The 103,072-nt window shown below is 39.0% G+C and overlaps 1 protein-coding gene and 1 long non-coding RNA gene across 3 annotated transcripts; one reads left to right on the top strand and one right to left on the bottom strand.

Annotated features, from left to right (window-relative positions):
* Positions 1-12,983: 12,983 nt before the first annotated feature.
* LOC146544697 (uncharacterized) lies at positions 12,984-14,508 on the bottom strand. The gene is made up of 2 exons (XR_014882452.1): positions 14,425-14,508; positions 12,984-14,112 (listed from the first exon to the last, which is right to left on the bottom strand). It is a non-coding gene; the product is annotated as an uncharacterized LOC146544697 (long non-coding RNA).
* ROCK1 (Rho associated coiled-coil containing protein kinase 1) lies at positions 14,476-94,579 on the top strand. 2 transcript variants are annotated; one of them, XM_085220855.1, is made up of 35 exons: positions 14,476-15,175; positions 15,287-15,403; positions 43,765-43,846; positions 47,528-47,628; positions 48,454-48,591; positions 49,808-49,983; positions 53,121-53,205; positions 54,887-55,031; positions 55,320-55,458; positions 56,668-56,759; positions 56,979-57,138; positions 59,727-59,793; positions 63,703-63,791; positions 65,310-65,358; positions 65,906-66,041; positions 66,687-66,778; positions 66,912-67,158; positions 68,832-68,938; positions 70,036-70,186; positions 71,099-71,259; positions 71,502-71,686; positions 72,352-72,421; positions 73,854-73,948; positions 75,415-75,580; positions 77,033-77,126; positions 78,279-78,367; positions 78,970-79,158; positions 79,631-79,796; positions 84,674-84,744; positions 87,011-87,099; positions 88,553-88,631; positions 88,753-89,014; positions 89,577-89,784; positions 91,286-91,363; positions 93,116-94,579. In XM_085220855.1, the coding sequence occupies exons 2-35, from the start codon at positions 15,311-15,313 to the stop codon at positions 93,117-93,119; spliced, it is 4,155 nt and encodes a 1,384-aa protein (XP_085076981.1). In that variant the 5' UTR covers positions 14,476-15,175; positions 15,287-15,310; the 3' UTR covers positions 93,120-94,579. The 2 variants fall into 2 exon arrangements, with proteins under 2 accessions (XP_085076981.1, XP_085076982.1); XM_085220856.1 differs by lacking the exon at positions 91,286-91,363 and having other exon boundaries at positions 14,476-15,403.
* The last annotated feature ends 8,493 nt before the right edge of the window (positions 94,580-103,072 follow it).

Below are 103,072 nucleotides of genomic sequence, written 5' to 3'. Positions count from 1 at the left end.
TATGGGGACTAAAGTGTCCCCCTTTTACCAGCAGCAAGTTATGGAAGGGCCATGAAGTGCTCATCACCCTCACATGCAGAGCCTTGGAGCCCACACTGTTTCTAGCTGCCTGAATGTAACCATGGTGAAAACTCAGCTTTAAAGCAGTCCAGTAGTTCTTCTGTCTTACCAATAATATTTAGTACTATTTGATCTTAGTTTTTTTTTTCCCCAGAATTCTGTCAAGGAATACCGTAACAAATATAGCAACGTCTTCAGGAAAGAAAGAAATCCATGCATCTAATGCTGGATTACTTCTGTAACTATGAAGAATGATACAGTGATGAATAGCTACTGAATTTTATTTCAGATAGAATATTGATAGAAAAAAGAAATATCACAGGAAAAGGGCTTACATGCTCACTAGTGCCTATGGGAAATGCTGATCACCTACATGCTTCGGTAATCCAGTATATATGGGATATTTGTTGGATAATGTGAGTATTCCCTATGCAGTCTTTTAACCTTTTCCACCCAAAAGCAGAAGCTAAGCCCATTTGTATCATTCCCACATCATCACCTACAACAAAGCAGATGTTTCAGCACATGTTTAGAAGGATTCTTCTCAGTCCAGTGGAAAGAAGAAATATCAGAGAGAAAGGCAGAATCGTTCACCCTCCAGGAAATAATTATTTGGCTGCTGTGAGGCTATTTCTCCTCCCATGAGAGCAGATGCATGCAGTCTGCAATTAGTCAGAGTTTTCTTAATATCTGGAATAAAATACTAGCAATCAAAGTGAGAATTGTTTTGGAGGGATATGTGTGCTCGGTGTTGAGGTGATGAATAGCTGCCTAACCAATGTCAGATTAGGATGTGCATAGAAACATCTTGCTCACCAGAAGTGTGGACTGCTGAAGGATGTGTTTGCTTCAGAAGACCGTAAATGAAGTTGGTTCTTGTGTCTCAAGATGTGAGCTGATGACTGGCAGCTTGCAGAACTGGCAGTGTGCCTCCTTCATCTCTTACCATCCTTTCCTGTGTACTCTAGGACAGCTCAAAAACAGCAACAGAAAGCACCAGCAACACTGCTTATGTACACAGAGATTATCGTTCTGAATGTTGACAGGTGACTGTCATGTACTGCAAGTACTGCAGGCTTCCCCAAATCCATCCATTTTCTTGTTCCTCCCTTGGGAATTGGACAGGTTTCAAATGAATGAATGCACAAAATGTGCTCTGCTGCTGTTGGTTCCAAAACAAACACACAAAAAATGCTCAGAACTTACTGCTGGTGCAAAGGCTATGCTTTAGCTTCCATGCAAAGACAGCAAAATACAGCTCTGAGCTGTTGTACACAAGGTCAGCTTTGTTGTGATATGCACAACTGTTTGCTCCTCTAGAGGCTGAGTTCATTTCAAGCCCCAAAGGTAACCCTGGAGCTCTGTGCTGGCTCAGCATAATGAAGCTATGAAGCTGAACTGCCTTATCCATACAGCATCCCTACCAATGCTAGCAAGTAGGGGGGATCTTCATTTAAAATCTGGGTTTCTCTCAGCACTGCTCGTTATTGCACATTCAGTAAGACAAGTAGTCTTTGCAACTGTCATAACTTCCACCCCACATCTACACCTACGAGGAGATGTTTGTTAAACACCAAATTCCAGTCCCTGGGACAATTAATGTGCTGGCAAGCCTCCTGCAGCGATATCTGGTGGCCAGTCATCAGTACGTCCAATTGCACATACTTGCAATTTGATCCTGACCAATGCAATTTCCTTTCCTTCTTTAGGAATTCTTTTACTGCCTTTATGCCCAAGGGATAGATAGAGAAGATAGCTGTATACAAACTGCTTCTAACTGTGAGGCTAATACCTCAGGGATGATTCTACTTCTGTTTATGGCCATACTCTGCTCTACAAAGTCCAATGTAACAAACAGTGAAATTCAGCATTACAGAAAAAAACAACAGCAACAAAAATACAGGAACACAGGGAAATGTATTTTCATGTGTCCAAAAGGGCCCTTTTTGTAATTGATTAAGGTCACAGGCCTGTATGAGAGACTGTGGATTATCAATGGCAAAATGACATGCAAAGAGCTGTCATTTAGTAGGACGTGCCCTCTTTTACATTAGAGTGAATCACTGTTTTCCTTTAAAGACAATTTTGCACTGTTTAACCATATAGAAAAGTAGATTTGAATTAGCTGGCTGTGGAAACGACTGTAACCGTATATGTGATGCCAAGGGATGAGACAGCCCACATTTGGGTTGCTCTGCCCCAGGTCACCGAGCATTGCAGAGCTCAGACTGTGCAGGGCAGAGGGATTTTGGCAAAAAACAGAAACCTCTGAGGAAGCATTAGAGCTTTACTTTCAATAAAAGCATTGTTTTCAATTGTGATTCATACTTGTATGGTATCTGTAGAATGTCTTTTAGATACTTGAGTAGCTTAAGATCTTTTGGGAAGTTTAACATGTTTCATTTTTTTCAGCGGCTTTTGGATGGCAAAGCCATTCATCTCAGAGACAATTATTTTTCCTGTGCTCTGTGAATTTCTGCGTGAGACTCATTGAAATGTTAACTGCCGGAAATGTCCGTGGCCTTTCTCTGGTTGGTTTCTCCAGCAAAGGTCAGGGCAGGCTGCCAGGACAGCTCTCCAACTGCACTGCTTTACAGACATGCGTTCTCATTGACATCGCGACAGCAGTGGGCGACGGAGCGTTGGGAGAAAGCAGGCTGCAAAAGTGGGATCACATTTCTGGAGCAGGTTTAATAGAGAAGAGGGCTAAGAGGAAAGTTTTGTAGGGTAGAGGAAATGAAACCTGATTTCTCCTCACCAGACTTCCAGTTCCAGGATGTAAATCAAATGACTCCTGCTTATCATACCTCCACCCCTAAACTGAAGGAATAAATGCCTGAAACCCCAGCTTGTGTAACCAAATAAATGGCAATCTTATGGGATTCCTTATCTGCTGCAGGGACTGCCCTCTTTCAGCTTCCTTCTCCTTAAGAAAAAAGCTAGAGCATCCGATTCCTGTACCCCACTTGGTAGCACAGCACCAGTTAACTCACAGAGCCAGTTCTTGACACACCAGAAAGGAGCAAATTTAACATTCTCTTTTCAGTCCCTGGCCTGGCACACGTGTGTTCTCACAGTCTCGTCCATGACACCACCAAACTGCAGACTTTCCCACAGGATGCATGCCTCATGCTGTACAACAGGATAATCACACCCAGTGGCAGAAATAAATTAGCATAGCAATCTTAATCTGGTATTTCCTAATTTTCTTAATTTCCTTATCCTTCAATGTTCAGCCATGCTAATCTAAGCAATATTCTTTTACTGTAATTTTTGGACTTTGCCATTTAAATATATGTTTGTGTATCTCTCCATCTGTCGGTATCTGTTAATATATTGATAAACACAAAAGAAAAAGATAAAAGTCGTTTGTTTTTAATTCTTTCGGAACCCTTTGATCTCTCCTTGCTTGTTTTAGCAGCTGCCCGACTGTTTTTTCTCATATGTAAACTTCAAAGTCACTCAGAGGTCAAAGCTCGGATGAAGACAGACCGAGGAGAACAACAGCGGTGAGAACTCGCAATGCAGAGAAGCCAGGGATGTCAGTGGCATCACATCGCCTCCTTGGAGGTGCTGGGGAAATGACCTACATCTTGAACGTGGCATGCCACCATCTGAGCATCTGATGTGGCTGTCAGGGCTTCTGTGCTCACTGGGAAATTGTCTTGCAGAGAAACGAAGGGCACAGCCACGCTCTGCTGGACTTGACAAACTCTGGCTGGTCTTGGTTCAGGAAATCTGGAAATAGCTAAATAGATCACCATGAAAATACTGGACAAAACAGCTTTTTCGTGGTTTGTGCTGAATGCAGAGGACTTTGGGGTTGGGTACAAATTCGGATAGCAGTTACAATAGCATTTAAATTATTTCCCGCAGATGTATTAGCTTGCATTTGTTGCTTCTTCCACAGTAAATTCCCACAGGCACTGTGGGAAGAGAGCATCCTTCTGTAGTGCTGGGCCTCCCCACGAGGGCCAAGAAGGGTTTCAGGCTTAGGAAGTACTTGAGACGCTCCTGAACAAAGAGCACATCTAATGTGAGCCTTATTGTCCCTTGTTAACGTAACCAGAAGCCACATTGTTCTCTGCTGCTTCTCACTCAACAACCTTTTTCTACTGGTTCCAAGCCATTTACCATCATTCTTTTCCTTAATGAGCTTCACATCAGTTTTCATTTTAGCTGAGAGAATTAATTTTCGGGCCAGTTTCAATGAGTTTTGCAAGAATTAAAGTGGAACTCACTTTTTCATTAGTGACTCTTCACCACTAACATAGCTCTGCTTACTCCTAATTTCCATGTCCCTACGCGTTAATACAAAAGCAGAGAAGAAAAAAAACAAAAACAAAAACAAAAACACTGCAAGAGAGAAGAAAGAAAAAGTGTTACTGTGAGAAGAGAAAGTGTGAAGTGGCTCTGCGAAGGGCCACCTGGGTGCAAAGAGAAGCGACAGGGATGCAGGGAAAAGCAGCTGGAAAACAAGAGTGTGGAGAAAAAGGAGGCTAGGAGGAAGGGAAAGGGGAGCAGGGGTGGGAGTGGGGAGATTATGGATGGTCCCAAGGGAGGGGATGGGGTAATGGGCAGGAAGGAAAGCCAAATAAGGAGCACGGAGTCATGTAGTTTATGTAGTGAGAAAGAGATGGCCTTAGCAGCAGTGCTTTGCAGTGCTGGTGGACTGCATGATGTGCACTCAGCTTGGAGTAGCTGTCGTGGTTCTTCAGGAGACAGCCTAGGAAAGAAGATTAGGGCTTCATTTGAATCAGTTCCTAACTCATGGTTTCTCCATACAAAGGATGCTATAAAGGATGAGTATTGTGTTGCATTGAATGACAACTGGAGTGTGTTGGGGTTTTTGTGTGCATTGTCACTGATTCTAATGCCTTTTGTGTTGTGCCTGATGAAAACAAAGGTCAAGTACCAGCACATTCTGTTTTCTATGAGAGATTTAATTAAATCCGAAGGACAGAGGCAGAGTACTGGAAACCGCTACCATTGGGAAAGATGCTTCATTTTGTATTAGTGTTTTTCAAATCAGTTTGTCCGTAGCTGCTTTGTAATTCTGTTTTATTTTATTTTGGTGCAATGACAGGAGAATAAACATTTAAATATCCATCTGAGTCTTGCAGATGCTACTTTCTGCAAAAAAAGCATTTGTTCTGTACAGCTTGGAAACAGCTGCTCAGAAACAGAGAATAAGCGCACTGAGAAGGATGGGACAATTTTGGAATGCAGTTTTGGTCCTAGCACTTTAGTGAATATAAATTGTAGGGCTTGAAATGGACTGGGCTGTATAAGATTTGATTATACTTTAGTGACAATAAAATCAAACCTGAGAGTTTCAGTAATTAATAACACACTTCTAATGACAGTGTCCTCGTGAATAACCTCAGTAAACTGCCCAGCTAACTGCATTGTGAAAGGCTCAGAAATCACCAAATGGAAAATACTTTTCCCTTTTTGCTATCACACTGCCTGCTTTTGCACAAACTGCCAACCTGTGCACATGCTGGATTCCTTGGTCCATGTTTCAAGATAGGTTGGATGGGTAGCCTAGAGGTTTAGATTAGCTGTCAGGGGAAATTTTTAACTGAGAGGCCAGCAAGGCACTAGAACAGGTTGCTCAGAGAGGTTTTGGGTGCCTCATCCCTGGAGGCGCTCAAGGCCAGGTTGGATGGGGCCCTGGGCAGCTGAGCTGCTGGGTTGCAGCCCTGCCCATAGCACGGGGTGGGACTGGTGGGCTTTAAGGTCCTTCCAACCCAAACCATTCTGTGGTTCTATGATATCAAAATACAATTTCGATACAGTATTAGGATACTAAGCTTTAGAAGGTTTCAGTTTTGCCATACTACCCTTTTTGTTGTTGTTTTCATGAAATAAAATAAAATATTGAAACTGAACACAGTTAATTCCTAATGGATACAAAACATGAGATCCCACACCATAACTCCACTTCAGCACACACTGATCCCTTGGCTTAGCAGATGATAAAGCAGAAATTTGCATTCAGCTGGTGATAAGGCAGCATGGAGCTACCTCTGGAGCATGGGGAGTCATTGTGCAAATTTGGCAGCACAGGCATACAGACTCGTGAAGATAGACAGGATGAAGTCATATGTCTACAGGCGCAAGAAACCATCCAGTTTACCCACAGTTTTGAAATGCTGTATGAGTAATGCAGCTATGTCTCCCAGTGTAGGATTTTGTCTTGTAGACTGCAACGAGATTTTCCAAGAAATGTGGAAAGGCTAAAGGCTTGGACATACACAGCAGGTCACGCTCCAACATTACATGTTCTGATGGGGAATGGCCCTTCAGAGCACAACCTGAAATCCTCTCCAAGTACAAGCAGGGATATATTCAAGGAAGACACCCTGTGTGACACCACTACATTTCACATAGTAATGTATCTCTCACATGGCAGAGCCCCTAGCTCCTGGCTGATTTGCTCATCCAATGCTCTGTTTTTAATGAATGGGTTCTTGCATGGTACTGACATTGTGGGCTGCCATGCTCTCTGCGCAGCTCTGCACCACTATGCAGACATCCAAGTCTGAAGACATGACTCATTTTGGGGAGTCTGCACACAGTGTTTTGCAACAGCCTGGTCAGGACGTGACAAAGCCAGCAGTAGAGCGTGTGCTCAGAACAACGCAGTGGCCTCAGGCACTTACAGACAACCAACCTGGCAAAGAGCAGATTGTCTCCTCTAGCACATGCAGCTCTGAGCAACCTGATGTAGCTGTAGATGTCCCTGCTCATTGCAGGGAGTTCGACTAGATAGCCTTTAATGGTCCCTTCCAACTCAAATGATTCATCATTCTATCATCTTCCCTGTTTCCTCCTTGTGTTGTGTTACCACCATGGCGCGTGGCATGACGTGGCCATTGACATGGCTCTCCACTGCACCTCTTACATTTCAGTAAGACCAAGCAAGTCGTCAACTTGCACGACTCAAGTCCTACACACAGTGGGCATTTCCAGTTGACAAGATGCAGGACATGTACACCTTCCATGAGAGATGCTATTTGCAAAACTGATTTAGAGACAGACGCAATTTCTGCTGGACAAGCGATAAGCTTATAACATTTCAGTGCTTTTCAGGAATGACTCAAGGAGGAAATGGGAACAGCTAACCAAAGATAAACATATGGTCATCAAATAGATGCCACAAGGCATTCTTGCCATTCTTACCCACAACACAGATAACATCAGTGACCACTGACGGCTACAACTGAATGAATTTTCATAATTAGTTGGATTTAGATTTTTAATTGCTGCACTCAAAGTATCAAAGTTACAAGGAGCCAAGCTATTGTGGAGCCTGGTTTTTTTTTTAAGTGAAAAATTCTTCTGTGTATTTGGTTTTCAGTTCCTGGCACTCCTTTGCAGTGGCCATCATTTTATCCTCCTGTAAGGACAGTGACGTTGTCTTATCTGTACCGTACAGTGCCTGCAGGAACTCAGCCCATGCCATCACAGATGTGATTGTGCAATGCAGCTGGATGGAACAGCTGCACAAAGCTGCAGCAAAGGGCTTTGGGGCTTAACAAGCAACGAGGTGTTCTCAGACACCGATTTCTCCGCTACTGGTAACCCAGATAGCTAGCTAGAAACTAGCCTGCATGAGCCTGCAGGTGCAGTGCAGTAATTCTCTCCTCAGCAAATGTGTTTGTAGGTAAAAGGACAGACTCCTAGTCTTGCCACATATTTTTTTTTAGGTCTGAGGTAGGAGAATGCAACTGCTGCTACTTCAGTATTGCACCATCACATCTGCAAAGTGCAGCACTGACATGGTCAGAATTACTGTAGACGTTTTACAGCATAGATAGCATAATGAGTACGAAGTCATGGCATGGCCACAGCAGTGGAGCACTGGGAAATACTTAAAATTAGATAAACACAAAGCATTTTCACTAAAACAAACCCGGACTCCATAATGGTTTGGATGTAGTATTTGTGGTTTCAGTAATTTGTTGAAAAACACTTACTTCAGTTCTGAACTACTCCATGGTTTCACAGAATCACAGAATCACAGAAACACTAAGGTTGGAAAAGACCTACAAGATCATCCAGTCCAACCATTCACCTATCACCGATAGTTCTCACTAAACCATGGCCATCAACACAACGTCCAAACGCTCCTTGAATGTTTCATGAAGGTTGGCCACACGAAGAGGAATAAGGATTACAGATGTGTAATAACAGAACTGACAAAACACCACTTTTGCCTAGGCATTTCATGGCAATCTCTTTGGTCCATAAGACTCAAAGGAAAGCTCTGCTCATCACCCAACCTTTCAGTGGTTTAGTAAAGGTGCTACAGCACTGTGGGGGAGTGATCTGGCAAGCATTTTTGTGGCCACAGACCACGAGTGAGTCAGTCAGCTTGTAATTTTTTTAATGGAGTGCTCTACAGGACAGCCTAATCTATCCTATCATCCTATTCTATGAGTGATATTCTATGAGTGTTATTACAAAACTGCTCTGAAGGGAGGACATGAATTTTCAGGAGGTTGCAGCACAAGGTTTGGACAGAAGATTTTAAGGTAATTCCGCCCTTAAAAAAGCTTCTCTCTGACACAGTCACTTCAGAAATAAGAGATTGCAGACAAAACGTAGGGCACACAAAATGAAGCTCATACAAATATTTTGGATCATTTCTGATCTTCCCCAGGCCAGCAGACAGGCAGTAGGTGACCTGTGGAAGAAGCAGACTGAGCAGGCTTGTTTTTCACTCTACCCGAGAAACTGCTGCTAGGGAGGGATGACTTTGAGCATACACCACTTCTGAGATGGACCTGAAGAGGATGCGAGCTCCTAGCCTTGGGTCCATCACTTTGTCAGGTTTTGCTCTCATCAGATGAAGAAGCTATGAGCCTTTGTCTTTGTTCTGAATCAGTTTAAGGCAGTGCCTCTGACCTGAAGTTATCAGTGTAGCAACGGGATAAACTGATATAAAATTACCGCCTTTCAAGTATTCAAAGCTGAATTACCCAACATGGTGTTTTGCAACAAGAAGTAGGAAGTTTACTGTCTTTTATCTTTGAAGAGGGGAGAGAGAGAAGAAAAAGCAAGATTAACCCTTTGATTTTAGACTTGAGGAAGCATTTTCGTACTTTGCAACACTTCGTGTTCTGCCTATGATCACACCTACAGAGCTCCCATTTATAGCTTTGGACAATTATGGCCAAATGAAAACAGGATTGCGATAAAGACCAAATGAAAATTCTCTCAGTATTTTAAGACTGCATTCCCTTGAATCTTACAGATGTGCTCTAAGAGTAATAGAGCTCCAGAAACATGACAACAGAGTGCTAGTGCTGATGTAAATAATAGTAAGTCAACTATCCATAGTGGCACAAAATGAACCGAAGAACTTGAAAACGTCCTGAGTGTGAGCAAAATGAGTAAGTCAGCTTCTGTGATTTAGTTATTAAAAACCACCAGAAACTGCTGATTCATTTATAATTCATGTGATTTCAGTGAGTTCATGTTATTCGTTGGTGACAAAGCTTTTAAAAACTATTTTTTAGTACCTCACTTGAGTACTTTCAGTTTAAAGCCCAGAAGCAAGAAAAAAAACATATGCAATCACATGAAGCTTCTTGATATTAGAAGTTGCCTGTAACTTGTCTTGCAAACCTTTATACTGTGATGAGTATCAACTGCCATTCTGCCTACAGGAGGGTCGCACAAAGCCAGCTCCAGTTATTCCAGCAAAGTTATGAAATGTGCAATTTAGAAGTTAATTATCTACCAAAGTATGAAACAGTTAAATATTTTCCAGGCCCAAGATAAAAACGTAGCTTTTTATGGATTTGACATAGTCTTCAGCAAAAGAGCAAAGCATTTACAGGCAGTGCAGATATTTAGGACAATATACATAAGGTAAACAGGGAGAATCAAAGCTAGTTTACTTTTAAACTCAGCCCAGTTTACTTTTCAACTTTTGTCTTCAGAAGAACAACTATTTGAGTGAGGACTGGCAAACTCCAACCACAGGAAATGATATGTATATGTGGGTCAAGTAGGAGCAAGGTGGGGTGGGAGAAAATTGTTCTGGGAGAGAGCCTGAGAAGAGGAACTGAGGAAATGGGAAGAACAATTTTTAATGTTGTAGATGATTCATGGCTAACAAATTAACAGCAGGTCAGACTCATGATAGCTTAATGTACAAAGAGGTCTGTAATGACAGTAATTGCTTTACTTATAGTGGAATAAAAAAGAAACAATTCTCTGTTGTTTATATCCTGATAGGTGATGCCATCAGGAGATTTTTAGCTCCTGCTTTAATATACTCCTAACTTCCTGAAATCTTTGTTTTCTTTCAGGCTAAAGTTTTCCATGGCTTGTGTTCAGGGTTTTCTCTCCCCCCCCTCCCCCTTTTTTTTTCCTTTCTTTTTTTTTTTTTTGACTGAGAGTTGAATTTGTTTGAGTTTTTGAAGATTTCAAGCCAAAAGTACTTTTAAGCTTCAGGACAGTGAAAATAAAAAGCCTTTTCCCAAGGTAGAGAAGAATTTCTGGCATCTTAACATTTTCTGTACCCTTCAAGTGGCTTCAGTGGGAAATCAGGATTTGCCATAGAATCAGTCCTTCTGAGGTATGAAGCTTTCAGCATTCCAGTGAAATTTTGTTTTGATTTGATTTAAAATTGCTCTGTGAGCTTTTGCCATACATTGGTCACAGGCTTTTTCTACTTCTTCAAAGCATAAGAAGAAAGGGAGCCCATGCCATAACTGCAGTCATGGTCTACATTGGCCTGAGCCATCTGGTGACCAGATATTTACCCAGTGGATTGCTATCTATGGATTCACAGCTCTCCTCCTTTTCAGATAGAGCAAAAGTTGCTTTGGGAGGGCTTGCGCTGAGCTGTTTATGCAACTCTGCCGTTGTCTGCTAGCAGCAGACACATCTGTGTTTGCACTGGAGCAGACCATCCCATTCGTTTGGTTCCTGGCTTGCAACAGTTTCTTCTCAAACCTCTCCCTCCCCAAATCCTGACCAAACCTGTCCACTGCAACACTTCTCAAAGGTGACCTTTTTTTTTTTTGCCTATTTCTTGCTCATTCAAGAGAATAAAGATCCAAGAGATCTGTTTCTCATTCATCACTCACCATACACAAGCTGCACAGTCATGTAACTGGAGCCCTCCATGTCTATTAATGCCAGTGACACATACACATTTATACACGTCTATTTTGCAATGTTTGACCATCTATAGACATTTGAAAGACACTACTTCCACTGAGTATATCGATGCCAAATTCCCCTTTTTACTGATCATATCCCAATGTCTTCATTTGCTAATCATTTTTTTTTCTCTAGGCAATTTCTATTTTCTTCTGTTTTTATTCTGTTTTCGTCCTTACATTTTCCCTCATCCTGCAAGAACCAAAATCCCTTACTTTTCTTGTACTAGGCAGTGTGAATGATATCTGTAATCTTTCTTTGTTTTCTCTCTCCCACAATTTTGTAACATGTTCACTACTTAAACCTACAGTCTGTAATTCCTTCAGGAGTTTTGCCAGCATGCAGCCTGCAAGGGAAGCCTCTCGAGGCCATTTGGAGCTACCCGTAGCTACCAGCATCCACCTTCAACATGGTCTTTTTCACATTTTGCAGGTACACTAACCTGCAAGCCCAGTGTTGGTGTGACTCCTTCATTACCTAAAGTCAATTCAGTTATGCTGATGTACCACTGGTTCTTGCCTGAAATGCTGAGAGCTCCTGCAAAAGGCCTTTCTGGTGCACAGATGAGCTTTAGCTATGGCAAAACATTTTGCCTAAGGAGGGTGTTTGTTGACCACAGCTTTCATCTCAGAGCTTTAAGAAATACTGGCCTGTGCTGCTAAGTGCCCTGAAGGCTTGAATTGTGGTGAACCCGACTCAGTACCATATGGCAAACAAGGAAAAAGGGTGGTGGACCAAAGTCTGGCTTCATGTAACACGATTTAACTGTTCTAGGTTTCATGTTGACTAAGTAGGAAGTTGAATGTGAAGGCAGATCCCACATTACTGACTTGGCTGAATATGGTGAACAAGATTTAGACTCATTTTTACCTTGTGTAACTCCTGTAAGTCAAGAGTTCATCAGAAATTAATGAGTCTTCTATGAGCATTCTTAAAGGTACACACTTGGTGACTTAAGAAATTGAGACAGCCTTTGGTTTTACAACAAGGCACTAGGTTTAGTCTTTCTTAGCTTCTTCATGTGAGGATGGGGAGAACAGTGCCTGCCCAGAGAGGGCCCAGCTAATACTTGGCTACTGAAACCTGTTGTGATTTACACAGTCTTATCACATCCTCCAGTATTAGAGAATTCATGCTTTTCAAGAGAGAGAGAAAAAAAAGATTTTTCAAGCTTGCAGACTTCATCAGCTCAGTGTTACTGTGTCATAAGCGTGTTGAGTAATTTCAGCAAAAGATAGCTACATTCAGAAATACAGGATACAGCAAATGCAGGAAGAAGAAATTGCCCAGTATTATTTGGTGTGTTATCAGAAAGCAAGAACAAACTAGGATGTGTTCACTGCATTATAGCTGCTAATCTAGGATGGAACTTCATATGGTTTCTAAGGGGGCACTGCTAGAAATACATAAGTTCCTTATCGTACAGATACACTGAATGCAGCTTGTGAAAATACGTTTGAAGAGCCAAGCATGTGAATGAGTGTTCACTGGATTAGAATCTATTACATTACATGGGATGTCCCATCCCTGGAGGCATTCAAGGCCAGGCTGGATGTGACTCTGGGCAGCCTGGTCTGCTGGTTGGCGACCCTGCACATAGCAGGGGGGTTGAAATTAGATGATCGTTGTGGTCCTTTTCAACCCAGGCCATTCTATGATTCTGTGATGATTCTATGATTACACTCATGAGTTACAATGTGAGCATTTTATCACAGCAGACATGTTTAACCCATAACTGTTTTTAAAATTAGCATTTATTTTCTCTCTTGCTCCCCTTGATGTTTTCAAAGCAGGGCTCACAGTTTTCTAGACAGCTCGTTGAAGCTCTTCCCACGCAAATTCTGTGGCATTTTGAGACAGACATACATTTTTAGTCTACCACACTTATGAGAAAAGTTCTGATCTGATGGAGGTGTTCAAAATATACTCTGTTTGCATGCAGCTGAGTGCACACATGGCAGCTTCCCTCATGAGGAACACTGGAGGAGGTACTGGGCTATACTGCTATTGTGGCAAAATCATTCACAGTGTGTGAGCTCAGGCCTTCCCAGTGCCCAACTCTCCTATCTGAGAAGGTGTCAAGGCAAGGAGATGGTGCTCCTCTCTGAGTGTTGGTTTGGAGCTGGGTCACTGAAAAAAGCAAAGCAAGATGCGTTGGGCAAGTGACTACTTGCCTTAACTACTGTGTTCATTTTCAGGCCCCTCACTACAAGAAAGACATCAAGGGCACTGGAGCATGTTCAGAGAAGGGCAGTGAAACTGTGAGAGGTCAGGAGCACAAGTATTATGGGGAGTGGCTGAGGGATCATTCAGTCTGGAGGAGGCTCAAGGGAGACCTTATCGCTCCCTACAACTCTCCGAATGGAGGTTGTGGTGAGGTGGGGGTCAGCATCTTCTCCCACACAGGTTGTGATAGGATGAGAAGGAATGGCCTCAAATTGTGCCAGGGAGGGTTCAGGTTGGATAATAGGAGAAATGTCTTCTCAGAAAGAGCGGTGAGGCAGTGGCACAGGCTGCCCAGGGAGGTGTTGCAGTTACTGTCCCTGGAGGTGTACAAGATGTGGCACTGAAATGATTTTGTGGGTGCTATTGGTGGTAGGTGGATAGTCGAACAAGATGATCTTAGAGGTCTTTTCCAATCTTAACGATTCTAACTGCTGACATGCAGTGAAGAGTTGAGCCTGCACCCTGCTGGGTGCCTAAATGCACCATGGCAAGTTCTGCATCATTACAGGGTATTTTTACCCTGTTTAATATCAAGGCTGCAAGGAGCACTTCTTTCTTTAAGCAGGCAGTGAATATCCATGGTGGAACAGCTGATACGCCCAAGTGCTTGTCTATGGATCCCTTGTTTCTTAGCCACAGCTGTGGAAACAACACGTAGTGCTAGCGATTGAAGCACCCTCGCTACCCCAGCCCCCTGCGCAACGTTCCCGTGGCCAGCAGCACTGCGCAGGACCACCTGCACGACGGGTCGCTGACGGAGCCCCGCCCGTAACCGCCCGCCCCTAACCGCCGCTCCACACGCACCCTCCCTGCCCTCCCCGCCCTCCGCGCACCGCCGCCCCAAGCCCCGCCCATCTCCTTCCCGGGCCCCGCGGGCACGGCGCGCGCGCGCCCCCACCGACCGTTGGGGCGGCGGAGAAGGAACACCGCCCCCGCCTCGCGCGCGCATACCTTCCGCCTCCTTCCTCCCGCGCGTGCGTGCTTGCGCGTCCGTGGCGGGCGCCCCCCCCCCTCCTCCCCGTTCAAACAGGAAAGGCGGACATGTTGGTGCCGTTCGCGGCTTCCCTCGCAGCCGGACCTCGCGCTCTGCTCTCCCCTTGAGCCACCTCCTTCCTCCCTGCCTCTAGCGCCGTTCGGTTCCGGGGCGGCCCGGGCTGCGGCAGGTTGAGGAGCGGCGGCGAGCGGCGAAGAAGAGGAAGGAAGATGCCGTTATCGCCTCTCCGCCGCTGAAGCGCTCCCGCGGGGCGCTGCTGCACGGCCCGGGAGAGGGGCGGCGTGCCCCGCGCTACCTGCGCCCATGGACGGAGCGAGCCCGAGGCACTGAGCCGCGGCGCCGGGAGGGCTGTCCTGCCTTGCGGGTCGTTTTGCTTCGCGCTGCGCCTCTCTGATCCCCCTTTCCTCGTCTCGTCGTCGCTTCTACGGGCTGCCCGGACCCGGCCGCTGCTGCTGGGCGAGAAGGAGGAACCGCTACGCTGCTGCCAGCGCGGCTGCCCGGCCGCAGGAATGAGGCCGCTGCGGCGCGGGGGCCCGCGCGGAGGCGGGAGGGCGCGGAGAGCCGCGGCGGGGCTGTGAGCGGCGGGAGCGCCCGCGGCACTCTGCTCCCTCGGCGCGGCGCGGGGACTCGCCCGGAGACTGCCGTGATTGAAGGGACTGCGCAGGAAGCGCTCCGCAGCCCCGCGGAGTAGGCTCTGCGGTTTCTCTTGTGCGTGCTGGTTCCTGTTTTCGTTGTTTTGGTTTTTTTTTCGTTTTTAAATTTTTTTATATGTTTTCCTTTTTCGTTTTTTTTTTTTTTTAACGTTTGATCTGGAATAAGGGAAGCTTTTTAATCGTCGGAAACATGTCGACGGGAGAAAGTTTTGAGTCTCGGTTTGAAAAAATCGACGGGACTTTAAAGGATCCCAAATCCGAAGTGAACGTGGACTGTTTGCTGGTAAGTGAGGGGTGGCGAGGGCCCTGGGACCTTCTCCCCTATTTCCCTTTCAGGTGGCATCGCATCTTGCTTGCCTGATTCATGGCCCTGTGCCCGTCCCGTGTGCAGGCAGACAGCTTTGGTGTGATCCACTGATCCTGTGCGAGGTCCTCTTCCTGTGAGGTGCTGGCACAGCTGCCCATGTGAGCTGTGGTGCCCCATCCCTGGAGGCGCTCAAGGCCAGGTTGGATGGGGCCCTGGGCAGCTGAGCTGCTGGGGGGGCAGCCCTGCCCATGGCACGGGGTGTGCTTTGAGGTCCCTTCCAAAAAAGTTATTCTGTGTTTCTATGGTTCTCTTAGGTGCTGCAGTACTTTACTACAACATGACTTTTCCCTCTTGACATTTTGCTGTGAAAAGTACTGTGAATAACACAGCTGAAGGATTAAGGTGCCCTTGCAGGTACTCAAAGCAGAGGGGCTAAGTGCATGCTGAACTATTTGCTGTGCTAGGTCTGAGGTACACAGCTGCCTGCTAGTTGTTTCTCTGTTTCCCACACCTGATGACTCTGGTGCTTTTAGTGTTGTAACCGCATCATGAGCGAGCAAATGTAACACATCCTGACATAAACTCAATGCTGTTTGACAGTTGCTTGCACGAAAGTGGATGATGCTTCAGTTTTGGCTATAAGAAGTATCAAAACATGCTCCAAATCCAACCAGTTTGGGATGTGGATGGATTCTTGGATATGCCTAAAGATATCCTCAAGTAGCGTGGGTTTCCCTTTCGTACCAAGCTAGTGAATTTCTCTGTAGGAAGTGATAAAAGTTCGGAAGTGTGTAGGTGGGTCCCCCATCTCCCCCTTCTCCTGTCTCAAAGAGAACGAGTCAATGGGGTTTGTTCCTAGCGTGAACTCTGACATTTGAGGGAGAGGACTGGGGGAGGGGATAGTTCTTAGTAGCTGTTCTTCATCCATGTAGCTCGCTTGAGCATAAAGTAGTGGAGAGATGAAAATCTCATGAAAGACTGTGCACAGGTTCATGGCAGCATGCTCACTGTTCAGCTGATTGGTGATGCTGAGGTGCTGACAGGTCAGACCTGCCTCCCTGGACCAAAGCAGGACCTTGTGGATGCTGTTGCCACAAAGGAAAACAGCACTGCATCTTCCAGGCAGCTTACTGCTTTGGTTCTAGTTTACATATCTTTAATCTCTGAACCACAGCTGATGAGAACAGAGATGATGCTTAGGATATTGCTTACTCCATTGTGATGACCTAAGCCAGTACTGTCAAATCCTATGTTTTTACACCCAGCATCTACTGATAGAAGTCAAGGGTACACAACAATGTCTGGAGTTGGACAGTAACTGTGACTCAGTCTGCTAGTGTGTGTTGGTCCTGCTATGGAGGCTTTCCCACAGTAGCACTAAAGAGGCTGCAGATAGCAAGCATGCAGGTGATATAGTTTTTAACTGTATTCCTTGATCTCAGCAGTTCAAGGATTTACTTCCTTTTTAGTTACATTAGTCACTATTTGGAGCTGAGCTGTAGTCAGGTTGGGAATGAACTTGTTGGGATGTTTCCTGTCATGCTTCTGTTAAGTTTTGGAACTTATGTTTGCCTCTCTGGTCTTAAGAATGACCTTTAAAGTTTTTTTTAATCATTTTTTCTGAAGTTTTTGGCATATGTTTGAGTATTCTTTTAAAAGCAGCTTCATATGTTATAATCATCAGTATTATTGCTATTTTTAGCCCTCATTACAGATAATGTTGTCTTACAATAATGCCAATTTAAAAAAGTGCTTCTGAAGAAATCATCTGGTAGATTAACTTTGTGTTTGGTTACTGTATTGCTCTTTTTTTAAATCTTTCCTCAGCTCTAAGGCTTTTTTCCACAGAATTGAAGTGTGTAACCCTTTCTTAAATAGCCAGAGTGCTTTACACTTCTTAGTGTGATTCACACTGCAAGCATTGTTCTTAGCTCTAGGCTTATATTTAAATTCATAATCTATATGGTTATTTTTTAGAGGAGAAAAGCTTAGGTGTATTTGGTCTGCACCTGAGGTACTTTTGTGAGATAAGCCCATTTCCTTAGGTTAGACAAACTTGTACCAGCTCTCTAGACCTGGTATATAAATAAAAATATTGCTTTTTATGATCAGACTTGATACAAAAAAAAGTTTTATCCATTTTTATGGTACCTGTTATATCTTAAAAACCTTTATTTCTTTTGAGAAAAGACATAAATTGGTGTCATGTAGTGTTTTCACATTTTCTCATCAATGGACTTAGCTAACTCTTAATCATCTATTGCATCTATATGCTTTAAATTCAGCTTCGAGTATTTGAGATGTGTGGGCTTAAAAATGCTGGAGGTTCTTTAGTTTGAAGAAACTTATGTTGCCCTTCTTAGTCCCTGATCAGCCTGTAATTCTTGTACAGATATGGAGTAACCTGAACAGCAGTTTTGTGATCTTTTTTTTGTGAGTCTGTGTGAATGTCCCAAGGTAGTTTCTGTGTGCTGGAAGTATCCTAAATTTATACGTGTACTAGTGAGAGAACAATAATGTGGCTGGAGGAAGAGGTGAGGGAAGGCCTGGTACAAAGGAAGGTGTGCTATGGGTTCAGGAAGGTGTGGGAGAAGAGTTGTGACAACAGAGCTGGCAGAAAAGGCAGACTAGGGACTATGCAACTTCAATGTACATGACAGAGGAAGGAAAAGCTGAGGAATAGGAAGGAGAAGAGAAAATGGGGGGGAAAATAAGCAATTGTAATAAAAGCAGAGTTTAAAAAAAAAAAAGCAAAACTGGCTCCAAGTTGCAACTGTTCATAACTAAATTTGCATCTTCGCTGTTCCCATGTACTTGATTTAGTACTGGGCTGGGTAAGCACAGGCAGGGTCTTTTTCAGTGAACTATGAGGAGGCTGGAACCTGCATTCTTTGTCAAGTATGTTCTACAGCATCATGTAGGGCTTTTCTCAAAATCAGGCCCTAGGATTTTTAGTCTTGAAAAGATCTAGTAAGATTGCGAAGTAGTCACACAAGGGTGTGAGATAACCAGGTACTGGGAGCACCACAGCTGTGATTAAGGGCATTGTAAGTAACTATTCTTTATCTTGAGCTCATTATTCCATTAATGTTATTAAGCAGTAAAATGTAATATTCACTGAGCATGATTTCCAACAACTTTGGAATAAAACCAGGTTTCTTTCATCTCTGTGTTCCCAATCAAATCCTTGGAGTTCACGTGCTTCCAGTTTTTGGAGAGCAGGGAGGGAGAGCTGTAATTTGTGTATGGATGGAGGGCTTGTTGACCTGAAGCTGCCCGTGCTTGTGATTGATTTGAAAAGTAAGTGTTCATGAAAATGCTCTTTGGGGCTGTCTTTGCTCTGATGATAACTCTCAAAGAGTCTTTCTACATCCTGTGTGAATGCTTGAGTATTGAATATTCAGTCACCTACTTGAGTAGTTGATTAAGACTTTAGATGATCTCAGTCTTAAAAACATCGAGCCTATCAGCTGTTCAGCAGGTTGGATTCAGATTAACTGATAACGGTGAAAACTGTATGAGAGAGTTGGTTTATTTACTCTTAAGAGCTTTCCATTTTTGTTATACCAAAAATACAGAAGTGTGGACATTTTCCTATGTCTAACAAACACTTGGCCAGGTGAAGTCATATTCATCTGCCCTATGTAGGGATTTGGAGTTTTAAATCTCTGTTGTCACTAGACTTTCCTTTTCTCTATTGCTTAAAGATTGTTTGAAAGCCCTTCTGGAGATGTTGTACAGAGGTCTGTTAGAAAAAAATATGAAAAAAAGAATGCAAGTCAACGTACCTTTACTTCAGGAGGTCTTAGCTTTTAAAAAGAACTCGTGAAAATTACTTCTGAAACCGTGATGTTAGAATTTGAGTGGTAAACTGCTGAGAAGCTTTCTCTGTTGCTAACAAAGCTCCTGCACAGAAGAAGCAGGATTTGGATATTTTCAGATCATCAACTCCAGAATGCTGTAAGTAGTCTGCAGGTAGATCAGGGTAAGGTGAAATGTCAGCACTGACAAAAACTCCTAGGGTGTGTCTCTACAGCTGTTTTGATCTGGTGGATTTATTGTTCAGTAGGATCTAAAATGAGACTTCTGGCTGACATTAGAATTCTGGGTCTACAAGATGTCCAAGCTTTCTGTCTAAAGCTAACTATAATTGTGGGTTGATACTGCCTTCTTACCTCTGTGAGTTATGACATACAGGTTGATGTGAAATCAATGATTAATATATTGTAGCTTTGTTAAGGTAGAGTGCAACTGTAAAGTTGGCTTTGGAAAAACAGTAACTCGGTGGATTTGCATTTCAGGTTGCACTTTCTAATAACAGTCTTCTTACTGTTATGCAAACCTCCAGAGAGTAACAGTAAAAACAGCAGGACTGTCAAAATGTTAGCATTTTGTTCACAGTGTATGGTACGTTTTATACAAGGATCATTAACTTAGCCAGTTTCTCTGCTTGTAAAACTATAATATAAAGACTGTAGACATGTAGTTTTTTTCCTATTAAAAATTTTAATCAAGAATGATAATGGGAGGATGACGTTAAGATGTGTTTCAGCAAGAGGAATAGGAAAGAAAAAACACCCCTAAACTTCTAATAGACTGTAAATGCTCTTCTGGAGCAATAACATCTGTAAATAAAATTCTTTCCCTGGCAGCTGTGGAGTATTTTCATTTCTTGGAGGTGGTGGGGAAGAGGATGGGAGCACATGGAATTTGTTCATTGGACAAACTGAAAATCAACCAGCAGGTCTGGAAGTCTTTGACTTCTTTGAGAAAGATGATAGGCTTGAGAGCCACTCGCTTAGAATGTAATAAATATTTAGCTCTACAACCAGGTGATATTGGTAGCCTCATAGTGGCTGTTACCACATTCCCTAGGATGTACTTCAACACTATCTGAAAAAAAAAAAAGTGGTTGTTTTTAGGTCTCTCACTGAGGAATACCGAGATGCTTTATCTCAATGCAGGATGCTTCTCCTGAATTTGAGAGGTTCCAAAACATGTATTTTAAAAACTGTTTCTTCTGAACTTGATGCTATTTATCAAAACTCCTTTGTCATCAAGAAATTGCAATTGTCGGTGGAGATAGTAGAAAGCTGAACTTCCTTTTTTTTGAGAATAAAATTAGAGAATGGTTGAAAACTATTCTGCCTTTACCTTAATTTGTTCAGTCATTCAAGCAGAAATAAAGCCAGAAGGCTGATGAGACAATATTGGTACAACTGTAAGCGCTATCCAGACAACACCCAGTTATAGCTGGTATAAAACAAGTACAAATAATACTATCTTCCTTAGTAGTCTGCTGAAACATACACCCTGATAAACAGGGGTTGAACAAGAGCTGAAACGAGATCTTTGTGAAAAGGAGAAGTAGTGTGGAGATCTTGGTGTGCTGCTGTGCTGAGACAGTTTGTTCTCCTATAGTGTGTCTTTAGTCAGGTTTTTTTTGTGTGTGTGTGTATGAGGTTTTTGGTGTGGATGGATATCCAAACAGCCTCAACTGTGCTGTGGCATCATGTTGAGGTCTGTCTTTAGTTGAGAGTGTCTAGAGATGATCTGGACTAGGAGCATTGCTCAGACCAGTTTGCCTCCCATGTTGCTGAGGGGGAAACTGCAGGATCAGTACCCCGTTCTCGTTAAAGCACAGGTCAAAGTCTATCCTAATACTCAAAATCTTGTAGCTCATTGTTTTTAGCTTACTGAAAGATTGCCACTCCCTGTAAATATTTATACAATACAGTGTCATGGGGACAGTACTTAAAATCTCTTTGTTACAGGGTCTAACTTAAATGCAGCTGTTGATTTCTGTGTTTCAACTTTCCCTCTTACATTTCTTAGACTGGAGAAATGGGAAGCTCTGTGTAAAAGAAGCAAACATGAAGTTTTGTTTTTTCATCTATGTGAGCTGAGATAACATAAATAAAGATATGATGCCTGGAAACATCTGTAGGAGACAATGGGGAAGTTAAGTCTTTCTAGATTGTGTCTGATCTGCAGGACTTATAAGTGATCTGGAAGCACAAGTGGAATGGGTGGTGTTTCCCCCCCCCCCCTCCCAAATTAATGAATTGTAACATTAACAAAAAAGTAGTTAAGTCCTTGAAGTCTAGTACTTGGACAAATTTTGAGTGATGATGTCTTTCTCTTTTTCCTCCTAAAAGCTGTGTACTGTTCAGATAGTGCTACATGGTATTCAGATGAATTGAATGACGAGGTAAAAGTATATTCAGAGGAAAACAAATACTTCCTGATAATGTCTATTGATGTTAGATATCCATGCATACACTGGATTAATAACAAAGGGCTGTTTTCCTGTGTAGTCACTGACTGCTGTGAAAATACTGTTTCTCCAGAGGTTGGGTTTCTTCTTTAGCAAATAAATAATGGCAAAAGAAAAGCCTAGTGACACAAATCTAAGTCTCTCACATCTTCTTTGTACTATCCAAAGAAGTAAAGGTTAGAAGCTTCTCTTTTCAGCTGGAGATTTCAAATAGGCGCTATTTCCCTGTTTAAGTGTTAGAGAAAGCTGTGTGTTGGGAGATGGCTAAACAGGACTTGTATGATAGCCACAGTAGCTGTTTCAAATGGGATGGTGTGAGGGAAGGAAGGATCATCAGGACATTTGTTTCATGGTGGTGAGGGATAGATGCTAGGCTTAAGTTTTAAAGAAAAGGAAGATCTCAAGGTGATTTTCTATGTTCCTGTTTTTAGAAACTTTTAAAGAAACTTAAAAATGAACTAGCCTGTTTTCATTTTCCCAGTTGATTAGTTTGGAATGTGATTTCCAAGTCAGTCTCTTCAGTATTTTAGTACTGTGTACACAGTGGGAGTATTATTTCACTGAGGACCAGTTACATGACTTCACAGAAGGCTTGGGATGGGAGGTGGTGTCTGGTGCCACCCCCAGTGCCTGCCACCTGCCCACAACAACCACCAGGTGGTTTTTGACTCTGCAGGGATGGGGATACTGACATCTCTGGGCAACCTGCAGTTTGCTGTTTCTCAGCAATATCATTACTCATAGATGCTGTGTGATGGAGAATAAAATTCACTGAGACAAAGTTGTCTCTTATTGGTTTTGATGTGTAGTTCTCTGAGTGCTTTAGCCTTGTTAACGTGGTCAGTAAGCCCCTGCAGCCCGAATCTTTGCCTTTCAGAAGTTATCTGCACAAAGAAACTTCCTCCGTGTAATCAGTTGAAGATTTGGAGGTTTTGTGCATAAGGGCAACTAAGTTACCTGATGGGGAAGTTGCTGTTAAACTGGCTGCAGCTGGGTGGGATAGGGGAGAGAATTGGAGACAAGAGCTAGTGGCTGGAGATAAAAACTGTTTACTAAGACAGAAGATAAAATGGAAACAGAAAAGCACCGATACCTGTATATATAGCTGCAATGCAATTACTTGCCACCTGCTGCCTGATGCTGCACAGCCCACTGGGTAAGCAGCAGCTGGCCCGGTCACCCGCCCACACCTTTAGAGTTCTGCATGGTGTTGCAGGTATGGAATGACGCTGCCCTTATTCTGGCACCTGTGCTGGCTCTGCTCCACCCCTGCTGTTATGCTGTGAAGGTGGTGGCTCTACCCTATGGAGTGGCCCAGCCCTGGGTGTGCCTCCATCACACAGCAACAACCAGACACTGGTGTGCTGTTTGGGCTGAAACCAGGACAGCTGGTAAGCTTGTTGAATTTAATTTCTGATGGCAGATGAGATAGATGTAGAATTTTCCTGTTGGAGAGGAAGAAGAAAATTGATGACTTGCTCTGATAGATGGTGTCCAACCTTTTGGCTAGCCTGAGTTGCACTGAGTAAAGAGGAATTGTCTTGGGCTGCATATATGAAGGTTGCTCCAAAACTAATGCCTCCTAATTATTTGCATGAAAACAGCAACCAGTACAAAGAGCACAATAGCACTGCTTGATAGAACACATTTTCTGCTACAAAACATTCTTTTTCAATACAGTCATCACCATTAGCTCTGAGTTTACACCAGAGATGAGCAAGAACCTGCATGCCACACTTGTAACAGTCTGCACCAATGTTGGTGAATCACGGTTACTGCTGCTGAAATGCACCGCCCACTGCCTCACTGTGCTCACATACATTGGTTGGTCTCTACAGACATTCAGCAAGTGTCAATGGGTGCTGTTTTTATCTGCGTGGAGGAATTCAGTGACACATCTTTGCTACATATGTGCTTCCATGTCACATGCCATTCTGTCAGACCACCCCTCTGCTGCCATCTGTCACACGGCAACAACATGCAACAGGATACGGGTGGGAAAGTACCTTTACTGCCATACCACAACCATCATAAAATGTGATAAAATATTACTTTTGGAGCAGCCCTCATTAAATATACATTATAGTTAATGTATAGAAAGTAATAGAACATTTTTAATTTTTAATGTTTTTTATGAAAATGCATAAAAACAGCAGTAAAGCCATAAAAGTAGCAGGATGTGCATCCTTGTTTTTGTGAAACTAACACATCACTCTGGTTTGATGGCAGTGGCTGCCATTCACAGTGAACTCTCAAGGTGCTTGTCAGAGATTTTTGATAAATTTTTGATCTTCCTATACTTCATCTTTAAAAACAGCTGTTAACAAATATTGCAAAAAAGCAGTGACATGAATGAGGCGTGGCTGTAAAATGAGGAGTATATCTCTCAGGTAAGAGAGGGCTCATAGAAATCTGGTAGAGAGACATGGTCACATGTTTAGTTGTGATGCTACACATCAATTTGAAATTTCATAAGTAATATATTTATGTTGACTACATATGGGGTCATAAATAAAAAAATTGATTTTTTTTTTGGCAGTCTTAAAACCTATTCTCAAATTCCTTAATTAAAATGGAAAGCAGGGTGGCATTTTCTTTGCTGTTCACAGGACTGTTTAGCCAGTGTATCAAAGCCCATAACCTTACTGGCCATGACTTGAGCTGGCATTGTGCTGCAACCCATGCCCTGGTTTAATTCACAACACGCTGAGGTTTGGTTGATGCTGAGGGCCGGGTTGCTTGGTGGGAAGAGCTGCCACCATGATGGCGTGGGGTTGGAGGTGGCTGCACTGCCTGTTGGGCTGGGCCACACCGCATGTCGGCTGCAAGTTGGATATGGCTGCTGATAACAAACTTAGAATTTAGCAATGCATCTCTGATTGTTCACGATTCTGGTACTATGGAGTTCTGTGCTTCCAGTGTCTCAGCACGTAAATCACACTCTTTCTGGGAAGCAGTGAGGGTGGTTAGGAAGGACTTCAGTACTGGTAGGGCAGGAGCTTGCCTCTGGGGGGTAGGCAATGAGAGAGGCTGACCAGTGAGGTTGTGGATGCCCCATCCCTGGAGGTGTTCAAGGCTGGATTGGATGGGGCACTGGTTAGCCTGGTCTAGTGTTAGATATGGAGGTTGGCGGCCCTGCATGTGGCGGGGGGGTTGGAGCTTGATGATCCTTGAGGTCCCTTCTAACCCAAGCCATTTTATGATGTTGTAACTGTTGTGGGCTGTCAGTGCAACAAGTGCTATATTCTGCAGTGTAGGTGACAGACCAGTGTGCTTATTCTACTCTTAATATTTAGAACACATTTGACTCTTATCTTATGAGGAGGCAGAAGCCTCTCCAGCCAGGGGATGTTAGAGTAAGAGTAGATGGGGGAGATTCTTCAGGTAGGAGAGGGCTGGAAAGTAGCACAGGGAGTTTGTGCTGGTTACACTTGCCCCGTGCCTTTATCACAGATACCAGGGTGCACAGAACACGTGAGGCTGGATGTGGAGATGTTGAAAATAAAGTAATACTAGCGCCTTGCTTATTTATGTTAGATGCTGCTATTGGTGCTAGAAGTGGAAATGTATGAAAGTTCTTCACAAGCCTGACTATAGCCTAGCCTATGATCCCTGACTATACTGATGTTTTGTTATACCAATTTTTAGAAAATCATGTCAGCTGAGTTGTAGATGCACAAGTGATCCTTTCAGGGTTGAGCTGAGGGAATTTATCCTCACTTTGCAAAGAGAAAAGGTTTTTCTGCTTCTTCCATCTACCTGGCTGTTACCTTGTTGCTCTCTAATACATCATCTGTGAGCTGTTGTCTTCTTCCTTTCGCTCTGCTTACTAATAGCTCCGCTACTAAGTTCATTTTAGTAGTTGGTTACAATAGTAACCAACAGTTGTCAGCAATCTAATGACGTGGTTTGCGCTGACCTGGGGACCACTCACATTCTGAATAACAGAAGTTCTAGTGTAAAGAGTGTAACTTAGTACTGTATACTCTATATCCTCTTTTCACAGAATCATTAAGGTTGGAAAAGACCTCTAAGATCATCTAGTCCAACAGTGAACTCATCTCCACTGTGCCCAGTAACCACGTCCTCCAGTGCCACACCCACACGTTTCTTAACACCTCCAGGGACGGTGACTCCATCACCTCCCTGGGCAGTCTGTGCCCCTGCCTTTTCGCTCTTTCTGAGAAGGAATTTCTCAGAAAATTTTTTCTGAGGAAAAAAATGCACCTTCCCTGGAGCAGCTTAAGGCCATTCCCTTTTGTTACCTTTTAGGTGATTGTAAAGAGCAACAAAGTATCCTCTGAGCCTCTTTTCCAGAATAGTCTGTCCTCAACTTGTAGAGTTGACAACTTGTAGACATACAGTCCTGAAAATGGTGACAGACGAATTAGAAACTTATTCAGGCCTGAAATTTTTGCTTTGCTAGTATTGGCAACAATCATAACAACTTTTGAAAACTCGGACTATCATTGCTAACGCTAGTAGATTGCAGTAGAAATGGTGAAATGCCCATTAAGGGCTGTGGAGTGAAAGCTTAGCTGTTGATACAAGGTATGTGTGTTGTGTTTTGTTTTATTGCACTCTTGCCCATGAAGTACACTGAATTTGGAACTGGAGATATCATTAAGAAGGTTTTCTCTGAAGACAGCGGATTAGTTTGCTTCCTGGAAGAGTTTTTTGTCTTTGACTGAAAGGCTCTTGTCTATTTTCAGCCTTGTTCATACTCCACAGACTGTTCATACAAATTCTGAACATAGCATCACCAAACAGTTCAGGGTCATGCTTTTTGCTTGTAAAACCAAAATGTCTTAAATGTCTTCAGGTTTTCAAAACAAAGCTTTTTATCTTACTTAATGCAATGAGATGTAATCAAAGATTACAGACTGAGATGTAAGAATAAATAAAAAAGTGTGGAGTGTTACAGTGCTGGAATTGTACTGCTGCAGTCCTGGGACTGTGACTGCTATTTACTCCTGTGTAAATTTCTGCCTTCTGATGCAGTGCAGTTGAACTGTTACTGTTAGGGAAGACTCTGGATGGCTGTGTTGTTCTTGACTTCACCTTCCTGTTTGGGCATGGCAACCTCTTCCTTAATCACAAGGAGGGGTGTCAGACCTACTAAGTTCACCTTCATATAAATAAAAGTTCTTGCTGAGTTTGTGGGAAATAAGAGAACCAGGAATTCCAGGGAAAAAGAGATTTTAATTTTTTTAATATACTCTTCTTCATTCCAGTTTGAAAACTGTAACAGGAATAAATGAAAAGATTAATTAGAACTTTGTATTTGGAAGTTGGGAAGTATTTTTTTTCCCCTTAAATTTCTGATCACAGTTCCCCCGGGAAGGAAAACTTGATTTTTCAATTTAAAATTTGACCAGAATAGGCAGGTGAAGGTTTTTCTTTCAGATCAGGCTGCCTTGCGAGAGACTGGCTACTTGTACCAAAAGAGTATCTTGTCTTGCTGCGGTTAAATCACACAAGAAAACTTGCCTGCCAGTTGTGTTGCACTGCTTACATTTTGAAAGAAAGCAACATATCTGAGAGAGGTGTATGTTAGAAACAAGCTGTTAAAATGGTAAGCCTACTTCTGCAAGGAGAGTTAAGTCATTGCATATAATTTAAAAATTCATCTTATTAAGTGATGAGTTAGAAAGAGTGGGGGTGGGAAAGTGAAATGTGACTGGCAGTTTCTGAAGAATTCCTTTCAGAAGTCCTCTGTTGTCTTCATTATATATTTAACTGTTTTCTCAGAGGAGTTGAAATCAGCATAACCTTTTTCATAACCATGTTAATGACACTCTTCTTTTATAAGTAACTTGCAACTTTGTCTAACTGAATTGTGAGCTTTAGCTCAATCTCCTGTAGTTCTTACTCTCCTTGGAATTGCATCATGATAAATAAATGGCTTTCAGGTTTAACGAAGTACAGTTTTTCCATCCTGGAGCTATAGAAACCAGCTATTTTATTAGCTAGCCCTTCTTTCTTCCTCTAGAAAAAGACTGATAATATGTATAAGCCAAAAGAGCTTCTGATTACGTTGGGCAAGATGCCTGTGTGCTCTACTCTACGGAACACTGCTTCTAGAATTCCAGGATTTCTTAATGCAGAAGGGAGGTGAGTTATCAAGATACAGTATTCTTCAACTAGAAATCATATTTTGATAAGGAGAGGGGAAAATACTTGGATAGGTGACAAAATCATTTAGGCAGAATTGACATTAGTGACAATTCTTAGGCTTTCAGGTTAACATAACTCTTCTACTCTCGCAGTGGGTGTATCTGCCAACCATACATTTCCTCATTCTTACTGGTTTTGAAAAAATAGCTGTCTGTTCATTTGACTTTGAGATTGTGCAAAGTCGGTCATTTCACTTCACTACTTTGAGTAACAATCAAATGTCAAGCCTAATAAGACAGAAGTTGAAATCAAAGCTGGAGTGCCATATGATCCTTTTTTTTTCTCCTCCTCCTACTTAGTAAATGAAGTATCAACCAATGGAGAGAATCATTGCTATATCTGACTTTGCTTTTGCCTTTGTGCTTTCACCTTGTGTTCTGCAGCTGGGAGTAATCGGTTTTAACTAACAGAGGTGATGGTAAGGGGTAAGAACAAAAAAAATATCCTTTGTTTAGAAGGAAGCCTTGTCCGTAAGATACCAATATGAATACAAGGTTAGGACATGAGGCAGAGAAATTAGGAAGATAATTAGAGATAACTTTGGGACTGGAGTCATTTGATTGGCCTCTGGTGACTTAAGTGAGGGTTTTCCGATTTTTTAGGCTTTTACTGAGACACTGTTTTCGTTTCTATGTCCTGCTTCTAAAATAAGGAAGTACTAATTTTTCCCAGCTGTAGGTTTGATGGTGCTGGGGCAAGTACTGGCTGTACTCATAGAAGAAGCAGGGAAATTACACTGGTAGTACCGTGGTATACTTGAAAAATAGACATCAGGTTTCAAGCACCCATATCAAAGACAAAATAAAATCTGGAGACTTTTTAAATCCAAAGCAAGGTGTGAATCTGTTTATAATATACTAATGAAGATGCAGTATTACCCTTCACCATTTCAGTAGTTAACTAACCTGAAGCCATTACTTTTGGATGAAGTATTTTGGGTTAGAGCTGTTCTCTTCAGTTAGCCCAGGTAAATTGGGAAAGCTAATGTATTTGAATGTGATTGTCACCGCCAGCCATTGCTTTAATAGAGAAAACTAGTATTTTTGTGTGCTATTTTATGCTATACACGAGCTTAAAATTGCTTTGCACTGTTATTATAGAAATAAATGTTTATGATGCCTTAAGGTTTTTGGTAGCATGGAAACTGTCCTGTTCATAACCTGGCTGACATTGGTCTCAAACTTTGTGTAGATTATGGTAGGGATTCATTGTATTTTCTGGGAAGGGAAATTGAAGACACTAAACACGAGCTTCAAGAGATGTGATGCTTTTTACAGAAAAGTTCAGTAACACCTGTCTGAGTTGGATGGTGTATATGAAACTGTTAAAATGAAGTTGTATGCATTTTCATCTGCAATTAAACTGATAAACCATAGCATCCACTGCTCAGTAGAATGATGGGAGGCCATTCCTGTTTGGTATGGTTTCCAGAGGGGTAGGGATCAGTGAAATGTTTTATTCACCTGAATAGTTGTTGAGAGTTGTAATAAAGGTGGTAATTAAGTTCATTCTTTTTCCAAAAGCATACTTAGCATCATATTTTGAGTGCTTAGTGTTTTTCTGCTTTAATGAGGTCACTGCTTGACTTCTTTACTTCTTAAAGTCTATCTCACAGGTTTTCTGTGAGAAAGCTCACAGAAAAGCTTTTTTAGTGAAAGCTTCATTAATCACTGAAGATGTTTAAATGCAAGTTGACTAAAAAGAAAAACGTTTGGTATGTTCTTGATTAGCTTTTCTATATTTATATTAACAGAAGGTCATGCATTTTCTTTTAAAATAATAATAATAAAAAATCCTGCAAATTCAATTGAATATTCAGAAGGCTTAGCAGGAATCTTAGTTCCCAGTGCTGTGAAATTGGAATTTCCTACTTGAGATGTTGTTAGGAACATTCCCATCATAGTTCCTTGTATATACTGTGACGCCATTCACAAAATAGCAAACTTGATGCAAATAATTCCTTCTGCCAATGTGTAGTTGATTTAATTTTGAAGAGGCATCAAACGCACTGTGATCTCAAGCTTCAGAGAAAACATGCATGCAGTGTTTCACTGTTTGCTCTTCCCTTTCTCTTGATGCTTTGTGATCAAAGCTAGAAAAAAAGTCCCTGAATATCAGGGTGACAGTCTGTTTTCAACAGTACTAGTTGGTCTGTATGGTTACTGTGTGCACAATTGTTTGAGGGGACAGCAGAGTGCAGGGTCATATGCTAGTCAGCACAATTTTCATATCATTCATTTTACAATATCAGATTGGGTCAATGGGGAAAAACCCCAAAACAATCAAAGCAAACCCTAGACAACTCCCTATCTTCCCCACCCCCGCTCCCTGCCCCAACCAACCAAACTGAACAAGAAAAAAAAAACACCAAAACTGAAGGAAACAGTTAATAAATCTGGTGGCATAAGCAGATGGAGGAAAATAAATCATAGAATGCTTACACTTCAAATCTAGTTTCTAAATGAACAAAAAGATGAACTGCTGCAACTATGACTATGAAAAACATTTAGGAAATACCTAACTGGCAGCTTTAAATTGAAATTCTCTGAATTCACAAATAAAATGCAGTGGAAAGGTCCTGTAGAATTGACTGTTTTCTTTGTTGCATTCAATATGTTTCAATGAAGATGAAGGTTGTCTGGGAGGACATTCCTAAGACTTCATCCAGCGAGTTCAGATTTTGCGGTTGGGTTAAGAACTCTCCCAAGATGGAGAAATTAGCAAACTGGTCACTTCTCATAAGGCCTGTGCTCCAGACCCCTCACCAGCTTTGTTGCCCTTCTTTGAGCCCGCTCCTCCGCCAGTTCCCTCAGCACTCTCGGGTGAATCCCATCCGGCCCCATGGACTTGTGACAGTCCGGCTGGAGCAGTAGGTCTCTGACTGCGTCCTCCCGAGTCGCAGGGGGTTCTGTCTGCACTCCAGTTGAGACTACCAGGTCAGAGAGCAGAGTACCCTGAGGATAACTGGTGTGACCTGTAAAGACAGACGAAAGAAGGCATTCAGAACCTCTGCCTTTACCTTATCCTCAGTGGTCACATTCCCAGCCTCATCCAATAAAGAATGAAGATTCTCCTGAGTCCTCCTCTTACCACTGATGTATTTGTAAAAGGGTTTCTTGTTCCTTTTAATCCCCGCAGCCAGGTTGAGTTCAAGCTGGGCTTTTACCTTTCTGATTTTCTCTCTACACATCTTAACAACTTCTCTGTACTCCTTCTGAGTTGCCCGTCCCTTCTTCCACAGGAGGAACGTTTATATGTACATTTTATGTGTAGTTTATATATACATATTTATTTGTCAGGGAGCAGTATTATGATTAGCAACAAAATAGGCTCATTGGAAAGTGCATATCAAATTCCGGCTAGTACTGGAATGACTGCTATCAGTGTTGTTGGCATCTTGGGCATTTTGGCTATTAAAAATCACATCTGTCTAACGCATTCACATTATTGGATGATGTCCTGAACCAGAGTGAGTCAGACTATGGGATCTTCACAAGACTGTTCTCAGTTGTGAGGGTTAACCTTTATGTAAAGAAACAGCGTGTGAGAATTTGAAACTGTTCCACTCAGCTCTTTTTCTAATCTCTTCCTCTTGTCTTCTAGACAACATTGAACTTTTCTTTTGGTTTTCAGAAGTTACCTAATTCATAGATGGGTTTGGTTTGACTCCTGATGTTAATTTTCTGGCGTTCTTCTTATTTTCTTAACAGCAATATGTTCAAATGAGTTACAGTCTGGGGTACTGTAAGTGATAAGGTCATTTTTGAACCTGCATTTTTGTTGAAGATTCATTTAAAAACAGTTTCTTATACTGGACTGTTATCTTCTAGGATATGGCCAGATTAGGAGGTTTTTCAGCAAAGCATGATAAACTTTGGCAATTGAGGTTTGTCCTGTTACAGTTTTGTAGGTTGAGAGAGAGATGAAGTCATAAGGAAAAAGATCAGTTCACATCCTTGTGTACATTATGTCCAAATTGGAAGGAGCAAGGGAGAAAGCTCTAAACATTTGAATGCAGTGTGAATGAAAATTATACATCAGTTTTTCGGGGTATTTTTAAGTGCTGTTTGGGATGTCTGATGTATACAGAACATAAATGTGCACATTTCTAGACCTTTCCTAAAGCTTGAGTGATTATTCTTGTTTTTTTTTTTTTCTTTTTAACTCTTCTAAACTGAATTGCTTAGCTGCATTTCAGAATCTAGTTAACTCTGAATGACAGTTATTTCCATGCCAGTGCATTTTGTTTAAATACCACAGAAGATTTAACGGTTTTCTTAATTTCCACTTAAGTCTATGGATTCTGAGGTTAGCTAATTATATTCAATTATAAAGTGGCCATGACTGACAGCAAGCATCTGCTTCTAAAATGACTGTGTACATGTACCTGTTTTCATATAGCTGTTCAGAAGTTGGCTTTGCAGTCCAGCAGGGACTTCTGCCAAGAGAAGTGGAGGAGGCCTGAGGGAAAGTTAATTCTGAGTTCAAGGGGATAGTGCTCAGTAAATGATGTTCTGGTATAATCACTTGCTGGTATTTATTTTCAAGTATTTAGGGAATTGGGAGCCTATTTTGCTTGGTGTCCTATGAAAGCAGATTTTACATGAATTGGAAGGAGCAGATGTTACTGAACTGGCTGGATGTGGCTTTTGCACCACTGGTTGTGGCCAGTAGATAATGCAGTGCCCCCTTTCATGTGGATAGTCAAGTGAGTAGTATGTTTTTCATTGCCTTTCTTGAACTGCTGGAGAAGAGCTTTCGTAAGACAGTGACTAGGAAAGAAATCATCTAGCAGTTTGACACATCTCACACACAGCCTTTCAGTTAGCTTTTGTTTTGTTTGTTTGCTTGTTTAGAAAACATGCTTTCATCAGTTTTGCTCTCTGCTTAAAGAGAAACTAAATGACAGCTACTCCAAACAGTCTGTGAGATGGAGGAGCAGAAGAAGTAACGTTAGAGTGCCCTGATTTGTTTCTTGACAGGCATATTTAGTGTGACTAAAGGATGGTTTGTCCTCATCTCCTGTTGAGATTAACATAATCAGCCCAAGCTCAGCCTTGCTCCCTTGTAAGGACAGGCAGGAGAGACTTTGACAAGATTCCATGGTAGTGGCAGTGGTCCAGACATCCCTGGCTCTCTCTCCTCTTGGACTAAGATTTGTTTTCTAAACCTAAAAGAAAATCATGGCTTTGGAGGATATATATCAGTCTATTGCATCCTCTTGGCAGGGCGAATGCTTTTCCCAAGTTCTGAAGTGTTCTGTATATGTGGGGAGAGTAGTACTAAAGAGGAGTTGATGATGTACACTGGTCTATGATATCAGTGTGTCTGGAGCAACATGTTAGAAGAGCTGTTTTTCATCTGTTTCTTAGAATTTTAGTATTTTATTTCCCTCCAATAGCAATTCTTAAACTCAGTGTAAATACCCAACATAGTAACAGCTGGATACCAGTATTTTACAATCTTTTGCTGTCTGTCTCTTGGTTGAGCAACCATGCTGAAATGTCTCTCTGGCTTGAGCAACTGTACTGAAAATTTCAGGGCACATTTTCTTTCTTGGTATATGAAGCTAATGGCTTTAGTTTTCCCAAGCATAAATCTCAAGGTTTGAAAGGAATGTAGAAAACTTATTTACAAATCCCTAAACAAGCTTGCAAGCCTAATATATCAGGACCCTTTCTAGATTAGAAATAAGCGTTGGGTACAACCAGTGAATTCCTGATACAGCATCTGTTCCTCTAGTTTTCAAAAAGTGAAATTGAAAATCTCAGGAGAAGTGACATGTATTCTTGCTGTGCTATGTGTAATAAAACCCCTACTAATTATCACGTGAGAAACTCCAATCTGCAAAAGCCGCCCTGAGCTATGGTAGACAGCTTTAGTTCAGGTCTGTAATTACAGTACTTGAATGTGCAACCATGTTTTCATATAGGTTTTAAATTCTTATTGGTTACACCCCTTTTTAATGTGCAGTCCAAAGCACTTGGTTTTATTCATGACTGATGTGTTGTCAGAGTGAAAAGTGTTCTGGAGGAGATTGGTCTCAGATATTGGTGAAGTCCTACTTAGACCTTGCTAGATTTCTGGCTTTACTGGTGAATGCAAATGCCTTTACCCATGAAAGCAGTCGCTGTTTGTGACTTAAAAATACACATAAGCATCCAACGTATTTCAAAGATGCATTACTAGTGGCATTGCTTATGTTACCATTTGTTTGTTCAGGGGGATTTTGATAAAGTGGGTGTCTTTGTCACTTCTTTCTTAGCTTCTTAATGGCAGTGGGTAAGATCATACTTGTAGGTTCTAAATTTTTAACACACTGGATGTCAGAAGCTAGAAGCAATTTGTTCTCAGAAGTGCTTTGTTCAATATTAGGGATGCAAATCTCCTAAAAATGTGAAAAGCTTGCTGCTTTGCTGCTGTCAGTAACAAAATCCTGTCCATTCTGAAGAATCTCAGTGCTTGGCAGTAGAATTATCTTGCCTCTATCTAAAATAAATCTCATTGAACTTTTATTACCTGAAAACGAAACAAGCCAACTTTAAGATCATTCTTGTAGCTATATTCATCATGGAAAAAAAAAATGAGTATAGAACAGCATTAGTTTTATGTACATGTAAATCTTTCACTTTTACTGCGGCTGGAGTTTTTCTACTATTGATAGGTGGAAAAAAAAGCCCGTGGGCTTTGCGAGTATTTGCATTATAAAGCTGTGTAGTGATGCACAAATTCTTAAGTAGCCTCAGTCCTTGTTGAGTTGCATATTTCAAATATCTGTTTGACGTGTGATTGCTTGTGATGGAATGCCTACTGCAGAAATGGAGATAGAGCTCTGACGGGGGTCGTACAGCCACAGAAGCTTCCCAAAGCTGATGCTCTCAGGACGATGTGCTCAACTTTCCTCCTTTTTGCAGTCCGTGGGTTGTGTGACAGCAAAGGACACCATATAGTTCTACAGATCACGCTTTCAGTTTCCAGAAAGTATTTTTGGCATAATTCTCTCATTACCTTCATTTTCAGACTTCTGTCATGGCTACTTCTCACCTCTTAATAGGAAAACTGTTTTGACTTATTGTAGAGTTTTAGGATAGAATTTTTGTAGTATGTTGAGCTAAAAGATCTAAGGTTGTTTTGCATATTAAATACCTCTTACACATGTTACCTTTCTTCTTATGGACATGTTGGTACCCTGCTAGCTCTCATCCTGTCCAGCTGGCTGAAGTTAGCTTCGGAAGGCTGACTTCATGGATACCTGCCTGGAAAAAGCTTGAAGAGGCAAACTGTGGTTTCCCAAGCATCAGTTGCAGAGGAGGATCTTTCCTTTGCTATAAATGTCACTGTTTCATAGCAGTGTTGTACAGTTGCTTTCCCTTGACTGAAGTTGTTTGTTACCTTTGGACTTCTGAACTGATACTGGCACAGTTTATTCTTCCATATCTTTGGTTTATCAGTTGTGTTTGCTGTTTTATTGAAGGACAGTTGTGTACCAGTGTTTCTATCTGCAGTGTTTTTATCCATCCTACTTTTGCTTTCTAATGAGTGTTTCTTAGGCTGTTGACTCTGTTATTCTGAATCGGTAACTGAGTGTGTGTGTTCAGATGGACTGTACAAGCAGAAGCAGTTGATCTGTGTGCTGCCTGTGGCTGAGTGTCCTCTGAAGATAACTAAGAATACTGTAGACATGTCACCTTTGCTGATGTAATTTGCAGGTGAGATTTAGTTCCCCCCCCCCCCAGGTTACTTTACATTTGAGATGTGGGAACAGGGCTTGTGGTATATTTTCAGCAAACAGGCTAACTTGCGTAACTCAAAAGGATGTGAGGTCACTTCCCTCCCAAGGTATTTCTGTGGCTGCTGTGGTTGCAGGGAGCTCCAGATCTGTGAGGCACTTCCATTGCTTAGTGCTGGAGCTGCTGCACAGTGTTGGATCCGTGGTGGTGTGAATGCCAGTCAGACCTTTAACTATAATATGCTTTAAGTGTATTTATGTTCAGCACATTCAATGTAATTTTATTGGAAGGGGCAGTTTTAAAAAGTTGTACTTACATATTATTTAATCCTAGTGTGAATTCAAATATAGCTTGCTTAAATCATATAAAACCTAGTGTATGTTTTTATTTTCTGCACATTGAGATGTCAGGAAACCAACATATCCTTCCAGATAGTTATGCAGGTCTTTTCTTCTGCATGTAAGATATCTTTTGGATGGCAGCACATATCATGCACTGTACTGAAGCTTTGTAGGTTGTAAAAGAGCGTACCACAGCATAGCAACTCATGCAAGTGAACTTCTTTAAGGGAAATCAGCTACAGCTATCAAGAGACCTCTCTTGTTACAAAATGAAATAATATAATTTGACTTAATAGCAATTAGTTTTTACTGCTTTCATTCATCTCTTCCATCTGCTTCCAAACCCACGTTGCACCTATTGCTGCATAAATCTGACTGAAATATGTTCCTGGTGATATTTTGGTGTGTATATATATATATATTCTTCATCTTCTCTGAAAACACTGTTCTCTCATTTTATAGCTGTTCTTAAAGATATCAGATTAAATGGACTTAATGAAGATGATATATTGAAGTAGTAAAGTACCAGTGTATTAAATTTAAGCTTGGATTTAATAAATATTAACCACACTGTAATTTCCTACTATAGTGAAATTAGTGTTGTTATGATGTTAGAGGTTTTTGTTGGCAGGGGCAACAAAACCTCTGAAATGTGTAGAACCCAAAATATGTCTGAAATGCAAAGACCCCAAAGTACTGCATGCTTTTGAAAGAGCAGTACAGTTTCTGTCTGCCTGTCTGTCGTCCTCTGCTCAAGATTTTCTTCTGTATGAATACGGGTGCTAAAAAGACTGTTACCAATTAAGTACTTATATTTGCATTTAACTGTGCAGAGTTGTGTCACAGGTGAAACTTGAAACTATTTATGGAAAAAAATCTTCACAATGCTGTAATGAAGGCAATGGCTATTACTGCTTTCAATGCCCTCGACTTGAGGTTTCAGGATCTTATTACTGAGATTTTAAATCTTTATTGAATTAAACTCCTTACTGATTGGGAAAAAATTTCTTTGTAAAAGACTTAAATTTATGAAAGCTCTGTGAATGTTGCAAGATACAAAGAAGTAATGAGCTCTGTAGTGTTGTAGATGCCAGCAACAAGAAGGTGCCATGAATCAAGTGCCTTGTACTCAAGCTCATGTCAGTTTGTATACTTTGCCTAGTCTAACAGTGTAATGAAAATTCTTAAGTGAAGTGTCTTAACTCTGTGTACATTCACTTGTCTACTTTAAAGATGAAGCACTAAATTGCAGTTCCGTGTTTTCTGGGCAGCAATGTAAACGAATACGATTAATTTAAAACTGTATAATCTTAATTAGAGATGGATAAATGTAGTCCTATTGGCCTGAAAGTTGGCTTTCGAAGAATACTGCCTGAAACTAGTAGATTATAAAAGTTTGTATGAAAAATACATTAAAAAAAAAAAGTGGGGAGGAAATAATGCTGGGCATGAGAAGAAGGGAAAGCTTTGTGTCTTTCCTTACCAACAGAGTTGGCAGTAGGATGTTTCACAAAACAGTAAGGGAGCTCGAAGATGGCTCCAAGGCTTTCTCAAGGGCTGAAGAAACATCAAGTATGCAGAGCTAAGCCTTGTAACGGGGTCTGCCTGCTAATTGTGGGGTGTTAAGGATGTTTGGACAAGATAACTCACTCCTAATACTTTCTTCATGCAAAGCAAAAGCGTAGCTGTAGCCTTGGAAAAAAAAAATGGAAATTTCTGTGTTACAGATGGAATGGAGTCATTAAGGTTGGAATGAACTCTGCAGCTTGTCTAGTCCAGCGTCCCATCACAAGCAGAGTCAGCTGGAACAGGCTGCCCGAGATCATGCTCAGTTAGATTCTCAGGATCTCTGCGGGGATGTTGGGCAACCTGTTCCAGTGTTTGACCGCACTTACAGGTGTGTTTAATCACTAATTTTTCTTCAGATGAAATCTTGTGTTTTAATTTCAGTTGCCTCCTGCCCTGTCAGTGGATACCACTGTTGGTCTTTCTTTTTTTCATCCCCTTCTGTTTCATACACGTGGATAAGGTCTTCATGAGCCTTCATTTCTCTGGCTCTCTCTCTCAGCCTCTCATGACAGTCCATTAGTCACCTATATGGCCTTTTTCTGGATTTGCTCTTTCTGGAGGGCCCCAGGACTTGGTTCAGCAGTGCGGGGATGACTTCATCAGAGCTGAGTGGTGGGCAAGGATCACCTCTCCTGTCCTGGTGGAGATGCTGTAGGTATCACAGCTTAGGGGTGCTAGTGGCTGCCTTTGTAGCTGGTCAGTGCTCAGCACGTATCGGTGGCAGGAGCATTTCCTCCCCAGATGTGGGACTTGGCATCTGCCTGTGCTGAAGTTCACAAGACTGCCAATTTATCCAGCCTTTCCAGGTCCCTTTAACAATACAAAGATCTGATGATGCAATTCAGAGAAACATGTTTTTTCTTTCCCTGTGGAGTCGAGTTACTATTTTTAGTGCAAGTTTGCAGGTAGGATATAAAAACTCACTTCTCACACTACTGTCCCTATTGACATTTCAGCACAGATCATGTATGTACATTTTGTAACGTAGGACTGATGAAAAATTATGATGGACCCCGAGGATAAAGTTCAGTCAGATTTGTTGATTTAAAGTATGGGAGGAAGCTCTAGTACTATAGAAATAAACAGGAAAATAGTTACAATGCGGGGAACTCAAATATGGATGGTGAGGGTTGTTTGCTCTGAAGACTTACTGTGCTCTCTCCAAAAAAGGAAAAGTAGCAAAGACTCTAAAATTGGATAACTGCCAGTCAGTCCAAGGAATGCAACTTTTGTATGCTGATAACACTCACTAGGTTTCTTAGTTGTCTGAATGATAGATAAATCGACAGTTGTCTCAGAAGCTGTGCTTCATCTGGGTTTATTCTTTTTTTTTTTTTTAATCACACACTTCCATTAGGTACATAGTAATGAAATATATATGAAGTTAAATAATAATAAAAATTAGAAATAATCCTGTGGCTGTATCCTGATAATGTAGGTCATGTATGTTTGGCTTTGTATCACTTAAACATGGTGATAATGTGTTTTGCCATATTGGAGTTGCTTGATAGAGTTTGAGTTATTTTAACACTAAATTTCACTGTAAAAATTGCATTAAAGTTTATTTCTTATGTCTGAATAAAAACAGTATTACATATATTGTAATGAGTTCTGAGGTTAAGGAGTGTATTTACAAAGTGAGACAGCTCCCTGCAGTCATGGTGGGAATGATAGCTTGATTTGTGAACGCTTTGGGCTGAGGTCAAAACTTTGTGAGTACAGCAGTACCAGCTGACGTGGAACTGCTTAAGTCATACTGCATTCCTTAACATTGTTAAGGAATCTTAATGAAAAGACATTCATAATACATATTAATGTATTGAAATTCAATTATGAATTATGAAATTCAAAGCTACTAAAATATGTAATTAATATGTATGCTAATGATACATGTTATTGTTTTCTATATGTATAGAAGAACAGAAGGGAAAGTAAAGAAATCTGTCTGCATGCCTCTTAATGAAAATGCATGCAGGATTTCTGATACTGGAGTCCTTCCTTAGAGCGTTCTAGAAAAGATTCTTGTACAAATTGACAAAAAAAATAATAAAATTACTGAGACTGGTTAATATTTATCCACTTTTTTTTTTTTTTTTTTTTCTTGATGGTGACTCATTCAAACATGGAACATTTTTGTGTGTAACCTTTCTGTTTTTCTGCATTGCTATTTAAAACTGTTTTGACAGCAGTAAGGAAGATGTTGAACGTATAACATTTTTTCTTCTTTCCTTGAAGAAAAAAAACAATCCCCCCCTCTTGGGGGGAATGCAAGAGCACCCAGCCCCAGCAACAGAACAGATGAGCCCCTGTGTATAAGGATGGGGAGCACCTTAAATCCTGTTTGTGGAAGGAAGTCATATTTTGCAAACCTACCATGGTCCTTGAGGGAATTAGTGAGTATGAGGCAAACAAAAAGCATTTGATAAAGCTCTTCATTTCAGCTTTTTATCAAAAATAAGTTGCTCTCGGATGGGGTTGTTTGTGGATGAGTGAATAAAGTAAGAGTTGGCGATCGACTCACTCAACAGAGAGATCAGTAACGGTATATAACAGGCTTGTGGTATTTCTCAGAAATAAGTGATCTAAGGTGGTGAATAATGAGGGGATTTATGCCAAAAGGGTAGTGAAAATTTAAAGCAGAACAAAGAAAAAATCATTATTTGTTGGTGCCTGGATGGTTAAAAGCAGTAGATGAAATTCAGCATGGGAGGATAAACTCTGATCTTTGTTGAGTGTTGAACTAGATTTGGCTTATAGTAGCTGGTTGCGTATAAGAATCAGTGCAGTGCACAGTGACAGTCCGAAGTACTCAAATGATTCAGTTATTAACTTAGTGAAGAGCAGAAACAGGAGATACTGTGCTGTAGTTTATGCTTTTGGAGTGAACACAACTATATATATATATATATATAGTACTATTTGTGGTTTTCCCTCTAGTTCAAAAAGTACATAGGAGGATGAGAAACAAAACATGGGGTGGTGGTGGGACTTGAAATACGTTTCATACAAGGATAATTGGAAAATAAAAGGCTGAAGGGGAAATGATGGAACTGTGTAAAATTGTGATGGAGGAGCTGGGTAGTCATCATTACTTTTGTGGTTGAGGCACGGTGACAAAATACATAAAATGAAGTATGTTTTCATGTACCCTTTAGGGTGTGGAATTATTTATGTGATGCTGTAACTGCAAAACACTTAAACAGGTAGAGCAAATGAAGAAAAAATTACTGAAGAAAATTGTAGTGTGCTATTAAATACAGCAATGCAATTTCTGACATATACCAAAAAGGCATCGCCATATTCTGTACTTATTCATGTCCTCTATCTTAGTCATCCTTGTCCTCCTCTTTGGAGACAGTATTTGAGTCCAGAGCGGCCTTCCATTTCACTCCCTTACAGCTCAGGTTTAGTTGAAAACACCTCCAAGCTGTAAATGTTGGTAAGATGTCCTGGCTGTGCTGTGTTTAAAGATATGTATCAAAACCAGGTTTTTCCCATTGATATGGTTTCAATATCATGAAAACATCTTGTTTATTTTAATAAACAGCGTCTGATTACTGTAATTAAAGAGGAGGAGATATGGCTCCCATGGGTCTTGAAGGAAAGATATTCCTTTCTGTCTGTATCAGGCAGGGGTCAGGTGGCACATTGAGCAAGATGGAAACAGGAGAGCCAAGTTCTCTTTGCAGTTATCAACAGTAATGGTTGTGTCTCCTTTCACTTGACCTTGTTTCTCCAGTTATCGCAGTAACTCTGTCCTTTGTTCCTGTCTCTGTGTGCCTCTTCTGCTGGGCTTTGCCTTCTCCCTGCCTACTTCTCCCTGTTCCTTCTCCAGCAGTAGCACTTGAAATAGTTGTTTCTTCTCTGGGTGTTGTAGCAAAGGGGGGGTTACTGTTAAAGAGACTGTGGTAAGAAGCTGCTTGTGTGCAACACCTTTAGGTGTCCCTTGTGTGATTTTGAAGTGTGATCTGAAGTGAACGTGAGATCATCAAGTAGTTTGAATTTGTCTTGCAAAGTTTATTTTTTTTGTAAAGTGTTTTACTTGAGAGAGTTCACTCAAAGATGTAAAAGGGAATATTTCTGTGGTTCACTCTGATTTAAACAATTCTGAAAGTTTGCTGTGGCTTTTTAAATGTGAATTTCCCCCTCTCATCTTGACTTCAGAACTTTATTAAAAAGCACACACACTGACAGACCAATGAAGCTGTGACACTTTGAATACTTAGTGATTTTTTTTTTCTGGGTAAAATTATATGTTAATTTAGAATGAAAAAAACTCGTGATGCAAATTAAGATTGATGTTAAAAATGTGTAAATGTTTCCATTAGTCTTAGCTTCTTGTGGTGACTTTTTAAAGTTTTCATGCCCCAGAAGGAAAAAAATGAAGTGCATGAACACTTACATGGTTTCTCTTCTGAAGCTACCAAAAAGGTGAAATTCTCTGGTGGTTTTTCTGGGTGTTTACTGTGTATCTTTGGAAAAGGCATCTTTTAGAAGGATACAAAATATTTCTGACCAAGTTGCATTTGATCTAGCACTATTTCCCAATCTGGTTGGAGTCCGAGCTGTTACCAGTCTCCTACTCTCTTGTTTATATTTCTGATCCATTAGTATGTCTTTGTGGTTGTTGTTTGCTTTCCTTTCTTCTCATCAGTATAAGTTCAAAATGATGGGCCTCTAATATACTCAAGATGCATACTTTAAGGGCTGTGAAAATATTCTGATAATTAATTTGACTATCGTTTTCATTGTAGTGCTTCTTAGAGTTCCAGCTAAGCCATTCTATGGAGAGCTAACTTAACCTAGCAGTGTTTCAATTAAATTAACAAAATGAATAGCATCCAGCCTTTAATGTAGCTCTGATTAGCCTTGTATTTTTACTTCCTTACCCATGGTTTTGAATACTATTATGATTTTACTGCTTGTTTTCATTACATCTGAGATATTTCTTTCTCACTGAATTTAATTGCAAGCCTATAAATAGTTTAGATACTGGTAGTGTTTGGTTTGCATAGCTTATAAACTCTTATTGACTGATGGGAATAAACAGGTTGGAATTTGATGTGAGGGATCAAAGGCAATTTTTTAATATACATCAAAGACATTCTTCTAATAAATATTCCTGTAAAGTAAGCTTTCAGAAAGCTTGCACTGCAATATTTCTTCAAGCAGAGTTATCTGAGGGATGTAGCAGTTAGGACTGATGGATCAGCTTTCAGTCGTCTATCGCATAATTGCATAAAAGTAAACAACAACCAAACCCAGGTCTGATCAGATCCAATCTGATTAGTTCAAAGATGTCTGATCTACAAGCTTACTCCAGCAGGTCAGTAGTAGGTGGTGTGGGCACGTAGGTGGCAGTAGGACGTGTAAGTAGCAGTACTTTCCTGGCATGCTTTGCTTGCACCCAGTGGTTTGTATTCCACAGCTTTCCTATCCATCTGCGTTCTTGTTACCTGGCTGACGGGTGTTACTTGTGTAATTCACAAGGTCCTCCTAGAGTACTAGATTGTTTTTCATTAGATGCTGTATCTGTGGTTTTCAGCAAATACATTTTTGTTTAGTTTTTCTCTGAGGAGATGTAAACCACCAAAGTGTAAAAATAGGACCATAAACTTTAAGACAAAGTTTATGTCACTTAACAAGACCTTTAAAATGTAGGATTTTTTTCTTTCTTTCTTTTTTTTTTGTTCAAAGGAATGTATTTGGTGAAAAATCAGTGAAATTGCATTTGTTCACAAAATTAAATTTGTACCTTGTAAATATATTATCTTCATTGCTGTGATTAAAAAAGATGGGGGGTTGTTGGGGTGGTGGGGGGCCTGACTCTTGGAATTAACCTTTTTTCCCATTGCCATTCAATGATTAGGTGCTTGCTGCATGGTATGTTGTGACTTCTTAATGTTGATGAATTTCATTAGAACTGTTATTTAAGGTTTTCATGTTTAGAAAAAAATAGTACTAATGTAAAAGTGGAGCTAATGAAGATAACTAATTTGTACAAGTGTATATTTGTTTTGAGAGGGACAAAGATTAAGTTTCAAAATGTCCAATGGAAGAGGAGTAACAGCTATTTTGCTTGTCCTTTAGAGATGTGCAGTAGCTAATTGAATCATTAAGTAAATGTGAATAATTTTGTTTGTATGGAAAATCGATAAGAACAGCCATTTTAATTTCATCTCTCTGACTAGCAGAATTGTATTTTCCCAAACATTTAATTTTGCTTTTATTGTTTTTCTGCAGGATGGATTAGATGCTTTGGTGTATGAATTGGATTTTCCTGCCTTGCGAAAAAACAAAAACATTGATAACTTCTTAAACAGGTGTAAGTATTTAATGTTGTGGTTACTAACTAACTGGGATTAGAAATATCAACTGAAATAAAATAATTTGTTGTTGCATTTTGAAAGGTCCTTAGAGATTTTGGGTGCAAGGTGTTTTAAGAGTCACATTTGTTTATTTACCAGTCAGTACTGATGCAGTTACTAGTAGAAATCTAATCCCCAGCAAATGAATGTTCAAGTTTGCTAATATAAGTGATGTTGTATTCACAGAAACTTTAAAGAGAAAGGCCTGTTTCTTTGTTCTTGGCAACCTTTTGGATTCCTGTAGCTTGCTGCGTAATATCATGTACAAATGTACTTAAAGCAATTAGCAGTAAAATGACGTAATGTGTCAAGAAATCATACTGAAGTGTTTACTGACAGACAGTAGCATTTGTTTTATATTACAAAAGGTCTCTTCTCTATCCAATACTGTATAGCTGCTGTATTTACATATTCATCAGTTTAGAATTATTATTTTTTTTATATATACACAATTGTTAGGTCATCATCGTAGCTTCCTTAATTTTTAAAGGAATTAGCAGGTACAAAATAATCCTTTTTATTATCTAGATAGAAAAAAGAATATGGGAAGAAAATGTGATAAACGTTTTGTTGTTGTCTTTTTTTTTTTTTTCTTATTTTACAACTGGAAGATAGCAGTGCCCTATTTCACTTTCTTGTTAATTCTGTTCCCTGTTGGGTTTTTTTGGAAAGATTTCAAAATTCGCATACTTTCAGGTTAATTTTACTCTTATCATAGAATCACAAGGTTGGAAAGCACCTATAAAATCATCTAGTCCAACCACCCTCCTATTGCCATTACTACACACTATGCTACTAAACCATATCTCGCAGCTCCTCGTCCAGACGCCTCTTGAGCACTGCCAGGGACGGCAACTCCACCACCTCCCTGGACAGGCCATTCCAGTGCCTGACCACTCTCTGAGAGAAAAAGTTCTTCCTTATGTCTAACTTAAACCTCCTCTGGCACAACTTGCAGCCATTTCCTCAGGTCCTGTTTGTTGTCTGTTGGAGAAGAGGCCAAACCCCTCTTCACTACAACGTCCCTTCAGTAAGTTGTAGAGTGCAATGAGGTCTCCTCTAAACCTCCTCTTCTCCAGACTAAACAATCCCAGCTCCCTCAGCTGCTTCTCTACTTGTGCTGTAGACCCTTCACTCCTTAGGAAATCATATTATTTATCATATTGCTCTCTGTTTTTCCACAACAAGACAATATCCTTCTCAGTAACTATATTCTTAATGAATAATGTTGATTCTACTGATAGAACTATTGCCTGCTTTTCATATCTAAAAGCAAAATAAAGCAAAAAAACCCACATCATTTAAGAACAAAGTCTTTTACAGTCTACCAAACAGATAAATTCTGGAAATGACTGCAGAGGTCTTTGCTGATTCTAGTCTTACTGCTGCCTGTGGTTAGAATGGGCAAACCTTAGAATTAAATTAAGTTTTATTAGATTTTTAGAAGCTTAAACGTTGTAATTGAATGTTGTAATAAACAACTTTTGTGACAAATGCAAAGTAATTTCATTAAAATAACCTGATTTTTGTCTTTGCTTCATTGAAATTGGTTTAAGTCACAATTATGAACTGGTGGATTTCATTTTATTTCTTATCTGTGCCAGTGTAAGCCCATTTGATGTGGCTGGTGGCTCAGCATGCAAGTCAGGCACTCCAGCAACCAGCTTACATTCTAATGTTAAACTTCTCACAGTTCAAGCTATGTTTGAGTTTGTACACATTGTTATGCACACATATTGTATACTCAGTTATTTGCAGAGAAGGTGTGGTGAAACTGCTGGAGAAAGGAGAAGTTGGAGTAGGCAAAGGAAATTCTTATTTCAAAACACAATTTGAATGCAGTTTTTAAGAATAGTGAAGTTGTCAGAAAGTTTCAGAAGATCTTCTCTTTTGCATTTGGGGATGAGTGAAGGAAAGGAAAATGTTTGTTCACACTCTGAGAATGAGTATCTTGTAGGTTTAAATTATTCTGTGTAAAATGTAACCTGAAGGAATTTAAGGGTAGAGAACAGACCAAATTATTTCAGCTTCAGACTGCGTTTAGAGATGTAATTTTGCTGTCATTGCTGGAATATGAAAACAAGCTGTGTGTCTGTGAGCAGTGACCTTAAAGGGAATGGTGAAATCTAGTTTGCCTCAAAATTCTGAGTTAAATAAATAAACAAACTCCTTTATGTAACTTAAGACATGCAGGAACATTTTATTGATTAATAGAAAAACAGTATCTTTTTGCAGTATTAGCTATCCAAACAGTTTACACCATTATTGTACAACTTCATTGTGGTCATTTACATTACAAATAAAATCAGAGCTTGCTTTATTTTCTAGAGAACGTGCTGTTAAGAGATGATTAGACAGTAAGTTAACAGTCATTGGAAAATCATTGTCATGGACTGGATAATCTTGAAGGTCTTTTCCAGCCTCAGTGATTCTTTGATTTTCTAAGAATTGCTGCACTTCAGTTCTCTGCAGTCCTACCCATCTGCTGCCATAGGTCAGTTTTTGCAATTTGCAAATAAGGCAATGCATTTTATTTTAAATTACAGAATATTTTGATCCTGAAATATTTTGTCCGAATTTACAGTTTGAACATAGTTTGTTGAAATCAGCAAGGGGCACATTGCATTGTAAGGGATGGCTCCACACTAGTGGTTTGACAGTATTTATTCAAATAAAATTGCATTTGTTCCTGTAGAATAATAAAATCTTAATGAATTTTATTTGCACATACGCCACTTTTGCTTCAGATAATGGTAGTGTATGCTGCAATCAAATAGTAGTTTTCTATTGTCTGCCAGGTCTTTTTTTTTTTTACATGAACTATAGAATTGACATTTCTCTTTTCACTTGTATTTCTTTCCAAGCTTTGCTGTTACGCCTAGAATATTATTTTTGAAAGTAAAATACTGTTGTATAACTTGTTTTATTAGAAGTATTTTAGTATCTGTTCCTTCTTTTTTGAAATACTGAAACTTGAAGCTTTTCCATGTAATCTCATGCCAGTGTTGACCCACATGGATTAAAATAGACCGTTATAATCTTTGACCAAATTTGGAATTAGAATATCTGCCTACTGGGAGTTGGTAAATGATCGTAGTTTATAGAATGACAGGTTTATATAAATAATTACCATGATTCCCACTGCGTGTTTTAAATTAAAATCTACTTTTTACAGTAAAAGGAATAATGAAAGTGCAGAATACTGAAAGGTTTTTAAAAATAGTTTCTTTAAGAGTATCTTATGTATACTTAATAACATTTTCTCAGATGTATTGCATAGTTATCCAGAAATAGTCTTTTAAAACGGATCTACTTACAAGCAAGATCATGCTGGGTATGAGATTTTTGCATAGCTACTTTTTTTTTTTGTAATATAGTTATTTAGAAAAAAAATGCCAAGTGAGGAATGTCCAGTAACTTGATTGTACAATCATTCTTGTATTATGTTTATGTCAGGTTTGGTTACTGCAGTAATGAGAGTGAGGTCATGCATTCTGCAGGGAAGTTTCCAATAGGGAAGTAGGTTAAAATCCAAATCCCCTCCTTAATATCTTTCAATAATGCTGAAAAATTAAAATAAGAGGTGAATGAGTTTAATCAATTTGATGTATATGAAATGTGAATTTTCTTTCACGTAGATAAAGACACAGTAAATAAAATGAGGGATCTGCGGATGAAAGCTGAAGATTATGAAGTGGTGAAGGTCATTGGCAGAGGGGCATTTGGGGAAGTTCAGTTGGTAAGTTCTGTCTGTACATTTGAAAGTCTTCTGTAGCATTTGCTGATGCATCTATTTCTGAATACAGAGTTCAGAAGAGGAAATCACATATTACATATATATGTTATATATTACTTATATGTTATATATGCATTATATTATACATTATATATTATATATGGAAATCTATTTCTTTTTATCCCATGGAAATGTTTTTGAGAATTTCTGTACTCTCAATCTGCACCTGTTTTGCACTGTAAGTCATACTTCTATTAAAAGGTGGAATATATATTACTCATAATCCACAAAAGCAAACTTTGCTGGTGTATTTATGGATGCTCAAACAGTTCTTTAGGACTCAAAGAATTTCTGCCAGTTCAGGGCTTATAACTGGAGTTTTGTGGAAGTTCCTCACAGATGAGAGGAGATGTGTGCTGCTGATGTTACATCAGCAACTAGACTTGTTTGTGCTGCTTTATTAAACTGAGAATTAGTGGTAGAAACTAGTCATAAGCAGCAATTTTATAATGATCTCTACAAATGCTAATTGTCTTACTAGTTTTTAAAAGGTGCCTCCACACGTCCTTTTATAGATATTCACCTACAAGTCATAAAATGATTGTTATGCCTATGGATGCTGTTGGATAGTTCTAGCAAGTATTTAAAGAGCAGTGTCAGAAAGTGCTATCTAATTATTTTGTAGGTGTGTAATATATAATTCTCTGTAAAAGCATGATGGGTCGTATGAAATCTATTAAATAGAGTGAAGCAGGAAATGTATTCAGTTATATTCTTCCTGTATTAATGCGGGAAACTAATGTATTTTGTATGTAACTCTTGTCATAGGTAAGGCATAAATCATCAAGAAGAGTGTATGCTATGAAACTTCTGAGCAAATTCGAGATGATAAAAAGATCAGATTCTGCGTTCTTCTGGGAAGAAAGGGATATTATGGCTTTTGCTAATAGTCCCTGGGTTGTTCAGGTATAGTGAGATTCCTTTAAAAATATTATTGGTGTAGAACAGTTCTGTTATAGAGCTGCATGACTTGTATTTTCACGGTTTAGCTTTTTAAATTCCCTTCTTTGTTACACTGATCTCTTGGAGAAATACATAACTTACAACAGGAATGCTGTTTGCAACAAACAGCATGTATTGTACTTGGTTGAGAACTGCTTTGCTTTAACAATTGCAAGATAAGCTATTCTGCTTATTCTTAGAACTCTTTGCCAGATAGAAGTTAAAACTGGTGAGCCTGCTAGATAGTTTTCTTTGAAGCAGCCCATGTAACAGAAATATGTGTAAGATGTAGCTACTGTATATTCCATTTTTTGTATGTATTTGCCTGCTCTAGTTATGTTTTCCTCATTTCAGTGTTATTACAATGTTTTGAGAAGCATTGCTGCCTTTGAAATTAATATGGAGGATGCCTGAAGCTATCATCATACGTTTGTGTGTGCATGTTAACACATTCATTTAAACTGTTCTTACCCTTAAGCGTGTAAATTCTTTTGTTAAGTTAGAATTAAACAAAATCATTCAAGAGTAACCTAAAAATCATACAAGTCTTACCACAGTCAAAGAGGTAACTACATCACTGTCTGTCTAGGAGCGATTGTCCAACAGAGTATTTTATGATTTTCTGAAAGGTTTAAGGAATCATGCTTAAATTTACTTTCACTAATTGTGTTGAACAGAGCATTGACTACTGTAAGGGAAGTACTACTTTTTTAGTTGTTTTAAATTTGGGTTCACTTTCTAAACAATGGATACACTGACAATAGAATAATAAATATTTAGTGATAACACAAATAGAATCAGGAAGATGTTTGCGGTACAGTAGTTTCATGTTTACATATTTGTCAGTTGTCATTCCAGGGAGCAAGGAAACATTACGTTCTATTATGCAATGAACTCTCTTTGAAATTATCTCAATATTTATTGCACCAAATTGTGATCTGGAAGTAGAACTCTACTACTTATGTAGTAATATAAAAGAATGGAAAATCTGGCAGAAATTGACTTGAGATTAAGATCTTTTCAGAAGGTCTACTGGATGGTGAAAAGCTACTGCAGTAGTTCTAGCAATTCCATTACTCTGTGAGTCAAGTGGCACAGGAATTCCAGGGTTTTCCAGCAAGCAAAAGATGAAAGATATCTGAAACATTCAGTGACTTGTTCTTTTATTTTCTTTTTACAGTTATTTTACGCATTCCAAGATGATCGTTATCTTTACATGGTCATGGAATACATGCCTGGTGGAGACCTTGTAAATTTAATGAGTAACTATGATGTTCCTGAGAAATGGGCAAGATTTTATACTGCTGAAGTTGTTCTTGCATTAGATGCGATTCACTCAATGGGCTTTATACACAGGTGAAAAAATTGTTTATATAGTGTTTTAATTCTGTCAGAATTTAATTGTTTATGATAGTTTTAAAATTGCTAACGTTCCTTCTTTACTGTTGTTTCAATGTTATTCCATATGACGACTTCAAAAATTCTTGCTATCAGAAATTACACATCTGAGGTGATACAATCAAAATAGTTTTTCAGTTCCTCTGTTCAGAGAATAATAAAATTGTCCCACTTTACCAAGAGATGCAGACCTAATGTGACATGAATAAGTTAACTCTAAATTAATTCATTTCACTTGATCTAGTGGTTAGATTAGCATTTAACCCATCTAGTGGTTGGCGACCCTGCACATAGCAGGGGAATTGAAACTAGATGATCATTGTGGTCCTTTTCAACACAGGCTATTCTGTGATTCTATGATTCTATGATTAGCTTGATGAGAGAAAGTTGTTTGGAGAATTTGATAGTGGTAGTATATACTACTAGTAATTATTGACTCTCAGCTCTGCATTTAGGCACTGGAATGGGCTGCCCAGGGAGGTGGTGGAGTCACTGACCCTGGAAGTGTTCAAGGAACGTTTGGATTTTGTGGTGAGGGACATGGTTTAGTGAGAACTATTGGTGATAGGTGGATGGTTGGACTGGATGATCTTGTAGGTCTTTTCCAACCTTGGTGATTCTGTGATTCTGTGATTTAGAGCCTCACCTGGCAACAGTGACCCATTCAAAAAGAAACTGAACAAGTTTAGAAAAATCTCCCAACCACCTATTTTCTTATAAGAGGCCAAATGAAAAGCAGACAGAGAGAAAAAGGACTTAGCTGAATTTCGTGTTATCTTTTTAACCTCAGGTGTCGTCATTCATCAGATAAATTGAGATGTTCTCTGTTGATGTTTGAACTTTTGTCTATCTTTTAACTATGTTAACTAGAAGTAGAAGAATAAATTTATCAACAGAAAATGTGGGAACAGTTTGAGAAGAGCATGGTATATATTCTCAATTTGTAATTTGGTCAGATCAGCTTTAACACTTAAGTTTTTGTACAAAAAAAAAACAAAGCGTGAAGCTATTAATCCATTGCTTGAACAGGATCTAGGTGATACATCATTAATGATGTTACTTACTACATTTAATGAATGAATTGTCTGGCAGAACCATTTGTGCATGTGTATTGCTTTCTTTAGAAAACTGACAATTGCAGTTGATTTGCAGTGCTGCTGGCTTTTCCTGAAATTTTAAAATATTTTGGGGCTGACAGTTTTTTTTCTTTTTTAATTTGAGGAGTGAATGGAAACTGATGAAAATGAGGGCTGATGTAGCAACAAAGGACGTGGGAAGGGCTGAGGCTGCTATCTTTACCTCAACCTTCACTTGTAAGGTCTTCTCTCAGGCTTCCTAGGTCCCTAGTGGCATAATCTGGGAGACTGAAGCATTTCTGTGACAGAGAAAGATCAAGCTGCGTCCCATTTAGGCAAATTGGGCACATACAAATCTAAGGTCAATAGGATGCACCAAAGATTATGAAGGAGGTGGTCAGTATCATGATACTGCTGTCTGGAGTTTCTCACTGGAGAGGAGTGGAGAGGAGGATCAGAGGACGACAGGTTGATCAGCCTATTGACAGTTTCTGGGAGTAGTATGGAGTATATTATCAGGAAACAGCTTCTAAGCACATGGACAAAAAGGTGACTGGGAACAGCCTGCATGGATTTACCAAGGGTAAAACTTGCCTTCTAACCTAAAGGCTTTTGATGTAGCTGGGATGGAGAGGTAGTGGAATAGGTATACTAAAATATGGCCTCAAAGGGTTATGCTGAGTTGAATGAAGTCCAGCAGGTTGCTAGGGATTCCTTAGAAAGTTGATGAGGTCAGCACTGTTTCTATTTGCAACATAAGTAATATTCTCATGAGAGAGAATGCACCAGTCTTCAGCGGCCCAGTGAGACTTCATATAGAAGGTAAAGCCAGACTTGAAATTGCACAGTGAAGGGGTTAGAGGCAGCGATGGCAGAAGTTGCAGGAAGGGTAACAGAGTGCTGGCACAGGTTCCAGAGCCTGTGGAATCTCCTCCTTGGAGATCTTCAAAAGCCGCCTGGACACCCTGCTCTGGGTGTCCCTGTTGGAACCAGGGTGTGGCCAGAGGGCCCTGCCAACCTCAGTCAGTCTGTGAATATTTAGTTATTCGTTAGGAGATATTTTGAGTGTGGCCAAATGATGGAAGAGAGTTCATGAGAGTTTGTGAAATCCCCATCCTTGAAAAAATACGAAACTCGACTGGATTCAACCCTGGGGAACCTGAATGTGACTTTGAAGTTTAATCTCATTTCCTCAGTTGTGCTTTAATCAGGCAGTTGGCCTAAGCATGTTACAAAAACTCCCAACTAAAATTATTCTGTGTATACTGATACATTTCCACTGTGTGCCCTGAGGTGAGGTAGTGCTAGAGCTTCATTTCACAGTAGTGGCCTGAGTTTTGTTTTGAAGTCCCAGGAATGTACTTTCTTCTGACACTCATTTTATATTTTTGATTGCAGCTTCTTACTATTATTCTGCTCCAGTATATTTAATACCATTAACTTTGAACTTCACCAGTTAGCTTATGGAAACTGCCTTTCTTTAAGAGAATTACCATGTGGAAAAGTGCATACAACAGTGCTCCTTTTAAGCCATAGAGAAGTAGTTGTTCACTCTTATATATTTCAAAAAGTGACATGCATTTGTTCCCTGAAAATAGAAGTGATGCAGGAGGGAAAAAAGCTGTGTTCTCAAGGTCTGATTGAGATGATTATCTGGGAATTTGATGCATTTCTTTTTATGCAGCTGAACTGGATCTTAAGGGAGATGGGCTTTAAACCACTGAGTGTTTTGGTATTTTTTTTTTTAATTATTTTTTAATTTTATTTTGGAACAAGAGTAACATCCAGATTTGTTAAATTCACTGACTTGAGACTGTGTTCCTACATTTATTATCACTTTTTAAAACATTTAGTTCCACAATCTGCATGTAGGGCATGATACTTTAAGAGGGAGAAAATAGAGGAAACAGTATGCTTTCATGTTGTTTTTCGTTGCTATGTTACGTCTAAAAATGAATGAATTCTACTGTTTTCATCAGTTAAATCGACCAATTAATACAAATATTTTTCTCTTTTCAGAGATGTGAAGCCTGATAATATGCTGCTAGATAAAGCTGGTCATTTAAAACTAGCAGATTTTGGTACTTGTATGAAAATGAACAAGGTAGGCTTAAGTTTTTAACTTTGCTTTTCTGTTTGTAAAAGGAAAGTGTATCTGAAAGTGAAAATAAAATAAACTGAAAACTTTTTAGGTGAGAGATATCCAAGATTCCCCTCTATTCCTGTTACTATTTTTTGTGCATCCTATTAAATTACAGTATAAAATGTGAAAATGGTTCTGGAAATAGGGACTGCATCAACTTCTATACCCTTTCAGACAGACCATTAATTGTCTGTAGATCCCTCTGGTCTATTTCTTCAAGTTTTTGTTATCAAAGTAGTGTGAAAGAATGAGATTATTCCAAGATAGCTTGTCAGTGATGAAAGAATCAAAGCTGATGTCTAAGTTGTTGAATCCTTACTATGCTTCCTAGCGTATTCTGACCTTGTGAAAAGGTGGATCTGAAGGAAACAAGTTGAAGAATATAATGAAATTATTTATTTTTCAAAATAAAAAGTATTTCAAGTACTGTGGAACATTGTTGTTCCCTACACAGAGTTGATTAATTTGTCAACCTGCACCTGTGTACCTGGAAAGTGATCTGAAAGAGATGATACTTTACAAATAGAGTCTGTGTAATATACACATCATATTTTCAGTTTATTCTAGGAGGTTTGAATAAATAATTCATTTAGCTGCTTTGCTATAAGTAAAGGGCACCAATAAAAAACAAATGCAGGCTATGTGCACAAATTGAAAAAGCTGGCTTAAGTTACAACCAGTCCACTTCAGTGGAGTAGCAGACACATAATTTGTCTTAATTTTGTCTTAATACAGATTTTTGGGGACTGATTTTGCTCTTTGGGAACTTTTGAAATACAGAAGAGTATCCAAGTGCTTAAGCTTTAAGTGCCAAAAAGAAGTAAAAGCATAGGACTTCATATATTAGTCTGAAAGAAGTAAACTTGTGTCAGTCATGCTTTGCGTTCTGTTCTGTACTAAACAAAGCTAGCTGTGTGTTTAAGAGCGCGAGTAAAGTAGCTCTGTGGAAGAGAAACTGCTCCATGTAGACAGGAGCTTGATGCAGGTGCATTCCGGATTTATTGTGCAAGCAGCATTTGCTTTGTTATATTTCTCATTTATCTATTTTTGTACAAGTTTTTCTACTGATCCATTTCTAGAAACAGTATAGACTTATTCTGAAAGTTTCTGAATACTGGAAAGGGTGGTGTGATTTCTGCTTCAGTGTTCTTGTTGCCATCTCCAGTGTGATTACCCTGTTCTTCTGCCAGTCCTTTCTCAGGAGGGTGAGGAGTGTAAAACATTCTTCTGACTTCTTACTCAATTTGAAGTCTCTGCTTCAAGTTTCAGGGCCTTATCTACATTGCTACGTTCTTGGAATTAAGGATATTGGGTTGGAAGTGAAAAAGTTAATTTAGCTGGTCTTCACAGCAAAATCCTGAGCATTTGACTCTTTTACACTAGCAGAGGAGCTTTCCTTGTTTACCCTAAATCCTGTCAGTATGTAAGACACTCATACTTGCTTGAGCAAGTAATCCAGTGCTTTGTTCTGGATTTGGTAATTTAGTGATTAAAAATGTTTAAATACCCATGCCAAGAAGAACATTTGTTAATGAAAGTTGATGTTGATTTATCAGGGTTGTTTAGGCTGTGTAAACTCTTGAAAATGGCTTGCAATTTTGGCTCTTACATTTGGGCCTGGCTATTTTCTTTCTCTTTGTAGGAAGGTATGGTACGATGTGATACAGCTGTAGGAACACCAGACTATATCTCTCCTGAAGTACTGAAGTCCCAGGGTGGTGACGGTTACTATGGACGAGAATGTGACTGGTGGTCAGTTGGAGTTTTTTTGTATGAGATGCTTGTAGGTGAGTAGTAGGATAATAAAAATGAACTGTAGTACTTAAAAGTACTCTCAGTTAAAATACCACTGTTGCTTTAACTGTTTAATGTATTACTTTCCTGCCATAAGTTGTGATTGTGACTTCATTGTTCATAAAGCATATTTTGGAAATATTCTGACACAGTTCTCAAACATTTGTCTTTGCCTGCTGTTCAGTTAATTGCTTACATTTATTAAGCATATAATTCAAATGCTATACGCCAAATCCGCAATATTTATCTGTGTTTTAATTTTTGTCTTGTTGCTTTTTCAGGTGACACACCTTTTTATGCAGATTCTTTGGTTGGAACATACAGTAAGATTATGAACCACAAGAACTCCCTTACCTTCCCTGATGACAATGAGATCTCTAAAGAGGCAAAAAACCTTATTTGTGCCTTTTTAACTGATAGGTGAGATTTAAACTTTAATCAAAATGAAAGTAAGCTTTCATTAAGGAAAACTATGATGTTGAAGGAGTGTATGTGTGTGTATCTCTATAATGTGTTGGTGTGAGTTTCTAAACTGCTCAGCAGAGGTGGAATTTTCATTGTCTTGGTATGAATGCAGTGTAACACTGATCCAATTTAGATGCTACTTTAGTTTCATGTATGCAATCTGAATACAGTTCTTTTAATTGAATGTTCTCCTTTGTGGAAGTTGGATTTTATTTGTGTCTTAACAACATAAAGTGTTGGCCTCTTACTTAAAGTACAGAAAGGATGTCTTAAGTGTAGTCAATAAACTTTTAGAACCTCAGTCACGTAAATCTTTTAAGTCATTTTGTCTACCTTGAAATAATGTTTTGCTTAACCTGAAGTAGCAGTTACTAACCAATGTTGCTGCAAACTGGACAAGCAGATGTCATCAGTTTTACCTTGTCTCTGTGCTTAGGAGAGGAATCCCCAGTGCTTGCTGCTGTCCTTCGTGGTAGCTATCATGTATAGTGATGGAAGGGAAATGCTGCTATTGTAAATACTTCTACCTTCTAAACTTGGTTGACTATGAAGTGTTATTTCTTAGTAACAGCCGCTGTGTTGTGGAGTGTCATAAGAGTCATGGGGTCCTTTGGGATGAAGCTGAAGGAAAAGGTGCATTTTGTGAGCATCAGTAATACAATCCCAGCTGCTAGTGGGCATTCAGTCCACAGGATCAGGGTAGAGACATCCCAAAGGAAGCCCCTGGGTGAAATGTGGATGTTAGGCTTTCTAATTTAGCAGATGCACTCCAGTTGTACCCACACTACTTAATGATATAAGTATAACCTTTGCTTGAAACCTGGTGCTACAAAGGAAGGAGACTGTTGCATTTGCTGAGCTACCTGGGATTCAAGCAACAGCATAAACTCCTTGAGAGCTGCCTAGCCAGTCTGTGATGATGGAAACAGTAGCAGCAGGAGTTCTTGTAGACAAGATTTAAAGATTTTTGTTCTGAAGTTACCTGTGGTGTTGCTGTAGTTATTTTCATATCTGAAAGCTTTGAGATATGTCTGTTTCTTGCCTTAGTTTGAGAGGTAACTATTTTCAGTTTGTTGCGAGATATTCTGTAGAGCGACTCTTCTTTCTTTTGGAATGATTTATGCTGTTGCACGTGCCATAGTGAAAAAAAACACCTCTTTACAGGGAAGTGAGACTGGGACGAAATGGCGTAGAAGAAATTAAACGACATCTTTTCTTCAAAGATGATCAATGGGCTTGGGAGACTCTCAGAGATAGTAAGTATAATGCTTTTCTCAGACACTGTGATCTGGCTTACTAATGTATCATGTTAGCAAAACAACTGCCATATTTCTTTTCGATGGGATTTAGTCTTCCATACTTTGTAGCAAGGAATGAGGTTTGTTAGACACAAAGAGACATTCCTCCCAAACTCTTAACTGTTACTTGAATGATAAAATAGTTATTATGGTATAATTATTCCTCTTTTTTCCTAGCTGTAGCACCAGTTGTGCCCGACTTAAGCAGTGACATAGACACTAGTAATTTTGATGATATTGATGAAGACAAAGGAGAGGAAGAAACATTTCCCATTCCAAAAGCGTTTGTGGGCAACCAGCTTCCTTTTGTTGGATTTACATATTACAGCAACCGTCGGTATGTACAAAAAAGCAATTTAGTGATGTATTCTCTAGTCAAGACTCCTGTTTAACTCTTAGCAGTATATAAATACAAGCCAAACGGATTTCTTACTAATGAGTCAGAATCCTAACAAATTACATTTTGATAGCTAATATTTCTAGTCATCAGTATCTTAAAATATCGCACTGATTTTGTGAATGTCTTACTTTCTGTTAAGAATATTGCATAGTGGTGCAGCAGAAACTGAGCAAGAATAATCATCGTCTGTTGCTGCTATAAAGGTGCCTAGAGGGCACTGAAATATTCATGTTGTCATGAATTAGGGATATGAACATCACTTTTGTTGAAAAGCTCCTAAGTTTTATACAAGGATTCCACACTTCATATCACTTATGTAGTATTGTGATAAATTAAAGCGTGTTAACTTCTCTGTGGGTCACTAGAAAGAAAATATTTTTCTTTTCCCTGTTATCTGTGATAGTTTGTCTTATTCAAAGTATTCAACTACAGTGTGAGATAGTTATGCTTCAGTTTTTGCTGCTCCTTAAAAAACTTTAAATGACATCAGTTGAAATAACATTGATTTGTACTTAAACATTCATTATTATTGTAGGCTCTATAGATAGCTATCTACATTCAAAAAATATTTAACTTTTTCTTACTTTGAATGCTGCTTTTTATTGTTGTGGGTGTCAGTCACACTTAAAATGGACTAAGTCTTCTAGTAGAACATGCCAGAGAAATGTGACTGTTATTTAACATTTGAGGGTAGGAAAGCTTTAAAGGAAAATAAATCTGTTATTCAACCTTGGATAGAAGAGGAACCACTTTTCCAAGCTCGTGGTGAAATTCTTTCCATCTCAGCAGCGAGTTGGATTTTTCTGTGTAGTAAAAACAAACTTTGCAGACAGTTTGTGTGAGTTCAACAGTCATATAATTTTACTTAATGTTTTGACTTCAGTCTGTAATGAAAAAAAAAAAGGTGTCTTAATTTTTGACTTGTGGGAAGACTTTGGAATATGTTATCAAGAAGGTGAAATAGCATACTGATGGCTGCTGATAAGTGAAGTTCTTATTTTCCCTTTTTCTTGTTGGGGTGGGGACAGTACCAGGAATTCAGAGAACTAAAAGATTGTTTTACTATCATGATAGAACTCTTCCGCTAAGTGCTATTGTTAGGTTGTATACCTACTGGAACTAAAATAGTTTCTGGAATTATATGAATCCCGTAATACAATGTTGTGACAGTTTTGAAAAGTCTGAAATGATCATTTGTACTTGCTAAACCTGTAATCCTAATTTTAATTCCCTTTTTATATTGAAAATAGTTCAAACATTAAAACTGTTTATTTATTGCATGCATCTTCCACTTTCTTTGGTTTTGTTATATTTGACATATACTTAGAGTTAAAAGAAATGGGGATATAAGAAGATGATCTGACTTATGTCACTGAAGGAAGTCATAAGGTATTTAGTAAAAGATATTTTCTACAGCTGTAATCTCATTGATTCCAAGCTAGAAAACATGATTCTTTATTATTGAACTTCACCTATAGCACAGGTTTTGGAATACTAGTTGAGAACAGTTTATAGCAATTTGTAGCTTTTGTGTTCCCTTCTGGGTTGAGGTTATTCCTACTCTTCTGTGGTGCTGTGACTGCTTCAGTATGATATTTTTCCTGCTCAGTAGCTCTGGTATGCAATTATGATAGCTTCTTGAACTTGAGACACTTTATCCCTTTTTAAAGGGAACTATTGTGTTTTCTCTTTGTCGTTTGGTTATCTGTAAGCAGTCCTGATGTTTAATTTGACTGGTTTGCAGATGTCTTTGATGTTACCCTCCTTGATATTTTAAAAAGGTTTTGATTCATGTGGAACAACAAAAAAAAAAGGATGTTTCCATCTTCCTCAGTTCATGTGCTGGAGATTTCTTCCTCACACAATCTGATATAGTTAAGGAATCCTTCATGTGTCTCTATAGCATTTATCAGGCCAAGAAGATCACACCAAATGCAGAAGTAATTATCAGACAGTCACCTGTATTTATTTACCTGACTTTTTAGCATCACAACAAATAGACATTTGTGGTATTTTTAGAAAAGAGTTCTGTGAAATAGCACTCCAGGACAACTTTGTGTGTGGAACTTCTAATGACTTTGTTGGAAGTTATGCATACATGATCTCTGCAGTTTGCTTCATTACTACTTGTCTCATAAGTGCTGGAATAAATATTTATGGGATGCAAGCCAGAGAGAGTATTGTAACCATGGAAAGCAAAGATTTTTTTTAATGTTTTTTTTTTTAAAAGTGGTTGTATTAATACTTGGCAGAAATCCTTTTTTCAAGAGATCTTCTGCTGCAACTTTCTACTTGAAGCCAATTTTTGCAATTAATTGTGTGCGGGTTTTTTTTGTTTATTTTTTGCTCAATTAAATGTGCTTAAACCTTGAAGTATGATAAATAATCTGATTATGTTACTATTTGGTTGTCCAGATTTTGGGACAAAAAAGAATCAGAGGGTTCTATTTTTAGTGTGATTATATTCCGTTTTTCCGTTTTCCTTTTAAACAATTCTTAAAATAACTTTTAAAATGTTGTTGCAGGTATTTATCTGTCTCTGCAGAAAATTCCAATGATAACAGAACAGGCTCCAGTATGGATAAAAGTGTGGTATGTCTCATTGATTTTAAATTTTGTTGTATCCCAGAGAGCCTGTTGCATGTATGCTTATAAACTTGATTTCTAAATGTCTCTGTTTTAGTGCTTTGAGATAGAGGAGAGCAATACATGGCATGTTAAATCTGTTGGAAAAACTCAATTTCAGGTCTTCCTAAAACATTAACTTTTATGAGTGGGAATAAAATGGTTGAAGCTGCATACTCTTTTTGTGAAGTGAGATTTGCGGAGTTTGTCCTTTGAAATATTTAAGTGTTTGTGCAGTATTTTTAGAGTGCAGTATCTATCCCAGCTGTACACTGGCTTTATGGGGATCATCTAGACATGCTTGTGATAGGAAGTTTGAGCTTTCCAGCAGCCACTGTTTTAACACTGGAGCTTCCTGTGGGATAAGTGAGAGGTGGCAGATGAGGTAGCAATGCAGGAGTTCTTCTCTTTTTCAAATAAAATTTGAATAAAGTTGCTTGGGTGTTCTGCTCCTTCTCAAGGGTACCCCACAAGCTTTTGAGATTCAGGGCACCAAGAAGCTGCATTTGTTTATATAGCAGCTGACCTATCTGAAGAAAAGAGCAGGAAAGTTCAGGAGCTCTTTTGGTTACTGCTCCCTAAGCATCTTGGCAGTCAGGTTACCAGGAAGGTAAGCTGATGTTTTAGGAGCAAGGCAGGCATGGATTCTGTATAAATTTTGGTATAAAGTAGGCTATTCTATTTCATATTTTTCAAGTTGTTTTTTTTTCCAATATAAAATGCTGACAAAAATGATAATTGACTCTAAATAACTCTTATTGGCTTTGATTGACTTACTTTGTTAGTGCTTTGTTCTATTATGATTTCCATTTAGAGTCAATGACAATTTGTAAAAGGCAAGGGAACTAGTAGTTTATTTTATTGGACTAAGTGAATTTATTAAGCACTAAACTGTTTTGATTTTTTTACATATGCTTTTCACTTCCATAAATTTTGCTTTTCTCATCAGCGTATGACTGTTAGTGTGGCAAAATTAAAGACAGAGCTAGAGTTTCACATATTTGTAGATGCTTAAAGATGTACTTTGAGCTTGGGATGACCTTAAAGGTAGTTGTTAAATGGACTTTGCAAACTCTGTGGTGTGAACCTCCCATTTAGCTAGATTCATAGAGCATTGTCTGAGCTGTCGGGGCTATTGGAATGTCTTGTGATTTTAACAGTTCTGGGAGGGGAAGCTCTGGAAGGATATGGGTGGTAGAGAGGTTTAAATGAATGTTAAATCTTTACTATGGGGTATTTTTATCCTACGGTTTTCTCTCAGCTGTTTTTCCTTTCATTACATGCTGCAATGAAAACGGTAATGTTAACACATGGTTAGCACAATAATTAATTCTGGAAATATAACACAATGTAAACTATCTGTATTTATGGTATAGTACTTAGCATCTTCTCTGACAAACTGAATGCCAGAAATCAGGAGTGTAAAATTTATAAAATCAGACCATGAAGTCAGAGAAAAATGGAATTGAATATCCTTTTAGTTGAATTTCAAACCTCTTTAAGATCTGATTATTTACTCTCATTTAGTGCTACCCTAAACTCCTGTCAGTGGTTCAGGTATTAAGGAGATGAACAAATATTTTTGCACTGGATCTTTAATTTTCTTTATTGCTCAGGGGGCAAAAGCAGATGCACAGTGCTTTGGTGGTTTAAAAAATAAATAAAATATGGCAACTTCAGAAGGATTTTTCTTGGCATCTCTGCCGTAAACAGAGAGTAAGACACAAGGGAATGCTTTTATATTAAGTTACAATTAACCCAGGCTTTTCTGAAGGTATTATTTAGATTATTGATGTCAGACTGTGCAAAAGTGCTGTTGAAGCCAGTTGTCTTGCACTAATGTAATGTGACTGCTCAGTAAGATTAGATATGCTCCTATATAAGTGTCCAGAGATAGAAAGAAGTAAGAGAAAGCAATAGAGGTCCAAACTATGAGGAGTCAATACAGAAATGCTTCAGTTATCAGAAGTCTTTAGAACTGTTCTTTCTCCATCATATGTAATTTCTTTATGTGGTAAAATGAGTAACCAAGAAGTAGATGAGCAATGATGTTAAAGTTTCTTGATCCTTTATTTTTGTATATTGTCTGTGGATCCTTTTCAGTTGAGTGAGATCTTGCCCATAGTCTGGCTTTGTTTCTCAGTGGTTAGTACCAGAGGAATAAATGTGTTGTGCACCAGTTCTCCTTCCCTATTCCTCTGAGTTAACAGTGGTTTTTGCCTACAACCATTTTTTTCTTCCAAATGGTTCTATGTTGTATATAACACCAGTAGTCAGTTCTCCATAGCTGCTCTGTAGGTGCTGAGAAGTCTATTACTTCCAGCGTATCACAGAATCACCAAGGTTAGAAAAGACCTACAAGATCATCCAGTCCAACCATCCACCTATGACCAATAGTTCTCACTAAATCATATCCCTCAACACAACGTCCAATGTTTCTTTGTTCTCTCAAGGCTTTCTGGTAGTAGAGGTAAATACATAGAACGTGGAGTAGTGAATATATAAAATATGTGGTTTTTGGTTAGTCCCTCATTGCCATATCTGTGTTCCTCTGAAAACTTCAGCTTCAGAGCATGGATGGAAGAAAAATGAGGAAGTGAGAAAGGGTGTCTGTTTCTTAGGAGCACCAAAGTGGGCTCCTTGCTTTTTTCCTACTGAAATAGAAAGGAGTAAAGATTTGAAAACAGGAATAAGAGGAACACTTGCCTGCAAGTAGACAAAAATTATCTCAATGGTAGCTTTCTTGTTTAATGTGGTTAAAGCATGCTGTGTTTTCAGTTTAGGACTGAACAGAGGACTGTCCTGTTTGAGGACATTTACTATTGATATGAAACAAGAATGAAAGGAGAACTTCTCTTTATGGTCTTATTGTGCAGTTCTAGTTTTTTAGGTGTGTTTTGAGGGGAAAAAGTGGAAGAGGTGGACATCAGAGGAGCTGTTCTGTTGCTCCTTCTTCTGGGAAGATTGTGCAAAAAGGAGTTGGGCAATTATCAGAGTTCGTGAAGTTAGAAGAAGAAATAAGACAGCCGATTGTCAGAACTGCTTTCATGTGTTGCTTTGAAGAGAGTCTGGATTAGGACCATAGTTTTTCTCTGTGCTATTCAGAAAGGCAGAGAGAAATGTGGGAAAGCTAAATAAGGCTGAAATCCTTACAAGATCAGTGGAAAAGTTTAGAGTGAATCAGCACAGACTTGACTTAATGAGCTTCCTCGAAGCTGATACCATCTTGTTAATTGAGGATCTTGCCGATGTTGGAGTGAGATTATTTTGCACAGACATACAGTAGAAGGCAGATATTTTGAGACTGCATGGAAAGAATGAATTCAAGGATTTGTTTTGCTGGCGAACAGTAAATGCAAATTATATTCTGTATTAACATATGAAGCTTGTTACTATTTTCAAACCTTAGTACAAGGCTATCTGTAAAAAAATCTCTCGACTTAATATTTAAGAGCATTTTCCCTCACTGCTAATAACTGATGGGCCTGGTTCTGCTTCCTGAACTGAGAACTGAAGATGCATTGCAAAATATGTTTAGTAGATTATACTGGAAAAAGAATTTGAGGTTTAACAAAATACTTCTGATTCTGAAAATAGGAAAACGAGGCGTACTTGACCTGACTTTGTCCTATGAATTTTGATGAAACTATACACAGCCTAAAAATTTTACTCATGTGCATAATTTTATATTCTTTCTTGTAACTAACTTTGATTTTTTGGAGGAAAGGGGAGAGTAAATCAGCTTAAAAACATAGTGTTTAATTCAAAGTGAGTAGGCTGTGATAGCGTTAAGTAGCTATGAATATACTGAAATTCCTTTTTGAAGTTTTTGAATTTAATGCATGTTCTTTCATGTACAAATATATATATTTAAAGATGGAAAATATGCAGAAGATGATCTATGATTTGGAAGAGCAGCTACATAATGAAATGCAGCTGAAAGATGAAATGGAGCAAAAGTGCAGGTGAGACTTTGAGTTTGATTTCTTTATGTAATTTTAATGTACCTAATACTTCAATTCTGTATTACTACTTCAGAGATTACCAGAATAAAATTATTGTGCTGTATTCCTACAAGGGAGTTCCAGGTGCAGGTTTAAATCATTCCCAAGCAACATTTGAATGGTTTTCTTGAATATAGTGTGAAGGAAATCCTTTGTTTTCATTGGCATTCATTTAAAACATTTTCTGAGCACTCGTATATTTGAGTTTATCTAGTCCTTCTGAATTAAGAGGCTTTAATGGAATGAAGAACATTTTTTGAGAAGAGTAAAATACTCAATATACCATATATCGGACTATTAACATTGTCTATGCTATCTAAACACATGGTAATTTTTACAGAATCCCATTTATTTTAGTTCCCGGGACTGATAGGTAAGACCAAGGATTTTCTTTTCAAAGGTGTTGTTTCTGCTATGTTAAAGTAGCTCTGTGTAAATTTGCCCACTTTTTGCAGGTATACTTAAGATCAAACAAGTGGGAATATTCTTTTGTAATAACTACAGATTTTTACTCAGAGTCACCTACTTTCTTTCAGTTAGCTTTTCCTTTTGAAGTCCTTTCCTGAAGGCCTGAGTAAAGCCAGAAGGCTACACTATGCATAGGATATAGGAAGAATTAATGCTTGAGATTTAGGAGCAAACTCTGTAGCTGTATGAGCTACTTAAATAGAAACTGATAACCAAAATGGTCCTGTCTGAATGTATGCTGTGTGACTCTTACTTAAGCACCACTTCGCTGTTCACTTGTTCTGATGGCTTTATACAAGTAGGACACGTGTTGCTTGAAATATATTCAGTAACTGCAGTAGTTCCTGCAGCACTACGGAAATTTTCAGGGCACAGCATTGTGTTTTTTAAGACAGCCTGTTGTTCTCTGTAGATTTGGTTGATTGGATATGCTGTGATAGCTCCTTACTGTTACTGTACCTGGCAGATGACTTTGTCTGAGTCCTCCTTGTTATCTCTCTAAAGAGGGATATGTAGTTGCCAAAATGTATTTGTTAAGATTTTTGCCTGTTAACTGAAAATTTTATAGTGTGCTTAACTTTGCTCTCTGACTGTGTTCAAATAAGTTGTTTCAACTGAGACTTTTGAATAATATTACCTAAGTGTTTTATATGTGATAGTGAGATGATTACTATTGAAATAAACATTTTAGTTATCTGGGAAGCTCAAAACTAGAGGTAGTCTTAGCAGTTCACGAAAATATTCCAATTTTAATGATACTCTCTGTATTTACTGTTTTACATTTCAGATCTAGGGACAAAATATGACACCTAAAGTTTTCTGTATATAATCTGCAGCAAAGTTGATAAATATTTGATATTTTATGAACCATTTGCAGTGATTAAATGTTTTCTTTGCTTTTTAAATACTTACAACAAAATAGAATTAATTAAAATGCAGCACTTTAGTGATGATTGGAAACTTTTTAACTGGAAAAACATAATATATCCTCATTAATCATTTCATCTTTAGGTCTTCAAACATAACGCTAGACAAGATAATGAAAGAACTGGATGAAGAGGTAAGGTATTTTCTCACTGAAGCATTCTTAGCTGGATGAAGAGTATGGATAGTACTTGGACAATTCCAGTTTTTTCTCAGTTTAAATTTGAGGCCAAGTTATCTCATTTCATTACATAGCATTGGAAGTTACGTATTTATTTGTTCACACTTTCAAAACCTTTTTTTTTCTTGATGCACTGATTTGAATTGTTTCTTCTGCTAGATGTTTTACTTAGACTTGATCATTGCAGTTTTTTGACATTTGTCACTATCAATTATTCTAAAAAATAGTATACAGTGGATTTTCTCTTGAGTTCCTATGTTGTATCGTAATATTTGGTTTAATGGTTACTTAAATGTAAGCATGTTAACAAAAAAAAATCTAGTAATTTGGTAAATTTGTGATGTAGGAGTTACAAATAGCTACCTTTTGTAAAAACTTTTTCAAGGGAGCCCAAAATGAATCCACTGAAAATGATGCGTCAGTTTCCTTGACTAATTATTTGCAGAGATACTGCTTTAGGTATCATTCATTAAAATGTAAACTCCAATGGATTTAAATTTAGGGAAATCAAAGAAAGAACCTGGAACTAACAGTGTCCCAGATTGAGAAGGAAAAGATGGCACTGCAGCATAAGATAAACGACTACCAAAGAAAAATTGAACAAGAGAGTGAAAAGAGACGGAATGTGGAAAATGAAGGTATGTCACATTGTCCAAACATTGAAACAGATGAAGTAGATGGTGTGTTTAATAATTTACAATGTTAATGTCTTAAGTGCTGCAGAACTTTGAAAGGAATCCTTTAAAGTAAGGAACACAAATTTTGAGTGCTTTTTCTTGAGTCTTAACAGGATGTTATTTTTGTCTTATTTTCAAATTCTGTTCTCTACAGCATGTTATTATTCTGCAGGCATGGAATTTGATCTAAAAATGTACAGCTGTTTACAGGGTGGACAGTGATAGGACAAGGAGGAATGGTTTTAAACTGAGGTGGGAGGTTTAGGTTAGATATTAGGAGGAAGTTTTTCACACAGAGGGTGGTGACACATTGGAACAGGTTGCCCAAGGAGGTTGTGGATGCCCCGTCCCTGGAGGCATTCAAGATCAGGCTGGATGTGGCTCTGGGCAGCCTGGTCTGGTGGCTGGCAACCCTGCGCATAGCAGGGGGGTTGAAATTAGGTGATCATTGTGGTCCTTTTCAACCCAGACCATTCTATGATTCTGTGATAAGAAAAAGGCTAGCAGAAGACATAAATGTCAGTGGACTTGTATGTTCAAATGTGTTTGTATAAAAACTAAAGAATTTTATTAATCTGCTTTATTAATGGTGTAATTTCTCTTTAGTGTCTACGCTAAAAGATCAAATGGAAGACTTGAAAAAAATCAGCCAGCATTCACAAATTACAAACGAGAAGATAACACAGTTACAAAAACAAGTATGTTGTTTGTTTGCTGTTTTCATAATTTCTTAAATCTGAGGAGCAGTATTATGCATTCATATAAAACAAAATTTTTCTCAATAAATAAATTTCCATGTTTGAGAATCTTCTTTTATTTTTCCTCTAACAGCTAGAAGAAGCCAATGATTTGCTACGGACAGAATCAGAAACAGCAGTAAGACTGAGAAAGGGTAACACAGAAATGAGCAAGTCATTGAGTCAAGTAGAATCACTGAATAGAGAACTGCAGGAAAGGTGCAGAGTTCTAGAAAGCGCAAAACTGCAGGTGGAGAAAGACTATTATCAACTGCAAGCAGCTTTGGAATCGGAACGAAGGGACAGAAGTCATGGATCTGAAATGATTGGAGAACTACAGGGTAAATCTTATCTATAATTAGGAGTTGTAAGCCTGCTTATGAAGTGCAATTACATGAAGAAGGGGAAAGCCAGTCTGTGAACAGAGTGATTTAATAGATTAATTCATGAAGATTTGATTGTATCTGAGTGGCTCTTGGGAGGGAGAATATCAAAAAGAACATTCTGAGGGAAGCCACTGATTATGAGGCAAAAAGTACATTACCAGTAAAAGAATATGAAAAGCTGGTAGTGCTAGAGAAGACCCAACACTGCGTTTTACCATCTTGGCACAACAGCCAAGTTGGCACACCTTTTAATTTGTTGTTAAATTTATGTTTTTCTTCTTGTGTTTCTACATCACTTCATAAGTAAGATGAAAAGTATAGTTAGGAATACACATCTGAATGCTTGGAACTTTTTACCATTTATACTTGTGACTCTTAGTACTAGACTATTCAGATAATGTTGTTTCATGATTATGACTGTACTAGCAGAGCCTGCTTCCTAACTTGCCATTTTAATTCATCTGCTGGCAGCATTGAGAATCATTTCCCATGAGGCACAATCGTCTGCTTACTTGTATAGACTGGAGAGAGGTGTTGAGGGCTTTTTTAGTTTTTTAAGGTCAACCTTTTCTTTCTCTGGTACAGGTTAAGAAATACCAAGAATCGTGCTGCCTAGTTACTGTGCTTTGAGTATAAAAAAGCCACTTCAGTTTGATTAGTGTGCATTTCCTCTGAAATTATGGAGTGTAGTCTGGTGCAGCCTGTTATTAATTGCAAGCAGGAAATACGAAATGGCTGAAGACTTCTGTGCACCTATAAATGTGTTCTTTGACTTCATCTAACTTGAGGGTTTGCAGGGAAGGGATCTTTATTCTGAAAGGTGTAGGGATAAGGTATATGCAGTAAGATATTTGCTGGTAATATATGTGAATAACTTTGTGTATTTCAAACACTGACATGGCTGTTTTAAAAGCACATTTCAAATGAATGCAGAAAGATGACATTCAGGAAGACGTTCTTTTCTTCCATCTCATGCTTTTCTTACTGTACTTAATTTTTAAGTGAAATGTTCTGCACTGTAGCCAGATGGAATTGAACTGATAGGTTGCCTACTGTATTAGGCAACCTATCAGTTTGTCATGTATGTGTTTATTTTAAAGGAGCTAGTGCAAAATCTGCAGTCTAGAAATACATACTATTAATTGGTATTCAGTATATAAACTTCTGATGCCACATAGGGTCTTGTGGTAGATGCTAAGAAGAAATATTTGATCTATTCTTGGAAGATTGCTCTAGTCAGTTAGGTGACTACGTACGGCATTGACACCTGTATATCCATGTGAGGTTGTCTTTGTTAATATGCCTTATTTACACATTACTGGAGGTAACATCAGAAAAGGTATTTGTTGCTTAGCACAAGCAGAATTAACATTAATGGAAAGAAATTTTGCAAAATAGCTATTGGGAGTGATGGAAGGCAGATACTAAGTTTTGCTTGTGATTTTTTTTTTTCCCTTGGAATTGTTTCTAACAGTGTAACTAATGAGGTTAGTTGCCTCTACAATGTGTAGTGTTTATATATATGAAGGAGTTGGAAGTGGTTAATGGTCCCAGAAATCACTGAAAGTTGAAAAGATTATCAGTTCAAGTTTAGTAACAAATACTGAACAATATTTATTTTTTGACAGTTCGGATTACAACTTTACAAGAAGAATTAAAAAACCTTAAAAATAATCTTGAAAGAGTGGAAGCAGAAAGAAAACAAGCTCAAGATAGGCTTAATCATTCAGAAAAGGTATGGTAAAATGATGTTGAGGCTAATGTTCTTTGACAGCTTTGATTATATTTTCAAATTAGCAATGTTACTGTTATGTCCTTGCTGTAAATCAGTCTGTTAAAAAGGTAGACTAATTAGTGCTAACTACTTTATAGTCTCATCAGAGTGGTAAGTGTCGCAAGTCCTTAAATGGTTCTCACTTGTAGCTTTAGGAGTATAATTCGTGTTTGTCACGAATCAGTCAAAGATCCAGAGCTTCTGCCAATAGCAAGTAATTTTTGTTCTGTTTGCCTAACCACTGCTGCAGAAACTTGCCTTCTAAAAATCTACAAATTGGAATTTTGTAAAACCTGTGATTTAAATATCTGGTTTTTACTGGATTTTAATTTGGCAGGATCAGTGCTGGGTCTTTTTAGTCAACTTAGAGCTGAGAGTTTTTCCTTCCTTCCCAGAGAACGGCAGCAACATATTCCCCTAGCATCTCTGGTCCTTGCCCCAAGGTAGAGAAACTAGTAAAGAAGAATAACAGTAAATCCTGCATCATGTTTTCAGTTAGGCTGTGTAGTTAGTTCTCTGTTTTGATGTCAGATAAAGACTTGCATTACTGTGTGGCCTATCCAAATACAACAGAGAGATAATTAGCTATGTGGGAAGCTGTAAGAAGTGATCTTTCTCACTTGGAAATACATGAAGAAGTGACGGAAGGCAAGTCCTGCCTCTCAGTGCCCATCTGCTGTGCTTGTTTTGTGAGTTACTGGTTAGGCACTGGGGCTCTTAATAATGAAATAACATAATTGCATGCAGGTGAGGGTAATAAAAATTCCTTTCTGCTCTACTGTTGTCAGTGGGATTGAGAAATGTTTCCATTTTGGGTGACTCTAATCACACAAATGGAGAGTTTTCATTATGTTATGAACTTACACAGTAATAAATAAAACTAATGAAGTTTTCTCCAGGGCATGGAGTACAGTTTTTTCTGTTGGCTCTCTTTATAAGCTTGGAATACTGATAATTCCTTCATAACAAGATAACACTAAAAAAGAAAATGGAGAAAGTATTCCCTCAGATACTATAGAACTACTATAGCTCTTTTTTTTCTTTTTTCTTATATTTAGGAAAAGAATAATTTGGAGATAGATTTGAACTACAAACTCAAGTCTTTACAAGACCGCTTAGAACAGGAAGTAAATGAACACAAAGTGACTAAAGCTCGATTAACTGACAAACATCAGTCAATAGAAGAGGCAAAATCAGTTGCAATGTGCGGTAAGTCTAGTCTGCTTGTTTTGGATGGATAACTCATAGTGTTTTAATTACAGTACCTTAAAATGCGCAGTCTGATAATGTGGTAATCTTACACAAGTGTTTAATCCCTGATGTGAAAACAAAGAGTTCAGAATTATTAAACAAAATGAAAATGACAAATTTTAAAAGATTTTCTTTAGTATGATTACCTGCACGGTAAGAAAGTGTATTGCTTTTTAATGTTTTGAATAACTTAATGCTTTTGCAGTTTAGAACCTTCTTTGGCTTCTAAAATGCCATTGAATCCTATAATGTTGGCTAATGTTAACTGGAATTGAAAGAATTTATTATCAAGACCGATCTCTTGGAGCATTTGTTCCTATGTAACTTTATTATAAATACTGATGTTCTGTTAGGGTTGTCTAAAGTGTTTGAGTTTTTTTGTATATGTGTATGTCCATGAATGAAAGAGGTTTCATGTTATCACAGTTGACTATAAGGTCTTTGTGAAGATTGTTGGAATCTGCACGTGTAGTTTGTAACTTTTCATAAAGCTTATCTGAATGGTAGCATATCCTTTCTTTCCCTGTACTATCCATTCTTGGAAACTAAACTTTGTGTATAACATTTCATAGTGATCACTTCAAGAGCCTGCATTTTGGATTTCATTTTCATTATTTACTTTTAGTTGTCACGATAATATTCTGATGCTTTGAATGCAAACTGAAATTAATATTTCTTAAAAAAATATTGCTTGCAACAAAACCAGGAAGTCTTTATGCACTAACCAATTCATTTAATGTCAGAAGAGCCTGAATAGCTGAACAGATAGGTCTGAAAAATATTAGGGTATTTAAGACTGTGTTTATAAAAAGATTCTTGCAGATGCTATATATTCATTTCCATTGTTTTTCTTTCCTTAATGTTGTTTAGAAATGGAAAAAAAAGTAAAGGAAGAAAGAGCAGCAAGAGAAAAGGCAGAGAATCGAATAGTTCAGGCTGAAAAACAGTGTTCCATGCTAGACTTTGACCTGAAGCAGTCTCAGCAGAAATTGGAACACCTTCTTCAGCAAAAGGAAAGACTGGAGGATGAAGTAAGTAGAATGTTCGTTGCTAAGAATTTTCCGTATAAATAGGAAAACTAGAAGGGATAGTTGCAATGAGAAATAAGATGTTTGGACTGAAATACTTGGAAATTTAGGGATATTTTCATATATTATATCATGTATAGCATTTAGGCAGTACTGTTTGACAAGTAATCCATAAATTAAGCTTTCAGCCTTACACAACTGGCTATTCAGCAGGCACTTCTAAACTGAAATAATTTCTCGTTTAGGTAAAGAATCTGTCACTTCAGCTAGAGCAAGAGACAAATAAGCGAATAATGGCACAGAATGAATTAAAGGCGCAAGCTTTTGAAGCAGATAACTTGAAGGGTTCTGAGAAGCAACTGAAACAAGAAATCAATACGTTATTGGAAGCAAAAAGATTACTGGAAGTTGAGTTGGCTCAACTTGCTAAGTAAGTGAAAATCTGAAGTAAAGTGGAAAAATTGTTTAATTAACATGTTTTACTCATTCCTATTAATGAAAAAATGTTCTGTGATGCATTGGCATTTTTTCCTAAACAAAGAGTATTTTTAGCTGCATGTTATCATTTCTATATGTAGCCTTCAGTGTTGGAATATTTTTGTTATGAGCTGTGATGCAGAGTAAATGTTGGCTTGTTGTTCTGCTCTTTTTTGAGATTTGACTTCTTTAAGGATCAAATGTGATGGTACTTATTTAATTGTATGGAACTTATCTTGTTACGTGGAGGTCAACAACTCTTTCCTCTTTATCTACCTGATACCCTGTTTTTTACAACACTTAATCTGACTGAAGATGCTTCTCATTAATCACGCTTCTATCATAGCTTCCTTCAGCTGAAAGTAAGACTCAACACTCAATATTTCTGTTTAGCATATTATTTTTCTTCTAGCTTACATAGCTAAAGCCATCATCATTCAATTAGAAGAAAGAATGTAATTAAATCACAAGTCTAGGATGAAGAAAACTCTTCGTCTTTGAAATAATGCATACACAAATATAAAATTATTTTAGGCTACTGTTCTGGTTAGAACTAGCCTTTGTGATTGGTTATTAGCTGGCTTCTTACACAATTTCCATTTTTTTTTTCCTTCAAAGACAGTACAGAGGAAATGAAGGTCAAATGCGTGAGCTTCAGGATCAGCTTGAAGCAGAGCAATATTTTTCGGTAAGCCTTGCAAAGAATTTTGAATGCTACATTTTTGTGTGAAATTGACTAGTTGAATAGTTAGGCATATTTAAGTTTTTAAAATGTAAACAGCAATAACCTGACATAAATCAGCAATTCTCAAAATCTACTTGAATTGCAAAAATGAACAATAAATTAGTGAACATTGATATGTTATTTGTCTGTTTTGTATGTTCCCTTTTAGTTGCTCGCTTGTCAAATTTTCTGTTACGTTGTAATGAATGACTCAATTATCTTAATTACTCAGTGGAGTAGTTGCTTTTGTTATCTTGATAGAGATATTTTTCTGACACATGCAAATTTCATAAAGAGCTCAAAACCTTAATATTTACTGGAATATATTCTGCGTAATTGATCTACTATAAATATGTATAAAAACCATAGATCTGGTAGTATCTGGCACTTCTCCCTCATCTTTATAAAAAGATAGCATCTCTGCACCTGAGTCCCCAAAGAGTATGGAAGAGCCTTATTGTATAGCCCATGGAGCCAATATGTGTATTTCATGGATTGAGTCTGGTGTGTTCTATTTCTGTGAACAGAAACAGTAAGATGGGAACTTATGTAATGCCAGAACTTTGAATAATTTGTGATTACACACTGATACGTTTTACTTTCGGAAGAACTCTTTAAATTCAGTTCTTCCTTGGAGGAACAGTAAAAAAATGTTGGTGTTTACCACAGTGCATGCCACTGTGATTTTATTGTACATTCCAGGTTTTTGTGCATTTCTACATAATGTACTGCCAATTGGGAAATCCAATGTGTAGTGTTTTATTGTTTTTTTTTTTTTTCACAAGCTTACAGTCTAAACAAAAAACTGTTAATACAGTCTGAAAACTTGGCCAAAGTACTTTGCTGTAGGAGATCAAATTTTAACTTACTGATTTACTGATGTTGTTAATACAGTGATTAAGAACAAAAGTTGTTCACATATACAAGACATCTGTTGGATTAGTTAAGACAAAATCAATCTGTACATAAAATTTGCAGTCTAAGAGTATGGATACAAACAGAATACAACAGATGAAAGTGTAGGACAGGATTAAGCTTCAATTTGACTGATGGTTTGGGGCAGTGATGCTAAAAGAGGATGCAGTTTGGTGCCATTGTCTCCAAGAAGGCTGCTTGCCCCAGCATCAGCCTTCCAGTTTGTCAGTGGATGTGGTTGTACAATTATGTAGAAAGCCAGACTAGAAAACTGAAAACTAACCCAATCACATCATTTCCCAACACGAGAGTAACTGGAAGGGAGCATACTGGGCAGGAGTGGAGGAGAGGATTATTATTAAAGGTAGTACTGTCATTTGTTGGTTTGACAAATTAAAACCAACTGGGTACCACAACCATGAAGAATTACAGTAACGGAATTTGAATAATGATTCTTTTATTTTTATGCTTTCTTTTACAGACACTTTACAAAACTCAGGTTAAGGAACTGAAGGAAGAAATTGATGAAAAGAATAAAGAAACGCAAAGAAAAATGCAGGAATTGCAAAATGAGAAGTATGCCCATTTTTTCTGTCAATAGGCATAAGTTATTCCATACTGAGTTTTTCACTAATCAGATGTGAAATATTTAGTTCTTTCAAAAGCAGGCAGGCTTCAGAACTGTTCTGTAACACTCTGCAAGATGGCAAATACACACGATATTGCCTATGCTGGCAGACAAATATGGCAATTCATATTTGTATGGATTTGAAGCATAACGGCTGGAAGAAGAGTGCTGACTTCTAAGAATTTTGGAGGATGTAAAATTTTGGAAAAAATATTCCAGTTTCTACTTATTGTCCTTTTGTTTGTGAAACTGTTTTGATTTGATTACTATGCCATCCTCGTTAGTATTTAATGCATTTCCATCTGCAAGAGGATGATTTAAGGAAAAGATAATGAAATCCTACTGCGTTTGTGCCTTAGCACTTCTAAGCAATCTAAAGGGAGAATGTTTTTGCAGTGTAAGTGATGTGTTTTGATCAGATAAGAAAAGAAGAAAACAAGGATGTGGTAATAAACACAACATAAGAGTAGAATACATATTTTCACAAAGTTGTCAAGAATAGTATCCAACTTAAAAACAAGCAAACAAAAAAACAGAAGAGACTTCAGTCCTTCCATCACCTGCTTTTATGAATTCGATTTATTCCCTCTCTCTACACCACAATCTTGTGTTCGTTACAGATGTTTTTTATGTGTTTATATATGGGATTAAATACAAACTCTAAATATATTTTGATAGTTACCTTTTTACAGTAGAGGCCAATGTCTGCTACAGATTCTTTCTTCACAGCTTAAATGACATTTTATTTTGTAGGAAAGACCTCCGTACTAAAGCCCACACTGCAGCAATGTATTGCTGCCTTTATTTTCCTCCCACATTGTGAGCCATGTCACATGTTGCTGGGTACCTTTGATTCCTGGGTGCTAGACTGGCTTGACATAAGTTTCCTTGCAAGTGCATATGAGTGCTCTGCCTATACTCCAAGAGAGAGCAAGACAGTTTAGTTTGCATGCTGAACTGCCTGTCAAGCGGTAGACAGACTTTGCAGCTCTTCATGCCAAAACCTCCTTAGAACCACTGTACATTTTCAGAAATGTTATATGGTTTTATTGCTCAAACAGTTGAGAGCACATGAGCAGTAATCCTGTGTGAAGTATCAGCTAATACTGGTAGGACTGAGTAGATGAATTCAAATTTCTTATTCCTCCAAGACAGGATAACGTGAAACTTCAATTCCAAAGACTTGTTTTTTTGTGGATGACTGAAATTGTAGTTGAACTGTAGTAAGCTGACTGCTGTAGCTTTTTGTTCATCAAAATATAACATGCACACAGAGTTTTGTTTTAAAATCAAATTTTTGTTTTTAGGTAACTAAGATAATGATAACTAACTGAACGGTATAATTTGCATTTGTTTGTTTTTCCTGAAAATACAAAATGCATAGAAAAGCAAAATCTGAATGTCCTTTTTACAGAGAAACACTCACTACGCAGCTGGATTTAGCTGAAACCAAAGCTGAGTCGGAACAGTTGGCACGGGCACTTCTTGAAGAGCAGTATTTTGAATTGAGTCAGGAGAGCAAAAAAGCAGCATCACGACATAGGCAAGAAATGACAGATAAGGACAGCATCATAAGAAGGGTAAATTACATGAGTAAATAGTACCTAAATATATCATCCAACTGGAAAGAAAAATCTTTTTATTTTAATTTGTAATGTCTTCTGGGCATAACTAATGATTATTTAAGTATCTGTGTTTTGAGCTCAGACAATTAAAATATTTGAATCCCATCATCTGAACTAACAAAGAAATGTAGACGGTGAGAATCTGAGATGAGCTCATACTATACATGAAGCCAATGTCTATAATTCAGTTATTAAGCTTTTTCCAGCCGATTCCTGTCATTGCTCAATGTGTGTAAATTTTTTTGGTGTACTGTAGAATCTTACTGTAAAACTGCTTAATCTTAAAAATATGTATATATACCTGGAAATGTTGAGATTTTTCCTTCTGCTAAACCATTTATTTAAAAGAACCCCTTATCATTCCCCTTGCAGTTTTTGAAGATACTTTATAGAATAGCTGTTGAGTATCAATATGCTTATAAATGTCTGTAACTGAGTTTTCAAATAGCAGTCCGTATGTGTGCATACACACGCACACACAGATATCTATTTATCTATCTATCTATCTAGTATTGCTATTCTGTCACCATTTTCCCCTTTGGCAGTATGTAGATGCTGGGTTTGGAAAAGTGACTGTAATAATTCATCTTGAATCAGTTACTGAAAGTTTTCTGTTAGCGTTGCTACATGTTAGATCTCTGTAAGAAAGCAGTAAAAGTGATGTTAATTGCACCTACAGTCTGTGCCCTCTTAAGAGCTCTGACTTTCCAAAATGGAACAATTTCTTAAATGTTTAGACTGTGTCAGCAGGGCATAGAAAGAGTACCTTCTTGTCAGTATTCCTGGTTTCAAATACTGTGATAATGCTCTTAATGTATACTTGTTAAGTAGCTAGCAAAGTATATTGATTGTGCCTTCTGGCAGTTAACATATTCAAAGCATAATAGTTTTCCTTTACAGTTTTTTGTTTTTTTTTTTTTTGCAAACCTGTTTGAATATTTACCTCTATATACTTTGACTCAGACAAAATTTAGTTTTGTTTTTGTACTGATTTTTGTCTGTTTTTCATTATAAACATCAGTTATTTAGCAGCTGGTTCATTGAATCTTCTCTAGACTTGAATGCTGGGATTCTATCATCTGTCTGCTGCTTTTCTTTCTAGATCCATTGGATCTGCCCTCTGGGTACTGAATTTTTAATTGTATGCTAGAGTATTTTCAGTTTTGTAAAGAGGATTTTTAAAAAGATGCTTTGTGAGACCAGTTGTATTCTAGAACCTTCTGATATATCAAGGCAGCTTAGAAGAAATGTACCATTTTTATAGTTCAATTTTGAAAGGTAAGCATTTTTTTTAATGCACACTTGAAGACATTGCAAGTAAAAGGCTGTTACAGATTAAGGATATTTAAGAAAATGATCGTATAAATATGGCAAGATCTGTCTTAAAATGTATTTGTTTTCATTTAGCTGGAAGAAACTAACAGCACATTAACCAAAGATGTTGATCTAATAACAAAAGAAAATTCAGAGATCAGTGAAAAAATGAAGAAACAGGAGGAAGGTATGTCATCTTTGGAGTCTTAAATTACTTGTAATGAAGCACAAATGAATTTGAAGCACGCATGAAAATGAAAATGGGAAATTGGAAAAGCATTTCTGTATGTCCTCCATAGCGGTGAAGTGACTTGATGGAAAATGCGTCATCTTGAAATTGTGTGTGAATTGCTACTCTCTACCGTATTTGTTCCATTCCCATATGCTGCCTTTTTATTGTTAAGAACAATTAAAACTTCACTTTCATCAGGCAGAAATAAGTGAGCTGCTGCCCCTGCTTCCCTCAGTTTTTAAAGCAAATTAGAATGCAAATTCCTGCAGGCATTATCAGGAATGCCTTCCTTACCCTGTCTGTCCAACCTCTTTCTGCCAGCCCTACCTCAAGTGAATGAAAAGTTAAGGAAAAGTGGTATTTCAGTCATTTCACATTGCATGCAGTGTACTTAATGAAGTGTTTGTTTCTGTCTCTGGAATGTATAGTAAGACAGCGTTGATATTTCATCTTCCTTAAGACATCCTTTAATTTAGAATTATGCTCTTACTGGTGGATTTACATTCTAATTCCTTGTATTCAGGATAAGTGGAAAATGCATTGTTGAAGTTGCTTGTGATTCTGCATTTGAGCAAGGAACGTGTAATCAGAACATGTATTTTAGTATCTGTTAACTATAAGAGGAAAGACCTTATCAGTTGAGATGCCAATGTTGTTTTAAACACTATGTAAGCAGGAATATTTTGCTTTTGTTCTGCATTTTGTAAGAGCAGGGATTTTGCAGGGACTGGGCAAGAAAGTTTTCAGTTTATATGTATATATGTTAATTTTATCATGTTTGTTAGTTTTAAGTATTTGAAAGTTATTCTTTAAGTGCTTGTAGTTTTGATGGAGGAATTCTTATCAGTAAAATGGTTAGAAGCCCTGAGAAAAACCAGGAGACTGCAGGTGTGATAGATAGGTTGTTTATAGTATTTCATCTTGGTGCCATCAGTAAATAGGAATAGTAGCACAAGACCAGTAACATTTATCAGATCAGTAACATTTATCATTATTTAGGTGATGCAATAGGGAATAAGGGGAAATAGAATGGTACAGTTTTATGTGATTAAGCTTAGGAATACTTACCTTGTCCTAAAATCTCAAAGTTGAATCTTACTTTAACAGAATATAAGATGAAAAAAGAGGAAGAAATTAACAATATTAGAATGCAATATGAGAAGAGTATCAACACAGAGAGAACTCTGAAGACACAGGTATAACTCTTATGTAACTGAATAAAGTAAAAATGATGTTGCATGTCAGATATATTTCAACTTTTTTTTGTGCAGTTGGCTCTTAGTGCTTGGGATTTGTTAATTTAATGCTAATCATGATGCATAGTACTGATATTTAGAGTTTAAATAAAATTGATTATGAATTATTACTAGTATAGTAAGGACCATTAATACTGGTGAAGTATTTTTCAGGGGTTTGAGAAGTTTTTTCTGTACCAACTACATTACTGTGGTTTTGGGAAATCTACACTTTTTAAAGACAGGTGGAGATGATTGGAGAAGTTGGAATGGGGCGAGAGTTTCTTTTTCAAGCTCTTATCTCCATTTTTGCTCTTTGAATTGGGTATCAGTGTGAGAAATACAGTAACTGAGGTACACATCTTAATGTACCCCCACGGATATGTTTTCAGTTTTGGAATTAATTACAATGATTTATTGAATTACGCCTCTCCCATTCTGTTCTTAGATCATGAAGACTTGCACGTTTTTGCTAATCCTCCAACTAGATAAACTTGGAAGGTTTATGTGACGCTTGCTTTCATACATAACTTTTCTGACTTATCTTCTGTTTCTTGTAACAGGCTGTCAACAAACTGGCTGAGATCATGAATAGAAAAGATTTTAAAATAGATAGAAAGAAAGCAAGCATGCAAGATTTGAGGAAGAAAGACAAGGAAAACCGAAAGCTACAACTGGAGCTTAATCAAGAAAAAGAGAAATTCAATCAGATGGTAGTGAAATACCAGAAGGAGCTTAATGAAATGCAAGCGGTAAAATTATCTTCATTTTTGTCACATTATGAAATTCTCTGCCCAGGGAAAATGTGCAGCTCCTAGTGCACTTGAGAAAAAGAGTTCTGTTTCTGATGTACTAGACTAGAATGTTAGTGAAGCTGTGTTGTTCTCATTCATTTCTCCTTTCTCAGCTGGTAACTGGGAGTGACTGGTACATTATGAAAACTGAATATTTCATAGTACATTATTCATATGTTTTTTCTCTGGAAGATTAAATTTTTTGTTATAAGTTCTATTAACATTTTCTATTTCAATGTATCGCTTTATCTTTGATATTTAGCCTTTTTTCCTAGACTTTAGGAACATTTTTATGATAATAATTTGTGTCAACGCTATCAAAAGTGTCTAGAGATTTTGGGGCAAAAAGAAGTAGTAAGGGTTTGTTTTTAAATACTTTGCTCCCATATTTTTGATACCGTGGTGATGATGTATGTGTATACATATACAGCAACTAGCAGAAGAATCAACATACAGGAATGAGCTACAGATGCAACTGGATAGTAAAGAGAGTGACATAGAACAACTACGAAGGAAAATTTTGGATCTCCAGCAAGGAATGGATTCCACCAGCGTTTCTAGTTTACAGCCAGATGAAATTGATGGGAATCTTTCAGGTAAGAGGAAAGTGTATTTGAAATAGTTGTTTCGGTGCATATACACTATTTTGGAAGGTCCGTTCTTCCAGTCTTTCAAATAGGTCACTACCTTCTTGAAAATACCTTGTGACTATCTTTCTGTGTTACATTTCTACTTGTATTTTTTGAATTTATTTTTCAGTTTCATGGCTCAGCTGCTCACACTTAGTCTTCTAATTACTTTATGGCACGGTATTACCATAACTTTCCACCTTTGTGGAAGGAATATAGCTGTCACTGCTGTTTGAATATAGTAACTACAATTTGCAGTGTAGAGTGAATTCAGTAGAGGGCCAGCATATTTCCATAGTGCGTTTTATATCTTGAGTGCAAACTTGCCTTGATCTTGTTTGGTAGTCATAGTAACGTAGCATTTTTATGAAAAGTGGCAACAGTTGTCTGTGTGAAAGGAAAAAAAACAACCCACTAAACTGTAGAAATTCCTATAATGCATACCAGAGTATGGTATTCTAATTCAGTTAGAAGTTTAGAAGAATATCAAATATAAGCTGGTGATTCCTGTATAGCTTCAGTTGCAGACATTGTATTTGGCGGCCCACTGTTAACACTGGTTAGTGATTTCCCACCCCTCAATATTTGCAGAGTGTAATGAGTATGTTCACGTTTCTATATCCCTAGATAAGGATAGTAATAATCAGCACTTTCTCCACCATTTTCAGCAAAATGGCTGTTTTGTAATATACTGAAAAAAAAAAAATATATATCCTCATCACTTGCCTCCATCTGGTAACATCTTCCCTATTTCCTTAAAATTAATATTAAGTCAATGTGACACTGTCTGCTAGATCTGGGGAAGTTTGTAGCAGTGTGCTCTTTCTTTGTCTGCCTCATATGGTATGTTGTTTCAGTTTTCCCTTTGCGATTGCGCATTTTTAAGTGTCTGTCCAAACTGCCACTTTGAATTTGGGGGCAGAAGTTTACTAAGTTGTAGCAAATCAGCTATAATTTTATCACTGTTAATTAAAATATCCTAATTACTGGAACTTCTTACAGTCTTTCCCTTTGTCTTCTTTACTCCTCTATTTCTACTTTACCAACCTTTCACTTCCCTTCATTTTTTGCCCTCTTCTTTCCACATGCCTCTTACTTTTACTGCAGTTGTGCTTCTGATGTTAGTATTTCATACAGGTAGGACCTCTAATATATGTTATTAGGACATCTCATGTATGTTTTTTAAATGTGTTTTGATTTTGTCCTTAGAATGCGTTGGGTTTTTTTTGTTTGAGTGAGGCTCTGAATTGATCAGAATCTGAATAAGAAGCAATTGAGGTAATTTAAGGAGATTGTGACGTTAGTATGATCATATTTCACACTTTTGTTAGTCAAGTAGAGAGCACAGAAGAACTACACTAGCATTCAACTAACATTCAACTTAGCATTGTAAGCAGGAAAAGAAAGCCAGTCTTTAAAGTGTACGTACCCCATGCCGTAAAAGAGGAAATAACAGAATCATAGGTTAAGGCTGGAAGAGACCTCTGAAGGTAGTCAAGGTCCTGCTCAAATGAGGACACTGAGAGCAAGTTGCCCACCATCCATCACCATGTCCAGGTGACTTCTGAAGATATCCAGGGAGGGAATTCCACAGCCTTGGCATCCACTTGGATCCCCAAGTCCTGTCCTTCTCTATGTCCTAGTGTGTGAGGTTGTTCCTGCCCAGGTGTAGGACTCCACTCTTCTCCTTTTTAACTTCATGAGATTCTTGTCAGCCCTGGATGGCGTTGTGTCCCTCTGATGAGTCAGTCACTCCATGCTGATTTGTGTTTTCAGCATATTTACTTAAGATGCACTCAATGAACAATCTGTATTGCGGGGTAAAGATGTCAAGAAGAAGTGGAGCTGGGATCTTCTGCTTGTTACTGGCCTTCAACTAGACTCACGTTTCAGTTGGTGTCTCCAGTGTTAGAATCCTTGCTGAAGCAGCTGGAATAATGTGCATTTCAGTTATGCCTTTAGAATGCCTCTTCCCCCTGGCTAGGCTTACCAAGCCTCAATACTTGTAAAAAGAGTTGCTCTTTGTAGAGACAAAATTTAAGTATGAACTTCAAGGGTTTTTTCCTAACCATTATAGGACACCTAACCTGTTCTGAATTGGTTGTTTTCATCTGAATTGCAAGATCATAGAATCATAGAATTGTTTGAATTGGAAGGGAGCTGTAAAGGTCATCTAGCCCAACTACCCTGCAATGAATAGGGATACCTACAGCTCGCTCAGGTTGCTCAGATTCCTGTCGAGACTCATCTTGAGTGTCCCCAAGGACAGGACATCTACCACATCTTTGGGCAACCTGAGGTTCACATAACTTAAACAGCTGAGTTGTCTGGCAGTTTTAACTGAAGGAATACTTTGATGTATGTTATTACATGGTATTTTACAAAGAGTAGAACAATGAACGTGCACCACCTTGGACAACAATTGTTTGAAATACAGGACACAGCTATGACTTCTTGAAATGTTCCTACAAGTAGCTATCAAAGTCTGATCCAGCTGTCTTGGTGAGGTTTAAATGAAAATGTAGTAAGAAATCAAATGGGAAGAGCTGGTTGGAAGGAGTTAGTGAGGGAGTAATCTTTCACTTTGTTGTTATGGGTGGAGTCTGAGGAGCAGGAATTCCTTAACAGGGAAAAAATACTATATTGCTCCTGAAGGCACCTGTATTGCTCAGCTCAAAACCAGCAAAAGCTCATGAATCAGTACAGCAGTTGTTGTCTTCTCTAATTCTAACTTAGTGTTAGAACTCCTCTTTATTATCCTGAGTCACTATTGTGGCAATATGAATATTAGCCATGGAGATGTTTAAAATGCAAATCCATCTTCTAATATGCATTGAGAGAGAAGTGTAAGAGTTACAGTTTTCACAGATGTTTTTTCTTCATATTCTGTTTGGGCCCAGCTGGCCATCAGGTATTTTCAAGGTCTAACTCCTTCCTGTTGCTTTTTAGAGACAAAATTGGAAAAACCTTTTCATAGTCTGGGTAGCTCATATTTTCTTAATTACTTAATCAGAACACTCATAAATATTATTTGTCTGGATCAGATATTTGAGAAATGTCCAGATGGGCATTTGCAGTTGTTAGCTAACTCTGTCAAGGAAAATCAAAAAGCACTGTAAATATTACTCAAGATGAGCATTTGTGGCAAGGCTGGAACAAAAATAGCTCATCTACCCTTTCAGAGTACATTTAGTTCCAGTCTCATGTTAGCTGTTGCTGAAAAGGAGCACATTCAGAAAATATTTTTGACTGCAATATGATATTCACAGTTCAGAAATTCTCTCTCATTCAAATAGTATTTGCTCACTAGAATAGATTTATAGTAGGCAGAAAAGAATGTCAACCAATTCACTTGTAATAACTTACCCATTTTCTACTGCATGTGAAATTTCTTCCAGGATGTACTGAAATAGAAGTGAGCTTAGGAAAATATTCCTCCTCATGCTATCTGTAAAAACAACGTAGTACCTGATGCTTCTTTAAAATCTGTCATTATTGGATCTTTCCAAATTTTCATAGGGCACAATTACCCAAAATGTGCAGTGCTCCTTTAGAACCACTGTAGTTATGGTCATTAGTAGCAGGTAATCAGGTTGGTTTGGGGTTTTCTTTTTTTTTTCTTCAAAAGGGGACTTCATCTTTAGCATATTTCTAAAATGCAGAAAAACAGAAATTAAATTGTCAAGGACCAAATACTCAACATAAGGTGAGCATTAGCTGCGATGCCTACGGACAATATGTTTCCATTTCTAAAGCCATGGATTATTAAGAGCTAGGAGGAGGGGAGAAGGAGAGAGGGCCTCTCAGGCCCTTTCTGCAAGTCTTGCACGAGTAGAAGAGGCAGGGAAGTCTGGTATTCCTTAATTGTTCGAGGCAAATTTCTGGTTGGAAAGAGTTCTGCTTTTCTCCAGATAGGATTTGAGCAGTTCACTGTCCCCACTCAGTATTCTGAGACTTTTCTGTAGTCTGCTGAGAAATGATAAAGATGTGATTCTGTCTTCTTATTTCTTTATTGTAGTCCACTTTTAATTGCATGCTGTAGGAATAATGTTGGAAAGCTGTGTTTGTTTCATACCAAGTTTTAATGCCAGGTGCGGCTGTTAGTCAGGCAGACTTGTTTTTCTTGTGACCTTTCTCTGTAGAATTGTTAAATTGCTAATTTCATGATAGCAAAATATATGATTTTAAAGTAATTTTTGAAAAACTGTCCACTGAAAATCTGAATAAAATGCTTGTCTTTTATTCCTGATATCTAGTCGATTCTTCCTGCATTCCTTATTTATTTATCTCCTATGCTTATATTCTGTGAGTAATGGAACACCTGTGTAGCTTTGCTTGCTCTTGTGCACTCTTCTTTTTGTTTCCCTTGGGAAATGTGGACCTGATTTACTTGCTGCATTTTCCTGCTGAATATTTTCATGTAGACCCTATGAGTGTTAAATGGTATTTACACTGAAAATTTCTGAATCATCCTCCATTTAAGCTGTAACACACTTCCAAAGCCAAGTCTTTTCTGTGGCCTGACCCTTTGCAAACAATGTACATTGTGTTTAAATGTTGACATCAAGGAAAGCAGCTTCACTTTATTCTGCAGTAACTGTGTGATAAAGTGTTAGCTTTTGATGGAGCATGAAATAAATGCTTATATCTTCCTTTTATTCAGCTGTGCTTTTTATTCTGCTTTGCTGAATTGGTAATTGCCTATTACTGCATGTAGTACATTTTCCTTTCTAGTAATAGTTTGCTTTGTGTTATTTTGCTTTACTATATATAATTAATATAAATAATAACATAAATACATACAATTACTTACTGGTTTTTGTTTTTTTTTTTTTAAAAACTAGAATCAAGGCTTGAAGGTTGGCTTTCAATACCAAACAAGGGAAACATAAAGCGACACGGCTGGAAGAAACAGGTACAGATGGAATTCTTTTTTTCTTCCCTAACTCCCTTGAAAAATGTTATTATTTTGTTTTGTTTTTAGGCATGCAGTAAGGGTGGAATTGGTTTTACAGCTCATACTTAAGAAGCAAAAAAAAGTAATGAGAGTATTCCAGCGTGTATATACGGCTTTATAGAGAAAGAAAGTGATGTAACAGAAGAATAGATACGCAACATGTATCAGAAATTTTTTTTGATATCTAAGGCTGTCTGACTTATTGTTCTAGAATTGATTTATCCAGCTTGCTGTCAGACTTCTGGCATTTCTTTGGCACAAAACACATTACTTTATTCTGCTCTTAATTATCTAAAATATGACATCCTTTTTCTGTCAGAATACATCTCATAGACATCTCTACGTGTCTTCTAGAATATTCATCACCTTGGATGATTAAATTTATAAACTTCAGATAAACTCAGCTTCTCCACTAAAAGACTCGAACTTCTCCAGGCATGCAAGATACTGCGGTCAATTACTCCATTCATGCTCTTCTAGTTTAAAAAATAGGTCCTGCACTTTGAGGGCATTTGAGCTATAAGTGGTTGCCTCTGTAAAACAAATTATGCTGACAAGATTCTTAAGCTGAGTTTCAAGCTGCTAAATGAGGGGCCGTATTGACTAGAGTGTGTATTTTCTTAGCTGAACTACACTGCATCTGAAACAGTGTCAGCAGCGTGACAACTGAATTCTGTTGTATTCAGAATTTGCATTTGTTAGCAGTAGTCATTTTAAGGCTTTTCTCTTACTGTGAAAGGCAGAGTTGTATACTTCATAGGCAAAGAAGGCATCAGCTTTCTGTTGAAGTAGATCAAAAGAGTACAAGCACAGATGTTTTCTACGGTGGGGCAGATTGCAAGAGGCTTGCACCATGAAGACTTAGACCTTGATCGGACTTTGTATTAAAGAATCCTGACTGAGGACCTGAGATCAGTAGTTGAGATGTGCTCAGCTGAAGCGTGCAGCTTGAGGAATATGTGTGTCAAACACTTTCCTGTGAACTTGTTAAGGTCACTTTCATATTCAGATTATGAAGTCAGACTCATTCTTGTGTAATGAGGAAACTCCTCTTGTAAGGAGGAGTGATCAGCATTTACAGAATAGTCAGTACTGGTGTAATGCAGAAACTCATTCAATTACCTACCAGTAACTGGAATTCAAGATGAATTGTTTGTGTATTCTCTTATTTTCCTTACTTTTGAGTTGTATTATACCAGAATGTGGAGATGAATATGGATGGACCAGTCTTTTAGATCTTTTTTTTTTATACATACACCTTTAATATATTATTTCTAAAATGCTTGAAACAGGAGAGGGGACTGCCACAGTGATGGTTGAGCTTTTGCTTATGGGCAGTCGTAGCAAAGACATTGGATTGGCAGGTCCTAGTGAAGAGCAACAAGCAGTGAATGCTACAGATCTGAGCTCACTGGGAAGTGCTTAGGTTAGAGGTATTTGACCTTTACTCGCTTGTAGAGTTACAAAATTTGTTTTCTCTAGGCAGCGTGCTTTGTAATTCCTGTCATCTGAACCAGTTTTTATAATTCTGTGTGATTAGGAGCAGCACTGGGAAGGTGTCTGTGTGCTTTAAATTGAGGACAATATAAATAGGCTTTTGGGGATGGCAGGCATACTGAACATTTGGGAAAGAGGAATGCTGCAAAAGAATGTTCATTTCTCTTCCTTTGCAAACTTTTCCTTTACTGTTTCAGTTTATTCCTAGATTTGGAATGTATACCAGACTATCACCTGTAAACTCTTACTGCTGCTTTACTTTTGCTCCTTGTTGTATTAGCCCATTAGATAGGAAGTAGATTCTGAGCTCAGTTGCTAACTCCTTCAGGCTATCAGTTATTGGTGCAAAGCACCAGTTAATCCTGCAGATCTCTGGACTACTGGAGGTGTTTGTGATACTCTGCATTCTAGGAGCTGCTCAGGATTGGAGTAATTTTTCATATCAACTTTGTAGTCTCAAATGAAATTTGAGTTCTGTATGGATAGACTCCCGAAGTCACTGTGGACACTGTAGAGTTCTGCCATGGCAATACACAATCACTGTGGCTGTAGTGTTGCACAGCTGTCAGAAGTATCTCTGATGAGGACTTAAATATCTCTTGATACTAGTTGAAAAGACTGAGTAAAAAAAAAGAAAAGATTTTTCATGTTCTTAGGAAAATACAACTGGATAAATGTTTCTTTTTAGTATTCAATTTTAACTTGTTTTTACCTTTTCTCTTCCCAGTACGTTGTGGTGAGCAGTAAAAAGATACTGTTCTATAATGATGAAAAGGACAAGGACCAGTCTAATCCATCCATGGTACTAGACATAGAGTAAGTACAGTTACTGTTAGCTTTGTGTTGACAAAAGAGCGTTCAAGCTGATAAGAGATCTGTCAACTTGGAATCAAAATTCCATACATACTTTTGAATTTCTTGTAGTAATTGGAAAATGTCTTTTTACCTGTATTTCAGGATGCTGTTATCTTTCATGGAAGATCCTATGTTCTAGGGTTGTTTTGTATTGTTACGGCTAAAAACCGAATCACAGGATAATGTGGGTCTTTCTGCATTCACTGGTCTGTTTTTGAAGAAGAGATGAAGCTTATTATGACAGGGACAGAAACCAGTGGAACCTACTGTTCTTTCTCTTTTTGTGATTTGGTGTTACCTTTTTATCTATGCTGGTTAAAGTATGGGATGGGTGGTAAGTTGTGGCACAGCCCCCCAATTTTTTAATGACTGGTTTGTCCTGTTACTTCAAATAGCTGTTTTCTAATGCAGGTCATGATATCTGTGGGGTACACCAAAGTAAGGTACAGGCTCTCTGATTTTAGGTCTCTTCCCCTTGCCTCATAACTTGTTCTTGCAGTCTGAGAAGGGATTGGTGTTGACCAAGCTCAAAGCATTTCTTAATTTTCCAGACAATTTCTATTAAAGAGGAAAAATAAATAAATAGTTTCCCCTGTATGTTGGTTGTACGTGAGGAAGGATGTTCATCACTGAAACCCATCACTGTTACATGATTGGCTGTGATGTTTGAACAGCTGAATGTTGTGGAACCTCATAGAGTAGTAATTGGAGAAAGGCTTTAAAATGCATGAAGCAGTCTACCAGTGACCAAGAACATAAGGGTCTGGAAGGAATCACCAAATCAGGGTGTGCTTAAGCTGCCATTTGCTTGTAGACAGACAAAGCATTATTTTCTCTTTGAGCTGTTTCTTATTCTCTTTTTATAAATGTCTGTTATGGCTACTCTTGAAAAGAGAATGTTGGGCTGGATAGGCTTTAGATCTTCACCCATTGTGGGATGACATTTTGTTTCAGTTTTAACAGCATTTTCAACACTTTGTGCCCCAGATTGATCTTTATGATCTTCTGGCATTGCTTGCTTCTCAATGGATAACATGACAAAGGGGGGAAAAAAAAAAACAAACAACAAACTGTACTTCCATCCAGGGTTATCAGTATGCTTTTTTTAGTAATAGTATAGACTTCATAGTGTTCTAAGAAAGAATTGGAAAGCCTTTCTCACAGCTCAGTTTGCCACGGTGTGTCTTGAACCTGTTGTAACATCATCCTCTTTCTATGCTATGAAATGTTTTGGTTTTACTTGGGTAAGACTAACTAAATTTACTAGGCAAGATCTAAAAGGTATTAGTGAATTCCTAAATTCACTATTGCAGCCTTGAAGTGTGTAATTTTGCTTGTATAAACAAGATTTGGAAGAACTTGAAAGCAATTTGATTATAGTCACATTTTCTGATTGGTTTTTCTTTTAATCTAGTAAGCTGTTCCATGTCCGACCTGTAACTCAAGGAGATGTATATAGAGCAGAAACTGAAGAAATTCCTAAAATATTCCAGGTAAAAAGGAAGTGAATTGTCATTCCTGTTCCAATTCTTTTCAAGAAAACATTTGGTAATTTTAGAAATTGTATAGAAATATTTAGTACTTCAACAGTAACATGCAATATTCCTTTTTCAGATTTTGTATGCTAATGAGGGGGAATGCAGGAAGGATGTGGAGGTAGAGTCAGTCCAGCCTGCAGAGAAGACAAACTTCCTAAATCATAAAGGCCATGAATTTATTCCAACAATATACCACTTTCCAGCCAACTGCGAGGCCTGTGCCAAACCTCTTTGGCATGTCTTCAAGCCCCCAGCTGCCCTGGAATGTCGAAGATGCCATGTGAAGTGCCATAGAGACCACTTGGATAAAAAGGAGGAGTTAATTGCACCGTGCAAAGGTATCAGTACTGCTTATGAAGAGGCAGCTTTGCCGGGAGGCCTTTGGTGTAACTAATGTGGCTCAGCTGTGAGAGCACAAGAGTTTTTGCCCAGGTGCTGGTCCACTACTTGGTTCCTGAACAATTATTTCGGTCAGCTGATATTTGGCTGTGTTGGGGACAATGCAGTGACCACATCACCAAGTTGTGCTAAGACCTTTGAAGAGTGGTACTTCAACCACTTCACAGACTGGGGTCAAAATTTCCTCTCTGTGCTCCTGTGAAATGGAGTAGTTGGGATACGTGCTCTGGAAGTCAGTCATAAGGTATCCACACAGCTTTTTAGCGTAAGCCTGAAATCAGTGCAAGTTGTCTCATTACATGAGTATTAAAGTCAAGACTATTAATGAAGAGAGACAAATATTTAATATTTGTAATTTCCCCTGCCGGTTGTCATCTTCTAAAAGTACGAACCATTCCAGGTGTGTATGTTGGTGCCACCAGGTATGCTGTCTGGTGGAACAGCTGGTAGGTCATATTTCTCATTCTGATAAGGAATTCATCTTCTGCCTTTTACTTGCAGTGAGTTACGACGTAACTTCAGCAAGAGATATGTTGTTGCTGGCATCCTGTCAAGATGAACAGAAGAAATGGGTAACTCATTTAGTAAAGAAGATCCCTAAGAACCCACCTTCTACTTTCGTTCGTGCTTCTCCTAGAACCATGTCTACAAGATCCTCAGCAAACCAGTCATTCCGAAAAGCTGTTAAAAATACTTCTGGAAAAACGAGGTGAGAAACTACAAAGGCTGTGAAGCTTTTTAACTAAAAAACATAGATATCTGTTTGTAAAATCTTATTTAAGAGGAAATTGTGAAATAATGCCATAGTGAAGACTGTAGAACAGGTTGTCTAAAGCTGTGCTCAAATCCTGAAAGAGGAATAGACAGAATTCATCGTTTCTCCTTGCTCTCTCATTTCCTGTCTTCTAACAACTCATGGGACAGTAAAGCTGTTTGTGGCCCTATGCGTTAATCAGAGCCAGGTTTAAAATATCCTTTTTTTAATGCTAGGACATGGTAAATTTATTTTTAACCCTCATCCTCAGACAGTATAGCATGTTTCTTTCTCCAAAAATAAGTGAGTAGGTGGACAGTTTGAAGTGGAAATTAAGGAAAGAGTCATTCTGGATTGAAGGACATCAATTTGGAAGCACTACCAAACATTCCTTGGATGAAGCGTGTTAAATGCAAACTTCTGTGCACAGGGAGACATTAAGTATATTATGGAACATCCACCTTCAGAGGCGAGTAGTATAAAAGAAAAGCTACAAAGAGTGCTGGTTTTCTTGTTCCTGTAATTAATACTAAAACACAGGTGATTATAGTTTGAGCTACAGATATGCTCAGAGAAGGTCCTTAAGATAACATTAACCAGGAATATTTCTTTAGGCCTTGAACTGTCAGAAAAGTGGAGGAACGCAATGAAAATGTTTTCATTTAGTATCTGTTAGTTTTTCTATTCTGAAATGTGTGTCGCTGTCCTGTGTCCCTGTGCACTGTGGGATGAGCAGCTGCTCTGGAGCAGAACTTCAGCTCCTCCTTCTGCTGCCACCGGCCTGCAGCTGCCATGAAAGACTTCCTACGAAGGGGTTCTTATGTCTAATGTGAAATTTTCACTGATGTGAAATTTTCAGGATAACTCTATTTGAAATATGTGCTTGCAGGTTATGCTTCGTTTTCATCTGTAAGGGACATTTCTCAGCCTTTAATATAAAGAATGATGTCAGTAAAAGAAAAGTGCATTTTCCTATTTTCCTGGAACATATAATAGGTTTCTCTTTAAAGGTTGAAATGGGATTGGTAAGAATTTTTGTAATATGCCATTTATGTGCATCTTTAAGCTGTATTAATTGGGCTAATCAAAAACAACACTGAAATGATCCTGACTGTACATTTTGGAAATCATTCTCTGTTATTTGAGTATATTTGTTCTTCCCCTGTGCTGCCAAACCTTGCCCTTGTAAAGTTCCCTTTCTTTATTTCACATTCTCACGACTCAGAAATGAATACTCGCACGGTATCCTGATTTTTTTCAGCGTCTTGGAGCGCAGGCTGTGATGTGAATCAAACAGATAACAATTGTGTTGGCCTGAATCCCTCAGCAAACTTGTTGGTGTAATTGATGTTTGACCTTCGGAATTTTGTTTTTTACTTATGTTTAACATGGAAATAGTTTCTCAGAACATGTAATTAATCTACAGCAAGTTCTGTTTTACTGCTGCGTATTGTAGGCATCAAGTATGGAGGAAGAGGAATATTGAGCATAAGCAATTTAGAGAGGCACAGCTGTTGGCCAGCAAGAGTGCTAGGTACGTGTGTGCTGCCAGCCTGCTGTGCTGCGTGTGAGATGTATGCAGGAGGCAGCTGGGGAGCCCGCACAGCTCACTGGTGCTTGAGGAGCTGCTTGGGTGGCTTTGCAGCGTGCTCCATCCCCAGCACAGAGGGAGGCAGCTGACACTGGGTTAACTGCAACAAAATGGGGCTTGTGTGGTGCTTGCAGACAGCGTGAGCAGATGAGGAAAAGATACTTATCACGTAAGTATTAGAAAAAGATGAGATAGGAACTTGTTCTGTGCTGTTTTGTTGTGGATGGTTTTCTAACCCTCGGACAGATTTGATGCTACTGCTGACTGTGAACCAGTCAGCGACTGCTGTGATGCGTCGTGGCCACCCTGTGCCCGCATGGCACTGCACGTTATATTCTGTATGTTTAGGAAGGGAGAATTCCCTGCTTAAGGAAAGTCTGCTTCTGGTGCTCCTGATGTTTATGTTATTACACAAACATATAGAAGGTGTTGCATACTAAGCACTTACCTGGGATTGGACAGTAGCTGAGCTAACCCAGCAGCCTGTTTCCGCTGCTGCTGGTGACGGATGACTCTTCTAAGAGGAGAATTTTCCTTTTTCCTTCCCTGTTCTCCTACCGTTGCTCCTGGGTAGGTGCTTGAAATGATCCTTTTTGGTCCTTTGAACAAAGATTTACAGGTCTGACTGTTAAAAAAAGCCATAGCCTTGGTTCACTGAGCTGGTGAGTGGAATCAGCCCCCTGAGAAGTGCAGTGACTGCCTGAGCTGAGGGAAGGTGGGTAAGAGGGGTGGGGTGCTCCTCTTGAGTCAGGAAGATGGAAGTGGGAAACTGGAAGTCCTTTCAGGTAGCAGCGAGTTAGATCAAGGCACTGCACCCTGTAGTTCTGACCCTGAGCTCTTTACTTAGGGAGTGAGAGGAAGAGAGAAGGGAAGCAGTGGTGATTTCTATGAGATCCATGTGTATCTTTTGCTAAATACATGGCAATTGTTCTCTTGGCAGACGGTACAGCACAGTCTGGTCTCACTGATGGATACAGACTTTAATACATCCTTTAAAACATTTCAGGATACTTCATTTAGGTCTAATCTGGCTTTCCTTGTGGTTGATGGGCAGTGATATCGTGGAGAATTGCATCAGAACCTTTAAAGGGAACTTCGAACATAAGTTATTTCTTAGTCTTATTTTTTAATAACGTAATCACTAAGAAATATGGATTATAACTTCATTATGAGCTTGCCAGCAATTGCAATGCTGCTTCTAGATCTGAAACTACACTTTCTAGTTTATAGCAGGTTGATTTATACACATTGTATCAGCACAGTTGAGGTGTTTTATTTTAAAGTATTTAGACTAGGGCACCCAATGAAATGCATGCATGTTTCAAATGGACCTCCCATGCATCAGATGAGCTTTGGCAACTGCATGCGCGTGCTCTTAGCCCTACAGGAGCCTTTTCTAGTCCTGTAAGGGGACGAAGGTCACTTATGTTTGCCACAAATATGCTTGTCTGCTCTGAATGGTTTACTGGTAAAGCTGCAGTAACGTTATTGTGTCTGATGTCTGTATTCACCTAATGTTGTCAGAAGTGAAGAACAGTTGGGAAGGTTGTGTGGGTATGTTTTTAATATCATACGTGTCAATTGGAAAAAAATAACAGATTTTCTTCTCTGAAGTTCTTAACAAACCTGCAGGAATGTTACGAAGCAAATTTTAAATATTTTTTATTAATTGTTTCTTCTTTTTCTTTGTTCCAGCTAACCACGTGTACAGTGCTTAATGGAACCTCATGGGATGCGGTCTGAAAAACAGCTTTTTAACCACACAGAGCAGTGCAGACGGGCTGTTGTTCCTTCCAACATACTATCACAGGCTTCAGGGTTAAGATTGCTATTACTGTCTCCTCCTTGCTTTGGCACAAAAGCACACTGAGGGTGTTTAATTGCGGGTTTGCCTAAAGGTAGATTAGATTAATTATTACTGTGTAATGCAAGTTAAAGCAAATAAAGCTTAGCTAGGTGTATAAAAAAAGGTGCTGCCTTTTTTGGATATAAAAAGAAAAAAAGCCTGTAAATCACGACGAAATGCAGCCAACTTTCTTCATATCAGTGAAAGAAGAGGACTGTTTACCCTCGGAAAGGGATATTTATGTCAAGATGAGCATATGAAACTGAGCAGAGGGGGAAGGTTTCTCAATGAGAAGGACTGCAATTGCTTTCAGGACTCAACAGTTGTGCTCTTGAAGACTGCAGAACTAGCTTACAAATGAAGCCTTATCACTTGAACTTCAGTGCCTTCACTGCAGAGTTCTTAACAGCCTTAATGCTAATCACCCACTTTGGAATGGATCCAAGTGTTAAATATCATACCTTACGCTTTTCAAAATACTGATTCAGCAGGTTTGTAAAGGGGGGGAAAGCCAAGTAATTGCCTTTAATCTATGCATTTTTGCCAAGCCATACTGAATTATTTTACTATTAGAGGCATTAGAAACTAACAGGAAAAAGAACCGAATTTGGAAGCATATTTTGGGGTACATCATTTCTATAACTGAATACTGTACTGCTTTACAAATTCAAGAGATAACATACATTAAATTAACAGACATGTATGCACTGTTTGAAATGTAAATTATTCTTAGAACACTTTTACTGGGTTTTACGTTGTCGTTTTAGTGCCTTAATTTGAGTTAATTGTATGATTGCCATGTCAATAAATGTAGAAATATAAAAAATAACAAAGGAAACCTCTAAAAAAAACCTATTGTGTTATCAGTGGTTTTTACTGAACTTGGATTGGTTGAAGTATTGTAGATGCTAGATGCATTTTCTAAATTAAAGACCATCTTTGAATGGGAATTCCTCTTACAAAGAAAGACTGGTTCTAGTTTATAAGGCAAGAAATGTGCAGGCAATGGTAAAAAAAAAAATAAAAATAAAAAGCATATAACATAAAAGCTTCAGGTAATTCAGGAATGTCAGTAAATGCTGTCAGCCTCTTGCTTTGTAGCAGGAATGCATTCATGGTTATATGGGCAGTATGGTTTTATTTTATATTATTTCTTAACCGAATACCTCCTCAGTAATTTATAATGGCTTTGCAGTTGTGTATTAAATAAGAAGCACTGGAAAACTGATTCGTCCTTAGGACGATTTGCATGTTTCAAGTGGTATTGAAAGCCGCACTGATGGATATGTAATAATAAACATATCTGTTATTAATATGGTAATGACTCTGTGCTCATTTAATGAGAAATAAAGTAATTTATGGAAGGACTCTTCTGAAAACGACTGGCATGGTGTTTTCTCCTGACTGCAGCTTATACGTGGTTCTGAGCGTTCAAGACGCTGCAATGAGCTCTAGCACAAAGTACATTTGCATCACATGCCTAGGAGACTGGGGAACATTTCGTTTCTGTTTGATGTAAAACAGTAAAGACCATTCCATATTTTTTGTTTCCTTTTTCTCCTGGCCTGCAGTAGCCTATATTTATGATTCCAGCATGCCTTGTGCTTGTGAAGGTTCTGGTGTAAAGATGCTTCATCTTTTCCGGTGCAGAAATCCCACTCATTTGAGGGGAAGGAACCCAGCGAAAGGAACCATGTTCAGAAAGAAAAAAAACAATCAAACAGCGCCTGCGTTCCATGAAGCTGTCTGGGAATCTCCCTGGGAAATCCACTGAGGTCTGCAGAAGAGTGGGCTGGTAGGCACAGCGTGCAACTGTATGCCCTTGAAAGGTCTCAGTGATGGGAAATACAGATCAGCAGAAGCAGATGACATAATTTCAGAAAGTTCCTCTATATGGAGCTTGCTGTATTGGTAATATCAGCAATTTCCAGAGCTGTGAGTGAGCACGCTAAAGATGAACTTCCAGATCTCGATTCGCTTGCAGCACTGTTAGATTGCAGAGCAATACAAGGGGCCACTCTGACCTGCTTTAAACTCCTGTTGTGTACTGAAGAGAAAAAAATATGGAAGGGTGATTATATGCATCTTACGCTATGACATTCCTATACCTGTACAGAGCAATATCTAGAGCAGTAGAGAAGGCCTGGTAGCCAGGTCATTCAGCAGCCCAGGTTTGTTTTTATATTGCTTTTCTACCTTCTGTAACTTGCTACCTCTTTTTTGAATGATTTCTTAACCTTCCTTAAAAGATGTTGTCCTATCTTGTAATTCCATCTTTTATGAATATGAAAAGGATTGCGTAAAAGCTGCTATGAATAGATACTGACCAGAGGAAGGAGGGAGGGGTTGTAGAAAAAATGGGTTTGTTCTAAGGTCACTAAAAAGCTCTGCAGGTAATGGTATGGTATGTGCCAAGGTTGAATTCCACAGTTCTTTCTAAATGCTGATTTTGCTTGGGAAAGAAGAAGCCAGATGTAATGAAGTGTAAAATGAAGTTGACTTGTCTGTCTAGGATACGTTGCAACTAAAGTACTGTAATAAAGAAGTCTAGACATGCAAATCACAGTTTGTGTGCTCTGCTGTACCACTGTTAGCACTCCCTTACTCTAAGCAAGGGGCCCATCTGTGGGAATATTTTGCATAACAAATTCCACCACAGGTTTCTGGTGTTAGGAAAAGCAATGCTTTTAATATCAGCTGTGTGAGGATATATTTTTGGGGAAAAAAAATTACTACATGACTATCAGTGTTGCTCTCCAGAGGAAAAAAGCAGTTCCCTGCAACTTTCAATACAGCTCTGTTTTGTTTTGTTTTGGGCTCTTGCCACCTTTTATTTTGCTTTTATCTGTACCACTGCTGATTCCTCTCCCACAGAAGTGCTTTGCTCACCCTAACTGAATTCAGTGCCAGAGTCATCAACAGAATGTGCAAGCTAAGAAGAGCTCGCGTAAATCAATGTGGCTCTGTTCATGCAGGTGAAGGTATGTAGATTTACACACAGTGTGAGAAAATTAGATGTCTAGATTATTCTGTGATTGTTTTTTTATTCATTCACACTATTTTTTTTTTAAATTTTCCATTACTGTATTACCTTGAACGCTCATTAATGTTGATCCGAAGCCAAAATGTGTGCTTTCAGTCCCTCTTCAAGCCTCCTTTTTCCTGCTGAAGCAACCAGGAAAATAAGGTTAAGAAAGAGTTAGGCAATCGGCAAAAAAAAAAAAAAAAGCCTGAGCAATAAGAAATGAGTGCAGCCTCCCCCACAGATGGGCTTCAGCACAGCTGCTGAGGCTACAGAGCAGGGGGGAAAGGGCTTCTCCATGAGGAGACAGTGATCTCCATGAGATGACAGTGGTGCATTTTCATGTGTGGTACAAACAAATGCAGGTAGGCAAGGAGAGGGGCTTTTTTGACTGAAAATGAAAATTAGCGTTTGCGAACATACTGATTGTAAAAGGCAAGGAATGGCACTGAGATGAGAGATACTATGTATGCGACTTTAAACACCTCCCAGATGGCCACTCTTCAGCCTGCCTTCGTGCTTTACATCTCACGCTGTTGGAAGTCACACCGTTAGCAGTGCATCTTTGTTGTTGCTGTGACATGGGAAGCAAACAGAACGGGATTTCAGGATGGGAGTGCCATGCCCCAGGCCCCCGGAAGCCCCAGGAGACGCCACTGCACACAGCAGCCACGGCAATCCCTTCTGGGCCTTGCTCAGCCCTGTGCTGGTAACATCCTGCATGCTGAAGGTGTATTTTGGGTAATTCGTTCTTTGTTTTCTGGGTGCTCATCTAGCGTTGGGGAATGGCTGCAAGAGCAGGGCGGCCATGAGAATATGTACGAGCATAGCTGGTGCAGCGGCACAGAGTGCATAGCCATGAGAAAATACTAGAAGTTAGATAGGAGTCACAACGTCCTTGGGGCAGCATGTAAACTTCCCCACTTGAGAACAATCTAATTAGGACACTATCCATGGCAAATGGCGCCCGAACAGGGAGTGGACCTGATGGCAGATTGATTTGGGAGCGGACGGACAAAAGCACTGGCGTCGCAGAGGCTGAGCCGGGGGGCGACCAAAAGAGGTCTGCTCGGATCTGGAAGGCATGAAGCAGAGCTCCGACAAACAGTGGGTGCTGCGTGCGGTGAGATGTGGATTGCAGTGCACCATGGAAAAAGAGGTAGCCCTACACTTTTTACGATGCTTCTTAGAGAAGCGAGGGGTAGATATTCTCTCTAAGAGAGGGGAGCAGTCATCTCCTAAAGGCATGACCGAGACCCTGATGCGTTGGGCTCGGAAGAAGGGACATTTGTCAGAAATGGTGCTGATATTCAGTATCGACAAATGGCGTGATATTGGGGACCGCATGTGGGAATCAGTCATTAATGGTGGAAAGGAAGAAAAATTATTGCGGACCCTTGACCCCTTGTGGAGGTCTATTATTAACTCTTTGAAAGCTATGCAAGCCGAGTGACAGGTAGCTGCTGCAGCTATGCAGGCACTTGCCAGTACAACAACTAATTTGGCTTCAGAGTTTGACGTGCCTGTTTGGAGTATCACACACCCTGTGTGTTCCTCGGCAGGTCAGATAAAAGCATCTGTAGAGGCAGCAGCTCCTGATCTGACACTGCTACTGAGTCATCTGCAGTACTGCAGCAGGTAAAAGGGGCTATACCTGACATCACCCCTGATGGACGCTGCTAGGAGCAGTCTCCTGCAGAATCAGAGAGCGACAATGGGGGTGAGGGGCTGGAAAAACTGGATTGTGAGGTTAAAATATTAACAGAGCAGTTACGTAATCTGGAAATCTGTATGCGGCAAAAAAGGGATACGGGGCCTGACCGAGGCTCTCAACCAGTGCCTTCTACGGGTCCTGTCCTACCGATAGAGCCTGTTGCTCCACCGACTCATCCGGCAGCGCCGCCCGACTGAACTGCGGAGAGATCGTTTCGGGTGCCCGCAGCGTTCTGCGGGACGGGGCTGAGCGGTCGGGAACTCCGGGGAGTTCACTAACGAAGGAGCCTCAAGTAAATCTTGAAGCCTTACAGTTAATTTTAACGTTTCAGAATCAGCCTGTATCTACCTCAGCATTTCTCAAATGGTTAAGCAAAAATGTCCCTGAATTTCTGAAAACTGCATTCTCTTTTTATGGTGAAAATAAAAAGAGAATTTTTGGGGACAAAATTGATGCAAAACTACCCGGGAGGCTTCTATTACTAAAGACAGAACGACTGCTAAACTTTTATCTGTCTGGCACCAGATAATGGAATGGCTTAAACAAATTCGACAAGGAAGACTTTCTTCCGACTATTCCCCATCGCCCTCCCTCCCGCCCCCGCCGCTGCCCCTCCGTGCAGCAAGCCGCCCCGGTCCGGATTCGATCCGCGGCTCCGACCCCGCCCCTGACCGTGGGGAAGAGAAATCCCAACCCCCCCTTCGCTGCTGCCCTCGGCTCCGCCCCCGGCGCTCATCCCGCTCCCGCCCTCCGCTCCGCCCCGGCGAGGAGCTTCATCAGTACCTGCTATAACCTTGCATCATTCAGATAATGGCCCTATTTGGATTCCTCCTCGCAGCGTTCACCCTTGGCGCAGGAGCACTACCTGAACCACACCAAATCAACCCGCGGCAACACATGTGGGTCACCTGCGCTAAATCAACAGGCCGGACCAACTTCTGCTTAGCGCTTGCTTCTGCCACTGATCCCTTCCAAACTTGTTTTAAAGGGATGCTGTTTCTCAATGATTCTGACTTTTCTGCTTACTCCACAGGAGATGCGTGACATCCACTCTAAACGCACAGGTAGCTTTAGTTGTCCTTATACCAGGGCTGTTGCTGGGAATAGGTATTATAACTATTAGTATAGTATAGTTATTGGTATTGTAAAACACTTACTTGGAAAAAAAGAAAAAGAAAAAAGGAAAGAAAAAGATGTGAAACAATGAGAAAGTCTGAAACCAAGTTTGAAACGACCATGAACTCATAATGATTGAGATTGTGTGTTTCTTATTGTTTGGTATTGCTTTGTAACTTGTTGTATTGCAAATAGCAACAGTAGTAATGGTTGTTGTGTGTTTTTTGTTTTTTTATTTTTATTTTAGTAATAGATTGAATGTTATAGTAATAGGATTTAATGTTACCAATGCTGGAATCTATGGAAATAGCTATTTTAATGTATTAGTAGCGCTAAGACAAAACCTGGAAAGAAATCCCAGGCAAAGGGATGACCCTATATTATAGAATGATTAACTCTCTTTCATCCCACTAATCAGGAATTTAAAATATGATCATGCAGCATCTGAGACAAAGGCGCACGCTAAGAGAGTTAACCTTGATAGTTTATTCTGCAAGCAGGTGTTCCATTTGGCCTCTGTATCACGCACTGCCCATGCGGATGCAGTGTACAAATGGCAAATATCCTTCAGACCCTGAGAAGAATAATAGCAAGAGAGAATCTGGGGTGGGTGAGAGAGGAAAAGTGCACCTTGAAGCCGGGGACGCCTTGCTGGCACTGCCTATCGCATTCACCACCACCACGTTTTTTCTCTCTCTTTTTCTGCAAATTGTTGGTTCTCGAGGGTCAGTAAGTAACAATGCCCCTAGTTCTATCTGGTATGCAAAAGTTGCCCGACTGTTAATTCTCTATTAGCCAAAGGTATAACCATGAGCACTCTAAAAGCATCTGTTGTACAAATCTTAGTGATCTTTCAAAATCAATATATCAGAATACATTATAGTTGAAGATCTCTTTCAAGGCAGTGAGAGATTAACACAGAACGGGGCTCTCCGGGATTTATTTCCAGGTTGCAGAAAGCTGGGCTGCAGACCAAACACGTGTTTGTTCTTTTTAGGTTAACAGTATTTCTTGTCATGATACTGTGTTTGCCTTGTTTCCTTTCTCACACTTACAGTATTGTCAATTGAGGCCTTGATTGAGTTATAATGATTGTATTATTAATATAATTAGTGTTTTATAGCATGGTAGAAGTTGTCGGTATCTCCAACGACGATCTCAATGTACTGCGTCCCCTTCTAAAGGGCACCGATCCTGCCGCCCGCGTTTCGGTGACAACAGAGCAGCAGCATCTCATTGAAACTCTCGGGCATCTTATTGCGACACAGGCCGTCGACCGTCGTGAGCCGTCTCTCCCCATAGATATCACTATCTTAAGTGGCCATAGGCAACTGCTGGGTGCACTGACGCAGTGCAAAAAGAAAAAGAGGGAGAGACCAGACAGAAAGGTGCTGGAACGGCTGTTTACGAGCTTGCAACCAAAAACGACTATCCAGCAAGGGATCGATAATCTTGCGGAATTAGTAAGAGAAGGACGTTACAGAGTACTCAGCATCTCTGGGGAAGAGCCAGGAACCATATATTTACCAGTCAAACGTGTGGACTTGGACTGGTATCTACAGAATTCGGACGAGCTGGCAGCAAGTTTGCTAACCTCAGGAACAGCCCTGACAGTACGGTCTCTCGCTTCCCCAATATTGAAATGGATGTCACAACAACACTGGTTAAGAATACCTAAATGAAGTAAAACTCCTCTACAAAATGCTGTAACAGTGTTCACGGATGCCGGCCGGAAATCGTGCACAGCGGCTGCAACATGGCATGAGAACTGTCAGTGGAAGCATAAGATTCTACAAGCGCAGCCCGGGGATTCCCTTCAAACTTTGGAACTCCCAGCCGTAGTATGGGCATTTATGAACTGGTCACAAAAATCTATTAAGGTAGTTTCAGACTCCTTATACGTTGTAGGCCTGGTAGAAAGGATAGAGGATGCTAGAATAAGAGAGATTAACAAGGCTTGCGTTGGCTATTGCTTATTATAATTATGCTTTTACTGCTTTGCATAGTGTGTCTGGTTGTATTATGAAGGGCATTGACAAAGCCACACAGAAAGCTATGCTCGTACAAAAAGAAAAAGGGGGAATTGTTGGGGAATGGCTGCAAGAGCAGGGCGGCCATGAGAATATGTACGAGCATAGCTGGTGCAGCGGCACAGAGTGCGTAGCCATGAGAAAATACTAGGAGTTAGATAGGAGTCACAACGTCCTTGGGGCAGCATGTAAACAGCGGGCCCACATCTGCAGCTGTGCTCTGTGGATGTGGGGGAGGCTGACAAGTAAACTGGCTTAGCAGCACAGGGGTGAATGCTGACTGAGCATTGGTTAAGGCTGAGCAGCCCACCAAGCAGTCAATGTTGTGCACCAATAGTAAGAGAATACATGTTTATTGGAAACCTATATAAACCCTATGTGTGCAATAATAAAGGGAAGCTTGATCATTCATATTGAGTACTGTCGTGCTTCCCTGCTTGAGAACAATCTAATTAGGACACTATCTATGGCAATCTAGAGCACCCAAAACCCTATGGTTTTGCAGCACAGGAAAGTGGAGTGCTGTAACATAGTCAAGGTAATCTGTACTTCCATTCCTATTCACACACCGCATTGAACTCTACTGCTGTACTCCTTACGCCAGTTTGTGTAAGATTCAGAGACCAGCAGCATCTGTCAGCTGATCCTCACCTTAAGGAAAGAAGCACAAAGCTGTCATGGGAGGCCTAAGGGACAGTGGAGGAAAGAAAAGGAAAAAGGAGGTAGCAGCTGTCATGGTGGTGAAAGTTTCCTGCAGGTACAAACTCCATTTCTTCTCTTTCAGCACAGCACCCTCTAGCGCCATTCCCAAACTCTGTAAGCGATTTACATTTCCTTGGGATGAGACCCGATACGCCAAAGGTTACAATACGTGGGAGGACGACTTCAGTTCAGCCTGACTGTAGACCATTCTACGTTCATTTAGAAGGCATGAATAAATGGTCTCTATACAGGTCTCCGTTAGTATTAAGAATGAATGGCTGGATTGGGAATACCCTGTAGTTACATGTGAACAGGCAGCTGGGATCTGCTCTGACTTGAACAGGTGGTTCCAGAATCACAGAACAGAAGGGGTTGGAAGGGACCAATGGGGACCATCAGGTCCAACCCCTGCAAATGCCAGGTCTGCAAGCTCTCACCAGAGAACTGGGACAATGCTTCCCTAGGAGGCAAGCTCGTCTCCTCTGAGCAGCCCCAGCCTGCAGAAGGTTCAGCATCCTTGCTGAATCCAAAGGCTTGTTTTCAAGCCCTGGATAATTTCTATGGCCGATTTGTGACCGTGTCAACTGTTTGGAATTGAGAACTGTATTTAGAGAGCAGAGTGCTCACAAAGGAACAACAGTCATCCGAAATTTGGGAAAAAACTCATTAACTGCAGTGTGGTGTCAGTGAGTAGGCATTCTTTATTTATGACATCAGATGCACGAGGGGCTATTTCCACCCTAACCACACACATTGAACGAAAGACCTTCAGCTTATGTACATCACTTGTGTTACGTATGAGAAGATTCCCTGGTCAGTACATGCATATTCAATATTCCCCCATAATCATTAACAGAGTGCCCCACATCCTTGCACATGTTCAGTGATTTTGAGTGGGGATCTCAAGTCCCTGTGGGATGAAGTAAGCGGCCTTCCTCTTCATGACCGCAAATTGCCCTCCTCCTGTTGCTTTCCAGGTTGGCAGTATCGGAGCGCTGTACAGGAGAGGGCCCCACACTGACTGAGATAACAGTGATGTACGGGGTCATGGAGTACAAAAAGGATGTTTTCCTCATCATCAGCCCCGGTGTGCTTTGCTTAGCATTAGCTGGCTTTGTGAATGCAAATATCACTCAGTTAAGCATGTTTAACATCAGTCCGAGCGTATTTTGCTTAGTATTAGCTAGTTTAGTGATACCACGACCAGAAAGGTCATGGAACA

The sequence above is a fragment of the Meleagris gallopavo genome, chromosome 3 (genome assembly GCF_905368555.1).
Source record: "Meleagris gallopavo chromosome 3, MGAL_WU_HG_1.1, whole genome shotgun sequence".
NCBI classification, from domain to species: Eukaryota; Metazoa; Chordata; class Aves; order Galliformes; family Phasianidae; genus Meleagris; species Meleagris gallopavo.
The sequence above is the reverse complement of the archived record's forward strand: the minus strand, read 5'-3'. Positions and strand labels throughout refer to the sequence as shown.

What these genes read in the sequence shown, in the direction of transcription:
- ROCK1 (XM_085220855.1), top strand. Translation starts at nt 15,311, where the DNA reads ATGTCGACGGGAGAAAGTTTTGAGTCTCGGTTTGAAAAAATCGACGGG. An exon ending in AAAATCAGTTGCAATGTGCG is followed by an intron (nt 70,187 to 71,098) that starts GTAAGTCTAGTC and finishes AATGTTGTTTAG; the next exon opens with AAATGGAAAAAAAAGTAAAG. An exon ending in CAGGAATTGCAAAATGAGAA is followed by an intron (nt 73,949 to 75,414) that starts GTATGCCCATTT and finishes TCCTTTTTACAG; the next exon opens with AGAAACACTCACTACGCAGC.